General features: G+C 53.2%; 3 protein-coding genes across 3 annotated transcripts; 1 reads left to right on the top strand and 2 right to left on the bottom strand.

Moving 5' to 3' along the window:
• Positions 1-21,838: 21,838 nt before the first annotated feature.
• PRXL2B (peroxiredoxin like 2B) lies at positions 21,839-24,977 on the top strand. Its single transcript, XM_061161241.1, has 7 exons — positions 21,839-21,983; positions 22,203-22,407; positions 23,107-23,158; positions 23,713-23,776; positions 23,857-23,932; positions 24,224-24,342; positions 24,838-24,977. Exons 1-7 carry the CDS (start codon positions 21,921-21,923, stop codon positions 24,862-24,864), a joined length of 606 nt encoding a protein of 201 aa, XP_061017224.1. The 5' UTR covers positions 21,839-21,920; the 3' UTR covers positions 24,865-24,977.
• A 1,382-nt stretch (positions 24,978-26,359) lies between these two features.
• MMEL1 (membrane metalloendopeptidase like 1) lies at positions 26,360-61,275 on the bottom strand. Its single transcript, XM_061161240.1, has 23 exons — positions 61,122-61,275; positions 45,534-45,611; positions 44,768-44,827; positions 43,326-43,487; positions 43,072-43,152; positions 41,207-41,302; positions 40,709-40,827; positions 40,162-40,227; positions 38,719-38,853; positions 38,549-38,638; positions 32,598-32,734; positions 32,150-32,243; positions 30,744-30,872; positions 30,238-30,336; positions 29,734-29,817; positions 29,215-29,318; positions 28,872-28,930; positions 28,532-28,651; positions 27,926-28,059; positions 27,758-27,823; positions 27,082-27,177; positions 26,533-26,609; positions 26,360-26,459 (listed from the first exon to the last, which is right to left on the bottom strand). The coding sequence occupies exons 1-23, from the start codon at positions 61,273-61,275 to the stop codon at positions 26,360-26,362; spliced, it is 2,340 nt and encodes a 779-aa protein (XP_061017223.1).
• An 8,261-nt stretch (positions 61,276-69,536) lies between these two features.
• TTC34 (tetratricopeptide repeat domain 34) lies at positions 69,537-114,194 on the bottom strand. Its single transcript, XM_061159782.1, has 14 exons — positions 113,817-114,194; positions 112,808-112,905; positions 101,019-101,117; positions 98,223-98,381; positions 96,136-96,310; positions 92,923-93,119; positions 91,210-92,033; positions 83,274-84,108; positions 80,879-81,104; positions 79,552-79,756; positions 78,712-78,878; positions 73,895-74,165; positions 72,881-73,095; positions 69,537-70,064 (listed from the first exon to the last, which is right to left on the bottom strand). The coding sequence occupies exons 1-14, from the start codon at positions 114,192-114,194 to the stop codon at positions 69,537-69,539; spliced, it is 4,377 nt and encodes a 1,458-aa protein (XP_061015765.1).
• Positions 114,195-140,327: the final 26,133 nt, after the last annotated feature.

Here is a 140,327-nt window from a genome sequence, read left to right as displayed (position 1 = left end):
GCCCGCGGGGAGGGGCACCGATGGGCACGCACGGAGCTCCCGCGGGGCTGCTCGCGCCCGTGGAGAGCTCGCGGGCCTGGCTGGGCGGGAGGACTCCTGGCGGCCCTCACCGGGGAGCCTGAACCCTACCGTGCCTCAGTTTCCTCATCTGTAAAGCAGGGAGGATGCCTGCGCCCACCTACTAGATTTTGGAGTGCTGCACAGGGGCGGCCTTCCACCATTTTCATGCCTTCCGAGAAGAGCGCTGTTACATGTTTAAATCCTTGAAAAAAACATCCAAAGAAGAAAAATATTTTGAGACACGTGAAAATGAGATGAAATTCAAATTTCAGCATCCAGAAATAAAATATTACTGGACCACAGCCAGGCGATCCCTCTGCTATTAATATGAGGAGTGCTGTTCTCCTGGATGGAGGCAGACCCGAGTGGGTGAACCACAGACCCCCTAAACCCTGACATATTTTCTGTAGGGCAGGTTCGCTCACCTGCAGTCAGGAACGGCACCCACCACACGGTTGCTGTGTTAACTGCTATTCTTACCCGCTCCCCCAGCCCCAGCTCAGGGATAGGTCTTGCCCACCCACTCCATCCCTCTTGCTTCGGGGGCTGGTGTGGGAGCTCCACTCAGAGGGGACACCTTGCTGAGGGTGAGGGTTTTCATGGCCACTGTGCGTGCCAGGTTCCTCTGTCCATGGGATTCTCCAGGCAAGAATACTAGAGTGGGTTGCCATGCCCTCCTTCAGGGGATCTTCCTGATTCAGGGATCACACCAGGGATCAAATTCCAGTCTCTTAAGTCTCCTGCATTGGCAGGCAGATTCTTTACCACTAGTGCCACCTGGGAAGCCCTCATGCCCATTGTACAGGTAAGCAAACTGAGGCCCAGTTTGTGGCTAAGACCAGACTGGACCCTGGGTTAGGGCAGATGGGGCAGCAGAAAGCACCACGGTGGTCACTCAGCTCCTAGACCCCACTTGCATGTCTTCCACTGCCTGGGGGGGGATCTTCCCCTTCATAGCCATTGGGAGGAGTCCATGCCCCCCAGTACAGGTGCTGTTGTGCACCACAGAGAAGATCCGTTTTGTGCTAAAAGCACCCAGCTCCACCCCGCGCCCCCTGCCCGGGCTAAAGTTAGTTTTCACATGGCTGCCCCCATGGGCTCACTGGGGGCCCTAGGCTGGCTTGTCCAACCCCTTCCTCCACCGGCAGCCCAGATCTGGGCCTAGGTATCCCCACTGATGGTTGGATTGGTCTTGCTGATCTGTAAGGCGCTCGCCTGCCTTGTGCTTAGGTCACTGGGGGCTTGAGGGATGGGAAATACAGGGGGCAGCAGCTCAGAGGAAGGGGGCTTTGGGCAGGCCCATTGGGGCCTGCCTGCTGTTGGATCAATTATGGGGGGATGCCAAGGAGACCTGCAATTCTGGGGCACTGAGTTTGGAAATCCGTTCTCTTTGCCTCACTAGGCTGACCCGGCCCCATCCCCCTACCCTATGATGACTGAAAGGAGAAAAGAATCCAGCTCTGCAGGTACTGTCCCAGCCGGGACCCTCTGCTCCCAGGTATTATGGGGATCACAGATGTGAGGCTCCACATCCTTCTTGGTCATTCCTCCCTGATCCCTGGACCCTCAGTTCCTTCCCATCACCCCCACAGGACCCCTGTCCTGATGCCAAACTACTTCATCAGCATTCCCTGTGGGTACCTGCTGGCCCCCACCTCCTGCAGACCCAACGTTATAACTGGCAGTCAGAGCCCAATGCCAGGGGCTCCAGGCTTCCAGCCCACTGAGGGGGCCCCTCAATGAGGCTCAGCCGTGGCCCAGGGCACACTTGGTGCTCCCTGAGCCACTGGGCTGGGGAGTCTCCTTGGACCCACTCAGTGGGGCAGGGGACACGATGCCCAGTTCACAGGTGAAGGCAAGTGTGGCCAAACCAGTCTTGGGCTCCTGTCCAGCCAAAAGCTTAGGGGAGGGGGCAAAATCAAGCCTGCCCACTCCCAGCTACTTAAAGTGGTGGTTAAATGCCAGGCAGAGTGCCCAGAGCCTGGCCATGGGGTCTCTGCTCAGGTAGAGGTGAGGGCTCCCTTCTCTGGTTGTCCCTAGGTCTGGCAATGACCCCATCTTCGGTGTCCCGCCTCTAGCCTCTGGGACTCAGATGGCTCCTGGTCTCAATCACAGGTGTCCAGTAGGCGACCCCCTGGGTTCACCCAGTAGCTCTGGGCCCCATGGGGCAGCTGCCACCTACCCTGGAGCTCCTCGGTTTCCCTGCCTGTGGAACAAGACAGAGGGAACCCCATTGGTCTCGCTGGCCCTGTGGACCCCCTTCGTCGGATACTACTTGAGAAAGCCGGGGGGCCTGTGGGCAGGGGCCTGTGCTGCCCAAGCCTGATGCCGGCTCTTGGCTCTGGGGCTTTTTCTGAGCAGCCGCCCCGCAGCCCTGCCCACCCCCAGTCCGGGGGAATTTGGGTGGGAGGCCCGCTCCGGGTGGCTTCCCACACCCCACCCCCTGCTGGGGACATTCATCCAGCACAAAAGGCGCGTGCCCGGCGACAAACTCATTCACACAGGCTGCCGGGCTTTGTGTGCGGGGCTGCGGACCCAGAGGCCATCTGGGGAGCAGTCGTCCCAGCAGGGCGGGGCCCCGGGCTGCCTTTGAAGGTTGAGGAAGCAGCAGCGGCTGGAAGGCCACACATCTGGCCTGGCATCACCTTCTTGTCCCACAGCCCCCAGGGTGTCCCATGCATGCCCCAGCCTGGCACTGCTAGGATGACGAGGGGGCAAGAGGGATGTTTGCCTTCCCTCCCCAGCCCTTAGGATTGCTACCCTTTGGATGCACCCATCAGAGAGCCTCTGGGGGCAGCATGGCCTCAGGACAGGGCTGTGGGCTCAGGACTCAAACCCAGGCACTACGACTACTACTACCACTAGCAGTAGACCTCAGTTTCTTCATCTGTAAAATGGGACTAACAACAGTCCACCGCAGGACCATGCTGAGGACGAAGGGAGGGGATAAAGGCAGAGTATTCAGGTGGCCATGCAGGCACTGCTGGTACTAATGCCTTTGTTCCCACCCACCCCACTTGGTTCCATTTCTTGGGTTGGTGATCCCTGCCCACATCTGGGCCACATGAAAGCCACCTGATGGAACAGGAAAAGGCCAGGTGCAGGGCCAAGAAGCACCCAAGACGATGTGATCTCAGCAGTAGTGGGGCTGATCTGTCCTCTGTCCAGTAGAGCACAGGTGGGCCTGCCTCCATCTCAGGATTCCAAGCAATTCCAGGGAGAAGCCACATGTCCTGCTCAGTCTGCCTGCCATAGGCACTAAGTAAGTGTGCCCCACTCTCCCCATTCAGGCCCCCTGACCTCCACCCTGGGCCTGCCGTGAGTCAGCCCAGGGTGGGCACAGCCCCAAGCATACCCTTCTGCTGACCAGCCCCTGAAGGGCCAGGGACCTGGACAATCCGAGGGGAGAGCCCCGAGGGGCAGGGTGGGGGGCTCCCTGAAAACTCCACCTCATGTGGCAGGCGGTTCTGAGCCTGGCAGCTGGACGGCTGGGGGCAGGGAGCGGGGCGTCAGGGTTTCCCCCCCGCTCAGGGATCCTTCCTGTCCAAGGGGCTGTGGGGCCAGGGCTTAGCGGACAGGACCTCTGCAGAAGCGCCCTGCCCCCACCCCCGCCGGGAGGGATGTCCTTGAGAGGGTGTCCTGCAGGCCCCGAGATAATCCCTGCCTTTGAGAGGCTGTGAGAGGCTGGCCGCGGACTTTCCCACAGCCCCACATAAAGGCCGGCCGCCAGCTGCTCTCCCACAAAAGGCTCCCAGCCTTTCAGGGCCCGGCTGCGGGCGGGGTGAGCAGAGGCGCAGTGCAGCCTACCTGGCCACCCCCAGGCAGAGCTCACGACCATGGGGGTGGTGCCTGCCCACTGACCACCAGGGGCTGGGAGGTCCCTGGGCCTGGGAACTTGGGAGAGCCCTATGGGGCCACCAGGCCAGCCACCCGCCCCTCCCCTCCCTCTGCTGGAAGCTGGCATGGTTCTCGGGCCTGTCACTCATCCTTGGCTTCCTCCCTCGGACTGGCACACTCCCACTGCCGTGCCTGCCTCGCCACCGGGCTGTCCTCTCCCACTCCCCCGCTGGCCTCAGGTCACCCATCACCCTCTGGCACGCTGCCTTGCTGCTCTCACCTCCTTTTTACTTAGACACCCTCACCTGCCCCAGTCCCATTCTGCCACACCATGCAGGTGACAAGAGGGAGACATGGTGAAGGCAGAAGGCTGGGTGCAGCCTCCACCTTGACCTCAGCTTCCTCATCTGAGATGGGGGATAGCACTGCCACTTCCCTGGGCTGGTGTGAGAGCCCCCTAAATTCAGATGTTTCAAAATACCAAGTCCTGGAGGAAGCAGGGGGTGGGGTAAGGGAGGAGGGGAGGCAGGGTACCTGGCCTCAGGAATTAACTGCCCAGAGCACATCAGACAAGGACCAGCCTGGGGAGGCCAGGGGAGCTTCCTGGAGGAGATGGCAGCTGGAGGCTGGCTTCTCAAAAGCAAGGAGTGTGGGAACTCCTGGGGGCAGAGGCAATGGCCTCTCAGTGCAGCCCAGCTGGTAGGACCCTTTTCTGATTCAGGCCATGTCTCCATGGGGCTCCACATTTGAGGGACCCTGCACCAATTGCCACCCAGTGAGGATGGCCTTCTCCAGAAGGTCCCCTGACTGGGAGAGCTCCTGGTCAGGTGTGAGCCACTGGAGAGGTTCATAGGAGGACCAAATGTGTCACCAGAGGACAGACAGTGACCAGAATGTGGCCACTGGGGATGCCTGTTCTCAGTGTCCGGGAAGGAACTGATCAGTATTCCAAGACCCCAGGGAGGGACACTTTGCCTGGTCCTGAGTCCTGCAAGGCTGCTGCCGCTGGGGGCCGGGCCATGAGGCTTTGAGGACTGGTATCAGGAGCAAAGATATCCAGCTTGGGCCCACGTGTCCCCCAGCGCCCCGCCCACACCCCCACCTGCTGGGGGCGGAGGCACTTCCTTATCCCAGCTAGCGGCCTCTGGCGTCCGAGCTTCGTCCAACTCTGGCCTCCGATTGGCTGCTGAGTGAGCATGGGGAGGCGGGGAAGCGTGCCTGCCCTTGGGCCCCCTACCCTCGTCCCAACCCGGTCCCATAAAAGCACCGCCACTACCGCCTTCCTGCCGCCCTCCTGCACCAGGCGCCCCAGCCCTTGGCGTGACCCCGTGAGTACCCCCAGAGTGAACCCTGATCCGGGTCTGGTGAGACTGCAGCGCAGGGCGTCCCTGGGGGTTCCTGCAGGGTCCAGCGGACGCCTCGCGCTACAGCTCTGTTCTCCCTCCTGTTCGAGCAGTTTGCCCGGCGCTGTCAGGTCGGAGCCGGGGAAGGGACGTGCTGGAGATGGCGGTGGTACCATCCCTGGTGCACTTTGCGTCCGTCCTGGCGAGGGTCGCCGAGGGGTGTCACCCAAACCCGGAGGTCGGGCCCCAGATAGCCCTCGCTTCCCCCGCGCAGTCCCCAGCTGGGTTCACTCTCCCTGACACTGTTCACACTGCAGATGGATCCAGGGAAAGCGTGACCTGCGGCCTCCGAGAAGCTTTCCGGACCTCTCCCTGCACCAAGTGAGGATGGAGACCTAGGAGGAGCTGAAGAGAGACTTGCGGAAGAACCGCCGCCCCCGCCGCCCCCGCCGCCCCGGAGCCGCACGCGAACGCACTCCCCTCCCACTAGGGTGAGGATGAGGCCCAGGTCGGGGCTTAGCCGTGATAGCCAGGTGCAGTGCTCCTCCCGAAGAAGGCAATGTGGATCCCCCCCTTTTCCCGCCAAGACTGAGCAGCCCAACCTGCCACTGTCCACTGTGGGCTGTGCCCAGGTCTTCACCTTGAAAAGGAGTCCTGGGGACAAGGGTTTTGTATATTACAAAGGCGGTAAATGACCAAGTTTGTCCACGGCAGGGAGTGGGGTGGGGCTGGGGCGGGTGTGCCTGGTCATCCCAGCGGGGCCCTGCAGCTCCACCTCTCCTTCTTTCAGGCTGGGAGAGGACTGGATGCTTTATGTTAGAGAGGGAGTGAGGTGGTGGTGTGCTGTGCCCTTGAAGGGTGTGCCCACCTGCTGGACATCAGTGGGCTAAGGGGCACGTGCCATCTCCGTGGCATACAGGGGTATGCATTGCAGAGGCGCAGGGTTCATACCATGTGTGTCTCAGCACTGGACCACGTGGAGCTTGAATAAAGGTCCTGGTCTGCAGACTCCACCTGAGTCTCTGCCCCACCCTCAAGGGGACCACCACCCCTGAGATTCGGGGTCCCTGCCTAGGGCATGGGGAGGGGTCTGGGCCTCCAGGGGTGGGGCATTGTGCCAGGGTGTCCTGGGCTGGATCCCTGCTCTGCTGACCTCTTCCCTGGAACCGTGGTCATTGCCCAGTCCACTCCCTCAGCCTTTAAGGACAGAGAAGACCCTCTGTCTTCTGGGGCTGCTCTGAGCCAGGCCTCCTAGGGGAAGCCTCCTGTCTCTGTGAGCTCCCTATGGTGCCCACGATGTGGGTTCTGAGCCAGGGCGACATTGTCCCCAGTTCACGGCAGAGCATTCCTAGTGTGACCCAGCTGACCCAGGGACCCTGACAAGGACACACTGGGAATTGGGTGGGGGTGGGCTGGCCCTAACCTCCCTCCCTCCCTTTCTGCCCCTGCGGTGGCTGCCCAACGTTAGTGAGCAGAGCAAGTACTGGGGCTCCCCCAGGTACCTCTTCGTGGACCCCTCAGTCTTGCCCCCATCTGTTCCCCACGATTAGAGCCCCCTCCTCCCTTGGTGGCAAGGCTGAGAAGTCACGGGTCCTGGGCCCAGCCTGTGTCCTGCACTGAACCGGGATGGGAGGGGACGCGGGGTCACAATCTTAAAGGGAGTGTGGCCCCAGGCTCCTTCCCCCGCCCGCCCCTCCGTGCTCCTTGACTAAAGTCCATCCAGGAAAGACCGGGGCACAGATCTGGGGTTTGCTGCCCCCTGGCGTCTCCTGGCCTGGTCCTGCCGCCTGGCGGCTTCCAGAAGGGAAGGGGCTCTGAGTTCCCTCGCTTCTCAGTAGAGGTGGAGGTGGAGGGTCCCTGGGCCCAAGCCTGCCCCAGGCCCGGTGCAGACAAACAGCCAGGGGCCGCCCCCGCCTGGGCGGGACTTCAGTCAAGCTCTGGAAAAGGGGTGGGATTATGCGGAGAGCAAGCAGGAGTCAGAGAAGGTGTTCAGCGGGCAGAGGTGGTGACCACAGCAGCGGGCAGCAGCCTTGTGGATGGCGCCGCTGCCTCTGTGCCTGGAGTGGCTCCAGATGGTGGGGTTGTGAGCCATCCCCCACCCCTATGAAGGTTTCCACCTCTGAGCCCCCTGCTCCACACTCAGGGTTCCAGTTACTCCCCCTACCAGCAGGTCACTCCTCTGGGGGAGGGGGCAGCCACCAATGGGCCATCCCTCTGCCCCATTCCCCAGCATCCAGTAGGTGTTTAATAAATGTGGGTTACACAGAGCCTGGCTTCCTGGAGGCCTGAGGAGCCTGGACTCAGTGTAAGGCCCACTGGCTTAGAGCCCTCCAGTTTCCCTATCAAAGGTGGGCCGAGACCCTCAGCTGTGCAGCGGGTGACCGCCTGGTCCCTGGGCCCTGGAGGGCCCCCCTCCCCGCCAGCCTATCTGGGTACCTTGGCCCAGGGGCGGGACTGGGGCCGTGGACACGGTCCTCTGCTTCCGGGTCAATTGGGCAGTTGGTTAGCGTGGCTGGCTGGCGAATCCAGGGAGCCAATCTGTCATGTGTCAGATATCTCAGCAGCAGAATGTGGGGGATAGGTTGACCATGTCCATGTCACAGGCGGTGGAGACTCAGGGCTGCCTCACAAGTGCTGCTCAAAAGGGCAAGAACGCATGAGTTGAGGGTGGGGAGCCTCTCACCAGGCTGTGGCCACACAACATTCCCCTCAAGTCCCAGGTTTTCTTTGTGAAATGAAGCCTGTGACCACGTTGAAATAAAGGAGACAGGCCGGGGTGAGCATCTTTTAAATGTCCTGATAACAGTTCGGGGGAAGGACATGATCATGGTTCACATTTAAAAAGGAAACCATAGCTCTTGAAGGTGGACAACACCAGCTCCCAGGCCCTGGGGCCCCACCTGCCAGCGTCACCTCCTGGAGGCAGTGGTTCCTTTTTCTGGCCAAGGAAGGAAGCTGGAGCAACACCCTGGGGTGGCATCTCAAGGTGCAGGGTCCATGGCCCAGGAGCCTGGCTACCTGTTGGCCAACTCTTCCTGTGTGTAGCTGCAGAGCTTTAGTTCACATGCTTCCTTTTATTTATATTCTTTTAGTTGAATGTTTTGTGTGGAGATAATTCACAAGGAAATGTACAAAACAACACAGAAGGAGCTCATGCACCCTTTACCATCAGTAATACCTCACAAAACTATAGTGCAGGGGGACTTCCGTGGCTGGCCAGTGGTTAAGAATCCATGCTTTCGTTGCAGGGGTGAGGGGGCGTGGGTTTGATCCCTGGTCTCGCATGCTGCATGGCACGGTCAGGGGGTGGGGAGACCAACTATAGTATAGGGATCAGATTGGGGGTGCCGATTGGGTCCAGATATAGAACATTCTAAAACCGTGCGAGGATCACTCCTGCTTTCTTTGCAAACAAAACGTTATTGAATCATTAATTTCAGATTGTGATAAAACATACATACATACGACAAGTTACCACCTTAGCCATTTCTAAGTGTGTAATTCTGCGACCTTAAGGATATAAATATTGCTGTTCAGCCATCCGCACTATCCGTCTCCAGAACTTTTTCATCATCTCCATAGAAACTCTGTCCCCATTAAGCACTCACTCCCCTTCCCCCTCTTCACCTGCTATCTCTGTGGACTTGGCTGCTCTAGACGCTCACGTGACTGGAGTCATTCGGTGCTTGTCCCTTGACGTCAGCTTGTCACGTAGCATCATGTCCTCAAGGTTCATCCACACTGTGGCAGGTGCCGGAGCTTTATCCCTTCTTCTGGATGAATAACCCTCCCTTGTGTGGGGGTGCCATTCCTCTGTGGCTAGACTCCCAGGTGTCTTCCACCTTTTGGTGACAAAGGTGACTAACTGCTGTGCCACGTGAGTGAGCAGAGTGCTGGACATGGCCCCTGGGGGCAGGACTAGGCCTGATTCATTTCTGATTCCCACAGTCCAGGGCTGAGGAGTGGGGGCCCATTGTGGAGGGTAGGAAGTGGGGGGTGCAGCAGGCAAGGAATACCTGGCAAGACTTCCTTCTGGGGACAGTATGGGGCCCCCAGGGTTGTCCTGGTCACCTGGCCTTGACCAGCAGTGAATGTTAATCCATATCCTCATCAACTTTTTTCTTGTAAAAGTGAAAATGCAGTTCTGAAAACTCACAGCCCACAGAAGAGGATAGAGGAGAACGTGGAGGTTGTCTGCGGCAGCCCTTCCCCCTCCCCCCACACTCCTATCCCTCCATCCCCCATCCCCAGATCCAGAAGCTTTATCAGGCAAACGGGCCCATGGTGGGTGCCTTCCCTGAAAAACGGTGTCCCCACACAGGGGGATTTGGTGAGGAGTTTCACAGCAGTAGTTTAGGGGTGGGATTGCTAATAAGGATCAGGGTGCGGGCAGGGCCTGTACTCTTTTAATTTGGCCTCAGTTGCTCTCCTCCATTGTCCCCTTCCTTCCCTGATTAGCAACTGTCTGAATCTGCTCTTTGGAACTCAGGGAAGGTTATGGAAGCTAGAATCTATTCCTTACAAACAAGAAATGGTGGACACAGAAAGTTTTCCGTGCCTGGGAGCCCCAGAGGCTCTGATAGGTCTCACTGTCAGGGACACAGTAAGTGGATGATGGAGCATCTCAGTACATCCCGCTGAGCGGGTGGAGCGAGGCTGGAACTGAGGCTGAGGAAGGAAGGAGCAGCAGTCACTGCATCAGCAGGGTCACCTCTGTGGCCTGACTGCGATTGTCTTCCGTCTGTGGTCAGATCTGGTTGGTGTTGCAGTTGTGACCGTCTGCAGTCTGACCTAGTTGGCGTGTCTTTGTGGGCATTGGCTGTGCTGTGCTGTTGTTCTGTTCACTAGGAGAGCAGTGAGGTGGACAAGTGGCTTTCCTCGACCTCACTGTTGCCCATTAGGTTTGTTCTGAGTCTCTGCTCAGTGCCAGGTGCTGGGGACACAGACAACACTGAACGAGGGGGAAAGTTTGTGACCCTTGGGAATTGCATTCTGCTCCGAGACTGTTTGCCCTGAGTCCCATCCACTCTCAGGAGGTGGGTAGAAGGGAGGGGCGCTGGTCCCAGGGGACTGGTGTGCTCCTGAGAAGAGAGACATGGGGGATGTGGGTGAGGACATGGCAAGAAGGCGGCCATCTGCAAGTCAAGGAGGGAGGCCTCAGGCCAAACCTGGACACCTTGATCTCAGACTTCCAGCCTCAAGACCTGTGAAAAATGAGTTTCTTGTTTAAGCCCTCCAGACTCAGGTACATTGCCATGGCAGCCCTCACCACTAGCCCTGCCCCCTTCCAGGCAGGCCCCGGCCCCATTCAAGCATCCCTGATCTCTGTCACTCATGGTGACGTCTGCCTGCTCCCAGATTTCACATCAGTGCAGACATGCAGCCTGGCTCTTCACTCAGCATAGTGACTGCAGGGTTCCTCTGATGCTGTGTGCACCAAGACTCATTGTCTTATTGCTGAGTAGGGTCCCATTGTACGAACATGCCACGTTTTATGTGTCTACTCATCTATCTGGATGGTGTGCTGCTCTTGGTTGTTACTGGGAAAGCTGCTCTGGACTTCTGTAAACAAGTTCTGATGTGGGCTAGGTCGCTTTAGTCGTGTCTGACTCTGTCACCCTATGGACTGTATGTCGCCCTCCAGCCTCCTCTGTCCATGGGATCCTCCAGGCAAGAATACTGGAGTGGGTTGCCATTTCCTCCTCCATGGGATCTTCCCGACCCAGGGATCGAACAAGCGTCTCATGTCTCCTGCATCGGCAGACGGGTTCTTTACCACTAGGAACCACCTGGGAAGCCCTCTGGTGCGGACACGTCTTCTCACTTCTCTTCCCTATTTACCCAGGAGGGGAACTGCCCGGTCCTGTGTTAGGTGTGTCTGTAAGTTCCTAACAACTTGCCAGTCCGTGGTCCAAAGTGGCCGTTCCATGTTCCATTCATCCCTGGGAGTGTTGAGATTCCCAATGGCTCTGTGTGCTCGTCAGCATTTGGTCAGATGTTAATCTTGGCTATTCCGTTGGTTTCACTTTGCATTTCCCTGTTGACTCATGATGTTGCACCGCTTTGCCGGTGCTCTCTATTCATCTTCTTGGGTTTGACGGATTGTTCGAATCTCTGCAAATTGGATTGTCTTACTGTAACAATTCCCTGGTGGCTCAGATGGTAAAGAATCCACCTGCAATTCGGGAGACCTGGGTTTGATCTCTGGGTTGGGAAGATCCCCTGGAGGAGGGCATGACAACCCACTCTAGTATTCTTACCTGGAGAATCCCCATGGACAGAGGAGCCTGAAGGGCTACAGTCCTTGGGGTCGCAAAGAATCAGACATGACTGAACGACTAAGCGCAGACCCTGTAACAGTTATATCTTTTGGCTCCAAGATATTAATGTATGCGATGTATTTTTTCCCTGCAGGTGGTTTGCCTTTGCTCCAGCCCCTCTACAGGTTGGGCCATGGCCAGCAGTGTCACCACCCCCTCCAGATCTCACCAAGAGTGGACCCGGTCACACTGCTCAGCACATCCTTCCTCACTGTACACCTTTCTCACCTTGTCCCCCGGACTCCCGGGGCTCCTATTCATCCTTCAGAGCCCTGCCTGGCATCTGCTGCCCAGAAGTGAGCCTTCAGCACATGAAGCTACTTTGGCTTTTTAAAAAATTTTATTTTTTAAAAAAGATTTACTTATATTTTTGGCTGTCCTAGGTCTTTGTGTGCTGTGCACCGTGTTTGTCTAGTTGCAGCGAGTGGGGGCTGCTCTACTTGCTGTGTGAGGGCTTTCCTTTGAAGTGGTTTCTCTTGTTTTGGAGCGTGGGCTCTAGGTGCTCGGGCTCAGTAGTTGTAGCTCGTGGGCTCTAGAGCTCAGGCTCAATAGTTGTGGAACCTGGGGTTAGTTGCTCCACGGCACGTGGGATCTTTCCTGACCAGGGATTGAACCCGTGTCCCCTGCTTTGGCAGTGGACTTTTAACCACTAGACCACCACAAAAGCCTTACTTTGACTTTTAGACTTGGCTTTCTCACTAGACTATGAGCCCCAGGAGGCCATCCAAGGCCTTGCAACCCAATGCTGGTGTGTAGTGGTGAGGGGGTGGGGCAGGGGGAGGATGGTCCAGCCAGCAGTGCGGCTCCCCATTCAGGCTTCGACTCACTGATGCGTGTGGGTAATGTCGGAGCAGTCCAAGAGCAAGTTGGAAAAACATTTCCAGACACAGAGCATTTCAGAAGGGAGTGAGTTTATTAAGAACAAAGAGCAGAGATAATGTGGGCACTGCAAGCGCAGTGGGCCGACCTCCTGACAAACCAGGGAAAATGGACAGTTTTTGTGGGTTAATAGCCAATTGTTATAACAAAATTCCTGCTGGACGGTTGGCATTAGGTGATTGGTTAGGGAGCTATAGGGTGCTTACTGGAGTGGATCTTTGCCTAATGGGGAGTCAGGAAGCTCCTTAGTGATCATCAGGGGCTTTTGGCAACAGTTACAAAGGGGCTCAGTCAGTTTCAGAGGTGACCTTTGTTCTGGGCTCTGCTTCTGTGGCCTTGGGGGCAGGCCTCAACAGGTAAGTCCTGCTCCTTGCTGTGCCTCAGTTTCCCTACCTGCCCAGCATGGGCAGGGTGAATGAAACGATCTCTGAGGATGTATCAGATGTGGGGGGAATTCAAGATGTTGGGGTAGTCCCATCTGGAGAAGTACCCCAGGAGATGGGAGGACAGTGAGGGTGTGGGAGGGAGCAGAGGAGGTGCTAGCGCCCCAGACCAGGCCATAGACCCCTGCTGTACTATTGGGGTTCCAGAATGTTCTAAAGCACTCCTCAGCGTCCATCATGGCTGAGCCAAGGCTTCAGGGGGGCGCAACCTTCACTGGAAACCCCCAGGTGCCTTCAGGCAGCAGGGAGACAGTGTCTGTGTAAATAGTGGGGCAGGAGCCCAATCTGATGTACCCTCCCAGGGGGATGAGAGCTGTGTTGGTGGGCATCTCACAGGGGCTCCCAAGCTGCTGGGTCGAATGCCCTCCACGCTGCCTCCAACCCCTGGAGTCCATGGGGCTGGAGGCCGGTCTGGGGGCCAGCTCTGCCTCTGAGCTCTGGGAAGCTTTGCGGAACAGGAAGGTGGTCAATCCCTGCCTTACCCTCATGACTGAAACCCTGCCGTATCCCAGGTTCTCCTCCTCAGGCTCCCCTGGAAATGGAAGTAGGTGGTGACCATGAGCACGTGGTGGCTGCTAGCCAGTTCTACCAGCAGAACTCCTGCCTGGGGAGAGCTGGGCAAAAATGGCTGACCCATGTGCCTACAGCCTGGGGATGTGACCTTCCTGTGGAGTCCCACCCTCCCAGTGTCCTGCTGTGTGGGAAGCGGGGCTCCTCACACCCTCCTTCTGCAGCCCAGAGGTCCTTGTCCCTAGGCCTGCTCCCTGTCCATCTAAGGACTGCCGAGGCGCTGAGAAGCCTGGGTGGGGAGAGCCCCAAGACCAACTGAATGGGAAGATCGGGGTTCAGGTCTGAGCACAGGTGGCCAGGATTGTGGGAGAGTCTGGGCGAGGCCTGTCCCTTTCTGAGCCCCATCTCCCTTTCAGCAAAGTGGAGCAAAACTGTCCAGCCCAGCCCTTTTCAGAGAAAGGTGGGGGTGGACACAGTGGGGAGCCCCTGTGGTCATCAGAGATGGCTCAGTACACCCTGCTGCAGCTCATCCTCCGGTGGTCGGGGAGGAGCCACCCTTTGCAGAGCTGAGGGAAATGGGGTAAACAGCCAGAACCACAGCCTGGCAGAGGTGGGGACACGCACTGGGCATGCTGCATGGGGGCTGCTGGTGCTTCTCTGGAGGACTGGTTACCGTTTCTGCAGAGTCTGAGACAGGTAATCGGGAAGCCAAGCTGAGCTCCTTGGTGGGCTCAGTGTTGTGGGGAGGAGCAGGTGGGCTCTCTGGGGGTCAGAGCAAGGGGAGGGGCAGATGACTTTTGGGGGTCACCTGCTTCTATAGGAACTCTAATGCATGAGGGAGGGCCCAGGAAGCCAGTTTACTGGGTGAGGCAGGGGGAGGATCTGTGATTGTGGGGGGCCTCACCTCCCCACTTATGTGCCCCTCCTCTTGTGACTCAACCAGTAAAGAGAATTTCTGCAATGCAGGAGACCTGGGTTCAATCCCTGGGTCGGGAAGATCCCCTGGAGAAGGGCATGGCAACCCACTTAGTATTCTTGCCTGGCAAATCCCATGGACAGAGGAGCCTGGAGGGATATAGTCCATGGGGTCGCAGAGAGTCAGACACGACTGAGTGACTAACACTCACTTTCACTCTCCCTTCTTTGGCCTGGTCAGCTCCTGCTGCCCACACAGGCTGCACCCCTCCCAGCCTGACACTGGTCTCCCCACTGGTCTCTCCCCTGAGCATAGCCTGCACCTGACTCTGAGCTGTCAACGAGGGGCCTGCTCCATCGGTAGCTGTGGGCCCAGGGGACACTGGGGAATGGGGAGCAAACCCTTCCTGCCTCAGGTGACCCCTGTGTGGCTTTCCAGGGCACTGCAGCCAGGGTCTGAAGGGTCCTGAGGGGGGACATGGAGCCTCTGTGAGATGGGGTCCACCACTCTGGTGCCCGGGGCCCAAGGCTGACACTGGGAGCCTGGCGAGACCCCGAGCCTCTGCCTGTCTCACCAGCCAGCCCTGTCTCCACTCTTACCCCTTGGGTACACCCCAGGGACCCCCTCTCCCCCCAGTCCCTGCCTGGGCCATGTCCCTGTCCTGACCTCACTTGGCCTCTGTCCCCCAGAATCCAGATCTCCTGGATTGACCCATGTTGCTGGGGCCCAATCCCCCTGACCTCAGGAGAGCCAGACCCACCCTCAGCAGAAGACCCCTCTGTGGGCCCCTCCCCAACAGCTCCACTCAGGGGTCTCAGGTGACCCCACTGCAGGTAAGGGTGCTCCCTGGCCTGGCTGCACTTGGCTGGAATGTGCCTTGGGGTGGGGCCCTGTGGCTGGCGCCCATCTCCACCCCCAGCTGGCAGCCGGTCTTGGGTGATAAGCCTAGATACTCCTGCAGCCGGGTGGAGACCACCTGCTCCTGGCCAGTGTGGCTCCCCTGCCAGTCCAGCCGTCACTCCTCAGCGAGGCCCCTGACGGCCAGGCAGAACCCGCTCTGGAACTAGGACACCCCGGCGGGGCTTCTCCCAGCTCCCGGCTCAGAGCAGTCTGTCTCTCTTGCCGGCCGGGCCTGCTGAGCCCCAGGCCCAGTGCAGGACTGCAGGGAGGTTGATGAGCTGTCCAGCCTAGAGGGCCTTGGGATCCCTGGGGGTGGGGTTCCCACTCTGCCACAGGGAGGCTGTGGCCTGAGCAGGGCAGTCATACTCAGCCATTCCTGGAGCTGGTCTTGGGTCCACTGTGGCATTTCTGCAGAGCGTGGTCAGCGGCAGGGCTGCTGCCCCATTTCACAGAGATAGAGACTGAGGCCAGTGCCATCTCCCTTAGGTGCTGTACCACCTCCTCCTGCATCGCTGTGTCCTGGCGATGACCCTGGGCAAAGAGGAGGAGATGGGGGCTGGGTGCTGCCCGAGAGCAGCCCTGGAGGGACCTCCTCTGAGGGGCTGTTTCTGGGGGTCAGCACTATGCGCTGAGGGCAGACACCCCACCCCTCCGGGTCCAGGAGCCCCTCCATTCACAGTGCCCACCAGCAGCGGCATGAAGCTCCTGACTGGGGCACAGATAGGGGCACCCCTGTGGCTCCCATTCTTTCCCCCGAGATTCTCACAGCCACACTGCACTGGGAACCTGGCCTGGGTACCTGCCAGTTCATTTTTGGCCAGAGCCTGGGGCTCAGAGCGGCCCCTGTGAGAGAACCAGGCCCCACGAGGGCCTGACATTCTTGCAGAATGATCTGACATACCCCAGCAGGCTCACTGTGGGGCTAGGAAGAGCTCAGGTGCCTTTAGGTCCCTGTGGGTGGGGCGTACCTGCTGGAAGTATCCAGGTGGCAGTAGTGGGCGGGCCCCTTCGGCCCTGTCAGCCTGAGTGCCCTCGGACCCCTGGGTGGCAGGGTACCAGGTGAAACAGCCCTGGGGGGAGTTGCCTGGTATGCTGTGTGCTCCCCGCACCCTGGGGAAGCCCACCATCCCCCCCTCAATGCCTGATCAAGGATCTGCAGTGCCATCTGTGACCAGGGTAGGAAGCTGACCCTAACCCCGAAATCCTGCTGCCAACTGATGCATGCGCTTATTCCAGGCAGATGTGCTTCAGTACAGAGGGTACCACATGTGGCCGCCACCAAGACCACTTCTGTGATAGCAGGAATGGGAATGACCATCCTGGGGCTGGCCCCACGCCATCTGCAGAGCAGGCCAGAGGTCTCAGGAGAGAGGTGAGCTGAAGAGGCTGGGTGCCCTGATCCCCAGGTCTCTGGCCAGAACAAGAGCAGCCTAGTCCCCTGAAACCCTATGAAGACACAGACCCCAGATCCAAGCCTAAGGTGGCAAGCCCAGCTCCCCCTCCTGACCTGGGTCCTTGGGCCCCTCTGCCCGTCCCTCTCATTGCTCAGGCACTGAGTGGTAGGACAGGCTGTGAAAACTGCCCTCTTGGAATCCTCTCTCCTGCCAGGACCCTGGAGGAGTGCCAGCCCCAGACCCAGTAAGTGGTCCTCCTGGTCTTAGCCCCATGTTCCTGGGAGGTAAGGGCCCTCCCCCAGCAGAAAGCCCACAGGCCTCACCCTGGCTGCTCCCCGTCATATGCCAGCATCCAGAAGACGTCACCTGCACCCTGGGCTCACACACACATCACCCCAGCAGAGAGAGCCAGAGCCAGCAGATACCGGTTTCCTGGAGGTGGATGATGGCCCTTCTGTGGAGCGGATGCAGAGGGGTGCTGCTGCCCCTCCTGTGGTTCTGAGGTCAGGGCTGGGGGAGGGCTCCAGGGGTCCTGTAAGGGAGGTTCTGGAAGTGAGGACCCCTCTCCTGCAGCGGGACCCCCACAGGCTGATCCCCTGGCCCCCGAGCTGACCTGGGTGCTCAGAGACTCTGGAGGGAGCCTGCGGTCACCGGGCAGTGGGGGGACTGCCACAGTTAGGGAGTCTGAGGGTCCTCTCTTCCCACCCTGCACCCCTTTCCTCTTCCCAGGTCTGTCCCTCTGTCTGCGGCGTTGGCTCCAACCTGACACGGTTCTCTCCATACTCCTCCTCCTCTGGGTCTGTCTCTCTCCCACTCTGGGTCTTGAGGCCTCACTCTCCTCTCTTCCTTGCCCTCCCCTTTCCCATCTCTCCTTCCTCACTCCATCTTGTTCTCCCTCCTCCAGCTCCCTCCTCTTGTCCCCACCCCCACCTGCCACCCTCCACCCCAGCATGGGGGCTGGAAAGTCAGATAGACCTGCGTTCACACCCAGAGCTGCTCACTAACCATGTCACCCAGGCCACTGCCTCCGTCTCTCTGAGCCCAGCTGTGGGGCCGGGGACCCTTGTGGGCATATGAGCCTCAGGCCGTCCAGCTGCTTTATTCAGGGAAGAAAATCAGTGGATAAAGAGCTTGATGAGAAATAGGATATTTACACAGCCTCAACATGTCTCCTGAAGCAGGCTCATTGCTGGGAAGTGTCCTTGACTTCTCATGACTTCCCAGAAAGTTTGAGGGGAAACAGATTTATAGAATCTCAAATCATCTCCCTCCAAATATATCTTTTTAAAAATTAATTAAGTTTTGGTCATGCTAGGTCTTTGTTGCTGCGCAGGCTTTCTTGGGTTGTGGTGAGCAGGGGGCTAGTCTTTGTTGCAGAGCTCAGACTTCTCATTGCAGTGGTGGAGCATGGGCTCTAGGTGCAAGGGCTTCCGTGGCATGGCTGCCGGGCTCTAGAGGGCGGGCTCAGTAGCAGTGGCTCACGGGCTTAGCTGCTCCCCCGGCACGTGGAATCTTCCTGGACCAGGGATCAAGCCTGTGTCTCCTGCATTGGCAGGCAGATTCTTTACCACTGAGCCCCAAGGGAAGTCCCAAATATATTTTTCAATAACAAACTAAGGGAATTCCCTGGCTGTCCAGTGGTTAGAACTCGGGGCTTTCACTTCTGTGGACCCTGGTTGGAGATCTAAGGGGGCGCCCCGTCAGTGGCTCTGACAGTAAAGAGTCTGCCTGCAATGCAGGAGACCTGGGTTCGATCCTTGGGTTGGGAAGATCTCCTGGAAGAGGAAATGGCAACCCACCCTAATATTCTTGCCCGAAAGATCCCATGGACAGAGGAGCCTGGTAGGCTACAGTCCGTGGGGTCACAAGAGTCAGACATAACTTAGCGACTAAGCCACCAGAGGAGCCTAGTGGGCTACTGTCTATGGGGTCCTAAAGAGTTGGACATGACTGAGCGACTAACGCTTTCACTTTTTCTGGGGAACTAAGATCCTGCAAACTTCGTGGCCAAAACCCAACCAACCAACAAAACAAACAAACATAAGAAAGGAGGAAATGGAGCTGAACATGGCTCTTGTTTAGAAATCCCTTCCGAATGTGATATCCCTAAGAGGCTGCATTCAGGCCCACCCTGTCCAGTCCAGCCCCAGGAGGGAGGGGCCCAGAGAACTACTGGGGCTCAGGGGCTGGGGAAACAGGAGGGTGTGGCGCCACGAGGGGCTGGTGGTTGCCGCCTCACAGGGCTGGCTCAGTGCTTGCGCTGCTCAGGGGTGAGGGGCGGGCTCAGGCTGCCTGTGGCTGATGAGGATGTGGGTGGTGGTGGGGTCAAGCCCTTTGAGTAGTAGCCCCTTTCTCTGCAGGGTGGAGTCTGAAGCAAGCTCAGGAGGGGTCCCACCAGCTCCCTTTGCCTCCACACTTGGGCCTGGGTGACCTGAAGCCCCCAGCAGGCACGATCCGAGATACCTCAGGTGTCTGCGTCCTGGCCCCTTTGTCATCAGGTCGGCCCCTCCCAGTGACCTCGGTTGCTGTGCCCTCCACAGCCCCTGCAGTGACATCCAGCAGGGCCTGCAGCTCCTGGGGAGCCGTGTCCACTTTTTATCCTGTGGGATGCATTCATTAGGCTCGGCCCAGCTCCAGCCCCCAGGTGTCTCAGGGCCCCTGTTTCTAAGGGAGGAGCTGGGTCTCTCTTTCCAGGTTTTCAGGCAGATCTCTAGACAAAGGGCCCAGGAGCACCAGAGGCCTGGGAGCTTCTGCCCATCCTAGCAGCATCACCTGAGTTGGGTTGGAGGGACAGGCATTGTCACCTGGAGAGAGACTCTCCCTCTGATGGGTCTCCTGTGAAACAGATACACCTGTCAGGAGGGGCCAAGCAAAGATGGGGGCCTCTCCCCAAGAAACTGACCCTTTCAGAGACAGGTGAGGCCAGGGGGACAGGGCTGCTTGCCAGCCTGACCCCCAATGGCCCAGGGCACATGAAGAGATACAGGGGCAACCCTGCCCACTTCCTCACTGCCAAACCCTGGTGCCTAGCTTGCCCCAGTCTGACCATCAGGCACAGAGTAGCGGGTCAGCACTTCAGCGAGGAGGGTCCCTCCACCTTTCAAGGAGGACATTGAGTGCTGCCTGGCTAGCCTGCTTGGAGACTGGAACCCGGGCGACCCAGGGTGAGGACATAGCAAGGATGTGCTGACACACCCTGAGATGACTGCCGACCTCCCTATTTTGGCTATCATTGCTGAGAATCTGCTCCTCTTCGGGTGTGCACGGGGCTTCCTAAAGGCCAGAGCTGGGTCTACGCAGCCCAGATCCTGGTGTCCAGCTGGGACCTGGTGCAGACGAGGAGCCCAGGGCAGGGCAGGAAAGAGGAGAAGGGAATAAATGAACAAACACAGCCCTGCTCACAGGACTGCTACATCTTTATCCCAGTGCCTCTCCCAGCTGCTTGCAGCCTGCCCTGTGCCCCCACTGCCCCCTCAGGGTGGACAGGAGCTTGAAGTCCATGGCAGTGAGTGGGCATCAGGGAGGCAGAGAGCTCCTTGGGCAGAGGCTTCTGCATCCTATCCCCCCTGCCATCGAGAGACCTCACGACATGGTGGCTCTGGCTCCTCAGGAGGTCAGCATTCCCAAGGGGCAAGGAATGCTGGGGAGACTCTTGGGGTCTGCCTCCTCTGGGTCTGAGGGACGAAGCTTGGAGGGTCTCTGGGCTGTAACTCCTGGGGACCTGAGCCCGGATGGCCCACAGCTTTGCTCACCAGGTGACTTTCTGGTTTTCAGGCCTGGCCAGTGTATCATGCCAAGTCCCAGATGATAAACGCTCCAGGAGGAATGAGTCCTATGCCGTTGTGCTGTTGGTCCCAGGGCTTGCTTCCGTCTCAGAAGGGCTGCTGCACCCTGGAGAGACAAGAGGTGGGGTGTGGAACAACACACGTGGCACCTGGGTGCCCAATGCCCAGAGACCCCCAAGGTACCATGGCCTCCGGGGTTGCACTCCTGGCTTCGGGAACTGTGACATTTCCTGTTGTTTCTCCTTCCCTGGTGGACAAGGGGCTCCCTGCCACTGTTAGTCTCTGCATGGTCTTTCCTTCCTGCCTTCAATACCCAGAAAATGAAATCTTTCTCTTTTTGACATAGTAACTCAATTTTGGGGCCTGGACTTCCAGCCACCCCAGCACCCTCATCCTCCGAGGCCCAGGGGCAGGTTGGAGGCAGCAGCAGACATCTTGGGCCTTCCTGTTCCCCCTGTTGGGGGCCCTGTGGAATACAGTGAGGTAGCAAGATGGGGTGCCCCTCTTCCCAAACCCCCGGTGGGCTGCTGGCTGTCGTTTCCTTCTCCAGCCAAGTCTGGAGCCTGGAGCCGCCAGAAACCGCAGACTCTCCATGGGGGTCAGGGGACACCTAGGTGGGACTCCGCTGTCCGGCTTGCCTTGGCTCTACCTCTCAGCTTCCGTGCTAAGGGCCCTTGCTGACAAAGCTGAGCGATAGTGGAAGGCGTCGCAAGGCTGTGGCGAGGAATAAGACAAATTCACAAGGCACCTAGCAAACTGCTGTTGTTTCTTTCAGGTCTATTTCACCCAAAGTTTGGGGGTTAAAGCAGGTGTTTAGCTGGCATAATGGACAGTACTTTATGATGAAAGCCAGCACGGATGTGTAACTCAGAAAACGCTGCACTGTCATGGACATTCAAGATACGTTTTATCTTGGTCTTGTTAGACCACGGAAAAGCTAGGCCCTCGGGCTCCCTGGGCTCCTCCACCAGATGGGACCCCACCGGGATCCCAGGACCCTGGCCGCTCCGCCCCTTATCTTCTCGCACACCAGGATCCAGCCCGCTGCTCCGGGCAGAGCCCTGCACTCTGCCCTGGCGCGCCGCGTGCCTGGGGCTCGGTTGCCAAGCTCCGCCCGCTACCAGCGGCACCTTTGGCTGGCGGGCTCACGCATATACAAAACCAAAGCACTAACAAGTACTAAGCAGGCCCGACCCTGCTTAGCATCCGAGATCAGACGAGATCGAGATCTGGCGCGTTCAGGGTGGTATGGCCGTAGACATGAAATGCAGAGGCTATTTTGCATACGAGCCGCTGCAGTAGGCGGGGCCAGGGCGGAGCCAGGCCAGGGCGGAGCGGGGCCAGTGCCCTCCCACAGCGGGGCGGGGCGACACCTGGGGGCGTGCCCATGGCGGAGCGGGGCTAGCTCACGCCCAAATTGGGGCGGGGCGACGTAAGGGGCGTGCCTGGGGCGGAGTGGAGTTGCGCGCTGGACTGGAGGAGAGGGCTGTTGGGGACCCGGGCTCGCGGCTGAGATCTGGGGTGGTCGGCGCCATGAGCACCGTGGACCTTGCCCGTGTTGGCGCGTGTGTCCTGAAGCACGCGGTCACCGGGGAGGTGAGGCCGAGCGGGCTCAGGGCGGTGGGTGCGCCCCGGCACCTGGCAGCGGCATCCGAATCCCGCGTCTGGGCGGGGGGTGGTGGGGGTGGGGAGCTGGGCGCGATGGCTGGACGTGAGCGGCCCTGGCGCGGGGCTCGGGGTGCCGGAGACGAGCTCGGGGTGTGGACGTGCTCGCGGGCCGTGGTCTGGCGGCGCTACTTACCCGCCCACACGCAGGCCGTAGAGCTGCGGAGCCTGTGGCAGGAGCAGGCGTGCGTGGTGGCCGGCTTGCGGCGCTTCGGCTGCATGGTGTGTCGCTGGATCGCCCGGGACCTCAGCAACCTCAAGGGGCTCCTGGACCAGCACGGCGTGCGCCTGGTGGGCGTGGGGCCGGAGGCCCTAGGCCTGCAGGAGTTCCTGGATGGTGGCTACTTCACGGGAGGTGCCTGCGCTACCCACCCTCCTCCCCCAGCACGGGCCCCTCAACTGCCCAACCGCCCTGAGACCCCTCTTCTCCTCAGACTCAGGGCATTCGCTTGCCTCCTCCTCGTCCAGCCCTGACCCTTCTCTCTGCAGGAGCGGCTTTGACATGCTCCTGTGTCCTCTCCCCTCCCCTCCCCTCCTACTTCCACCCTTTCCCTTCCCCTGCCTCCTCCAGCTGTGGCCCCTACCTGCCTGCCCAGCCATGATGTTCCTCCTACTGTGGAGGCCTCAGTGGTGACTCTGGCCTGGAATCAAGACCAAAAGTCTTTACTGTGTCCTCTGCCAGTCTCCCACCTCCCCAGGAGCGATCCTGAACTTCCTCGGATGTTTCCCCACAAGCCCAGTAGGAGTGGCTGGGCCTAGAGCCCAGACTGCACCGGCTCCCACCCCACCCCTCTGGCCCACCTCTCTCTCCAACCTGTGATGTGCACTCACAGAGTCCTGCTCCTCCCTTTTCCCTTTGTCCCCTCTGGGCTTTTGCCCTTCTTCTTAACAGTGGGGACACTCAGCCCTGTTCTGCCTCTCCTGGTCATGGGTGGCTGAGCTGGGCACCAAGGGTGGACAGAGGGCCGGATGCAGAAGGGTGAGCCCTGGGGCGGGGGCTTGTGGGGGAGGGAAGACAGACCAGGGGCACACAACTGTGGTCTCTGCTTTCCAGAGCTCTACCTGGACGAAAGCAAGCAGTTTTACAAGGAGCTGGGCTTCAAGCGGTAAGCTGGGAGCTCCGGGTGTCACTGCTCCCCTCTTCTTCTGCCTGCCACCCTCTCCTTGGCCAAGTGGACTCTGGGGGCATCCACTGCTCCGGTCAGCCCTACTAGGCTCTCTCTTGGGTGCCTGTCTCTGTTATGGGCTATAGGTTAGGCTTCTCACCCAGGACTTCTCCCTAGCTGGTGGCAGTGGGCGCCTGGGCCTAGGGCGCCAGTCAGGGGCCCCTCAACTACCTTGGGTGCCTTGCTACAGGCTGGCTGCCTTGTCTGATTGGCGGTGCCAGCTGAGCCAGATCCCTGGACTCACCCCGTCCACACTCCCCACACCCTCTGTGCGGCCCCAGGCCTGCCAGCCGGTGGCTCTGGCAGCTGCTCCTGGGGCTGGGCCAGTTGCTGGCCTGGCTGCCACATGTCCTCTGAGCCCCTGGCGAGTTGGGGAGGGGCTTGCTTGTGGGAACTGGTGGGTACGTCTTGTGAAGTCCGGGTGGGGGTCAGGTTCTGGGGCCCAGTCTTTGGTGCAGAGTCAGAGCCTTCACGAGCCAGCTGTGTCTTGGCAGGTATAATAGCTTGAGCATCCTGCCGGCTGCCCTGGGGAAGCCTGTTCGCGATGTGGCTGCCAAGGTTTGTGAGGGCCAGGGTTGTATGGGGCTGGGGTGCAGGGCTTCTGTCTAGGACTTACCTGGGCTGCTCGCCTCCTCCAGGCCAAGGCTGTCGGCATCCAGGGGAATTTGTCCGGGGATCTACTGCAGAGCGGAGGGCTGCTCGTGGTTGCCAAAGGTGGGCTAGGGTACCGGTGTCAGGGGTTAATGTGTGGTCATGGGGTGGGGGTCGCGGGGCCACATGCTTAGGTGGGAAGGTCTTGCTGAACTTGACTCTGCCCTGACCCTTCCTCCCTCCCTCCCTCTGGCTTGCTAATCACAGTTTCCCTCTTTGCAGTGTGACCCAGCTCTCTGTCCTCTTAGCTGGGCAGGGTGTGGCCAGAGCAGCTCACGCATCTCTGTAACCAGGTGGGGCGGTGGCTGCACAGGGGCACCCTGACCACTCCATCCCCGCCCCCACCTGCTGCAGGTGGTGATAAAGTGCTGCTGCACTTTGTCCAGAAGTCCCCGGGTGACTACGCCCCGCCGGAGAGCATCCTGCAGGCCTTGGGCATTTCTGCAGAGGTTGGCCCCAGCGAGCCGCCCCAGGTGAGCCCAGGCCTGGGGTGGGCACTGCAGTAAGAATGCCTCCCCCCCCAAACTCCCCAGGGTTGCGTGCTTGATGTGGCCATACTTTGAGCTGGACCTGGATGGCTTTAGGTGATTCTGTGCCCACGGCAGCCCCAGGATGTCACTGTCACCTGCCCCACTTTGTGGTGATGGGCCAGGGGCAGGGTGGCTGTATGGGTGGGCACAGCAGGGCCTCTTTGGAGGACAGGGGTCACTCAGGGGCTGCAGAGAAGAGGAGTGGCCTGTCCTCTCAGCCTAGGAGGGCCGGGGTTGTCCCAGGTGACGGTAACCCATATTAGCATGGTTCTAGTGGCCGACCTTCTGTGCCCCACATGGAGGGAACTGTCCAGCACGCTCCTCTTCCTACTTGGGCCTTATACCCTCCTGGAGGGTCTATGGCCCTGGATGGTGGGATGAGCGGCTCTTGGCCCCAGGGGCATGGCCTGCCTGATGGGGCCCCTGCTGCCTCCACAGTGCGATGAAGAGGCATGCTCAAGGTGAAGGTCCCAGGAGGTGTCGCCTGCCCCGGGCACACTGGGAGCTGGATGTGAGCAGACTCCAGAATATTTGGGCGACCTGGTCTGTGAGCAGCGATGAGCATTAAACTGCGGTTTCTGGGCAACGTTTCTTCATTGCCTCTGAATCTTGCACTCAGCAGCTGGGGCCTTGATCACTGTTGGTTTCATCTGAGCGGGCAGGTGGTCATGCGTCCTGAGGCTTCACTTTCCCCTCTAGGAGAGTCACTTTCCCTGGTGGGTTGGTGGTGGTGGACACGCCCCTGGCAGTTTCTCTGGAGACCCTGGGCCTTTGGTGCCTACAGGTTAGGGGTCTGCAAACAGGCCCAGGGTGTGGGAGACGAGGGTGGGATGGGCTCCATCTGATAGGAAGCACCCCAGGTGGGAGCCCAGCCTGGAGGGCTCAGGGTCAGAGTTCACGTCTGGTGGGAGCTAGCTGGGTTCTAGGGAGCACTGCTGGACAGCCGGGGACTTGTAGGGAAGCCGTCCTGGGGGAGGGAATTGCCTAGGGAAGGTCCAGCTTCCTGAGGCGCCGTCACGTGGGAGTGACCAGCACCTCAAAGTTGATAGGTACAGAGCAGAACTCCTGTCCTGCCCGGCTTCAGGGGCTCTCATCTGAGTCCAGATGAGTTTCTCGGCAGTGCCCCCCCTGCACCCGCCCTGCCCCATGTCCCTTGGTCTGGGCCTGGACAACCATGGGGGCTTTCTAGCTGTTCTCCCTGTCCACCCGACACCCTCACCCAGCCTCTCTGTGGTCAATTAAAACTCAGGGCATGTGACAAGATTTAATCCCTCACTGGCTTCCAGTTACACAAAACCCCACATCCAGATAGTGGGGTGCAACTTGCATCCCCTCTGCCCCATCCCCCATCTGAGTTCCTTCCTGAGTGAGGAGCCCCTTGCCTTGTCTGAACCCTTGGCATGGGGTGGGCATTTGGGGGCATCGTGGTCACTGCTGTGTGTCCAGCACAAGGACCCTGGGGGTCTGTCAGGAGTGCCCTGCCATGTCCCCGCTTGGCCTCCAGCTGTCAGTGGCAAGTGCAGCGGGAGAGGGGGCACTTTCTCGGGCACTGTCACACTGACGGCTCGCCCTGGGCCCTGCTACACAGACAAGGCAGCCGCTTCTTTAAAGCGTTTACTTAGCTGAAGTCTGAAGCTCGTGGACATCTGAGGAAGACGCACTTAGGAGAGCAGGCGGAAGACGGATAACTGCGTCTACAGGGCTGCAGTGGGCGGCTTAGACCCTTGCGGGCGGGCGCAGAGGCGGCGCCAGGAAGAGCGGCGCTCAACTCCTGTTGTCTGAGGCGCCAGCCGGTTGTCTGAGGCGCCAGCTGGGGTCCAGGCCCGGTGTGGAGGCCCGGTGTGGCGCGGGTGGGTCGGCTGCTGGCTGCGGGGTCCCCGCCGGTGGCACTGCCTCCGTGCGGATGGGACGCCTCAGGGCGGCGGGTGGGCGTGGGCCGCGCAGCGCGGCTCGGCCTTGGCTACCAGACACGGCATCGCACCTTTGGGTTCATGGGGGAGCCCTTCGTGCAGTGGAACGCATCTGCGAAGGCGCCCAGATTCTGCAGCGAGCCCAGCACCCTGCGGGTGGACGGGAGGGGCCTGAGACAGTGCCGACCTGGGCGCGGGGCGCGGGGATGCCAGGGCCACTTGCCTGTACTTCAGGGGACTGTGGACATCAGTCTTGATGGACTGGATGGCGAACTCTGGCCGGTAGGATCCGCACCACACCTGTGGGCGCATGAGGGGCGTGGCTGTGGAACTGGGAAATGGGCGGGGGTGGGATGGAGGGGTAAGGAGGACCAGAGGGGATGCCCCCACCTACACCCCAACAAGGGCCTGGGGAGGCGGGCTCCCCTAGGGCTGTGGCCGTGCGGGAGTGTGGTCTCCTTCCTCTAGGCTCAGAGGAGTTCCGCCAGGATCCCTTGCTCCTTGGGTAGGGAGAGGGAAGGCAGCCGGTTGCCCCCTCCCTCCACAGCTACATCTGAATCTTCCCCAGTCCCAGCTCCCCTGCCATCCTTTCCCTCCAGGAAGCCCTCTTGGCCCATTAGTTCTGGTTCTGCCTGGCTTGCTAGCCCACAGTGTCCCTGGAGGCACCCTGTAGTGAGGGCTCACCAAGGATAGGAGGTGGGAGCCAGTTCCCAGCGGTGGGTGAGGGGGCAAGTGGGGAGGGTGGGGGTAGGGGTGGGGAACTGACTCCCACCTGTGCATAGTTGATGAAGAACAGTTGCTGGTAGGTCAGTTCCAGGCCTGGCAGCTGCTGGTCCTTGCCACCTTCTGCCACCCACTTCAGGTAAGCCTGCAGGCACCAAACGGGTGCTGGGCCAGGGCCTGCCCTCCCGGGGGCAGCACCAGCCTGGTCAGGACTCCTGGTCCTTGGCTTGGGGCAGGATGGAGGTCTGGCTCCCAGGCCTCCCCTGGTAGGGGTCCTGCCTCTGCAGTGTGAAGCTTCTGAGCACCCCAGGGACCATCTGAGCATGGAGCCTGGCTAGGCTCTGTGGGGGCTCACTGCCTGGGCAGCCTGCCCCACAAATGAGCTCCTGACACCCAGTGCCCAAGGCTGTCAGTGCAGGAGTGTCGCTGAGGCTGGAACGTGTGCAGTGACTGTCAGTCTTATTTGGCAATGGACAGTGGTCTCCCCAGAGTGCAGAGGCCTCAGCTAAGATTGGAGTGAAGTGAGGGCCAAGTGGCTGTAGTCCTTACCCACCTGTGGCCAGCAGGCCCCCCCGGGCTCTGCTGCCTCCCCGTCAGATGAAGGGTCCCGGGATACACCTAGGCTTGGGCAGGGGACAGTCCCTGCCACACTGAGGGGCCTGTCCCTACCTGGGCCTGACCACTCCCTTCACCCACTTCCTCCGGGGGGCCTTACTTGGACCCACCTTGTATGCCTGCCGCACCCCTCCATTGTCGGCGATATTTTCCCCGAGTGTGCTGAAGCCATTCACCTACAGGCGGGAGACAGGATCAGGGGTGGGGAGTGCCTGGGCTGCCCTCCTCTGCCCTCCCCCAGGCCAGGGCTGCGGCGTTGTCCGGGGATGGCTGCTCACATTCTGGTCATCAGCCAGGTCCCAGGAGTAGTTGCCATATTGGTAGACCATGCACTCTGACTGCTCCCTGAAGTGCTGGGCGGAGAAGTTGCTCCACCAGTCCAGCATGTTCCCATTCTTGTCGAAGTTCCGGCCTGAATGGGGAGGTTAGGGGAGGGGTAGGCTACCCGTGATCCCCAGCGATCCCCAGCCTGCCCAGTGCCAGCCTCTCCCCCACATCCTTCTGGAACTCCCGTGTCTGGAGCTCATATGAGCAGAGAATGGGCCCAAGGTTGGGGCTGCTTAGGCCCTGGGGGACAGAAGGCTTCAGTGGTGTCCACGCCACCCCCAAGGTCAGGGTCAGGGGTCTCTCTCAGGTCACTGTGGACTAGTGACTCTTGCTGTGATGTCCAAACTCTCCAAACCCCAGGGGAGGGAGCATGGACCCTGGGGGCCCACGGCTGCCCTCAGAAGGTCTGGGTGGGTCAGCCCTAGGGGAAGGCCAGCCTCCCTGGGTGGCAGCTTGAGGCCCCTGGAAGCAGGTTGGGGGGGGGGTCCCCCAGGCAGTGGTGGGAGGAGTGAGTGTGTCACTGGAGGTGAGGCTCGGTGCCCCAGGCAGCCCCCCACCATTGTCGTCAAAGCCGTGGGTGATCTCGTGCCCGATCACCATCCCGATGCCCCCGAAGTTCAAGGCCTGTGGCTGCTCCTTGCTGAAAAAAGGGGGCTGGAGGATCCCGGCGGGGAACACTGTGGGGAGTGGGAGGTGGGGGGAGATAGAGTAAGCTGTAGGTGAGCACACCTGTGTGCGGGGCTCTGGGCGGGCACATCGAGGGGTCCTGCCATTTAACCCATGGCCGGGGAGGTAGAGGTTATGACCCCCCCCCCCCCCCATTTTACAGAGGAGAAAAACCAAGGCTCAGAAGGCGGGAGGGCAGGACTAGAGGAGCAGGGTGGAGAGGGAACGTACCAATCTGGTTTCGGTTTGGAGAATAGAAGGCATTCACCACGGCGGCCCCGATGATCCAGCTGTAGAAGACAGGTGCATTGTTCAGAGCCCAGCTCTCCTGGGCCTTCCCTCCAGGCCCCTCTACTTGGCTGACCAAAGCCCACTCTGACGCATGCGCAGCGTTCACGTCACAGGGCCAGCACTGCCAATGGCCAGGGCTGGGTCTGGGCCAGTCTGACCACCTGGTTTCTCCCTGGAGCCCCACAAACAGAGGGCAGGTGCAAGGGGCTCGGAGTCAGACCACTGCCCTCCCCAGCTGGCCTGGTGCCTGGCCCATCCCCCACCCCACACCATCTCCACTCACAGGTTCTGGTCCACCTTTTCCCTAAGCTTCTTGAGGCTCCGCTGGGCGCCAGCCTTCAGATTCTGCAGTCCGTTCTCAAAGTACAGGTGCTCTGAGAAGTTCAGCTATAGGAGAGAGGTGGTCATTTCTGGACATGCGTTCAGGGTCCTCGAGGGGCTGGCGGGGAAGGGAGGTCAAGGACGGCTACACAATGGCCTCAGGACTTGCCAGGCAGTCCTGCACGTGGCTCACAGGCTCTGGATACAGGTGGACTAAGGGCCAGCCCTGGCTCTGTGTGTTTACCAGGCAAGATCCAAGACCCTCCTGGCCTCAGTTTCCCCACTGGTAACGGAAGGTGATGCTGGAGCCCTGGCACATGGCCAGATGACTAAGTTAGGAGGGGTCCACCCCTGGTAGTTGAGGGCCCAAGGTCCCCTGGGCTGGTTCAGGGGCAGGTTGGGTTGTGGTGAGGGGACAGGTGGGGCTCTGGAGGGCCCCTGGCCTGGGGGTGGACCGGGGGGCCCCCACTGGAATACGCACATTGGAATACTCCTCATCCAGGTGTTTGTTTGCCTCCTCCAGGATGTAGTCGGGGTATCCAATCTGCTCCCGGATGTTCATGGCCTGGGGAGGAGAGGGGGCCAATTCATGCCCACCCCGCCATGGGCATCCTGGTTCTGCCCCCACCATGTGGGTCAGGGGCTAAGGGACTTGGCTTTCCTTGCAGGCTGGGGGGAGGCTAATGGGGACAGAACGTGGAAGGGCTTGACTGGAGACCAACCTTCACCACCGACCTTCATCCAGCCGCCAGCCAGGGTCTGGGGTAGGGGTAGGGCCGAGCTGCCATGCTGCCCTCTGTCATACGGGCCCAGAGGGACCCCTGCTTCTTGCAGCTGGGGGTGCTGGGGGAGGCCTCATATCTGTCCAAAGCCCCTTCCTGAGTGAGCCCCACCCCCCGCTCATTGCCCTCTCTCTGAAGTGGGTGTGGTGATGGTCACCCTGTGGCCATCACACTGGGGCCTCCCTCCCTGTCCTCCTTCCCACCTTCTCCTGGGCCTTCTTCTTGGATGACTCATCCATCCAGCTCAGCTCATCCAGAGTGTCCACGAACACTGCCCGCACCTTGTCAATGAGCTCTTTGACCTGCAGGAGTGCATGGCCCTGGTGCCTGGGGGGCCAGCACTGGGTCTCTGCAGTGGGCTGGTACCTCCGAATGTGGAGGGGGTTTGGGGTGGGATCCAACCCCCTGGGCACTTTGTCCAGGGTGGGCCTTCCGACCTCCTGGGCAGGGTCCCCGTGGCTGCACTTTGTCTGGGGTGGGCCTGTGGCCTGCTGGGCCCTGGACTCATGCCTTGTATGACTTGTCGCCCCTCCCAGGCAGGCCAGCAGGGCTGGGGGTGGGGCTGATGGTCCTATGGGGGGCACTGGGGCCAACACGTGCTCCCCAGTGTGCACAGGCGCTGCTGGACAAGCAGAAGCCCCTGACCAAGGGCCAGGAGGTCCCTGCAGGGAGGCTGCACCGGGCCCAGGGTGGGTCATGGAGCACCCACCACGTCCTTGCTGTCACCAGGGAAGGCCTCCTTGACGTAGAGCGAGCCCACGGCGCTCTCCATGTTGCTGTTGACGTAGCTGACGCACTCCCGCCAGCGAACCTCCTCCACCGTCGTGCCATAGAGTGCCTGGCATGGTTCACGTCGTCATCATATTTACTAACACCTACTCCCCTGGCCTCGGCCCCAGGGTGCCCAGGGACCAGTGGGGTACATGGGGAAACTCAGACACTCCCTTTGAACCCTGACCCCCAGGGGTGGGAAGACAGGGTGTGTGGCTTGGAGGGTGGGGCTCCCGGCCCAGGCTGGCCCACGGAGGCTGGGGACCCTCCTTGTTCCCTGTCCATGGCCTGATTGTCTGCTCTCCAGGAGTCCAGCCCCACCCGAAGCACAGGGTGGCATTGACCTTGGGGGCCTTGTCTAGCTCAACTGTGAGCCGCCAGTTGCCTGGGGCTCCGTTTTCCCATCTCCAAAGTGACGATGAGAATGCTTGTGGTCCTCGGGGACACAGGGCACAGCCCACCAGTCTCCTCTGTCCATGGGATTCTCCTGGCAAAAATACTGGAGTGGGTTGCCATTCCCTTCTCCAGGGGAATCTTCCTGACCCAGGGACTGAACCTGGGTATCCCACATTGTGGGCAAATTCTTTACCATCTAAGCCACCAGGGAACTGTCTGACTATATTTTTCCAGTTTCCAAAGTGATGCTGAGAATGTTTGCTGTCCTTGGGACACAGAGCACAAGATGGAAACGTTTCCCCTGTCAGATTTCCGGCTCCGAGTCCCGGCCAGCCTGGAGCTCTGGCCCCGCATCTGGCCCCACGCTTCAGGGCTGTGGGGTCTCCTGTCCCCAAAGCACTCTGACTCAGCTTCTCTCCACTGAGCTTCGGGCTCCACTCTCTTCCCCAGCTTGGGTGCTAGCGTCTCCAGCTTGGCTGCCCCAACCTGGCTACCACTCTTAACACCCTCAGGGCTCTCAGTGCCTGTGGAACCTGAGAGCTGCTCCGGCCCACAATTGCCGGTCCCCCACCTCATCTCCCTCCTTCCCCCATGTGACCCTGGGGTTGCTGTCCCAAGACCTCTGTACTGGCTATTTCTCTCCTGGGGAATCTGGCCGCGGTCTTTTCATGCCTGGGTCACCTTGTCGAAGGTCTCTACTGTCTACATGGAGAGGCCCTCCCTGCCCTCATCCCCTCCCTTCGCATCTTACTTGCTGGTTTTAAAGAGCAGATCAAGGTTTGTTCAGCTGGCCCAAGAGGACCAGTGCCTCGTCAGCCTCAATCGTGGCTCTGACCCCAGGGTGGGCTTTGGTGCTTGGCCCATGGCAGGTGGTCAGTGTCATAAAGGGACAAGTGGCAGGCCAGTTTCGGTGTACGGGGAGAGCCATGGGGGCGGGGTGTCACTCACCTTGCGGTAGCTTGCACGTGCTTCCTTAAACCTCTGGCTCAGGCTGCTGATACGGTCCAGCACCAGGCGCCAAATCAGGTAGTTCTGCATGGTCCTAGGGCAGGAGGCACAGGGAAACGGATGGAGCAGGTGGGTGGTGCTGGCCCAGGGAGAGGACGAGGTTTCCGGCCCTTGGACAGCAGGCTCCACACCAAGCAGGGCCTTCAGGGTGGTGGAGGAAACATCCAAGGCCACCCCCACATACATCCTGCCTGCCCCTGAATGCCTCAAGGAGGGGTTCGCGTCTCTAATGTAAGGTTCCATTGGCCACGAGCATTTACCCCCATTGTGTCCCTCACGCCTCAGAGTGATGCTTTATTGGGTCCTTTCCTGAGAGGAGGAGCTGTTAAGGAGGAGGAGAGAGTGGGGGAAAGATGCTGAGGCCTCTTGGGGCCTTCCTTGGCCCTACCTGGGTGAGTAGACATCGATGATGCCTTCAAGATTCTGGAGGTAGGGGATGCCATAGACCACCACTTCTTCATCAGGCAGCAGATCGATTTTGACAAAGGATAGCACGGATTGTATGAAGAGAGTCCAGTTAAATCCCTGGGGACAGAGGGATGGGGAGAAAAAAGGGGAGACACAGTTTTTAGGCATCCAAGAAACCCACCCCTACCAGAGTATTCTGGTGGAGAAGGTGGGTTTCCTGGTGGCTCAGATGGTAAAGAATCTGCCTGCAGTGAGGGAGACCTGGGTTTGATCCCTGGGTCAGGAAGATTCCCTGACAAAGGGAATGGCAACCCATTCCAGTATTCTTGCCTGGAGAATTCCATGGACAGAAGAGCTACAGTCCTTGGGGTTGCAAAGAGTCGGACACGACTAACATGTTCACTTTTTCAGGAAGAAGGTGCAGGTAATCAGAATCAGGAAAAAGGTGGATGACATTATTGCAAGCCTAAAAATGGTGAGAAGAGATTATGCAATATATTTGAAAACTCAAGTACAATGGAAGAATTCCTGGAAAAACGCACTTAGCAAAGATGAAAGAAGAAATAGAAAAAAAGTTTCATGTGTAATAATCTTGATGTGTGCATGCTCAGTTGTGCCTGACTCTTAGTAGCATGGACTATAGCTTGCCAGGCTCCTCTGTTGATGAAAATTTCCAGGCAGGAATACTGGAGTGGGTTGCCATTTCCTATCCCAGGGGATACTCCCAACCCAGGGATTGAACCCATGTCTCTGGTGTCTCCTACATTGGCAGATGGGTTCTTTACCATTGTGCCACCTGGGAAACCCAAAGACATACAAAGGTAGTAAACTGGATATTTAATTAAAATATTTTCACATAGAATTTTCCATACTTATCTGGCTTTTCTGGTGGATACTGACATTTAAGGAAGACATACTGTCAATTTTACTCAAACTTTTCAGAGAAGGGAAAAAGAAAAACCTGTTACACCTTGATTTATGAGATGAAGAATAATCTTGATATCAAATAAGGATATTACAAGAAAAGAAAACAATAGGCCAGGGACCTGCCAGGCAGTCCAGTGGGTTGAGACCTTTGCCTTTGGAAGCAGGGGGTGTGGATTCAAACCCTGGTTGGGGAGCTGAGATCCCACATGCTTCCCGGCCAAGGAATCAAAGCATATAACAGAAGCAATATTGTAGCGTGTTCAATAAAGACTTTAAAAAATGGTTCACATCAAAACATAAAAAAAAAAAAAATCTTAAAAATGCAATTAGAATTCATCCTTACCTGTATAAAATGATAATGCAACACCACCAAATTAGATTTACTCAAGGAATACAAGTGTGGTGTAACATTTGAGGATCAAATCAATGTTATTCTCTATGATAACTGAATACAGAAGAAAGATCACATGGTAATTTCAGCAGAGGCAGAAAAGTTGTTTAAAAATGGACTATCTATTCATGATAAAGACTCTGAGCAAATTAGGAATAGGAGATAAGTTCCATAATCTAATGAAATGATCTATACAACAGGCTAAAGAATGCTGAGTGCCAAAGAATTAATGCTTTTGAACCGTGGTGTTGGAGAAGACTCTTGAGAGTCCCTTGGACTGCAAGGAGCTCAAAGCAGTCAATCCTAAAGGAAATCAATTCTGAATATTCATTGGAAGGACTGATGCTGAAGGTGAAGCTCCAATACTTTGGTCATCTAATGCGAAGAACTGACTCATTAGAAAAGACCCCGATCCTGGGAAAGGTTAAAGGCAGGAGGAGAAGGGGACGACATAGGATGAGATGGTTGGATGGCATCACTGACTTCATGGACATGAGTTTGAGCAAGCTCCGGAAAATGGTGAAGGACAGGAAGTCTGGTGTGCTACAGTCTGTGGTGTTGCAAAGAGTCAGACATGACTGAGTGACCGAACAACGAATACAACAGCAACCGTGACAACAAATAGAACCCCACTCTACAGCAAATTAATTGAAAAAAATTAAGTGAAAGCTTGCAAAACGTTGCAAGCTTTTCTTCTGAGATCAGGAAGGAAACAAGATATCGACTGTCATGATTTTCGCATTATACTAGAAGTCCTAGCCAGTTCAATAAGATAAGAAAAAAATAAAATCAGTAAGGATTGAAAAGGAAAGAACACATTTTTCATAAAGGACATGATTTTGTGTATATAAAATATGAAAGGATAAACTATTGGAACTACTACATGCTTTGAGTAAAACTGCTATATACAAAGTATTTTTATTAATATATACCAGGAACAAGCAAGATATATTACAAAATGATACCATTTGCAATGATATTTTAAAAACCTAGGAATAAATCTATTGAGAGATATGTAAGGCCTTGACATAGAAAATTATAAAACTTATTGAGAGAAACAAGAGAAAACATAAATATATAGAAGTAAATATATATGGAAGGTTCATGGATCAGAAGATTCAACTTTGTAAAGATGTTGATCTTCCGCCAAATTGACACTTAGATTTGAAGCAATCCCTATCAAAAATCTCAGCAGCTTTGTGTATGTGTGTGTGTATGTGTATGTGTGTGTGTGTGTGTGTGTGTGTGTGTGTAATTGGCTAGCTGACTCTGAATCTTGTAAGAAATGTAAAAGTTCAAGAATAATCAGTTTGATCTTGAAGAACAGAGTTGGTAGACATCAAAACTTATCAAAAAGCTGTAGCAACAAAGGCAATGGGTGCTGGCATGTGAATAAACAGAGACCAATGGAACAGAAGAGAGTTCAGAGATAACACACGTAGGTACAAACACACAGACACAGACATGCACGCAGAGGCACACAAAGACACTCAGTCTTTAACAAAGGTGGCACACAGCGCAGAGGCTGATGATGGAGTCTTTTCAGTAAATGGTGCTAGATCATCTGGATGGCCACAGGGAGGAAATTAAACAATTCCTTCTCACTCTATATAAAAAACCAGGACCTCCTTGGTGGTGCAATGGATATGAGTTCGATCCCTGGTCTGGGAAGATTTCACACACTGTGGAGCAACTAAGCCCATGCACTGCAACTACTAAAGCCTGCAAACCTAAAGCCTGTGCTTCGCAGCAAGAGAAGCCACTGCAATGAGAAGCCCATGCACTGCAACGAAGAGCAGCCCCCACTCCCTGCAACTGGAGAAAGCCTGCTCAAAGCAATGAAGACCCAGAACAACCAAAAAGAAATAAATAAGTAAAATAAATCAGCTCAAGGTAGACTTCAACCTAAATGACCTGGACAGGCAAAGATTTCTTAAGCAGAATGCAAAGAATACTAGACATAGATACAGTATCCATCCAACTTTAATAAGTTGATAAACTGGACTGTTTTAAACCTCCTTAATAAAAAATAACCAGTATGAGAATAAAATATAAGGCTACCCAATGGAGAGGACATTCGATACACAGAAACTGACTCGGGGATCATATCCAGTGTCTATAAAGAACTAAAAACCAGTGAGAAAGCAGAGGTGGGAAGAGACTTGAACAGACACTTAGGAAAAGGGGGTCATTGCTGGCCAGATGGTGTGGAGTAGTTCAGGGAACATCAAATCCAACCCAGACAGAATTCCACAGCATATCCCTAGACTGGCTAAGATGGAAGGAATGGGCACACCCAAGCAACAGAGGGAGCGTTTCACTCCTGTTGGAGAGTGTAAATGGGTATGAGGCTTTGGAATGACCTGTGTCCTACCCCTGTGTGGATGCTTGGCAGAGATGCTTGCGTGTGTGTGCTAAAAGACATGCAAGAAATGAGTGCAGCAACATCGCTCAGAAAAGTCCAGAACTGGAACTGGCCCAGAGGTGCAGCAAGAGTAGAAGAGATGCACAAACTGTTGTATGTTCTTAGAATCTATCGTGCAGCGATCAGGACAAGTGGGAGGTCGCTGCTGCACCAGTGAGGTGAGATGTCGACTTGTCCAGGGAACGTAGAACAAGGCAACTGGTATGAGCGTGTGGTGGGAGAAGCAGGTGGCACTGTTTCAGGGGAGGGCAGGATGGGGGCTATGTGGATATGCTCACACATGACAGTTCTAAGCTTTATAAGCCCATTATCATCCAGACATTCTGAGCTCTGGGTTCCTGGATATGCCCCCTGCTGTTCCAGGGCTGTCTCCTGGGCAACTTCTGGCCATCTTGAATTCCCTTCCTCTCACTTCCCATGTTGAGTCCATTTGCAAGTCCTGCCCCATCTCCTTTCCAAATTAACCCACAGTCCAGGTCTCTCAGCACTTCTGCTGCTGCTGGTCCCAGGCTGCCACCTGTCTGGGTTGTGCATCAGCCTCCTGAGCTGTCTGTCTGCTTCTGGCCCTCGGTCCCCTCCCTGTGCCCTCAGCAGCCAGGTCCTCTTTGTGAGCCAAGTCCTGTCCCATCACAGCTGGAGCCTTCAGAATGGCCCCAGAGGCCCGACACGGTCCACCCCTCCCCGCTGGCCTCCACTTGCCCCCAGACATCCCGCAGCCCTGGCCTCAGGACCTTAGCACGCACTATACCTCTGTCTCCACCTTGCTGGCCCTCTGACATACTCTGTAGGCCACCTCTCTTTTTCCTGACCTTAACTCCAGGCAGGGGCTGCCTTCTTTGTTCATGGATGCAGCTAGTGCCAGAGCAGGGCTGGCCCCGAAAGTGCCCGCTGGGGAGTGGGTTGTGGATGAGGGGTGTCACAGCGGGCCATGGCTGAGAGCGGGGAAGGAAGAGTAGGATTGGGCGCCATGGGGCCTTCTAGAGCACCAGGTGCAGAGCCCCAGGCGGGGCCTCTCCTGAGTCCTGTCTTGTTCCCTTGAGTCCTGTCTTGTTCCCCAAGTCCTCCTCTCTTGTTCCCTGAGTCCCCTTATGTTCCGTGGCTCCAGACACTCAGGTTTTCTGGTCAGAGGAAGGAGCTTTCTGCTTCTGCCTTCCTCCTGCTGACTTGGTTCTGTTCCCAGCTGCACCCTCCTCTGACTTGGGCCTCAGTTGCTGCCTTCAGTTGGCAATGGCTAGAATGGCTTTCCTGTCCCTCCTCCCACTGGGGGAGGACCCTCTGACTGCTCAGGGTGGTCAGAGCAGGCTGTGGGTGGGTAGGGGGTGGGGAAGGGCCCAAAGCCAACCTCCCCTCTTCCTAGGCTGGGCTGCCTCTCCCCAGCCCCTGGCGCTGAGCATGAAGCTTGGCCAGTGGGGAGGGTAGGATTGGAGGGTCTGGCCACAGTGGGGGTCCTGAGCTGGGCCTGGGGACAGAAAGCCCCAGGTGGGGGTCTGCATGAATCAGCCAGATGAGTCCACAACCCCTACCAGGCTGTTTCCTGCTCAGAAAACTGGGGATGTTGCAGCAGCCACCTCATGGGAGGGTAGCCCCCCCATCCACAGACAGCCAGCTGATGTCTGTTGTCCTGGTGTGAAGGGGTCCCTGTTGAGTGACCGGTTCCACAGCTCCTCTCAGGGGGGCATGTATCTAGGGGTCTCATGGCTCCTCTTGAGGGGGTGTACCTGGGGGGGTCCCATCACCCCTTTCAGGGGGTGTCTTGAGGTTTAGACTGTCTTGGTGTGGAAGTAGCCTTGTTGAGTGTACCTAGGGGTCCCATGGCCCCTCTCAAAGGGGTCCCACGGCCTCTCTAGGGGGTATATCTAGGGGGTCCCACGGCCCCTCTTGGGAGGTATCTTGAGGTTTAGACTGTCCTGGTGTGGAAGTGTTCCTGTTGGGTGTATCTAGGGGTCCCATGGCCCCTCTTGAGGTGGGTATCTAGGGGTCCCAGGGCCCCTCTTGGGGGGTGTCTTGAGGTTTAGACTGTCCTGGTGTGGAAGTATCCCTGTTGGGTGTATCTAGGGGTCCCATGGCCCCTCTTGAGGGGGTGTATGGCCCTTCTTGGGGGGCGTATGTGGGGGGACATCCCACGGCCCCTCTTGGGGGGGAGTATCAAGGCTAAGAGGAGAGGCAGGCAGGCGGGGGCGGGGCTCACCTTTAGACCGAACCTGTTCTGGAGCTGCTCCAGGTCCATCCTGTGGTACAGGGCAGTGACGTCATGGCGCTCCTCCTGGGGGGCTGTGGCCTGCAGCAGGGCAGGTGGTCACAGGGGCCGGCATGGCCGGCCGGTCCCCCCGCACCCCCCCGCCCGGGGCACAGCCTCACGTTGGCCAGCTGTGTCTCCAGCTCCAGCACCTGGGCCATGTCTTCCTGCACCAGGTCGTTGTTCTCGGGGAGGTTCAAGTCCGCCCGCAGCATCGTGGCCACTGACACCATGAACTGCAGGTAAGCTTCCCGTACCTGGGCCAAAGGACGCAGGACAAAGTCTGGTGGCCTCGGCCGCCTTGGCCCCCATGGTGCTCTCTGTGGGGGTGGGGTGGGCATATGACAGAGAGCAGCCCTCAGGCGCTCACCCAGACAGGCATTGCAGACGGCTTGTGCCTCCCAGAACAGCGCCCTCAGTCCTGGGGCTCCCCACTAAGCCTGGGTGGGGGGCTGCGAGCTCTGTGTGGATGGCGCCTATGTGACCTGCATCAGGCACTCAGGGCCAGGCTTCCCGCTCCATCCCTCCGGTGTGTGACCAGGGCCTGAGACCTAATCCAGAGAACCGCACGGCCACATGGGAAGTGCAGGGCACACAGTAGGTGCTGGAAAAGGCCCAGGGTTCAGGGGGGCTGCCCCAGCCAGGCTGGCCACAGCTGGGCACTGGGAATCAGTCCTGAGGACGTGTGCCCGTCGTGGACCCGTCTTCTTTGTGACCCATCATCTGTGGGTGGGAACCACAGAGGCCTCCTCCTCCCAGTTGCCTGGCGTCAGGCTGGGCTAGTGCCCACACGCTAGTGTTGGTAGGCTCTGCTCCCTGGCTGCCAGGTGTGAGCCCATCCACATGCTCCAGCCCCTGCTGCTCTGAGCTGGGTTCCTTGGTCTGATCTCCTACCCCACAGCCCATCCACAGGTTCTGCTTTTGGTCACCCTTGTCCTTTCTCTTGGCTGGTCCCATCCTTCACAGCCTAGCTCACAGCCTGCCTCTTGCGGGAGGCCCATCATATTGCTTCCGGGTCATGGGTCATGTCACCTCCTGCCTTCCCAGCCCACTCCCAGTCTTTCCTCTCCAACTTCCCCCTCTTCCCCTCGCTGGCCCTGTCCTTGCCACTATTTGGTTCCCCATTTCTCTCCTCCTGCGTGCACAAGCAGGACAGCTCAGGGAGCAGACTTAGGGCCTAGTTGGTGGCTGTGTTCAGATCTCTACAGGCCCTGAGCTGGCCGCATGGACTCTAGTCCTGCCCTGGCAAGGGGGCAGGCAGGGTGTGCCCCTCAGGGCTGCAGGGCTGAGCTGATTGCCAAGCCTGGCTCCAGGGGTCCAAGGGCACCTCTGCAACAGTGACAAAGGCAGGGGTCCAAGTCTGCATGTCTAGCCCTCAGCACCGGAATTGAGCAATGCAGGTGCCCACAAAGGCTAGCTGTGGGACAAGGGTGGGGCAGACACACAGGGAGCTGGGCCTCAGCGGGCCCTCAAGTGACACGCAGGGGGCACCCGGAGCAGAGGGGGCAGGCAGGAAAGTGCCGGGGGTATGGGGCTGATCTAGCATTGGGCAGCCCCTGACTCACCTTCTGGTTGTTGCCCTCCTTGAAGTAGTACTCTCGGGATGGCATGCCCAGGGTGGGTTGGTCTATCTGCAGACAGAGCGTGGGAACCTGGGCCCGAAGCCAGGTCCCCAGCTTCGCCCCTCCCCCAGACTGTGCCCAGCAGGAACCTGAGCTCCATGTGGAGTGCTTGCAGGCACCAGCCCCAGCTCCTGCCCTGGGCTGGCCTGTGGGTGGGCTGAGGGTAGGCCTACCTGCAGGGCCTTGGGCACCCTCTCCCGCCCCCCAAAGTGAGGGCACATTCCACACGGGTCCTCTGTGGCCTTCTAGCTGTGGTCAGTGGTAGCTCTCTGAGGTCACACTTTCTGAGCTGGTGCCAAAGGCCTGGACAGAGTGTCCCGAAGACCAGCTCGGCACATGGACTTACTCCTGGTCAGGACCTGGGTCCCAGAAACCCAGATGGTCAGCACCGGTCCCCTGTGCTGCAGGTGTGGATGAGCGCAGGGCCCCTGAGCACACCAGGCCCACCCGGCCCTGCGGAGCCCCGCCTCCCCGGCCCCCTGGCTCGTACGTAGATGATGTGCCGGCTGGAGTTCTGGTCGTCGTTCCAGATGAAGAGGTCGATGAGCACCCGCCGGTTGAACTGTGCGTTCATCACGGCCAGCTGCTGTTCCAGCTCCCACTGGGGGCCTGAGGGTCAGGGCCTCATGCTGGAGACCCGCCGGCCTTGGGGTCTAGCCCAGCCCCTCGTCTGATGGGGAATCCCAGAATTCGGGGGTGTTGGGGACCCCAGCTTGTGGCAGCAAGCACAGCAGTGGACCTTGGAGGGGGGTTGGGGTCGCCCTTCCCTACATTGTCCGCAGGGAACAACAGTGCGGGAAGCAGAGCCTGCCCTGAGAGCTGGAGCCCTGGGTCTCTCCTTAGGGCTCTGGAAGGGATGCCACTCTGTAGAGCTGGAAGGGACTGGCTGCCCAGAGCCCACTAGCAGTTGCTGCACACTGCCCAGCTCAGGCCTAGAAGGCCTTGGCTCCAAGGAGCCCCTGGCCCAGGGCCACCTGCCCTGCCTTACCTACGCTCTTGTTCCACTTGTCCATGGCCACTGGCCAGCCTCCCACCACCTCTAGGATATTCAGCAGGGGCTGTGAGTCTCGCTTCTCTATCTCACCTGAAAGGGGAGGGAGCGGTCACTCACCCGATGCCCGAGGGGTGTGTGTATGTGTGTGACACCTGCTGCACACCCAGGTATGCTGATGCCCAACACTAAGTCCGACCCTCCCTACACAGACTCTGCAGAGTGGGACATATGGGGCCCTGGAAAGAGCAGAGATGGGACACAGGCAGGGAGGGGCCCAGGGTTGATGAAAGCCAGGGTGCCACCAGGACAAGGGTATAGGGGTCTGTGAACCAGAGCAGGTGGAACTCAAGAGGCCCAGGCAGCACTCTGGGCAGGGGTGGGGGACCAACTTGACGGTGGGAAGCCCTCGAGCCCTCCAGTCCCAGCATCGAGTGGTTGAACTGCTGACAGAGCTCGACACACAACCTCCCAGTGTGGTGGTTCAGGAAGTTTGGGAGAACCTGGGTCAAGAATCAGTGTAAGTGGGAACAGAGAGGCCTGTGGAGTAAGCAGAAACTTCGGGGTGGGGAGGGACTGACCAGTCACTTGATCTGGATGGGCTTGAGAACCGGCTGGTGGGGGAGTGGTCCAGGGGGAGGGGAACCAGGGCCTGGGGGAGTGAGAAGTATGGTATCCCACGTGGCTGGTGAGGGCACACTGGGTTTGCTTTCTTGGGTCCCAAGCTGAGAGCAGGTTCAAAACTTAGGGAATCCTGGCAGTCTCAGGCCGGTTGTGACAAGAGTCACCGGCTTGCTGGGTTAGTTCCCGCAGGTGATGGACTGGCCACCAGGCTGCAGGCCGTGGGTCACACCTGTACTTCTATACTCAGTCTGGCATTGTCCTTTTGGATATTTGGTCTCTCAGGTCAGAAACTCTATACACGTGGGAACCCAGGACACCTCCTTCACCTGGCAGGTGCCGGCCAGACCAGATCAGGTGACCTCTTGTTTCCATGGGGAGGAGGGAGTGCACCAGCCAGGGGTTGCAAAGAGACACCCAGATAATGCTGGGGTCCCCACAAGTCCCACTCAGGTACACCAGGAACAAGCCCCTCCTTCCAGAGACCTTGGGGAAACAGCCAGCCTTGAACCCTGGCACCGAGGAGCTGTCCTCAGAGCAGCCAAAAGCATGAGCTAGGCTTGAAAGCCCCAAGGCAGGTGGTCAAGGGGAGATGGCTGGAGGGGCCCAAGTGTGTGAATACTCCTAATAGGGACCAGCGCCCCGAGAAATCCCCCAATACCCCCCCAACATACACACAGGCATACACATACACACACAAATCACACAGACACACAGATACCTATGCATACACATACACACATATACACACAAGCATACAAAGACACACACAAACACATATGCCTATCACACAAAGACATACATATGCATATGTGTATAGAACATGCACACATATACACAGACACACACTACACATATCCACATATATATGTACACACATATACACACAAATGCATAAATACACAGACATACATACACCAATACACATTTAAACATATACACACACATTCCTACACATGCATATATACACAAGCACACACACAATAGACATACATTCGCATCTATGCACACACATGCATCCCTCACTATCTCTCTCCTGCCTCAAGATGTGCCGCCCACAAGGGTCAGGGTGTGAGCTGGTTCTGGGTAGCTGGCAGTCAGCCCATGCTCACAGGAAGCCTGGACCCTATGGTCAGGCAGTAGGGGCACACGGTCCCCCCAGATGAGTTTGGGGTGGTGCCCTGTCCCTTGCTCTGCCGAGGGCTGAGGGTCCTGGCAGGGAGGCCCCATTGGCCACTCACTCTCGTTCATGCAGGAGCGGTAGAGAACCTTGGCCTTCTGCACGGCCGGCCGGTCCTTGGAGGTGGAGTTCTCCAGCACCGCTGCGGGCAGAGAAGCCGAACAGAGGCCTCAGGTGATTGCTGGGGGGGGGGGAGGGTCAAAGTCCTAGCCCAGGGTGAGGCTTCATCCCAAGGGACTCCCTCTCCCCAGCCCGCTGGGTGAGGAGGGCTCTGCTGGCCATCCCCCTGCTCCCCGTGGTGGAGGCTGTGCTCACCTTTGAGGATGATCTCCAGCTCGTCCCGAAGGATGTCGAAGACGCTGTAGCGCGAGTTGGTCTCAGGGATCACGTGGCGCCGCAGCCAGCCCCCGCATGCGTACTGGTAGAAGTCGTCACACGGCTCCATGGACGGGTCCATGTTCTGGAGGATCCTAGCAGCTGTTCGTCCCCAGAGGGTGCGGAGGGAGAGGGGGGGCCCGGTGTGGATGGCCCGATGGGCAGTCAGATATTCAGTCACAGCCAAGTGCCCTCGGGAGCGTTAGTCACCCTGGGACCTCAGGGCGGTTGGAAGCAGGGGCTCCAGCTCTAGTGTGTGTTAGTCGCTCAGTCGTGTCTGACTCTTTGCGATTCCATGGACTGTAGCCCCCAGGCTCCTCTGTTCATGGGATTCTCCAGACATGAACACTGGAGTGGGTTGCCATTTCCTTCTCCAGGGGATCTTCCCAACCCAGGAATTGAACCCAGGTTTCCCACGCTGCAGGCAGATTCTTTACCGTCTGAGCCACCAGGGAAGCCCCCAGATCTAGGGACCCCAGTTATCAGCCACACAACCTTGGACCCCTGTGACCGCTCTTATCCTCCCCTTCCACATCTGCAAATCTGCGATGCCAGTGGTCTGGGCCCACCTGACTTGCAGCAAGTGCTCGACGCTGGCCCTGCCCCAGAGCCCTGTAATGGGTCACTGTGTCCTTGGGGGATGGTGGCTGTCATCCACTACGGGGCTTCATTTCCTGTTGGAGGGCTGTCTTTGTCCCCAGAACCCCAAGTGGCAGGGACAGTGGTGGGATGCTTTCAGCCGGGCTGGCCAGGCTGGACCCCCACCCAGGACCCTCCCTCACCTTCTGCTTTACATGGCTGGGACCTTGCAGGAGGCAGCACTACATGGGTCTCTCCACGGCCTCAGTGTGGGCTGAAGAATCACATTTCTGGGTTTTTACACTAGTGTTTCTTTGTACCCTTTTCACTGTGTTTTATCTGCAAATAGCTGCACGTGACACCCAATTTTAAGATGAATTCCTGGGAGAAAACTCGAGTGTGTGTGTGTGTGATCTTCTTTCTGTAAATGCGAAAAAGAGCATGTGGGGTCCCTGTGCTCGCTTCACTGTGGTCACAAGGGCCTCAGTGGGCAGGGAGCGACTTCCTGGGCAGAACAGCGGGTGAGACACCCACAGAGGAGTCCCTGCCTGTGTTCACAGCTGGGTCTGCCCACCAGCCCAGTGCCGTGTGTGTGTGTGTGTGTGTGTGTGTGTGTATACGTGTATATATGGGTTTATGTGTATATGTGTAGGTATGTGCATGGGTGTATATGTGTGTATGTATGTGTGTGTGTATGTGTATATGTGTGTGTGTGTGGCTCCTCCTGGCCTTGGACAGTGCCTATACCACCATCACCGCCACCCCCCTACCCGGGGCAACGCTCGGCAGGGAGGCGGGCTTACCTGCCATCACACAGCCAGGGGTGGTGCAGGTCTCAACCTTGTCCTTGGGGGTTTTGATCTCTGCAGGTAAGGAGCGCTGAGCGTGAGTGCAGGACGAGGACGGTCAGGTGCCAGTGGGGCAGGCAGGGGTGGGCGGGGCACCCGTGGGGCGGGGACGGCTGAAGTGGGCAGGGTCAAGCTTCAAAGTCATCTCACCCCCATGTGGCCCAGCCTGGGCCCTGAGGGCATCCTCCCCGGGTTGCCCAGGCCTGGGCCTTAAGTGAGGGTAAGCTCATTCTGGCTTGACCCCTGCAGTGACCCTGGAACCCCTTTACACCCTCTGAGCCCCCTCTGAGGGCTGAAGCCAGACATGGTGCCCTCCACCCTGTGGCCCACCCATTTCCCACCCATGAGCTGTCACCTCCTCCAGGCAGTCTGCTTGTGCTGCCCTGTCGCTGCACGCCCCTACTCTCTCCCTGCTCTCAACCCCCACCATCTGGCCATGTCCGTGGAGCAGCTCCCAGTAGGGCTGCAGTGTGACTCCTGCCGGTCCCCAGGCTTGGGGAAGCATCCTGCATCTAGCAGGTGCTCAAGACTGCATCCTTACCACTGCCTCCCCCCACCTCCCGGACACTGTGTCCTGGGCAGGACCACCTTCCTGCTGCACACTCCAGCTTGCAGTGGAACCCGGCCTGGCTATAGGCTCCCCGGCCCTTGCTGGTGGCTTGGCCCACGGGGGTGCAGATTCCTAGCCCCCTCCCCGTGTTGAGAGGGGAGGCAGGGCTACCTCGGGGTGCTCGTTTTACAGTGTTCTTCTCTTCCTTGGAGAAGCAAAGCCGGCTAGAAAAGAGTGGCAGCGGCTTCCCTGGGGAGAAACACAGCACTCAGCTCTGGGGTGGTAGGGCCTGTCTGGGGCAGTACAGGCATTCTCCTGCAGCAGTGGGGGGTGGAATCGTGCATGGTGGTGGCCCTTGCCCGCTGTAATGAGGGCAGGTCATCAGTCAACCAAGACAGGGGCCCCAGCAGAACTCAAATCAGAGTGGAGGGGGCGGAGCTCCCCTGGCTTGCCAGCCTCTCTCTCTGGGCCCACCTGCCTGGTGCCCCCCTCCCACTGCCGGACCCGTAGGGGTCCTGAGGCAGGATCTCTTCCCCTAATGAAGTGCCTTCTGACATCCTCCTTGACCGGGGGATCATGGGCCTCACCCAGGTCAGGGTGGGCAGCTTCAGGAGTCTGCTAAGGCAGGGACAATGCACTCCTTTAGGGTGAAAGGATGTCCTCTGGGGGGGTGGTGGGTAACTTCCTGACCCACCCTCCACACCCTCAGCTCCAGTTCCACCACTTTTACTGGCAGCTGAGAGTGCAAAGCTGCCCTCCATCATTTGTCTACTGCGTGGGAGGGACCACTGCTTGGTCAGCATCGGCCTGAAAGGGTTGTGAGAAGGACAGGCCAGTGGCAGGAGGGGGTTGATCAGGTCCAGGGAGAGTACCCACCAGCCCTGGCCACCTTCCCCACCAGGGAAACACACAGAGGGCCTTGTCCAGGTCAAGGCTGTGAGCACTACAACTATGCGGGGTGCAGGAGGCCCTGGACATTCTGGTGTCTCCTGGGGGCTATGATCTGGGATAGGGGTAGGGAGAGAAGTTTCCCTGCCATCTGTTTCTTTGTCCATGAGTCCAACTTGTGTTAATATTATCAACCAGTCCTGGTGCTGGACCCTGGAGAATCAGATCTAAGGCCCACACAAGCCCTGCCCTTAAGGGGCCCCCGGTTCAGTGGAAACAGGAGATAAGTGATACGTAGATTGAGGCAAATGGTTTAAAAGCAAATCTGAGCTTTGGAGATGAGGAGGACAGTCTCACAGATAAGAAACAGAAATGCAGTGCTGAGTGGGTGCAACATCTGTCTGCCCCATGGGCATGTGCCAATTACAAAAACCCACAGGGCCTCCAGACAAAGGCCATGCCTTTGTGGAAGAGTGGACTAGTTATCTGAGCTCTGGCCAAAGAGACAGTGGTGAATTGGGGGTGGCAGGGAGGACAGGGAGGAAGAGGCCTTTGCTTCTGATTAGGGCGTGGATTGTGGCTCCCACCTGAATAAGGACAGCAAGCTAGAGAAGCGACATGAGAATTTTAGAAAGCAGCAGAGAGCTGAAGACATAAAGAAACCCAAATGAATTCCACAAAGAGCCAAGCCCTCCTAGGACCAGAGGGACCTGTGGCTATTTCACCTGTGCCTGGGGCAGGGGGAGCGGCAGGGGGAGGGGCAGGGGGAGGAACATGCCTCCTACAGAGTGGAAGGGTTGGTAACAAGCCCTTTGCACCTGCTGGGCAGAGAATCCACCTGCAAAGCAGGAAACACAAGAGATGCGGTTTTGATCCCTGGGTCGGGAAGATCTCCTGGAGAAGGAAATGGCAACCCAGTCCAGTATTCTTGCCTGAAAAATCTCACAGACAGAGGAGCCTGGCGGGCTACAGTCCATGGAGTCCCAGAGAGTTGGACATGACTGAGTGACTAAGCATGCACGCCTGCATTGCACCTGCCCTTGGGCTGGTGGGAGGGATACTGGGTTCCAAGGAGCCCCTGTCATAAGGCTCTGTTTCTTTCTCTGGGGCCTCCCCTGATGCACTGCAGTGATGCAGATGAAGGCAGGGCCAGGGCAGGAAGGCTGGGAGAAATCCTCCCCCATGAGGAAGCAGGCAACTGTGACCCATAACCAAGAAAATAAACAAAAGCCCAAAGTGGATTTGTTGGTGAACAGATACCCGAGTTATTTAACTTATTTAACTTCTATGCAGAGTACATCATGCAAAATGCCAGGCTGGATGAATCACAAGCTGGAATAAAGATTGCTGGGAGAAATATCAACAACCTCAGATATGCAGATGATATCACTCTAATGGCAGAAAGTGAAGAGGAACTAAAGAGCCTCTTGATGAGGGTGAAAGAGGAGAGTGAAAAAGCTGGCTTAAAACTCAACATTCAAAAAACGAAGATCATGGCACCCAGTCCCATCACTTCATGGCAAATAGATGGGGAAAAATTGGAAACAGTGACAGATTTTATTTTCTTGGGCTCCAAAATCACTGTGGATGGTGACTACAGCCACGAAATTAAAAGATGCGTCTTCCTTGGAAGAAAAGCTATGACCAACCTAGACAGTGTATTGAAAAGCAGAGACATTTCTTTGCTGACAAAGGTTCATATAATCAAAGCTATGGTTTTTCCAGTAGTCATGCATGGATGTGAGAGTTGGACTATAAAGAAAGCTGACCACTGAAGAATTGGTGCTTTTGAACTGTGGTGTTGGAGAAGACTCTTGGGAGTCTCTTGGACTGCAAGGAGATCAAACCAGTCCATCCTAAAGGAACTCCAACCTGAATATTCATTGGAAGGACTGATGCTGAAGCTGAAGCTCCAATACTTTGGCTACCTGATGTGAAGAGCCGACTCATTGGAAAAGACCCTGCATAGTATACACTCTCTGGTATAAAGATCAATGCAACAAAATAGAGGATCCAGAAATGAACCCACACAAATATAGTCAACTGACATTTGACAGAGGCACAAAGGCAATTCAATGGAGAAAGTATAGCCATTCAATAAGTGTTTCAAAATGAACAACTGGACGTTCAAATACAAAAACAAACCAAAAAAATTAGACACAGGTGTTATGCTTTACACAAAAATTAACTCAAAATGAACCATAGAGATAAATATAATATACTCAGTTTTAGCATTTCTTGAAGTAGACAGGAGAAAATCTTACATGACCTTGGTGATGACCTTTAAAATAGGACACAAACTGTGGTCCAGGAAAAAAAATACTTGACAAATGAGACTTAAAGAATTAAACTGAGACTTAAGAATTAAAGTGAAAAACTTCTGCTCTGTGAAAGTCTTGCTAAGAATGAAAATATGAGCCACAAACTGAGAGAAAATATTTGCAAACACACATTTGATGAAACACTGGTATCCAAAAGTTACAAAGAACTCTTAAAACTCAAAAGTAAGAGAACATAAAAGATATGAAGACACCTAACCAAAGAAAATATACAGTTGAAAAGCAAACATATGAAAAGATGCTTAACACCATTTTTCATTAGGGAATGTACATTAAAACAACAGTGAGGTAACATAACAGACCTATTTGAATGGACAAAATAAGCAACTGATGATATCAACTGCTAGTGAGGGTACAGAGCACTGGGAACTCTCACTCATTGCTGGTGGGGATGAAAAATGCTACAGTTGGAACTGTTGTCTTAGAAGACAACCAGTTTGCCAGTTTCTTACAAAACCACAGTCTTACAACATGACCAGCAACTCCACTCCTAGGTGGCTACAGAACTGATTTCAAAACTTACGTCTATGCAAAAACCTAAATGTGAATATTTACAGCAGCTTTATCTATAACTTCAAAAAAACTAGAAGCAACCCTGATGTCCTTCAATAGGATAATGAATAAATTGCATTATATTTATTGAATGGAATTTTCATTCAGCAATAAAAAGGAAAAAGCTATCAAGTCACAAAAAGGTGTGAATGAATCTCAAGTTGTATATTGCTAAGTGAAAGAAGCCAAATTGAAAAAGCTACATACATTGATTCCGATTATATGACATTCCAGGAAAATAAAGCTATAGAGAAAGTAAACAATGATTGCCAGGGATTTGGTGGAAGGTATGAAGTAGAGGTGGTACTGGTGGATGCAGGAGAGGTGAAGCACAGGGAAATTTAGGGCAGTGAAACTATTCTTTCTAATACTGTAATGGTGGGTATGACATATTAAACACTTGCAAAACCCCACAGAACTTTATACCAGAGAGTGTAAACACTGATGTATATAAATTTTAAAAAGACCATTTAGAAGGTCATGAGACCCCAGGATGAAGTGCAGCATGAGAATTTAAATATATCACAATGAGTGCAGTAACCTCACTGAAAGGGGTGGGGGCACAACATGCTGAGCTCACTCACCTTGGAAATGAGTAGATTCCACAAGACTGAAGGCAAAAGAGCTGTATGCAGCACTGTGCTCTAGTTGATAAAGTTCTCCCCCATGGGAATACATGTTAACAATTCTGAAACCATGATATGAGTATGTTGGAATTGAATAAGCAGGCAAGTAAATAACAGAAGGCCAGGTGCATCAATGCTGCAAGAGGAGTTACAGATAAACAAGGAGAGGGGGCAGAATGATCCTTGTGGTCATGGAGTAGAGGTGGGGACATCAAAATAAATTCATGTTTAGCTTACATACACAGACAGATACATATACAAATGTTTATAGATAAAATGAAAGACATTAGCCTACAGATCCCAAAACTGCAATATATCTCAAGTAGGGCAAATACAAAGAAACTGCATGTAGCAGCATTAAAATCAAACTACTAAGAACTACACAGAGAGAGAGACATTTGTAAAGGCAGCCAGAGGAGAAAAAGACTTCAATTCACAGGAGCTACAAAAAACAGTGGGTCTTCCCTGGTGGCTCAGTGGTAAAGACTCTGCCTGCCAATGCGGGAGACGTGGGTTCAATCCCTGGGTTGGGTAGATTCCCGGGAGAAGGAAATGGCAACCTGCTCCAGTATTCTTGTCTGGGAAATCTCATGAACAGAGGAGCTTGGTGGGCTAAAGTCCATAGGGTTGCAAAGAGTTGGACACAACTTAGCAAATAAATGACAGCAACAATAAGATTAATGGCTGGCTTCTCATCACAAATAATGTTGGTCAGGAGAAGAGGCAATGAACCTTTGAATGGATGCATGAAGAAAACAAACTATCAACTTAGAATTCTATATTCAGCAAAAATTTAGTTAACAAGTGAAAATGAGATAAAGATATCTTAGGTAAAAATAGACAGAATTTGTCTCCATTACAGATGCACTCACTACAACAAACATTGGGTTGGCCAAAAAGTTCATTTGGGTGTTCTGTAGCATCTCACAAATGAACTTTTTGGCCTACCTAATACTAAAGAAAGGATTCCCACAGGAAGAACAGCTAACTAGTGGGAAGTACAGGTTTGTGGGAAGGAATGACCATGACCAGAAAGGAAATCACAGAGTAAATGGGGTGAATGAAGCATCATGGGGACCCAAACAGTGCATTTGTCTGACCTGCTGTCTGTCTAGTCAGACAAAACCAGAACCTATGACCAGCACTGTGGAGGTAAGTTCATTTCTTCTCCATGCTATGTCCCCCTCTCATTTCCTCCACTGCATTCCCAGCACAGGCTGCTGTAACTTTCTGAGTGGGGAACATTCCTGGGGTAAGTTCATGTGATGCTATAGCTCAAGAATTGCCCGAGGATGCAGTGGGATATTGACAAAATGTTTTTGAAATGGAATAAGGCAAGACCACTGTGTTTGTGCACATCACCTTTAACTTACACCACCTCATTTGTGTCACCACCTCCACTTGCCTAATGAAAAAACCAGCCAGCATGTGAGGTCATGCACCGATGGCCAGTCACTCACTAGTGAGTGGGCAAGTTTGGCCTTCCAGCCCCCATATTCTCATTCAGAATCTGTTCTTCTGAGCAAGAGAAAAAGCAAATCAGCAAGGGCTTGACACAAAAGCTGAACAGGAATGAAGTCTTCCTCTAAATCTAAAATAGGATCAATGGACACAAGCAAACAGACCCTCAAAAGGGATATTTCCCCATGGATTCCAGAAAGAAGTAGCCTTCCTTATACCAAATAGACATGTGTTCTTTGTTCTTTTTTATATAGGCTTGAATAACTTCTGTAATATACCAATTATTTTCATACAGACTCTCTACATTAAAAAATAACTAAATTTTCCTTTGAATGATCTGTTCTCCTAAAGGTTGTCCTTGATGTGAATAATTTGTTACCTCTTTCTGTTTCTCTGCTCTTCCTGTTTCTGTCTCTATATCTAACAAAAGAGGGCAAAGAAGAACTTTATTGGGTGGAAAACAACTGTCCTCCCTGGAGAATGTATACTCCCAGGCTGATTGTCATGCAGGTATGGAGCATGAGTCTACATGATCCTGTGTCAAGGAAACCTCAAGCTGAGAAATTAATTTTAGGCTGGTAGTGTCTCCAGGTGCCTGATGGAGATAAACACACATATTATCTGGAGGAAAACTTAGCTCAAGTAACAAAGGATTCTCACAGACAAAGCCAATTTGAACATGGTCTTAGGTTTATGAAAAGACCAGCTTCCATGAGTGAGAAACAGCTAACAGCAGGACTAGAAACCCAAGGATTCATATTTTGGGATTATCTGATCCAGAATGTGTGGAGGCTGGCATCACAGGTCCCAAACCTTGACATCCCTCTGCCTCTATGCCTTTGTAATTGCTACTCCCGAGGAGGCAGAAAATATGTCCTCCCTCCCTTCAGTGTGGGTTTGCCCCTGTAGCTTTGGTAATGATGTGTTCCAGTTCTGAGGCCAGGTCCTAAGTGTGCTCCTACTTGTCTCCATGAATTTGTACATGGAGAAGGATGTGCTTGCTTGTCCTCATAGGAAGATGAAGTTCATGGTACAGAGCTGCCCCAGCTGAGCCTGACCCACATTAGGTGAGCTGCCACCAACCCACTGATGAATGTGTGTCGTGATAAATAATTGTTGTTTTAAGCCCCTGAGTATGGGGGCAATTTGTTAGGCAGCAGTAGCTAGCTGATGTAGAAATAACTCAAGTATGTTTGAAATATTAAAAAAAAATAGAAAGAAATCAATTTGGAAAAGAATCACTTGGAAATTATAGAAATAAAAAATGTAATTGTTGAAATTAAATTTTAAAAAATCCAAAATGGATGGGCTAGTGGAAGATACAACAGAACTGAAGACAGATTTAGTCTTCAGATTTAGTAAATTTGAATGTAGTTCTAAAGAATTTACCCACAATGTGGGGCAAAATCAAAGAGATGGAAATTTTTCTCTAAAAGATATATGGAAGGTAGAGTGAGAAAAATTGAGTGCATACATAATCAGAATTTAAGAAGGAGAAAAAGAGATTACGTGGTAGCATGTGTATGTACTTGTGCTAAGTCGTTTCAGTCATGCCTGACTCTTTGTGACCCCATGGACTGTGGCTCACCAGGCTTCTGTCCATGGAATTCTCCAGGCAAGAATATTGGAGTGGGTTGCCATGCCCTTCTCCAGGGGATCCTCCCTACACAGGGATCGAACACACATCTCTTATGTCTCTTGCAATGGCATGTGGGTTGTTTACCTCTAGTGCCACCTGGGAAGCCACAATATTAAAAAGACAGTAGCAAAAAGTAAATAAATAAAAATAAAAAGACAGTAGCGACAAGTTTCCAAAATTAATAAATGTTATTAATGTTCAGATTCAAGAATCATAACAGACCCAAAACAGAATAAATAGAGTCTCATAGTTAGGCGCCTCATGGTAAAAATGCAGGATACCAAGGGGAAAACAGTTTAGTGAGGAAAACAGTTCATCTGACAAGAAGGACAACTCCTAACAGCAGCAGTGGAAGTCAGAGACAGTAAAGCTAAATCTTCAGGATACTAAGTCTATATGTCCAGATTTTTTAACCAGTTAAACTATTACTGAAGGATGAGTACCAAATAAAGTCATATTCAGTTAAACAAAACTAAGGTTTGCAATTGAAAAGAGTATTTCAAAGCTGTGCTCCCAAACCTGCTTGATCACAGGAAAGGCCTAACATGCTGGTTATATATAGTACAGTTTCAGAGTTCTTACCTTATAAGATTTCTTGGTTTTGCCCAGATGGAGGCCTATTATGGACTAAATGTTTGTCTCCCCCTCCCCACTCCTTATTAATGTGTTGAAGCCTTAACCCAAAATGTGACTGCATTAGGTGATGGCAGTCAGGAGGTGATGAAGGTTAAATGAGGCCATGTGGTGGGGTCCTGATCCACTGGGGCTGGTGCCTTATAAGAAGAGGAAGACAGCACAGAACTGACCCTCTCTGCCACATGAGGGCATAGTGAGAAGGTGGCTGTCCACAAGCCAAGAAGAGTCCTCACCAGGAACTGAATTGGCTGGTACCCCAACCTTGGACTTCTAGACTCGAGAACTTGGAGAAATAGATTTCTGTTGTTGAAGTCACCCCAACTATGGTATTTTGTTATGGTGGCCCAAGCAGTAACAGTTAGGACCAGACATGGAACAACTGAGTGGTTTGAAATTGAGAAAAGAGTATGACAAGGTGGTATATTGTCACCCTGCTTATTTATCTTCAATGCAGAGTGCATCATACAAAATGCAGGGCTGGATGAATCACAAGCTGGAATCAAGATTGCTGGGAGAAATATCAACAACCTCAGATATGCAGATGATACCACCCTAATGGTAGAACATGAAGAAGAACTAAAGAGCCTCTTGATGATGGTGAAAGAGGAAGTGAAAAAGCTGGCTTAAAACTCAGCATTCAAAAAACTAAGATCATGGCAATCCATCCCATTACTTCATGACAAATAGAAGGGGAAAAAGTGGGAACAGTGGCAGATTTTATTTTCTTGGGCTCCAAAATCACTGTGGACAGTGACTACAGCCATGAAATTAAAAGACGCTTGCTCCTTGGAAGGAAAGCTATAAGAAACCTAGACAGTGTATTAAAAAGCAGAGACATTATTTTGCCTACAAAGGTCTATCTAGTCAAAGCTATGGTTTTTCCAGTAGTTATGTATGGACATGAGAGTTGGACCATAAAAAGGCTGAGTGCCAAAGAATTGATGCTTTTGAATTATGGTGTTGGAGAAGACTCTCGAGAGTCCATTGAACTGTAAGGAGATAAAACCAGTCAATCTTAAAGGAAATCAGTCCTGAATATTCATTGGAAGGACTGATGCTGAAGCTGAAGCTCCAATACTCTGGCCACCTGATGTGAAGAGCCCACTCATTGGAAAAAAACCCTGTTGCTGGGAAAGAGTAAAGGCAAGAGGAAACGGGGATGATGAGAAGGCAAGAGGACAAGATGGTTGGATGGCATCACTGACTCAATGGACATGAGTTTGAGCAAGCTCTGGAAGATGGTAAAGGACAGGGAAGCCTAGTATGCTGCAGCCCATGGGGTCACAAAGAATTGGACACAACTTAGTGACTGAACAACAGCAAGTGGATTGAGATGGGGCCAGAGGTTCCTGGGAAGACAACTGCCCCAGGTTCCTCTGATTATCAAGCAAGTTCAGCAAATGCCACCCTAATCAGCGCTCCCCAAATTTAAGTGCAGAGGATCCCCTGGGGATTAGGTGTAGGTCCTCATTGAGCAGGCCTAGGGTGGGCCCTGAGTTTCTGAATTTCTAACAAACCCCAAGGTTAAACACTGTCTGTGGACACACTGTGAACAGGAGACTCCAAAAGCATGTACTTCAGAAAGAAGGAAAACTACTTCATAAGGTGGAAACCACGGACTTATCCACAACAATATGTGATCAGGGTGGAGGACAAGAAGAGTAGAACTACTCTAAATGCTTGTGTTATTTGGGAGAAACATGAAGATATTGACTAACTGAGTAAGTCAAATATGCAAATAAGATTTAAGGTATATTAGTTTAGCTTTCTGTTTATGACATCAAATGCCACAATAGAACATCATTCCCTTTGTAACAACAGGAAAATAGTCTACAGAAATCAATACTTTTCTGGAGACCTTCTAGGACCTGAGGTCAGAAGGGGACCCAGAAAACAGAGTGACAAGCCCCACCAAGCAGAGATGGGACTGTTATACCTTTGACAGGAGGAGTAAGAGACGGTCACCATACAAGTGGCAAAGTAAAAAGAAATCTGCTAACGTTTTAGTGAATTTTTTTAAAGGTCTGAAATGTTCTTTTTAAAACTATTTATTTTTGGCTGTGCTGGGTCTTCGTTGCTACACATGGGCTTTCTCTAGTTGTGGTGAGTGGGAGCTACTCTTTGTTGAGGTGCACAAGCTTCTCATTGCAGTGGCTTCTCTTGTTGCAGAGCACTGGCTCTAGGCTTCAGGAGTTGCGGGACGTGGACTCAGTAGTTGCGTTTCCCAGGCTCTAGAGCACAGGCTCAATAGTTGTGGCACATGAGCTTAGTTGCTCTGTGGCATGTGGGATCTTCCTGGATCAGGGATTGAACCCATATCTCCTGCATTGGCAGGTGGATTCTTTACCACTGATCCACCATGGAAGCCCCTTAAAGTGTTCTTGAAGGCTAAATGTGAGTTAGCCAGTGTGGAACAGCTGGAGCTTCAACACATGGGGATTTTGCATTTATTCCCCAGCTATTTCCATGAACCCTTACCAGGTGCTGATGAGAAAGAGTGGGGCAGTTCTCAGGAGGCCAGAGAGAGTCCCCCTCAGTGGCACAGGCATGCAGGAGATTATCTGCTTCTGCCACAGTGCCTGCACATGGTGTCTTATGCTTGCCCAGACTCTCCTCTTGTGGGAAGCAAGAACTTTACACCATTGAGAGGAAGGGCAGTAAACCCTCTCAGCCCCCAGGGACCAGGTGAAAATCTACTGGTCTGGAGGAGAGTCTGATGTAAAAATCCTCTGCTCATGGAAGAGGCAAAGGAGAGCCTTGTAGGCCCAGGATCTTAGCTGAGGTCTGCTGCTACTAGGTAAGTGGGAGGGGACTTAGGGAGACAGCAAAGTTTGATGGACATGAGGATCAGGGCAGGGATGCTGTGACAACTCCACTCCAAGACTGAGCCTGGACCAGGACACCAGAGCTCCCCCCCACCCCTTGCCAGCATAAGCCAAGCACTAAAGAGCAAGGGCCACCTACCACCTGTGGAGGGACAGAGGCACCGAGGAGAGAGAGAGACACAACTCTGTGTCACACACATCTAGGGACTGCTGATTTACTGAGGCTGGAGCAGGAGCAAAGTGGGGCCAGAGGTTCCTTCTCTAAGCACAAGTAATCATCACTCACAGCTGGAGAAAGGTGAAGTCTGCAGGGCACCGAGGGTGACAAGGGTGAAAACAAAACCCCAGATCAGCTGCCTCCTGACTAGATGGATTCAACCACTCACACTAAGACTGACAGAACAGGTGTGCTTATTTCTGGGTACAAGTACTGTTTACTCCAGTCTCTGCTCTTTCTTTAGATGTCCAGCATTCAGTAAAAATGTGTGACACAGAGATACACATACACACAGGGAAGAAAAAGCAATCCACTACCATGAGATAAATTAATCAATAAAACTAGACTCAGAGATAGCTCAGATACTGGCATTATCAGAAAAGGACTTCAGAATAATTATGATTAATATGTTAAAGGATCTAAGGGAAAAGGTGGATAATATACATGAACAGATAAGAAATTTCAGCAAAGAGATGGAAGCTAAAAAGTGGAAAATGGGAAACACCAGAAATATAAAGCATGTTATTAGAGATGAATTTAGAGTTTCTTTAACTGGCTGACCAGTCCAGTAGATACAGCTGAGGAAAGAGCCAGTGAACCTGAAGATTAATTAGGGTCAAATGTTTCAAATTGCATCACAGAGAGTAAAAGAATGAACAAAATCTGAACTTGGCATCCAAATACTGTGGGGTAATATCACACCATCCTACAGACATGTATGCAGAGTCTGAGGAGGGTGGAAGAAGCAAGAGAAAAATGAGAGTCCTTAAACAAGTTTGCTATTAGTTAAAAAAACAAAAGTAACAAGGAAAGGAAATATAATCCAGCTAGTCTTCATAGTTCAGCTATGAAAAATACTCACTCAGTAAAACTATTGTAGTGATGAATATGGATTTATCAAAGGCAATGATGTAGTTATACTGGGACCATAGAAGCCTGGGTGGCTTAAGGAGCCAAATCTGCCTCCCATTTGGGATGTCAATAATAATACTGATAGAGGATCAATGACAAATCTAACATTCTATTACAAAATCTGATCCTAATATCATGATAGACATTTTTCTAAGTGTTTTTGATGTATTAAATCATTGAACCCTCAAGTAAGCCTCTAACTATGTTATGTGCCATTTTACAGATAAGGAAACTGAAGCACAAAAGTGTGAGGAAAACCCTCCAAGGTCACATAGCTGGGATTTGGGGAGGCTGGCAAGCCCACCAGGCTGTCAGACTTTGGAGCCTGGGTATTAACCACAATCTTATAGTGCCTCCCTGTGATATAGCAATGAGTAGAGAGAGAAGAGTCCAGAGATGAAGTTTAGACATTCCAGTCCAGGGATTGGCAGTATTTTTCTGTAAAAGGCCAGATAAATATTTTAGCCTTTGTGAGTCACATACAGACCCTGTCTCACCTACCTGATTTAGCTCTTGTAGCATGAAAACATCCATAGGCAATATCCAAGTGAATGGACACAGCTGTGTTCCAATAAAACTTTATTTAGAAAAACAGGCAATGGGCCAGAGGTATCCAACCTCTGCACTAGACAATGAATATGACAGCTTCTGAGAAGCATAATTCCAGGATGGGCAGGAGTATAGGCCTGGGACTGTATTTGTTACTATAAATTTTATTTTAAAAAGTTGCTTTTATGAAAAAGGCTTATCTATAACTTTTGAAAAACATATTAAAATGAAAAAATCTGAGATAACCTTTAAAAGGATTAGAAATATAAAACTTTCAAGCTAGTTAAGGTAAAATGGAGTGAAAAATAATAACCCAATCCAAAAGAAGGTGAGGAAAAAAGAAAAAAGGCATTGAAGCACAAAAGAACACAACAGAAAAAAACATACATTTTTGTGTGAATAGACATAGTCTAAATCCTCCAGGTAGAAGACAGAGACCAAAATCCACCTATACATGGTTCCAAAAGACACACACGTAAAGCTAAAGAGACAAAGTTTCAAAGAAAAAGGATGGAGGAAATAGAGAGCAAATGCTAACTCCAATCAGATAAAACAGAATTTCAAACAAAACATAATAAGGCAAAAGGCATAGTAAGACATAAAAAGGCACTACACCATTATACAGACTTCCCTGCGGCTCGCTGTTAAAGAATCTTCCTGCAATGTGGGAGACCTGGGTTTGATCCCTGGGTTGGGAAGATCTCCTGGAAAAGGAAAAGGCTTCCCACTCCAGTATTCTGGCCTAGATAATCCCATGGACTGTATAGTCCATGGGGTGGCAAAGAGTCTGACACAACTGAGTGACTTCCACTTTCACACCATTACACTGAGTGAAGATACACTGATTCTAAATTTGTATCCGTATAATAATGTTGCTTTTTTTTTTTTTTTGTCATGCCCTTGGTACTGAAAGCATGGAGTCCTAACCACAGGACTGTCAGGGAATTCCCTTAATGTAGCCTGCCAGTGCAGGAGACTGAAGAGACTTGTGTTCGATCTCTGGGTTGGGAAGATTCCTTGAAGAACGGAATGGCAATTCACTCGGTGTTCTTGCCTGGAGAATCCCATGGACAGAGGAGCCCGGCGGGCTAAAGCCCACGGGGTTGCACAGAGTTGGACACGGCTGAAGTGATACAGCACACAGCACAGACAGTCTTAAAACAGGCAATTTAATACTTGACATAACTACAAGGAAAATTGAAAGTTCTCTAGGGCTAAGTTTTAGTACACACATCTTTAAATAATTAAAAGATCAAGAAAATGGAAAGAAGCAAATATATAGATTTGATTGACCTAATAGATGTACTAAGCCTCATCTGTGTCTCCACTTTCACCTAATGGTGATTGGGTGTATTCCACATGCACACATGGATTATTTATAAAACTGACCTTGTATTGGCCCTAAAACAAGTCTCAGCAAATACCAATGAATCAGTATCACGTAAACCATGGTTTCTGATGAAAATTCAATTAAGTTAGAGACCAATTACAAAAGGCAACTAAGAAAAAAAATCTCCATGTATCTAGAAATTTAAAAGAGAGATTTCTAAGTAATTCATGAATCAATGAAAAGAAAAAAAAAAAAAACAGTGGATGAGAAAGTACTTAAGAATAAACAATAACACAGCATATAAACCCTTCCACAGCCTCTATCAGGACCTGAGGCAGAGACTGGCTATGGGTCATTTGTGGGGGTAGGGGAGGACACAGGAGCCCTGGAAGATATTGTATACAATTGTTCCCTAAATACAATCCACTTGTATTTAGGGAACCAGGCGGAGGAAAGGCCATTACAGTCAGGGTGGGCTCACACTTCTCAGTACTGCCTAGATGAGGACTGGGGTGGGGTGGGGGGTCAGCCCAGTCCCCAGGAAGCCCCTCAGCTGGGTTTCTGCAGCCCAGTAGCTGTGAACAGAGGTTCCCTGGGGTCCCTCTGAGAGCTCTGTGATGCAGTGCTCATCTACCCTGACAGAAGACCCAGGGTGGCCAGAGACCAAAGCAGCTGGCAGGGTCCAGCCGAGCACCTGGTCAGGCAGGAGCAGCCCTGGGGGGAGGGGGAATGCCCACTACATCTGGGGGTGGTGCCCACTTTTGGTTCAGAGAAACAGCACTGCCCAGCAATGTCTGGATGGTCCCACAGCAGTGCAGGTGGCTCCGGTCAGTGAAGGAACATTCTAGTACAAAGACTGCCACTGCCCTATTGTTGAGGGTGCTGGGGTGGTGGTGGAGATGGTGTCTTTTCCTGCAGATCCTCCTGAGTCCTGAGCCTGCTGCCCACCCATCCGCCTGCAGGAGGAACCTAGAGCACCTCCCAGCTGGTGTCCACCCATTGCACATGCCCCTTGGGGCAGCAAGGTGCTCCAGTGGGGACAGTTGGCACCCCAGGGCTTGACCTGGGCTACCTGGTGCCCAGGTGCAGACACGTGAGCGCCTCCCCTTGTTTCCCATGCCTCGGGACCCCAGGAGGGGACAGTTTGGGCTCTGTGAGTGGGGGTGTCCCAGCAGGGCGTTCTCGCTCCCCCACCTCCCTAGGACCCCAGCCTGCTCCCACCCTCCCCTACAAGGGTCGAAAAGCAGAGCCTGAGACGCCAAGAGGCCGGGAAACCCAGGCCGTCAGGGGCCGAGGAGGAGGATCCCAGCGAGGTCCCTGCTGGCGGAAGCCAGGGAGGCGGCAGGTGAGCGCGGCGGCCCGAGGATGCTGCGCCCCGAGTCCCAGTGCCGGAGCGCGGGCTCCTGCTGCTGGGCCGGCCGGGAACTGCAGCGCTCTGTGCGGCAGCGGAGGGGAGGGGGCGCGCGGATGGGGCGGGGGACAGGGTCTACCGCTTCTCGGAAGTCCGGCAGAGGCCCGCCGAATCAGAACCAGCCTGGTGCCAGCCCGCGCCTGGGCAGAGCCTTCCAGAAAGGGCCCCAGTCCCCACAGGTCAGTGCCCCTCATCTCCAGGCTACAGCAGAGCCGGGCCGCCCGCGGTGCCCCGCGCAGACCCCGCCTGCCCTGCTCGTCAGGCGGGCTCATCCGAGTGGGCGGGCGCGCAGACCTTCCGGAGGTCGGGTGCGGGCGAGCGCAGTGAGCAGGATGCCCGTGACCCGTCCGGGGCAAGGGGGCGCCCCCACTCACCTCTGCTGTCGGCGTAGAGGAGGCCCAGGGTGACCAGGGCGCCGGTCACCAGGAGCAGCAGCAGCAGCAGCCCCGCCTCCAGGAAGCCTCGGTGCTTCTGCCCCGAGCGGCCGGCGATCTCCACCATCCCCACTGGGCTCTCGGGCTTGCCCATCGCAAGTCTCTAGACGGGGAAAGAGCACAGCGGAGGAGCCCCAAGGCCAAGGCAGGGGCGGCGTCCACCCGGGGTGGGGCGTCAGGGCAGCGGGGGCTGGGTGTGGCGCTAGGGAGGCCCTGCCCGAGGCTGGAGGGTGCTCGGCCCTTTTCTCCATCCCAGGTCCTGCGCCTGAGGGCTCTCCTCCCTCTCCCAGGGAGTCTGAGTGCCGGAGGCGGCCCGGGATGGGTCAGGCCCGGCCTTGGCCCATTGACAGTCCCTTTTGGAGGTTGGCCTCTCTAAGTCTGCTTTCGGGCAGAGATTGGTCTGGGGTCGCTCAGCTCACAGCTTGGGGTGGGCACGCAGGACCCAAGAGACCCAGCTCCCAAGTAATCGAGGGGCTTCTGCAGCGTATCCTGCCTGGGGCTCTTGTCCCGATTTGGGGGATGTCCTGGAGCTGTGGGCCCCCTGCATCAGGGACACCCTCTGGGAGATGGCTTGGGCCACTGGGCTCCCTGCTCACTGTTCTTGCCTGGAGCCCAAGGGGTCTAGGGGGAGGCGAGAGTGACTGTGGTGACCAGGTAAGCCAAGACAGGACACGGCAGGACAGCTTCAGCAGTTGTCCCCCCATCCTGTCACTACAGAGGGGATGCCTTCTCCAGCCGGCCAGGTGGTGACAGCCAGGCTCCGAGCAGCATGGAGGACACCCTGGGCTGCAGCTGTGGGCAGGAGAGGGTGCACTGCCCGGGTCAGTGAGGACAGTTCACAGAGGGCTGCATGAGTCCCCCGTGCATGTGAGTGTACGTGTGGATGCACGTGGGTGTGTGTGTAAGTGCATGGGATGAGTGTGTGAACATGCACGTGTGCATGTACACATGTGCACATGCTCCTGGGTGTATGTGTGTGTGTGCTCATGTGCACGCCCCTGTTGCTGGCACTCAGGGCCCTGACTGAGAAAGGTGCCTGGGTCCCCGGGGAGAGTGGGCTGCCCTCCCAGCTTCAGTCCTCATATGAGCTCACACTCCTGATGTCAGGACTGGGGCCCAGTCTACAACAGCACAGAGGATAGACCCAGTCTGGCCTGCTGGCAGATAAGCGTGGCCTGAGGTTGCCCATGACTGGATTAGCTGTTCTCAACGCCAACACGTGTCCAGACTCACTGTGGGGTGAGGGGTGGAGGGTGGGTCTCTCAGCCCTCTGACATCACTGCCACACAACCCAACCAGGGAGGAGCAGCCAGGCCTCTATCACTTCTCTCTGCTCCCCTCCCCTTCTGGAAGTCCCTGCTTGAGGTCCCCTTCGCCAGGCCTCCCCCAGTCTGGCCCACCCCCAGACCTGAACTGCTTCACCACCTCATCTGTGGTTCAGCCTCTACAGTCCTTATTTCTGTTCCCATTGCCCACCTCCCCATTGGGGGTGTCAGTGTGGGGGTCACAGGGCTCCTTCAACCTGGTCCTGAGGACCTAGGTGAGTGCCCATGACCCTGGAGGCATCCACTGACTTGAATGAATGAACCAAAGGATGAGTCTGGCTGACTGATCTGAGCCCAACTTAGCACCTGTGGCCCTGGTTTTGCCAGCATCTTCTCTGATCAGATCTAATGAGTCTACTCATCACTCAGTTAGTCCACTTTACTGTGTCCTGCTGACTCCAGGGCTCCACATAACAAAGATAGGCACACAGTAAAAACTCTCACTGAGGACTGAGGACAAAGCCAGGTGCTGACAGGGAGAGAAGCTGGGGACCCCACCTCCCCAGAGACACGGTCATGGCATCTTCAGGCCTCTGTAGCCAGCTGGGTGGACAGGGGTCCTTACAGGAGTTGGGGGGCTGTGCTGGGCTGCTTGTCTGTGGCCTGGACAGTGGGCTGGTGCTTGGAGGGTGTTCTCCTGGCTGCACTGCCCAGGAAAGCTGGCCCGGCAGTCAGGCCCCTTGCTCGGCTCACCTTTGGGTTACTCAGAGAGGCCACCACAGACATGTCTCAGAAGGCTGAGTCAGGAGGGCTCCCGGGGTGGGAGACAGTGGCTCCAGGCAGGGCCAGGAGAGGCTGGTGGGGCTTCCGGCCTCCTTTGTGATGCGAGCATGGGTTCTCTGGAGGCGGACCCCCTCCTGCGCACAGTTGGCAAGTTCCATCTAGGTTTGGTGTGGGGGAGGGGCCAAGAGCTGCTTAGGGGGCTCTAGGCTCCCTGCTGAGCAAGCGAAGTCTCTCAAGGCTGAGGCTCCCGCCTCCTGCCTTTCTTCCATCCTTCCTGTCCCCTGGGTTCAAAGAGGCCACAAGGCTCCTGGGAAGGAAGGCCAGGCCCTTCTCCTTACCCTGCCCACCTTGGCAGAGAGGTTGGAACCAAGAACCACCCTGGTCACGGGATTCCTTTCTCTTTTGTCTCCAGGGAGGGCCCAGTGAGGGTGGTGGGTTCTGGGGGCCTTGCTGTGCTGTGAGGGGAGCAGGCATCCCTGCTCATCATGATGGGGTGGGGGTGGGGCCGCCAGGGAGGGTCCCCACTCTGAGACACTGACCCCCAGAAGGCAGGTGGCCCTGACTGGGGGAACAGGAGAGGGCCTCCGGGGTTGGCAGGGGCACCCCAGTGCTTCAGTGTTAGTTAGGCACCCCTGGCCGATGATGGGGCCAGAGTTGGGGGCTCTGGGTAAAGGAGGCCCCAGTCAGAACTCAGATGTCTCTTCTCCAGGCCTGACTTGGTCACCAGCATGGTTCTGCTTCCATTTCAGAATCTCACAGATGGAGGGATCCCCTTGGGCTCCTGGGATTCTGTAAGAGTGTCCAAGGCTGGGGCCAGGCCACAGAACCAGGGATTTGGGGTAAACAACTGCTCACTCCATCCCCTCACCAGAAGACCCACCCTGGGTCCTGTTGGAATGTTCCAGTCCACGTTCTGGTGGTCTCTTAGGTTGGCCCCTGTGCTGGGGGGAGGGCCATGCTTCAGGGACTCAGATTCCAGAAACCAGCCCTAGCCCCCAGGCAAGGCTTGTCTCAGCCCCCTGGTTGTCCTGGCAGACCCCCAACCAAAGGCCCAGAGACACAGCCTGAGCAAGGATCTACCCAGGCTGCTGGTCTGAATGGGGACAAGGCCAAGGTCAGGGGACTGAGAAACAGGAACTGCCCTTCCCAGGAGCCAGGGCTGGGTCAGGGTTCAGCCTGCTGGCTAGAGATTCCTTTCCAGAGTGTGCTGGCTCTGGGGACCCATGCTCTGTGCCGTCCAACCAGAGGTGCCCCTCTCCCCGACCCAAGGCCACCTGGATGGTCTCTGGAGCTGAGCTGCACTTTCCCACTCACGCTGCCCCGTTCAGGGTCCTCCCTGTCTGTAGCTCTATCAATGAAAGAAATTGCATGAGCAACGGGCCTGGGCCCTGGCCTTGCCTCATGGTGGGCACTGCACTGAGGCCAGCAGGTTCTGGGGGAACCCAGCATAGTGGTACTGGGTGCCCTCCAAGAGAATCTGGAAAAGGGGGGCCCACAGGCTAAGGAGCTACAGACCTCCAGCCCAGTCCCTGGATGGGCCGTGACTTAGCTGCCTGGAACACAGCCCCCCCAAGGTGGACTTTAGTCCTTTCTCCTAGATGAGCTCAAGGGCCAGTGCAGGCTCCCTATCTACTCCTCCCCATCTCTTGGGCAGTAGATGTGGGAGGTGGAGGTCTGAGCCCAGCCTTAGTTCTGGGGTCCAAGGAGGCAGCACCTTCATGAGGGCAGGGAGTGGGTGCCCCTTCCCTCCCCAGTCCTGGGACCAGGGCAGGTCTAGAGGGAGTAACCTCTGGCCCTGGGGCTGCCCTCAGACCCTGCAGACACCTGCCCTTTACTGCTGGGTCCAGTCCTTCCCTGCCCCATGCCCTTGGGCTGGGCGGTTTGGGGCAGGTCCTATCCTCTGCCGGAAGCCCAGTGTCCCCTGGCAGGCATGTTTCTGGGCCTCAGCCCGGCGGGAAACAGACCTTCCCTGGGTCTGCCCACCCACATTCCAGGCAGGCAGGAGGTGCCCCGCTTGGAGAAGACAGGCTGGCTGGAAGAGATTAAGTATTTCAAGCAGTTGGAGAGCTGAGCTGAGAGCTGGGCCTCTGGGAGAGCCCCGAACACTGTCCTGCTTGCTGCCTCCTGGAGTCAAGTGGCAGGCATCCTAGACAGGAGGAGGGGGCGGGGCGGTCTGACTCTGCCCCAGGTCTCCCATCACCGAGCCCCGCCCCCAGTGCCAACAGCTGGAACATCAGACCCCTCCTCTATAAGATTTGTCTTGGAGTGGGGGTGAGGGGCAGGTGCAGAGGAGCTGAAGGGTGCACATGGTGGCTGACAGCCCATGCGGAAGGGCCAGTCATCTGTCTTGGAACTCAGGCTGCTACTTTTGTGATCCCTAGTTATTTTACTCCTGTATTCCTGATGCTAGGAGACTGAAGGCTAAAGGAGAAAGGGGCGGCAGAGGATGAGATGGTTAGATAGCATTACTGACTCAATGGACATGAGTTTGAACAAACTCTGGGAATAGTGGAGGATAGGGAAGCCTGGTGTGCTGCAGTCTATGGGGTTGCAAAGAGCCGGACACAAGTTAGTGACCAAATTAACAACATAATTGAGACCCTCATAACTAACTGTTCTTTAAATTCTCACTATTTAAATCACGTGTGTGGTTTCTGTCTCCTAAGTGGACCCTGATGACACATGAATTGGCCACTAGGAATGGCCCCAGGAGGCGCCCCCAAACATGGAGTTTGGGAACCAGCCTGGTTGTATCCTTGGGCCTGACCGTGGGACTGAGTGCCTGGGAGACGTGACTCATGGCAGCGGCTTTAGGAGTGACCGAGCCACCACCATGCTCACTGTCACTGTGAAGTGAGCTGAATCTGGGCCCAGGGAGCGAGGGCTGCGTGCTGCTATGGTTGCGTGGCCCTGAGGCCCCTGGTGTCCTGCACACTCACGTGGAGACAACAGGAGCTCAGGTCTGGGCTCAGCTCCACCACAGCCCTGAGAGGCCCTCCTGTCTCACAAGCACAGGGCTGACAAGGCTGAAAGACAGACACAACATCTGCTCCTGTGAGTAGTACAATCAGTGCTGGGACTTTCACAGCCTTGCCAGGTTTCTTAGGAGAAAGTTCAGGCACTGATAGGGAAGGAATGGGACCCTGAAACTAGGAATGTGATGTCTGGTTGGCCTCAGATGGGGCTGAGAACCTCAAACCCCTGGGGCCTCTGAGCCACTCCCATGTCCAAGGAGACAAGCCCCTTTCACTAAAAACCCTGCGAGAACCTCCTGTGGACCAGATACTTAGAAAGAGGCTGCTCATTCTACTCGACATCCATAGTTAGCCCCCAGACCCACAAGTAGGGTCCAATCTCTGCATGCTCAGGGTGGGGGCAAGTACCCAGAATAAAACAGCTTACATTAATGGATCCAAACAATTTCCAGACATAATTAATGGACACCGAGAATCCTGGGGATTATGTGGGGATGGGTCAGGGGTGGCAGACCACAGTGGAGGGAGCACAGCACTAAGCTGGGTTGGCTCCATTCACATGGGTGCACCAGCCAGAGATTCTGAATTTGTGTGTTGGCCATGGGCTTCCCTGGGGTTCAGCGCTGAAGAATCTGCCTGCCAAAGCAGGAAATGCAAGAGACACGGGTTGGATCCCTGGGTTGGGATGATTGCCTGGAGGAGGAAATGGCAAGGAAATGGCAGTAATTCCAGTGTTCTTGCCTGGGACATCCAAGGGACAGAGGAGCCTGGTGAGCCAATGAAGCTGAGATGCCAGAACCTCTCCTGTGTAACGTAGAGGAAGGAACCCAAGGGCGCAGGGAGGTGACACATTGGAGAGGACTTATCATGCGTGACCCGTGCCTCTGATACAGCCCCTGGTATGGCCACAGAACTTTTCTTTCTTTAAGTATTTCTGTGGTTAACTATACAAACACATTTCCTGGTTTTGAAAAACCCTTGCATTCCCATGTACGTTGCTGTCAAACGTTTTGTTGAATTCAGGTTTGTTGGCACTTCATTTAGCGTTTCTGAACTGATAATTTGTAAATGAAATGGGTTTGTGGCTTTCATTTGGTTGAGATTATGCTTTCTAAAAAAAAAAAAGAAACTTGGAAGGGAACTATATTTGGTATTTTGTAATAAACTATAATGGAAAAGGATCGAAAAAAAGAATATAGATATGTACATATATACGTGTAACGGAATCTCTTTGCTGAGCCCCAGAAACTAACACTGTATTGTAAATCAACGATCCTTCAACAGAAAAAAATAACTTGGAAGCTTTTCTTCTTTTTCTTGGCTGCGAAGGAGTTTAAAGCAATTACGAGCTGACTGTTCTTTAAAGGCTGGCAGATCTCCCCGACACCATCTGGAACTGGAGCTGTTTTGGGGGAAGCTCCCTAACCCACCTTCTCTTTCCCTCCATGATAATTGTCCTGTGCAATTGTTACATCTACTCTGGAGTCAGTTCAGTTAAATAATATTTTCCTAGGAACCAACACGTTTTATCCAGGTCTTCCAACTTATTTGCATAGAGTTGAGAAAAGTGATGTCTTATGATTCTTTAAATTTCCCGTGTGTTGTTTTTACTTCTAAAAATTTTGTGGCTTTGTGCCTTTCCTGTCTTTCCAGATTAAGTCAGCTACTGGTTCATCTGTTTGATTTTTGAAGAACTGTATTTTGGATTTTTGAGATCTTTCCCTTTTCTATTCCTAATTCATTAACTTCTGCTTCCTGTTATTCATCCCTGCCTGTTAATTTTCTCTATTTCACTGTCCTTTTTAAACTTCTCAAGTTTAGGATGCACTTCATTTTGATTGGCTAGTGATGTACTCAGGGCATGAACTTTTCTCAGCACTGCAACAAATAGGGGTTCCCCTGGGCTGTTTTTTTTTTTTTTTTTTTAAACTATTTTTCCAATATTCTGCAATTCCAGTTTTGATTTCTTTTTGCATCCAAGAGGTGTTTCACCTGCAGGGAATTTTAAAACATCAATTTACAGCTTTATTGTCTTGAGAGTAGGTAATGCTCTTTGTGCCACATCATAAGCATTTTCTTGGTAACCTTGGATTTTGAGAAAACAAGGTGCAGCCTGTGTTCTCAGGGGGACAATCTGATTCATACGGAAACCACCAGATCATTCTGCTATGATGGAGGCCATCCAGGGCCTATGAGTTCTTGTCCACTTGGACGCCATGGTGGGAGGCTGGGATATGGCCTCACATGGACCTGCAAATGTGGTAACGACCCCTGGCCCACATAGAAGTGGATGGGGAGGACTCGGGGTGGGGGTCTCTGCCAGCTCAGCAGTGAGGAGCTGGGGGTGGGAGACTGGTTGGGGGCTCTTCGAAGACCATCAGCTCCTGGGAAGCTGTGGTGAGTCAGGCATCTGCGAGCTCACTGTGATGAGCTCTGGCCTTGAGTGGACAGATGAGGGCAGGACGTCTTGCGGGAAGGAGAGCAAATGCACCCTCTGTCCCTTGCTTTACTCGATGGCCTATCCAGCAGTTGTGTTCATGAACAGGAGAGAAAAACTGCACAACTCGGACCTGGCTTCTTTGAAACCAACAGCAATGGGACCACGGCTGGACTTCTCCACTCCCCTGAGGAGAGAAGGTTTTCCAAGGCAACTGTGGTGGGGGTGGGTAAGTCTAATCACATAGGAAGCACCTTTACATCCAACAGGAGATCGGATGCCAAGTAGATGCCTGGCTGCTCTGCTCACTGGGGGCCCCTTGGGGTAGGTATCTCTGCTTGGCAGGGGAGGGAGGCCATATCATCCTCCCAAGATGCTGGCTTCCCTAGAGAACAACCTTGATGAAAGCATAGGTTTTGGGCCCAGCTTGAGAGTTTTTTGCCCTTGAGGGGCTCCAGGCCCTGCAGGATGTCTGGCCAGAGGTCAGGCCAGGGTCAAGGCTGCTCCACATCTGGAGAAGGGTTTTCTGGGCTGTCACCATCTCCCCAGGGCTATGAGGGGCCAGCCTGAACCCCACTCAACCTGCAGGTCCCAAGCCAAGGACAAGGAAAAGGACTTCTCTCTAAGGCCCAAGCCCTACATGTGGGCCAAGAGGGCCCCAGCTTTGAGGACCAGGTAGCTGTTAAGGGAAGAGGCTCTGAGCTTCCTAGGATGGTTGCTCCAGGCAGGTGGGGAGCTCTCTCCTCTGCTGCCCAAGGCTGGCCATCTGCTAACCCACCCAAGTCTAGGAAGAGGGAGAGGGTGGGGGGAGCACCTCCTCGAGCAACCTCCCCAGGGACTGGACGAAGAATGACGATGACAGGGTGGCCCCACAGCTGGGCCCGTGGAGTGCTGGTCAGTGGAGCCGGCAGCCAGAGGACGCCTCCCTCCGGATTCTTGCCTTCAGCCTCTTCAGGCTGCTGTGCCCTGGGTCCAACAGGAGGCCGGCCTCGGCCGCCGTCCAGGCCTCGCTGTAGCGTTGCTCAACCAGGCAACACCGCGCCTGGCACAAGAGTATGTGGGTGGCTGGAGCCCGGCCTGGCCGCTCCCACAGGCTGCTCTTGGCCTGGGTGGGTGCCAGGTGGAGGGCCTGGGCGAAGGCCCCTGCAGCCCCAGCCTCATCCCCCAGACCCAGCAGCAGGCGGCCCCGGGAGCAGAAGTCCTCCACCTGTGTCTGGAGGTTGCTGTCCCTTGAGCCCTCTCGGAGCACGTGGTCTAGGTCCCCAAGTGCCCGGCTAAACTCCCGTAGCTCGGCCAGGCAGGTGGCCCGACGGCGTAGGTGACAGTTGCTGCTGCCGCCCGCCAGGACAGCCAGCGAGCAGTAGCCCAGCGCCTGGCGGGGCTGTCCCGAGTTCAGGAGGGTGTCAGCTTCCTGGGTTGCAGCCTGCACAGAGGGGACGGAGGGAGGGAGGTCAGGCCATCCCCTCCAAGCCCTGCACAGCCAGCCACTGCTTGCTCCCCTGTGCAAATGCTGTCTGCTTCTTCTGGGGGGTAGTGTATGGAGGCACAGGGCAGTGACCACCCCCTTGTAATCCCTTCACCCTGCTTCTCACAGCCCTACTGTCCCAACTGTGGTCCCAGCTCCTCTTACCTGGGTGACCTTCTCTCTTCCCTCTGCTCCTCCCACTCTGATGGGGCTGCAGCCAGCCTTCCCCCTTCCCCCAAGGCTGCCCAGCCCCAGGACAGCAGCAATTGCTCCTCTGCCCAGCCTGTTCCTGGAGCCCCCTCCTGGACCCCAGATCAGAAAGGCAGGGTCTGCTCTGTGCTAGCGCTCTTCTCACTTCACTAACCAACCAGTCCAGCGAAGACAGAGTCAAGGCCAGGGAGACACTCTCCAGGCGGCCCCGGTGTGCACAGGAAGGCTGTGGTGGACTCACCCTCTGCCCCGTGGATGCAGCAGGGAAGGGCCAGAGGTCAGAGGGCGCTGTCCATCCTAGTACTCTTGCCCTGGGGACTCCTGGACTGAGGCCCTGGCCTCCCCCGTCTGGGTGGAGCAGCTCCAAGGGCCAATGCCACCCCTCTGCCCCCCAGGCTCACTTTCCTTTCCTGAGTGTGGCGGAAGCCCACTCTTCAAACCTGCCAAAATGCCTTACCTCCTCTCGCCATCCGCCCCGGATAAATCCGCTTGCCTCCCTTGGCTCCTCCTGCTCTCAAGAACCCACAGTGGCTCCCCAAGGACTGATGGGGAACAAACCAGACGCTGCCTCTCCCGCTGTCCCTCCCTCTCCCATGCAGCCAGGTGATACCAACGCCCCCGGCCACCTCCTGTCCCCAGGAAAGCACAGTGCACCCAGCAGGTGAGCACGCGGTCTTGTCTTCCCGGCCGTGCCACAGAGGATCGGCGACTCTATCTCTCGGTGCAGCGCCCTCTCTACGGGGAGGTCAAGAGCATCAGCAAGAGAGTCAAACCCCCGCGCAGCCCAGGGCAACTATTCCACCTCTTCTTGCTTCACCTACGGGTTCTGCGAAATAGGAGTGGAAAGTGACAAGGCGACACCAGCGGCGCAGGCGTAGTATCGCCGGAACGGGGCGCCACTACTTCCGTCTTACTTCCGTGTTGGCCCGCGTCGCCCAGCAACGGCCCAGCGTCTCACGAATTCTCTCAGTAACGAAACCCGCCTCCCGGCGGCCCGGCTCAGCGCTCATCTCCCGGCCCAGCCCTTCTAAGAACTCAAAGACACACCTTTGCCCAGCCCTGTCTTGTGAACTCCGAGACCTCAACCTAGCTCCCTTCTCCTTGCTCACAGCCCTCCTCCCCTTCCTCTGGGCTCTGAGACTCTAGCCCAGGACCCGCCTCTGAGATCTCTGGGCTTCGCAGCCGCCCCTCTGGTTCTCAGTCCTGATAACACGCTCCTTGGTCTGCTCAGGGCTTCCTTGATATGTTCTTGGACTTCCCTTGTAGCTCAACTGGTAAAGAATCTGCCTGCAATGTGGGAGGCCTGCGTTCGATCCCTGGGTTGGGAAGATCCCCTGGAGAAGGGAAAGGCTACCCACTCTAGTATTCTGGCCTGGAGAATCAGTCCATGGGGTCGCAAAGAGCGCAAAGACATGACTGAGCGACTTTCACTATCAGTTTTGGCCTGCTCAGCCCTACAAGGGCTGCCCCCCTACATTGCTCATGGCTCCCTTAGCTCTTTCTGTCCCTAATGCCCATCCAGCCAACTTCCATAATTGACCCTTCGTTGAAACCCCTAGGTGGTTCTGTTTTCCTGATGGACCTGGAGTGACAGAGCCTGTGGAAGCATAAAGCAGTGAAATTCTTGCCCCAGGTCATGCAGGGGTTCTTGACTGGCCTGCTGATGCTCTTGGCTTCTACCACCTACTGGTCCCTTCACAGCCCACCCCGTCCCCTGCTCCCTCAAAAAAAAAAAAAAAAAGGTTAAATTCAGCCACTGCAGGGAAATCCATTCTGCTGTCTGCATTCCCCTCGTCCTCTTCCTGTACCTGCCTGGCTGCTTCTTCCTCCAGCAGGTGAAGGAAGGGGCCCTTCCCTCTGCCCCGACCCTGAACCTCTCCTCATGCCCCTTCCCCTGCACTCCACACCAGCTGCATTTCCCAATTCTTTTCTGCCTCCAGTCTTTTGCCTTGGTCTCTGTATTGCCATGGCGATCTCACCTCCAGAGCTGCCTCGCAACCCCACTGCCCTGTCTCATGGTCTTCCTACACTTTCACCCTCTGAAGTGAGCCCCCCCTTCCACTGTGGTACCCCCCTGAGATGCGAGGGCCATGGTGCTGGCAGTGGCTCCACCCAGGACCTGATGGAATGTGCTCTTACCTTCTCGTCAAATGAGTAGCTGAAGGAAAAATCCCCTACCCAAAGAGCCCCAGCCCAACATCCCTTCAGGGTCCCTTTTGGTTCACTAAGGGTTCACCTGCTTGCTCTCTGGATGGACGTCCTTCACCTGGCCTGACCAGGGGATTGGGGCAGGGTTCCAATGAGGGCCAAGTGTTCCTGCCTGGCTCAATCTGGCTCTGAGGGTGCCGTTCCCTCCCTCTCCTCAACCCCAAGTCAGCTTATATGTTTCAAGCGAAGAAGACACCCAGGGGGTGTCAGGGCTTGAGCTGGCCAGACCCAGATGCCTTCTCCTGATCAGGTGCAGGGGGGCTTGCAGTGCTGCTCAGGGCCTCAGACCTGGGGGTCTCACATCCCAGGTGCCGGAGAGGGGCTGGGCTGGGGACTCTGAGGGATGCTGTGCCCACCTGAGTGAGGCTCTGCCGCTCTGAAGCCTCCAGGAGACATAGTAGGAAGCCGAGGTCCTGGGCATCCATCTCTGCAAGGCACTGCAGGTCCTGTGCAGCGGCCACCACATCCCCCTTCTTGAGCCGGAGCAGCCCACGCCGGGCGCGGGCTGCCTCTGATGGAGGGGTAGGGTGCAGGACTTTTTGCAGATGGGCACCGGCCTCCTCAAAGCTGCCTGTCAGGGATTGGGGAAGGACAGTCACAGTGGGGCTAGGGAGGTGGTGGAGGGGGACACTAGGAAGCTCAGTACAGTATTTCTTGTTCAGCTCTGGCTCTGGGAGTGGCTGGTTAATGAAAGGCTTTAGTCCCAGAAGGAAGGAGCAGGGAACAGAGGGGCATAGTGACACCTTGTCGGTCACATGGATTCACCTGATGACCAAGCCCCCACCTAGGGGGTGTCATTAAACTCTATGACCCCCAGGTGGAGCAGCAGGACTCGGAGCTCCCTGACCATGGTCACTGAAAGGACCTGCTTTCTTTCCTGCGTAGGGCTGCATGGGATCAGAGCAGCCTCCGGGGTCCCCAAAGGCCTTGGTGGGAGCACCTCACAGGCTTGGAAGTGATGATGACATGCCCGGGAAATGCAGGTTGCAGAGAGAGCTCCCCGTTCAACTTAGGGCTGAAATATTCTCAGGATTTTGCAGTAAAGACCAATGTTTTGGCACATGTGGGCCTAAGACAGTCTCACCCAGAACAGGGAAGTCTGTAAACATCTGAATAAGTGCATAAGTTAAAGAGGAGGCCTAAGCATCTGAGCCTTTCACAAAACCCCAAATCATGGCTTCAGCTCATCTCCTGGTGGACAAAGTTGCACAGGGGACCCACATGGGAACAGGTCACGAGTCCTGGGACTCAGGGTGGGAGGTACCTTAGATGCCACTGAGTCCAGGGTCTTTCTCCCATTTTACACAAAAGAGTCCAGGGTGGGAGAAGTACAGACGATGCTCACGTCCTGTGTCTGGGCAGACACATACCCACTGCAGCGAGCGCATCTGCCAGGAGCATGTGCCAGAGGGGCTGCCTGGCATCAATTTCAATCAGTGCCTTCCCTGCAGCCAGGAGGTTCTGGGCGTCCTTGTCATTGAGGCGGGCCCCTGTGTCCGGCAGCTGATTCAGGAGGGCCCGGCAGTGGGAGGAGAGGCTCTGGGTGATAAGGGCCTGGGTCTCCGGCTTCAGAGAGCAGATCTCAGGAACTGCGGTTCTTGGGCTGAGCCTCAGAGCGGAGAGGATGTCGTCCACAGCCTCCTGCAAGGGGAGGAGGTCAGGGTTGGTGGCAGAAGTCATCCCATATTTGTTGTGTTCCTCTCAGTGCCCTAGTGTTGGGGACACCAGAACAGGCAGATGGTCCAGTCCCTGCCCTTTCACCATGGGGTGACGGTCAGTCAACAGGAGGGCCTGTAGGGTGAGCTGTCAAGGCAGTGTGTGGTGAAGTTACAGCAATGGTATCAGAGTTCTGGACAGGGGTGATGGTCTGGAGCCCCAAAAGGGCCATGCTGATCAAGAACCCACTATGGCACAGAGCGGGGCTTGGGCTGGCAGCAGAAGGGCCAGAGGCCAGGGGCTGAGCCTGCAGCTCGGAGGTGAGGAGGGGAAGAGGAGTTTGGAGGCCCTGATGATGCTGTGGAAGCACATGAGGTCCAGGGAGGCTGGGCCCTTTAGGAGAGCCTTGACCCTGGAGAGTTATTTGCATCTGACCTCTGACCTGGCCAATAGTCAGGAGCCATGAAACCACCCTCAGGTCCATCCTCCTGTTGGTTTTCTAGTTGTCCTTTCCTTTGTACTTTGATGTCTTTCCCCCTCCTTTTCTACCTTCTTTTGCGTTAATTGAATAGGTTTATTATTTTATTTTAGTTCCTCCTTTAGCCTCTTAGCTCTGCCTCTTTTTGGGAATTCCCTGACTACCCAGTGGTTAGGACTCTACATTCTACTTCAGGGGACACAGGTTTGATCTCTGGTCAGGGAACTAAGATCCTGCAAGCTGTGCTGTGGCCAAAACAAAAATACAACACAACAAAACAAAACAGGAAACTCTGCCTCTCTTTAACATTTTCTAGCTGTTGTCCTATAGGTTACAAAGTCTCTTGCTCAGCTGCTCAGTCATGATGTCCAACTCTTATGACCCTATGGACTGTGTAGCCAGCCAGGCTGCTCTGTCCATGGGGTTTTTCAGGCAAGAATGCTGAAGTGGCTTGCTGTTTCTTCCTCCAGGGGATCTTCTCGACCCAGGGATTGAACCTGCATTTTCTGCATTTCCTGCATTGGCCACTGAGCCACCTGGGAAGCCCATAAGTACAAAATGTGTCTCTAGAAATGCCATCCCATTGTTTTCTGGCTTCCATTGTTTCTATGAAAAGTCAGTCATTGCTCATACTGCTCTTCTGTTCAGTCGTCTCCGAGTCTGCAACCCCATGGACTGCAGCACGCCAGGCTTCCCTGTCCTTCACTATCTCCCGGAGTTTGCTCAAACTCATGTCTGTTGAGTTGGATTATTACTGTTGTTCTACTATATGTAGTATTTCTTTTTCTCTCTGGCTGCCTTGAATATGTTCTGTTTATCTTTTTTTTCAGAAATTTGATCAACGTGCGCCCAAGTGTGGTTCTCTTTGTGTTTATCATCTTGGGATTTGTTGAGCTTCTTGTAAAATTTTTGGGCATTATTTCTTCAAATACTTTTACAACAACAAATACATGTATTAATATAAATACATGCACATATATTTGCCCCATTGTTTCTCCTCTGGGACTATAATTATACATATGCTGGACTGCTTGGTATCATCCCAGAGGTCACTGAAGCCCCCTTCATTAAGAAGAAAATCATTTCCCCCACTCTGTTCTTCAGATTGGATAATTCCTACTGGTCCATCCTTAATTTTACTAACCTTTTCTTTGGCAGTTTCCAACCAGTTGTTAAGCGCATCTGGTAAATTTAAAATTTTAGATACACCTTTCAGCTCCAGAATTTCCACTTGATTCTTCTCTATAGTTTCTGTTTCTATGCTATGATTTTCCATCTCTTCACTCATTATGAAAAATTTTCCTTGACGTTCTTCACATGTTTATAATCCCTGTTTTAACACCCTTATCTATTAATTTCAACATTTGTACCATCTCAAGTTCTGTTTCTATTGAGTACTTAGTTTTCTGATTATTGGTCACATTTCCTGGTTCTCTGGGTGTTCAGCAGTTTTTTGATTTTGGGCTGGAAGTTGTGGATAATACATTGTAGAGTCTGGACTATGTCACCGTCTCATAAAGGAGGTTGTGTTTTATTCTGGTGGCTCATTTTGTTTCCGTTAGATTTGGTTTTGTTCCTTGTGAGGGCAGATCCATTTCAGTTTTGAACTTAGTCCTAAAATATGACCTTGACTTGGTCTCCCTCATGGCTCAGTGGTAAAAAAATCCGCCTGTCAAGCAGGAGACATTGATTCGATCCTTGGGTTGGGAAGGTCCCCTGAAGAAGGGAATGGCTACCCACTCCAGTGTTCTCACCTGGGAAATCCCATGGACAGAAAAGCCTGGTGGGCTATAGTTCATTGGGTCACAAGAGTCGGACATGACTGAAGTGACTAAAAACATGAACTTTACTTAGGGCATGGTCTCAGCTGAGTGCCTAAGGTATTCAGAAGAGTCTCTGCTCTGGCGGGGTCAGGATTCCAACGTCTCCTGCCACCTGTGAGCTCTGTGGGGCCCCTGCACTTGCAGATCAGCTCAGACAAGAACCCACTTGGAATCCCATGAAGGCTTCTCCCTTCTGCATAGCCCCAGTTTCTCCATTGCCCTTTGTTGCAAATTTCAGCTACCGCACCAGCCAGGAATCCCAGCCTCTGCCTCCTCAGCTCAGCAAGCCGACTGCCCCACCTCCTGGTGAGTAACAGGAAAGGCTCCCCAGGCAGAAAGTCAGGTTATTGTAAGGCTCCCCTGGGGCTCCTCTTTTATGGTTTCCCTTCTCTCAGGGATGGCAGGTCTTCACTGTCTGTTGTCCAGGATCTGAAGACAGTTGCCATGTATTTTATCTAGGTATTTTGTTTTTAGAAGCCCAGTATCTATTACCTCTTCTAGTCACACACTTTTGAAGTCCAGGAACGGGGTTCTCCTGGAGCAAATGTGTGGGGGACAAGGTCTTAGACAGAGTCCTTAGATGGCTGGATGAAAGTACGGTAATCTCTAATCCTCCCTAGACCATGACCTGGGTCCTACCTGACCCTGGTGCTGGCCAGTGGCAAACCTATTGGCTGGTTACCTTTGCAAGGAAAAAGTCCAATTCTGTGCTGGCTCATGGGAATTCCAGCTCCCACCCATGGAGCCCTCACTGAGGACCAGGCACCAGGCTGAATGGTCCTGAATGGCTGTTTCCCAGGGGGTGCAGTTGTAAAGAATTTACCTGCCAATGCAGGAGAGGAAAGAGAGGTGGATTTGACCCCTGGGTCAGGAAGGTCCCCTGGAGTAGGATATGGCAACCCACTCCAGTATTCTTGCTTGGAAAATTCCATGAACAGAGGAACCTGGCAGACTACAGTCCATAGGGTCTCAAAGAGTCGGACATGGCTGAGCACACTCGCATACATGAGGCTGAGTATCTGACAGCCTTGAATAAGCACTTCCCTCTCAAGGCTGAGGATCTGATGACCTTGAACAAGCACCCCTTCCCCCATTTTACTGATGTTGAAACAAAGCTCAGAGATGTTTCAGGATTTGCTCAGAAAATTGGAGGTGGGGGAGAAGGATTCTGGATTCTGGACCTTCGCAGGCTGACTCAGAGCTTCTCTCTTAGTGAAAGGCTGGAGGGCTTGTGGGCACTTGGCCTCAGTCCATCTCTAGGAGGAGGAAGTTTGGGGGGGACAAGGTGGGGTAGCCTCTGCTTAGAGATGTTTCTGAGGCTCTCAGAGGAGAGCTCTCAGAGGAGCTGCTGGCATGTTGGGAGCACCCAGGGGCGGGGTTCCAGGGGTTCGTCTCCTGGCTGAATCCCGTCTCTGTTTAGTGGGCTCGTCTCTGAGAACCCAGGTGCTTTCCCAGCACAGGAAGGGGCCTGCAGAGGGCTGGGCTCCCAACCACACGTGCGTGCCCAGGCTGGAACAGACACCGGGTGCCAGTGACCTCGGGGAAACGCGATACCCTGGCAGGCAGAAGCACCGTCTTCAGAGGCTCTCATTCCGGTGGTATCTTGGATGGATCTCTTTTCCTTGTCTTCTGTGACTCCAGTCCTTAAGGAATTCAGAAGCCTGGCAGGCTGGTTACCTCTGGGCTGTACTTTGACCCAGCGAAGCATCAGAGCAGACAGTGGTTTCAGTTTCTCACCCATGACATCACTCTTGGCTGCAAACTGCCCTTGTCCAGGGCTGTTTGGCTGTGGCTGCCTCTGAACACAGCTTCTCTGTGGAAAGTACCTACCCTGGGCCTGGCAATGGACTACCTCCCACCCTTGCCCCTGCATGCCAACCACCCGAAACCACAGGTCCTGTATAGATAGCTTAGGGTGGCACCCAAGAGGCAGCCAAGGTCTCTTTACTCCAAGGTGGGGTCCCCCCAGTAACCCTGAGACTTTGCATATCTATCCACATTGATGGAAGCTGGGAGCACAGGGACTCTTCAGATGAGAGCGAAAGGCTACCTGAAACCAGGGATGTGACGGTGAGGCTCCGTGAGCCCCAGAGTGGGCAGGGTTTTGATGCACATGTCACACTCGATGCCTGGTCCTGCGTCCTCTCTCCTGGGGGCTGAGAAGGAGTGCAGTGCCTCTCCTGAGCACCACCACCTGCCCTGTCCCAAGTGGGGAGCGTGGGGCTGGTACCTTCTGCTCATCCAAGGCCAGGTGCAGGAGTGCCCGGCCGCACAGTGCCTGTGCGTTCCCCGGCTCAGCCCTCAGCACGGAGGTGAAGTCAAACATGGCTGTCTTCTTCTGGCCCAGGAAGCCGTAACAGCGGGCTCGGGCGAGCAGGGACTCAGTGGCCCGATTTCCTGAAGGAAGGGGGTGTGGCGTCAGGATGTGACCTCTGCAGGGCACGGCCAGCTTCAGCGCGTCTGCCCTCACTCAGTAGTTTCTGCACCTGCCCTGGTGCCCAAAAGGTTGGGGGAAGGGGTGCACCAGCTCTGGGGTCACCTGGGGAGCTCACAGACTGCTGGGCACCAAGACACACTGGGGAGCAGTCTGGATTGGCCTGGGGGCCCTGGCTGTGGAACACAGACAGCCTGGCTCCAGGAGCCCAACCTGGATGGGTGGTGTCTGGGAGAGTTGGTGGACAGTCAGAGGGGGCTTCCCAGAGGAGGGGGCACTGCAGCTGCATTTGAGGTGAGATGAGGGGAGGTACGAGGTGGGGAAGGATCCGAGCAGCTGGTCATGGAATGGCTGCAGGCATGAAAGTGCCAGCCTGGTCCCCCTACCCTCAGGGCCTGGATGTGTGGCATGGAGCCCAGGATACAGGGAAGGGTCCCAGTTCAGGCCCCAGCTGGCTGGGCCCTCTCCTAGGCTTTAGCATGAAGGTGACCAGGGGTCAGGAAACACCTGTGAACCAAGCATGTGCTCAGACCGCTGGTGCCTGACAACACCCCTTCTCCATATGGCACAGGCTCCTCTTATCCCCAGGTACCTGGCAGAATGGGGTTGGGAGGAGGGGGGCGGGAGGCTCTTAACCTGAGGCAAAGATGGCCAGAGAGAGGTAGGCGATGGCCTCCCTGGTGTGGGCCCCGCCCTCGGCCCCTCCTGGTCGTGCCCGCAGGATGGCCAGGGCCTTCGCATGGCAGTGGCCCCAGAGCAGCTGCCGGTCCTCATGACAGAAGACGGCCAGGGTGGACTGGAGGCAGGCCGTGTCCCCTGACTGGACCACCTTCTTCACCAGCTGCAAGGGAAGGGGTGTCACCATTGGGCCCTCTCTGAGGCGGGCCCAGACAGCTCCACCCGCATCCTCCGCGCAGGGGTGTGGCTCAGGGATACGGCTTGCAAAGGCGTGGCTCATGGGGGCGTGGCTCTCGGGGGAGGGACTTCGGGCTGGGGTGGCGGCGGTGGTGGTGATGGTCTTAGCCTCCTAGAGCCGCGCCTCCTCCTCCATTACCCGCAGGCAGAGACCTGGCCTTACGGACCTGCGCACAGCAGGTCTGAGAAGTTCAGGGAAAGCGGGATTTCAAATTAATAAAGTGACAGAGGCCCGGGGAGTCCTTCAGAAGGCACCAGGAGGGACCCTGGGACTTGTCCCTGCTCTGGGCGGAGTGAGTGGGGAGGCGGCGGGACATAACTTCACAGCTACCCACCCGATACTGCCCCTGCCCGCTGCACATGTGTGGACGGACGCCCGTCCCAGAGCAGGACAGGCAGGACCCAGAGCATCCTTCCCTCCCACCCTTACGGCCCAACTCAGGGCTACCAGAGCCCAAGTGAGGCCAGAGCGGAAGAAGCAGGCTGACAGGTTCCACAGCCAGCCCTGCCCCAAAGCCTGACGTCTCTTTCCTGGGAACATGATCTTCTGCCCTCACAGGACCTGAGGGAGGCGAAGTCACACTGCCCCTGGGAGCCGAGTGGTCTCCAAGGGAGGAGAGCAGGGCTGGAGAGTCTGGGGGCTCCTCCACCCTGGGACAGGGTCATCAGCAAGCCTAGTTTACTTGGGAGATTTGGGACTAAGCTCCACTGACACTCAGCTCATGGCTTTTTCTTCATAGCAACAAAAGCAAATACAGAGCACTATCGCATGATGGAAGTCGACTGGGCTCTGGGGTACCTGCTGCAGCTAATTCTCATGAGAACCTGAAAGGCCAGGGTACAGTTGAGGAGACTGAGAGTCAGAGAGGTGAGGACTTGCTGGAGGTGGCAGAACTGGGGCTGAGACAAGCTGTGCCTGGGACAAGCTGGGGCTGGGACAAGTCTGGGTGCAGGGTGTTGAACGAGGGGCCAGTGGGGGCCTGGTGCCCTCCACAGCACTGTGCCCTGTGTCGAGCTGCCCTGCTGTGGCTTGCTGGGGCCCTCTCACCTGGTTGGCATTGTAGGAGAATCCCCTCCGGAGCTGCAGCAGGGCCAGCCGCGTCAGCACAGGGGCCGCCTGAGGCCTCCGGGAGAGGGCTGCCAGCAGGGCCTTGTGGGTGTCGTCCAGGCGGCCCAGGCGGTATAGGGCGTCAGCTGCCAGGAGGCGAGAAGCCTCATCCTCCGTGTCCAGTTCCATCAGGAGCGTGGCCAGCTGGTGCACGCCGTGCGCATCCCTGTGGAGAGAGCAGCTGGGGGAGAGCTGACCCTTCCTTACACCCCTTCCATCTGCCCAGGAGGTGGGCTGCAGGCAAATCCTACTTCCTGCACCTTGTCCAGGCAGCTCCCTTCCTGCTGCTTCTCAGAGACCAGGTTTCTACAGGAGGGTGCCAGCTCATGCTGGCCGCAGAGCCCGGAGCTGCCCTTTCTGACCCTCTCCCGCCCTATGGGGCAGGCATTTCACAGATGAGGAAGCAAGGCTGTATGCTGACCTCCAGCCCACTCTGCCCTAGTTTTCTTTTCTGCAAAAACAGGTAACAGTGTTGGCCTTGCAGGGCTCAGGTGTGTGGTCCGCAGAGCTAGATAATGCACAGGCTGCACTTGGAATGACCCCGGGGCCCTCTTGGGAATGAGCTTGAGCTCCTACTGGGACACAGCTGGAGCCTGGAATTGACGGTTCCCAAGAGAACAGGTATAAAGGGCCCCAAATCTCCTACAAGAAAATTCCTCCTCACCAGCAAATCAAAGCGATGCAAATGAAGGAACTGGGGCCGAGGAAGCCAGTGTGTGTGTGTGTGTGTGTGTGTGTGTGTGTGTATGTGTGTGAATGTGTGTATCTGTGTGTATGTGTGTGTATCTCTGTGTATGTGTGTGTATCTGCGTGTGTATGTGTGTGTATATCTGGGTATGTGTGTGTGGTGTGTGTGTGTGTGTATCTGTATGTGTGTGGGGTGTGTGTGTGTGTGTGTGTATCTGTGTATGTGTATGTGTGTGTGTATGTGTGTGTATCTGTGTATGTGTGTGTGGTGTGTGTGTGTGTATCTGTGTGTGTGGGGTGTGTGTGTGTGTATGTGTGTGTGTGTATCTGTGTATGTGTATGTGTGGTGTGTGTGTATGTATCTGTATGTGTGTGGGGTGTGTGTGTGTGTGTGTGTATCTGTATGTGTGGTGTGTGTGTATGTGTATCTGTATGTGTGTGTGTGTGGTGTGTGTGTATGTATCTGTATGTGTGTGTGGGGTGTGTGTGTGTGTGTATGTGTGTGTGTATCTGTGTATGTGTGTGGTGTGTATGTGTGTGTGCGTATCTGTGTATGTTTATGTGTGTGTGTATGTATCTGTATATGTGTGTGTGTGGTGTGTGTGTATGTGTATCTGTATGTGTGTGTGTATCTGTGTATGTGTGTGTGTGGAGTGTGTGTGTGTGTATCTGTATGTGTGTGTGGGGTGTGTGTGTGTGTATGTGTGTGTTTGTGTGTGTGTGTATCTGTATGTGTGTGTGGGGTGTGTATGTATCTGTGTATGTGTGTGTGTGGGGTGTGTGTGTATCTGTGTATGTGTGTGTGTGTGGTGTGTATGTGTGTATCTGTGTATGTGTGTGTGGGGTGTGTGTGTGTGTGGTGTAGGGATGAGGATGCTGACGTCAAACACACCAGGGCCCCCCTGCTCAGTGTTAGTTTTGCTAAAACACCTTCTCACCACCTCCCAGCAACCAGAGAAATGCCAATCAAAACATCTGCAGGTTCACCCACGGGGCTGCCGAAGAAATTTGCAGAAGGAGCATCAGGGCTGGAGCATGTGGCCTGATGGGCAGGTGGGCAGCTCCAAGGTCAAGGGCCTCACAGGGAGCTATGCCCTCTGACCCCAGAGCTCAGCTTCTGTTGAATCTTTAGGGCAGAATAGTCCAAGAGTGGATGTTACCACAGTAGCATTATAGCTAAGAGCAGAGGAGCTGGGAATGCTGGAAGCCCTGTTGGGATGTTCACAGGATGAGCTACCAGGCTGTCTGAGAAAGGTAAGTAGCAACAGAAGAAATGTTCATGATTCAGTGAGTAAAAACTTGGGTTATATTTGCATACTGAGCACAAATTCAGTTTTGTGAACTCTATTTTATATGTACAAAGAGAAACAAGGGAACGCAAACTGGGATGACGGGTAAGTTCTGTTTTTTCATTTCCATTTTTGAGTTTCTAATTTTCTAAGTGCATAATGTATCTGCCGTTTTGGACCAAGGGTCCAAGATCTGGGCTCCAGGACTACACCCCCAACCAGGGCCTTAGGGAAATCACCTAGCAACTCCCTGCTTCAGTTTACTCATCTATAAAGTAGTACGGCACACACCCCGACTACCTTGGAGCAGACCAGAATGAAGCAGCAGCCCCAGGTGGGTGCGCGGGGCTAGTGTTTACCCTTCCTGCACAGCAGGGCTGTCTGTCTCCGTGGCCTTAGTCCGGCGGCCCCGCCAGCTCTTGGGTCCTGGCTCTGGCCTCCGCTGCAGCATCTTGCGGCCCTCCTCGCGCAGCACGGTCAGCAGCAGCCCCCGTTGGTTCCAGGGCACGTAGGTCTTGGTGACAAGTAGAGTTTCCTCGGGGCCTAGGCGGCAGGCGGTAACGTAGTCCAGTGCACCCAGGAAGGCGCTGCCCGCCAGCACTCGCAGGAGCCCGCGGCCGCACAGGGCGCGCACGCAGCCACTCAAGTGAGGCGGTCCCAGCTCCACTACTGCCTGGAAGTCCTCCTGGGCGCTACCTGAGTCGCCAGAGTGTAGCGCGCAGAAGCCGCGCAGCGCCATCAGGGGCGCGCGGTCCCCGGCACGGTCCCCGGTGCGCGAGGGCCGGAGCAAGCGCTCACACAGCGCTCTGGCGCCCGCCGCGTCGCCTGCCAGCAGCAGGCACTCGGCCAGTCGGGCGCCCAGTGCGGGGCGCGCCCCGGGAGGGGCGACTCGACACAGGACCCGGAGCGCTTGGGTCACCGGGACCAGCAGTTCACGGCCAGAGTCCTCGCGGAGCTCGGGGCGACTCCGCACGGTCTCCTGGAAGTGGGAGAAACCCACGTCTGCAGCCTCCTGCACTTGGGCGTGCAAGCGCTCCCGGTCCCCGGCGGAGAGCACAGCCTGGAACTGCCTCCGAGCCCCTGAGGGGCTCTCCCGGAAGGCCTGGTGCAGGTCCCGAAGCAGGTCTTGGGCCCCGCTGTCTAGGAAAAAGGTCGCTGCAGCACGGGTGACCAAAAGGGTGGCCAGACGCTCGCCTGGGGAGAGAACAGAGGCGTTGGTCTGTCTGTTGGGCCATGTCCTCCAGGGGAACCACCTGTAGACTCCAACCCTCCAGTGGAGGACCCTCTGAAGCATCTCATGCCAAGCCCCTGGAGTCTCAGTGGCCAAGGACAGGGCATGAAGAGGATGAGGGCTGGCAGGAGGCTGGGAGCCCCTCAGAAGGTTTCTGGCCTCTAGAACACAGGCTCAATAGTTGAGCCACCAGGGAAACCCTGGGTCAATCTCTGTTGACTTCGTTATCTCCTGACTGTGGCTCACCTTTTATTTTCATTTCTTTGCATGTTTAGTAATTTTAAAAATTGTACACTAGACATCCGGTTGATTTTTTTGTAGAGACTCTGGGTTCAGTTATGTTTCTTTGAAGAGAACTGAATTTTGTTTTAGCAGGTAATGAGTGCTCATTGGAAGGACCGATGTTGAAGCTGACACTCCAATACTTTGGCTACCTGATGCGAAGATCTGACTCATTTGAAAAGACCTTGATGCTGGGAAAGATTGAAGACAGGAGGAGAAGGGGACGACAGAGGATAAGATGGTTGGATGGCATCACCGAATCAATGGGAGATGAATCTGAGTAGACTCTGGGAGTTGGTGATGGACATGGAGGCCTGGCATGCTGTGGTCCATGGGGTCTCGAAGAGTCAGACACGGCTGAGCGACTGAACTGAACTGAACTGAAACTGGCTAGGATCAAACTCCAAAATCTGTCTTCTCAAGTGGGAAGCAGCTGAAAATCCCATTTAGTTCTTGCAGCTTCCAGCTGTTCCTTTTTCAGGCCACCCAGTCTCTCTTGTCGGAGAAGGCAATGGCACCCCACTCCAGTACTCTTGCCTGGAAAATCCCATGGACAAAGGAGCCTGGTAGGCTGCAGTCCATGGGGTCGCTAAGAGTTGGACATGACTGAGTGACTTCACTTTCACTTTTCACTTTCATGCGCTGGAGAAGGAAATGGCAACCCACTCCAGTATTCTTGCCTGGAGAATCCCAGGGACAGGGGAGCCTGGTGGGCTGCCGTCTATGGGGTCGCACAGTCGGACACGACTCAAGTGACTTAGCAGCAGCAGCAGTCTCTCTTGTGTGCGCAGGTCAGTGGACAGCCAAAGGTTTAAGTGGATTTAATATACAGATTTAATCTCCTTGCAAGGAGACCAAACCAGTCATTCTTAAAGGAAATCAACCCTGAATATTCATTGGAAGGACTGATGCTGAAGCTGAAACTCCAATATTTGGTCACCTGATGCAAAGAACTGACTCACTGGAAAAGACCTTAATGCTGGGAAAGATTGAAGGCAAGAGGAGAAGGGAACAACAGAGGATGAGGTGGTTGGATGGCATCACTGACTGGATGGACATGTGTTTGAGCAGGCTCTGGGAGTTGGTGATGGACAGGGAAGCCTGGTGTGCTGTAATCCATGGGGTCATGACTTAGTGACTGAATAATGAAGAACAGCAATACATGGATTTGGGGTCTTATCTCTTTTCCTCCCTGAATGTGGCTCTATCCTTTTTAGGATTTCCCCTCTAACTTTGCAACTACTTTTCTCATCCCTGGTTTCTGTCATATGACATCTCAAATGAGTAAAATGGCAACTCTCTGTCCTATGTGGATTGAGGAGTCAAAAAGCTGCAAAACTACAAATCTCACCTTGTGTAGTCTTCATCTTTTAGGGTCAGTCTCTGGTTTCTGCCTGCATTTGGTCACTGTTCAACTGCCAGATATTTGCATTTTATATTTTGCCCCAATTTTATAATTATCCGTGGGACACACAGTTTAGTCTAGCTAGTTCAACATTATTGAAATCCAGAATCTTTTATTGTTAGATTAAAACATTTTGACAGTCTGGTGGTGAGGGGATATAACATGCTATAATGTTACCACTGTTGTTTTAATTTTCATTTTCCTGATTGCTGGTGAGGCTCATTTATTTAAAAATACGTTCTTGCCAATCTGGTGGGTAGAGAAAGTGGTATCTCATTGTTTTAATTTGCATTTGTATCATTACTATGATGTTGAATATTTTCCACATGTTTATTAGCCATCTGTGTTTTCTCTTTTGGGAAATGCATTTGCCAGTTCTTGTACTGGATTTTTTCTCCCTTATGGATATGTAGGAATTCTTTAAATACTCTGAGTACTCATCTTTTACCCACTGAATATTTTGGAAATATTTTCTCTCTGTTGTGGATTGTCCTCTCATTTTCTACAATTGTGGGCAAAATAGAAGTTTAAAAATTTCAATTCAATCAAATGTATCAAATTTTTTTTTATTGTTTCCATTACTTTTGCATCTTAAGAAGCCTAGCTGTACACAGAACCTTAAGATATTCTCTCATATTTTCTTTTAGAAAATGTAAAGCTTAGCTGTTAACATAATTCACCTGGAATTTACTTTTTTTGCATGGTTTGAGGTAGAGAATCGGTACTATGTATTGAATCATGGTCCTTTTTTTCCCCCTGTAGCTTTGCAATGCTTACTCTCATATATTAAGTTCCAGATAATTATAGGTCTGTTTCTGGGCTCTCTAATTTGTTTTATTAGTCCATCTATTCCTCAAGTCAATATCTTTCTGTATTGATTAGTATAGCTTTGTATTAACTGGTAGAGACAATCGTATACCACTGTCTTCTTCTCCCTCTTCTCCCCTCTCCACTCCCCTTCTCTTTCGGCTCTTACTCCTTCCTCTTTGTCTTGTCTATTATTGGTCCTTTGCTCTTCTACTATCATATCAAATATTTCTAACAGTAGACATTGGCTATCTCTCTGCTCACAGAGGCGTTATTTATTTTATTTTAATAAAGTTCTACAGAGTTCTCCATAAAGTCATATGGCTCATTGAAATAAATTATTTTCTTTTGCTACAGTAAAAGGTGTACTTTAAAACCATTAAGCTCCTATTCATTGTTGGTGTCTGTAAACATAAATACTTTTTGTATCTCCTGTTAAATTCTACTCCTATATCTAATACATTTTTGTTGTTTCTGTTGGGTTTCTACATAGCTAATCATATTGTCTGAAATAATGGTTGCTTTATCTCTTCCTTTCTAGCCTTATTATTTCCCCCTATTGCATTGGCTGGCATCTCTAAAGCAGTGATGTATAAATGGGGATGTGGGCAGCCACCACATTCTTGGTTCTAAAATATCACTATTAAGTATGATATTTAGGTAGGTTTTGATAGGTTTTATCTTTTCCAATTAAGTAAGTTTTCTTCTATTCCTGGTTGTTAAAATTTTGGAGATGTTAAATATTATAAAATACTCTCCCCTAATTTATTCCCTAATTTTTCTTCCATTAATTAATGTTATAAATTACATTATTATAGAAACATAAGCCTATAAGTCCTGTATTATTTAAGTCAGTTTTGGTTAAAGGATGCATCAAAAACCAATGCTTTGACTCAGTATACAGGTATATCAGCTACTGTTGCTATGTAACAAAATGCCACAAAACCTAATGACTTAAAGCAACAACTGTTTTCTATTTGCAGTGATTTTTCTTCAATTTGGGCTGAACTGGCAGTTCTGTTGGTCTTATCGGGGATCATTCCTGCGGCCAAGGCCATCTGGGGCTTGACTGGGCAGGCAGGTGTAAGGTGGCCTCACTCACATGTCTGGGGTCCTGGTGTTAGCCATAGGCTGAGCCTCCCTCCTGGTGTGGGCCCTCGTGATTCACTAGTTACCTTCTGTGCATGACACTGAGGAGGTTCCAGGAGGATGGAGGTGGAGCCTGGCTTCCAGAACCACACAGCATCACTTCTGCTGTTTTCTGCTGGTCCCAGCTAATCTCAAGGCCAAGCCAACTCTGTTTCCACGCTGGGTGAATCATGGCTATGTCTCTCACCTACCCCATTAGTTCTTAATGAGGAATCTTGAACAAACAGGATATGGCTCCTGGGGACTTTCCAAAGATAAGCAGTCAGGGAACTTCGACCCCTGGGAGATGTGGCTCTTGTTCTGTATCTTGTCCTCATGCACTGAGTGTCCCTGTATTGTTGTTGTTCAGTCGCTAAGCCATGTCCAACTCTTTGTGACCCTATGGACTGTAGCACGCCAGGCTCTCCTGTCCTTCACCATCCCCCAGAGTTTTCTCAGATTCATGTCCATTGAGTTGGTGATGTCATCCAACCATCTCATCCTCTGTTTCCCCTGTCTCCTCCTGCCCTCAATCTTTCCCAGCATCAGGGTCTTTTCCAATGAGTTGGCTCTTCACATCAGGTGGCCATAGTATTGGAGCTTCAGCTTCAGTATCAGTCCTTCCAAAGAATATTCAGAATTGATTTCCTTTAGGATTGACTGGTTTGATCTTGCAGTCCAAGGGACTCTCAAGAATCTTCTCTAGCACTACTATTCCCTGTATCTCCACCTACTAAGAAGGACTGAGCATATCCCCAAATATGGAAGACTTTGTTCAATGTTTCCAGGGACTTTGGATAAGTAGCCTTGAGATTAGAATGCATTTGTTATAGTAATCTGCATTTGTAAAAAGTCTGTTATAGCAAAATGTATTCATTCACATAGTAAGCTATGCTTGTGTGGTTGTGATAAGGTGGCTCCCAGTGACACAAGTGATTTTGGCCTAATTAAGGTAATGATTTGTAGGGAAGGTTCTCCTATCCATGGCAGAGCCCAGGCAGGACAGACAGCTTCCTGCAGTCTCTAGTGGGTGGGGAGCAGAGTTTTTCTAGAACATGTTCCTCGAGGCTGCAGCCCATTGGAGGCTCTGGATTTCTGCAGGGGCTCTGTTTTTTTGTGTTCAGTTGCTTCGGTTATGTCTGATTCTTTGCAACCCAGTAGACTGTAGCCTGCCAGTCTCCTTGTCCATGGGATTCTCCAGGCAAGAATACTGGAATGGGTTGTCATTTCCTTCTTCAGAGGGTCTTCCCAACTCAGGGGTTGAATCCAGACCTCTGCATTGCAGGCAGATTCTTTACTGATTGAGCCACCAGGGAACCCCAATACATCCAGGTTGTCACTGGTTCTTCTGACCAACTGGCTATAAATCAGAGGTTCCTCTGAACCCCTCTTTGTTTAGTTGCTCACTCCTGTTCAACTCTTTGTGACTCCACAGACTGTAGCCCGCCAGGCTCCTCTGTCCATGGAATTCTCCAGGCAAGAATACTGGAGTGGGTTGCCGTGTGCTCCTCCTAACCCAGGATCTTCCTAACCCAGGGACAGAACCTGAATCTTCTATGCTGCAGAAGAGGCAACGCCTCAGGTGCCCACTGAGGCACCTGCAGGGGCTCTACTGGCCATTAAAGTGAAAGACCTGCCCCTCACCCTGGGAGCTGCTGAACGACCCCAGCTCATAGGTCACTGTGTGTTTGTGCTTTGGGCACCAAGGGCCTCCTACTCAGGATTCTGTTGTGACTTTGTTGAGCATTTTTAGGTCATTGAAAGTAGGAGGACTGCAGGGTGTCTGCTCTGGCATATTCCTAGAAAGAAACCTGCTCACTTTTCAGTTCTGTCTGGTTCCCGTCTCACCTTGGCATCATCAGGAGCCTCCCAGGCACACTGGACAGACATGCCCTGCCCCCTCTGCATGGATTTGGCAGAGGCAGCTCTTTATCTCATAAACGCAGGTGTAATCACCCTGCGGGCTCCCGAGTTCCCTCCTCCTTCTTGTCCTCCTGTCCCATTTTGCTGGGTCCTCTTTTGTGGGGAGCAGTGTAGTGGGCAGTTAGGAGCACTGAAGGGCCAAATTCCAGCCTCTGTGAACACTCCGTGTGCCCTTGGCAGCCCCATTGATGGAGTAGATATGCCTGCATCCAGCTTCCAGCGGTGCTGTGTGGTGCAGTCTGAAAATGCTTTTCATACCCGAACGATGGGTCCGCTCACTGAATGTCAGCTCCCGGCCCCTGCCTCTAGGTGTCCAGCTGCCCCACTCTATCCTGGGGGCTCTCCCGATCTGGACCATGACCATCAATCTCTTCCTTGTGTGAATGATCCCCAAAAACCTTGAGACCATGCCCCCGGGATCTCAAGGCTCACGTGTCCAGCTGCCTAATGACACATCCAATTGATGGGCTCCAGGAACATTTTGGAAGAACTTAGTGGGTGATTGGAGAGCACTTAGCGGAGATACCATTTTCAGGGTTTGATACACAGTCTCACTGAATTTGCCCAGTAACCTTCAGAAGTGGGTGTGACCCCCACCCCCACATGTGCACAGGGAGGCCAGCGGGTGGCAGGGGGTTGGGAGTGGGGTGGCAGGCTGGTGTGTGGCTCCTGGGTGCTCCCAACCACAGCCCCACTACTTCCGCCACCACCAGAGGGAGGACCCAGCAAAGGGCAGGAGCAGCATCTCAAACTGGGGGTGTCTCCAGCCTTTGAGGCCCCCTTTCCTGTCTGCTCCTCTCTGTCCTCTGCCATCTAGCTGCTGCAAGTGAACTCTTAAAGTCATTCTTGATCCATCCCTGTGCCCCACTCTTCCCCTCCCTCACTACACCTGGCCAGTCTTATCATTTCTGTCTCAGTGTTAACTCAGACCTGGACTGCATCCAGCCTCTGGCAGTTTCTCTTCTCAGTCTGGCCCCCAGGGCACGTTCTGTGCACAGCAGACAAAAACTTGAAAATGCAGCTCAGAGCACCTCACTCCGGTTTAAAACCTCCCTGACTTCTTGCTTCTCTGAGGAGAAAATCGAAAGTCCTCAGCCAGAGGGCTTAGCTGCGACTACTGCTTTTAGAGCCTTCTGTTGCCCTCTGCCCCCACCCACAGCCCCCTGCCAGCCATGCTGGATCCATTCAGTGGCATGGACACCCCAATTTTTTCTCATATTCTGTTTCTGCTGCCAATCCTTCAGTCTCAGCTCAAATGACGCCTTCTCCAAGAAGCCTTCCCTGACCAGCGGGCTAAAACAGCACCTCACATAGTTGCACAGTGCTTTCTCAAAGCACAAATTTTGTCTTCTTTTCTTGGTGCTCTGTAAGGTGAGGGGCCTGTCCATTTTGTCACTGTGGTGTCCCAAACGCCAGCACAACCCCCACCCCCACCATGAGCAGGACTTAACCATGCAGTGAAGCGACAGCAGGAACAACTTTCAACCTGGTCCTTGGTGGGTATGGAGGGCATGCCTACCTTGGGGTCTGCACCCCGTTGGGGCGGCCTCCAGGGCCTGGCTGCAGGCTGCCCGGCAGTCCTCATACCTGCCATGCTGGAGCAGGGCTTCAGGCGACAGGGTGATGCTCCAGGTGCCCCCAGGGTCCAGGGCTGCAAGGAGTCCCTGGCAGTTGGTCACCTGTTGGCTGGCACCATCCCCAGCCTCCTGATGCTCTGAGATGTAGTCCTGGAGGGCTCTGACCAGAGCAGGGAGGTAGGGCTGCTGATGCATGCGAATGAAGGCCATGGTCCGGTCGGCGCTCTCCACAAAGGCCTGGAGGTAGCCGGCCACCCCAGTGTGCACCTGTGTTCCGGATAGGACCCAGGCCAGGGCGCGGGTCAGCCGCAACTCCAGGCTCTGCTGGGAGTGAGCGTCCAGCAGGACCCCGCAGCGCCGCACCACTTCCCCATGGTGCCCGTGTGCCAGCAGGCTGGCCAGGGAGTGCAGGGCCGCAACGGGGTGGTCGGGGCAGAGGGTGGCCAGGAAGGCGCAGGCCAGGGTCCCTGTCAGGGAGACCACCGCCATGCCATCCCAGTGGATGGCTGGGATCTGGCTGTCACCTCGGCACCAGGCCTCTAGGGTGGCCACCACAGATGAGCCCCGGGTCTCGGGCAGGGCAGCTCGGATGCTCCGCAGGGCCGAGGGAGCGTGGCAGCTGAAGGCAGCCAGATAGAAGGCGGTGGCCAGCGGGGTCTCCCCCAGGGCCAGGTGCTGGTCACCCTCTCGGCAGAGGCAGGCCACGAGCTCCTGGGCCGACATCACGCCCGCAACTCCGATGGGCCCATGTCCATCCTCACAGCACCTGGAGAGGGAGTATGGTTAGCGCGTATGTGGCCCACCTGGCCTACGGGCTCCCCAGTCCTGCTTCAGGGCTGCCCCCTGACCCTCCCCACTGAGACCTCAGAGTCAGCGTGGAGCCCCCGATTGAAGACAGGGTGAATTCAGACACCCAGGGGTGTCTGGGGTGCCTGCCCCACAGGCGTCTCCACCGGGCTGGGGCACATCTCCCAGGCCAGGCCCCCAGTCTCTGTTTGCCTCCAGGCCTCAGCTTCCTCCTCTGCAGAGGGGGCCATGACCGCGCTCAGTAATCAACACTCGATGGACGTCTGACTTCTGAGTATCCACATGGGGAGGAATCGGGCAACCTGAGGGGTCAGGGACCCCTGGCCCTCACTCCAACTGCTGCCCCTCCTAGCACAGCTGCTCCGAAGGTGGGCCCTCCTGCCGCCCATCTGGGTCACATGGGCATCCCCTACACCTTCTCAGGGCTCTGAGTTTCCACTCACCGCCCAGCCTCAGGACCACAGCCTTGCCCACCTCCCACACCTGGGCAAGGCGGGGGGAGGGGGTGGTGCAGGTAAGGCTGGGGTGGTGAGGGGAACCTGGCCAGCTCTTGGGTGGGGTGGGAAGCCACGCTGGTGAGGGGGGCAGTTCTTGAGGTCAGTTCCAGGACCAGCCCTGCCGCAGGCCTCTCTCTGTCCCCAAACCTTCCAGCCTGAAGAAAGGCTCACTTGCTGGGGCTTTCTCTCCCGGTTCTCCAAATGCCTGCAAACACCCCCCCCCCCCAACCCCGCCCCCCACCTAATGTTTGCTCTCTGACACACACTGAGACACAGACACACACCCGTGTACATAGGTACGCACTCACATACATATGCACACACAGGGCACACACGGAGGTGGCTCCCAACCTGCACACGCGCTCACACTCGCCTGTGCTCCGAGGCTGTGCGGGGTGTGCGGGGAATGCGCGGAAGGAAAAGCCTCGCCACCCAGACTTGGGGGCGGCCAGGTGGAGGGGCTGTAGATGCGGCTCTGCCGGAGGGTCCGCGGATCTGGGCTCTCGGAGGCGCCCGGGGTTGAGAGGGCGGGTCCGTTTCCCTGGAGACTGTCAACAGCCCCGCGGTCTGGCAGCTCAGCCGCGCCCCCAGCGGCCCGGCGCGCCCCCGCCCCGGACCCCGCCCCCTGTGGCCCCTAGCCGCCCCTGCCAGACCAGGCTGGGCTAGGGTAGGGGGCCTCTGGACGCTGCGGGGGGAGCTGCCCGCAGTCTAGGGCGCACCCCCAGACCCATCCCCTCATAGGTGGTGAAGGAGCTCCGTGGAGGTGGGCGGGCCTGGGGGCCCCTGCCACCCCCAGAACTCTGCCTTGCTGCTTCAGTGCCCCTTTCGACCGTCCACGCCCCTCCTGCAGGGTGCTTCCGAGGAAACTGGCCCCCAGGTCACCTGTCCACCTGGTCTCCTGTGGATCTCCCTCCCGATAGCTACTCTCTGTTGAGCAAACAGACCAGACCCCCCTCCCTACCACACCCCGCCCCAGCAGGGGGCCCGTCCTCTCCTTGAGATGAGGCCTGGAAGGTGGCCCTAAGGGGCTGTGACATGCCCTGCTGGCCCAGGATCACCTGGACTGTGGTGGAGGAAGGCCGGTAGCATCAGCTGATATTTTAGGCATCAGCCCCCTCCCACTAGGGAGGGGGACGGGTGGGAGGAGGCAGCAGAGGTGGGCAGGGCAGAGCTGGACTGAGGCTGTTGCCCTGGGGTCTGAGATGCTGAACCCTGCCCTGGTGGGGCCCCTGGGGAGGTGGATGAGTTGCACCTGCCTGGAGGGGTGGTCCTGTTTAGGGTGAGGGCCCCTCCTAACTCAACATGCCAAGGTTCCCAGATGCCAGGTTCATCCCTGTTCTTGGGCTCAGGGGACCAGGTGGAGTGACCGCTCGGGCACTGGGTGCTATGGGGCAGGGATGTCCTCCCCAGGGTCCTGGTCCTCCCCCCTCCCGATAGGGGGGCTCCCAAGGAGGAGGCGGAGTCTGGGCTCTAGGTCTGCAAGGGTCAGGCAGCTGTGGTCAGCATGGCCTGGCCTCCCCGTCCGGCTCCTGGCCTGCTCTTCAGCTCCTTGACATTCACAAAGGCACGGCACCCAAATGAGCGAGTGGGGACCCAGCGGTGACAGCTTATGGAGAGATTTCCTGTGACTTTGATTATTTTCATTTTATTACCCTAATTAGGCGAGCCAGTAATGGAGCGGGGCTGTCGAAGGGCTGTGGGGAGGGCCTGGGGCATGGAGGCGCAGTGCTGCCTGACGTCCCCCATCACATTAGCCCGATGGGTCCCACGAGCCTCTGCCCTGGCGCATGGTGCCCACAGGCCCTTGGGCGCTGGCCAGATGAGCCCAGTGATCTCTGTGGGCCAGAAGCTGTGATGGTGGCCCCCACCTGGGAGCAGTGCATCTGGATACAGGTAACCTCAGGGCACCTTTGGGATGCAGAACCAGGAGCAGTTGTCCTGTATGCAGAAATGTGTTGCTTTAGGTGCCAATGTGATCACTAAATTCAAAAGGAAGGTGTTTCTTGTCTGCATCAGTGGGTTCTCACTGTTTCTGACTGGCGTTCAATTGGAGGTGATTCTGGGCACTTGCCCTTCGCACCGCTGTGGCCCTCAAAACCCTGACAGACCAGGCAACATCTTTGTGGGGAGTGTGCGGCTCTCCCACAGGTTTAGGGGGATGCGTGGGGTGTCACTGTGATGGAAGTGCTGAGGCTCCAATTGAACACTCTTGGTTGGATGCCCCGCAGAGCCAGGAACGGAGTAGGTGTCAACCCTGGGCCTGCAACCCCCAGCATCATCACTGCCCACCACAGGACACGGGCTCTGTCCACCAGCTGCCCCAGGGGATGGGGTTAGACCTGGGGGGGTTTAGGGTGCCGCCCAGTCCCCCGCAGAACTCCCTATGCTCCCCAAGATGGCCATGAGACAGCTGCCCTGAGGGACATGGGAGACACTGTCTCAGTCCCAGTGTTAGCATGTGGTTGCTTTTCTGGGTACATCCTAGTCATACCACTGACTAGGATGAAGGCTGCCAGCTGGAGAGAGTGCCAAGCCCCCATTTCCAGAACCGTCTTTGGTGTGAGCAGGGGCACAGCAGAGAAGTTGGAAATAGAAGGAGTTGGTGAAAGTGGTCAGGTGTTGATGGCTTTGCAACTGACCTTGTATTTGTGTGACTTTTACCTTGGGTGAGGTGGGGTGTGACGAGTGCTCCGGGTCCTTTTAGTAGGAAGACGCAGAGCAGTGGAGTTGCTTGCCTGGGGACCAGCTCCCTGGGCCCAACCAGAGCTCAATCTGAATTTTCAGAAGCCCCTCCCCTGGGGTTCCCCTAAGAGGAACTGGGGTGGGGGGGCACACTGGTTTACCCATCAGCTCCACTGAAGCAGGTGCTGGTCCATTTCCTGCCTGTACACTTGCCTCTCCAAGGTCAGGCCTGATCCCAGCGCTGGGCCCAGAAATCACAAGGCGGTGCCAGATGTGTCCCACTCCTACTTTGGCCCTGCCTGCAGACACCGCTGTGACCCCTGGAGGACAACGGGTTGGAGGCTGCTTCTCCTCTGCCTTCAAGGAGACTAGGCCTCCACGCCTGCGCCTCCTGAAGCTTGTGGGCTGCCTCCACCACTGGGCCTCCAAGCGGGGGTCTTGACACAACCCGGGAGGCAAGCTGGTTTTGTGCTCCCCTGGCCATTAGGGAGGAGGGACCAGGCATCCCCCACCTGTCTCCCTGGGAGCTACCCTGGGGACCCCTAGCCTACTGACTCCCTGACACCTGTCCCCTCCTCCCCAGGCGCCAGCTAGGAAGGCAGGCTCCTGGGGGCTCTGCCAACCTCAGTTAGAAAGTGCAGCTCTTAGCAACAGCCTGTGACTACTCCCAACGCTCCCAAAAGTGACCGTGGGTTCTCAGGGTGACTGCCTCTCTCCCTAGGAGCAGCTCTAGTCATCTCTCTGGGCTCAGTGGTCCCCAGCATCCTGGACTCCCCAGGGTGGTCTCCCAGGGTGTGTGAGCCACCCAGAGCCCCCTAGTTGCCAGGTTCAGGGTACCGTCACCCCTCTGTATAGCCCCTCCGTCAGCCCTGAGAGACTTACCTGTGGAGTAGCAGCCAAGTACACCAGTGCACTGGTGGGGAACACCAGCAGGATCCCGGGGACCAGGGTAGGTGAGAGTCTGGATGTCACCAGATGAAATTTCAGCTTCTCATCCCTGCTGCCCGCGGGCAGGAACTGTAGGCAGAGCACTTCTCTTGAGTCTGGAGCCCGGAGCCTGGGGAAGGGGGAGATCCATCAGCCTGGACCCCTCCCTCCACTGGCCTCACCCTGAGCTTACCGAAGGCCCGGCAGCCCTCAGACTGGCACAGGGGCTACACCTGTCCTGTGCATCATCCTTCATCAATAATGCAGTGGGGGAGGCGCATCCCCTCATCCACTGCCCACCTGTCTCTTAATTTCAATTACAGTGGCTGTGACTTGCCAAGGCCACCTCTGCCTTCCAGGCACTAGAGTGGGTGAAGCTTGTGTGTTTAGGAAGGAGCAGATGTGCGATGTCGAGGTCCTAGGCTTTTGGGGATGGGGCCCCTTTTTTATCAGGGAGACTTCTGGGGCTCCCCCAAACCCATACCTCCTGCCCGTGGGACCTGCCCTGCCCAGTACCCTGGTCATTCAGCCAAGCTGTACTGGTCCCCTTGTTGTGCCTACCCACCCTCCCCCACCCACTCCCGTACTCCTCTCCCTCCCCACAAGTCTGTTCCTGCCCCAGGGCCTTTGCACTCCCCTCACTTCCTTCTCTGACCCACTTCATCTGAAGTGACTCCCTAATCCCCTCTGTTCCCTTGCCTGCTTCACTGCCCGGCACTGTCCACTTGTCTGTTATTGGATTCTGTTGTTGGAATGTTGGCTCCAGGAGGGCGGGGTTGCCAAAGCCCAGCAGGTACCTACCTGACAGGTGGGAGGGGAGGAAGGAAGGAAGGAGCAAGGCCAGGCCTGGCTCCCAGAGAGGCAGCTGGCCTCATGTCACAGAGCTCCCTAAATTCGGCAACCTTAAACAGACACTAGCTGCTGTGGCTGTGAGAGCAGATTCTGAGGAACCAGCTCCTGAAAAGCAAGAAGTTTGGGAAGTTCACTCTTTTCCAAAGCCACCCAACTTTATCCTTTGCCTTTTGCCTTCGTCCAAAGCTTTTAGCCATCAGGGAATGGGGGAGATTGATGGGCTGAGTCCGTTGGCTGGTTTGTGCACAGAGCCTGTATTGGTTTCAACTAACCAAGTTTATCAACCAGGCACGGAATCATTAATCACACAGAAAAATAACACAGCGAAATGACTTTTCAAAATGTCGTTGGTATAATTATCAGCTTGCCCATTACACTAAATGCCGCCATTTATATCTGCGATGCTTAAGTATGCAAACAGTAATTAACGTGGTAATGAACTAGGGGCCCCAGAGCCTCCCCTCCCCAAGCTAATTTGCATGTTAATTATCATTAGCGACCAGGGAAACAAGTTATAAACAGCCTAATTAGCAGCCGGATCATTTTTACAAGAAATTGCCGTGCACTTTGACACGCAAGCGAGTGTTAGATTAATGGAGTCGGGCTGAGCTGCCCTACTAGGGGGAGGGGGTGCCCTCTTGGAGTTGGCACCACGGTACCACGTTGGATGCATTGCAGCTTGTTGGATGGGGGGGTCCGGACTCTCAGGCTGGCCCCCGGCTCTGTCCAGGGCACGGCCCCCTCCTTGTTGGCTGTGGTCTCAGGATGGATAGGAAGAGCCAGTGATCTGGTGGGGCCAGGTGTGACCAGGGTGGGGGTCACCATTAGAGAAAACATCCCTCTGACAAACAGCAAGGAAAGCTTCATTTCAGACTGCTGCAGCCAGGGAGAGGAGTCGGGCTCCTGTAACAGGATGAGGGGGTTACAGCCCAGGAGCAGGACTGGGGTGTGAGTGGATGGAAATTAGAAGAGCAGCCATCAAGGTGATGGGGCTCTTGCTGAAGGTGGACCAGGGTGATCAGGATGGAGGGGGGAGGGGATTGATTAAGTAGGGATGGTGATATGCTCCTGAGACTGGGGGCGTTCTCCCCTAACTAACTCAGCAGCTTTCCTGCTCCCCCTGGGTGTGGCAGGCTGAAGGCAGGGCCCAAGGACAAGGCCCAGTGGAGGATGGGGCTCCAGGAGGCTGCCTGTCCAGGATCCAGTCAAGAGGAGAGTCCGTGTTCTCCAGGTTTGCACCAGCTCCTGTGGGGACCTGCAGCTCCTCGGCCAGCACCAGCTCCAGTTGTGGGTCCCGCTCTGCACTGCTCTGCTTCTGGTGCCTTACACCCCTCCCCGACAGCACAGCCCTGTGAGTGGGTGGCTGTGGTGTCTGGAGAGCCCTGGGTCACCTATCTGACTGTACAACTCTCCAGGGGGGGTTCCTGCCCCAAGACCTTTGCACCTGCCTCTCTTGTCTCCCAAAGTTCCCACCCTCCAGATGCTGGTTTGGCTCACTTGTACCATTCTGTTAGGAATCTGTTGAGATTCTCATCTTCAGAGAGACTGCCCACTGCCCCGTCCAGAGCCCAGCCGGTCATACATTGTACTGTTTATCTCCCTAGCTGAAAGGTCACCTTACCAGGTCAGGGAGTTTCCCCTGGACCCCTGTCTTCCGAGCCCCTGGTACAGCCTGGCACATGGCAGGACTCAGGGAATTCTGGGAAGCTGAGGTAAAAAATGACTGAATGTTAATCCTGAGCAGGTGTGGCCTCAATAGTGAGGAGTATATGCTTCATGGGTCAAGTCTCTGTCCAACAACTGAACTCTGCCATTGGCGTACAGAGGCGGCCAGAGACAGTCATACTTGGTGGATGGGCTGTGCTGATAAAACTGGACACTGACACCAAATCTCATTATTTCCCTGAGTCACAACTTATTACTCTTATTTTAAAAATATTTTCCAACCATTAAGAAGTGTATAAAACATCATTAGTTCAAAAGACCAGACAGTAGGTGAGATTTGGGCATTCTCCTATGTTTTACTTTCCATGTGGACTTGAAAATAGGATTGGTTCTGGGACTTCCCTGTTGGTCCAGTGGTCCAGTGCTGGGGGGTGCAGATGTGATTGCTGGTCAGGGAGGGAAGGTCCCACATGCCTTGCAGCCAAAAAATCAAAGCATAAAACAGAAACAATATTTAACAAATTCAGTGAGGACTTTAAAAATGGTCCACATTAAAAAGCTTTAAAGATTGGTGCCAGTAAAAACTTGCATGGCATTTTAGGGGGACTGAAATTTTTTTGTATTGGAGTAGAGCTGATTTACAATATTGTGTTAGTTTCAGGTGTATAGCAAAGTGATTCAGTTATATGCATATATGTATCTGTTCTTTTCGAGATTCTTTTCCATTGTAGGTTATTACAAGGTATTAAATATAGTTCCCTTGCTATACAGTGAGTGAAATTTGCTCAGTCGTGTCCAGTTCTTTGTGACCCTGTGGACTATACAGTCCAAGGAATTCCCCAGGTTAGAATACTGGAGTGAGTAGCCTCTCCTTTCTCCAGGGGATCTTCCCAATCCAGGGATTGAACCCAGGTCTCCCTCATTGCAGGCAGATTCTTTACTAGCTGAGTTATGGGATTTTTATTAATTGCATTGATTAGTTCAGGAAGCCTGGCCAATTTCATTTAGCTCTTGCATGCTTCTGAATCACTCTCAGCTACTTAACCTTTTCCTGTTGCTATTTTATAGATATTCTCTCCCACTGTAGCTTCAGGTGGTTGTTTGCCTGTAAGAGAACCAAGAGTTTCTTTGCGTTAATTCTGACTCTGGCCATGTGGCTAATGATTTCTGTTGGCTTAGAACCACCTTTCACTGATTCAGAGGATTTTCCCAGTGCTGGATTATGACTCTGGAAGTGACTGGCTTTCTTTCCTCTTCTTCTTGTTTAGTTGCTCAGTCATGTTCTATACTTTGTGGCCCCATGGACTGTAGCCCTCCAGTCGCCTCTGTCCATGGGATTCTCCAGGCAGGAATACTGGAGTGGGTTGCCATGCCCTTCTACAGGAGATCTTCCTGACCCAGGGACCGAACCCACATCTCCTGTACTGGCCGATGAATTCTTTACTGCCGAGCCACCTAACGCCTCTGAAATCACTCTCCTGTCTGAGCATCACCTGAGCGCTGTCTGGGGCTGACTATTGGTGATGCAGCTTTCCCGTGTGGCCCTGTCAGCAATGACCTTGTTGGAGAGTCACTCTGGCTCCAGCCTCTGGGTTCTGCACCTGCTACTTCAGATGCCCCCAGGCTCTGTGCTGACCCTCCGGCCACACCTGCTCTTTTCCCAGCCACAGAGATGAGGGCTCTGACCCCTCCTGGCACTGGAGGGCCTCCTGCAGGGTGATGCCTAGAGTCTGCGGAAATGGACACTCCCAGGGTCAGGGGAGCTGAGATGGCCATCTCACCAATTCAATGGGCATGAGTTTGAGCAAACTCCAGGAGATGGTGAAAGACAGGGAAGCCTGGCCTGCTTCAGTCCATGGGGTCCCATGGGTGAGGTACATGGGGGCCTGGCCTGGTGACTGCCCACCCCACTGCCCTCAGCACTGCTCCCAGGTGAGGTAACAGCTGCAGAAAGCCTCACTATTAGGCTACTTTTTCTCTGGGGCCCAGACCAAGGTGGTCCTGGACTGCAGATCCTTGGGAGGGGGTGTTAGAACTGACCCTTTATTGGTCTGGGGCTCACTGAGGAGTGGGGCAGTGATACCACCAGACTGCAGCCCCTTCCTGTGGCTAAGGCTTTCACCTGGGGTCCAGGTGCAGTGGAAGGCGAGATGCTGGGCCTGCAGTAACCATGGCCACGACCTGAGCGAGTATAACAGTGGCGGTGAGGGATGTGGCTGATGGCCTCCTTGTCCTGTGCTGAAAGCCTCAGGGAGAGAAGACAGTGGGCTTGGGGGGCTGACGGATGGCAGGGCTGTGGGAGGGGAGGGACGCGGTCTTACCCGATCCCCTGGAAGCCATGGGCAGACTCCACTGAAAGCAGCCTAATGATGGGCAGCAGGGCTGCAATGGTGGCTGGGTGCTCAGCCTCCAAGGGTCTCCTGTGACAGGGAAGGTCCTCATAGCAGAGGAACAGATAGGTCCAGATAGCTCAGAGAACTGGACTGGGGATGTGCCGTGGGTGTGCTGGAGGCTCTTGACCCCAGGGTCCCTGGTGCTCCTGGCAGCAGAAGTAGGCCCCCACTCTGCAGAGGAGCACAGGCCTCTTCTCTGCCACAGGAGATCTCAGGAGATCTCAGCTGAGGCCGTACCTGCTGGGCACCCCTCTCTCCTGGGGCTCTCCCTATTGTCTGGGGTGAGCTCAACACTGCCCCAGAGGGATGTGGATGGAATTGCAGGACTGGCCAATGTACAGGATGGTGGACCATGTGGGCATGGACCCTGCAGATGCTGCGCTGGGCGTGTGGATGGGGCTGGCTGCCCATGTGGGTGTTCTGTAGCTTCTGAGTTCACGCTGTCAGAGGCTGTTGGGCAATTCCTTGGAGCATGTGAGGTGAAGATGCTGGAACTCATTCGTGTGGTCCTAATGGGGAGGGTCTGGGCAGCAGGGATGTTAGGACGCCCCCCAGGGAAGTGCTGTTCTCTATGGCAACCAGGACAAAGGGGTCGGTGGCGGGGACGAGAGAGTCGTTAAGGAGAACTGTTCACTGTGTGTAATGGTGGAGTCACATCCTCCCAAAAGATGTGCTGAAGTCATACTCACCCTCCCCCCCACCTCAGCATGTGACTATACTTGTAGATCTTGATGGAGGTAACTGAGTGAAAAGGAGGTTGTTAGGGTGGGACCCAATCCCATAGGACTGTCCTTGTAAAAAGGGGTAAATTTGAACCTAGACACCCACAGGGGGCATCACGTGAACACAGAGGAGAGGAATCAGGGTGATGCATCTACAAGCTACAGAACAGAATGCCAAGGGTTGCCAGAAGCCTTGGAAGCTGGGGAGAGGCTTGGACAAGATTCTTCCGTACAGCCTCCAAGGGGAACCAGCCATGCAAACACCTGGGTCTCGCTCAGACTCCCAGCCTCCAGACCGTGAGAAAGTCAAGTCCTGTTTAAACTACCAGGGAACAGACGTACTGAAACTCTGAGTGGGGATGGGGGCCAGGGTTGACAAGAAGCTTCTTCCCTCAGGGAACCAGTGATGGGGGAGGCTCTGGACCATCCTTGTAGGTGAGGCTGGAGCTCTGCTGCTGCTGCCGGGTCCTAGCTCTGGGCCTCAATGCTGGTGGAAACTCCAGAGCTGGGAAGCAGGGCCACGTTGGCTCCCAGAATGAGAAGTTTCAGCTCCCCTCTTGGTGCCCTGTGGGCTCCCCCAGCCTCACTGAAGGGGTCTGGTCCTCTGGAGAGGGGACCCCTGGCACCACTCCTAGTACATATAAGGCACTCAGTCATTGGTGGGGTGGGGCGTGGGGACACTGTTGCCCCCAGCACTTGGGGCCTCTGTTTGCTGCCCCTGATCAGCCTCCTGGTCTGCAGGGTGTCAAGGGGCCCTGCTCTTCAGGCAGGGGACCAGTACAGACGGCACCTTGGCCACCGTAGAGGTGGCCTTCCCTGAGGTCTTGCAGATGTGATCTGTTGTTGTTGAGTTGCTCAGTTGTGTCTGACTCTTTGGGACTCCGTGGACTGCAGCAGTCCAGGCTTCCCTGTCCTTCACCATCTTCTGGAGCTTGCTCAAACTCATGTCCATTGAGTCGGTGATGCCATCCAACCATCTCATCCTCTGCCAGCCCCTTATCCTCCTGCCCTCAATCTTTCCCAGCATCAAGGTCTTTTCCAATGAGTCAGTTCTTTGCATCAGGTGGCCAAAGGATTGGAGCTTCAGGTTCAGCATCAGTCCTTCCAATTAATATTCAGGACTGATTTTCTTTAGGACTGACTTGTTGGATCTCCTTGCAGCCCAAGGGACCCTCAAGAGTCTTCTCCACACCACAGTTCAAAAGCATGAATTCTTCAGCACTCAACCTTCTTTATGGTCCAACTCTCATATCCATGCATGACTACTGGAAAAATCATAGCTTTGACTAAATGGACCTGGGAGGACAATAAAACAGGGGGATGTCTGGGGGTAGAAGCAAGAGCCTGGATCATGGGGGTCAGGCTTGGCAGCTGCACTGGGTCAGGTTTGCTGATTGCTGATCTGTTTAATGGGAGGTCTTCAGGTCAGGGGAGCCCTGGTTCAGACACAGTCCCTCCACAAGGTTCTGGATTTGAAGCAGGAGGCCAGGATTGAAGGGACCTTGTAGGGTATTTTCAGGCATCAGGGAAGCAGATGTTTTTGACCACGTGTTGAGATAGGTGGTGGTCTTTCCCCACTACTGCTTGCTCCCTCCCATCACACCTGCTTCCCAGTGAGGGAGTAGCTTTCTTCCCCAGGGACATCAGGTGTGGCCACATGACAAGCTTTGAAAAATGGGATGTGAGCACACATGCCTTGTGGCTCCATCAGGAGGAGGTGAAACAGGATGTGCTTTGCCCCTCAGCCTGAGAGAGTTAATTCTTAGGTAGGTTGATAAGGAGTCAGGGGCCCTCAAGGAGGAGAAAGGGACAAACCTTTTTTTTTCTATATTCTTCATCTTAGTCATATAAGGATTTTTTTTTCCCCCTTAAGCTCTGAGTTGTTATGGCAACAATCTATTTCTTCTAAGGCTAACTTCGTTTGAGCCCAGAGCTAATGGTTGCACTACAAAGCAATACATCTTGCTCAAGGGTCTGTTTTTCCTTAAGCTCTGTACTAATGATTATATAACAACAATGTATCTTGCTCAAGGACCTGTTTCTCCTTCTTAAGAATCTTCTGACTAATCCTGTTATCTTAAAATGTATGTTGGGGGAGTGAGTCTGGTAAGACCTTTCTATTGTTAGTAACCAATTGAAAAAGTATACAAGGCCTTGGTAAGACTGGCGAGGGGGGCACTCTCTGCCCCCTTCTGGTGTCTATGTCAGAAATTTTCTCTGTCCCTTTCCACTTTAATAAAACTTTTGCCACACGAAGCTCTGAGTGACTGAAGCAGAGTCTTTGGTCCTGAAGCGAAATTTTCTCCTTCTGATCACGAATCCAATACCATTCATCTGTAAGTGATCAATCCCTTTCCTCTTCTGTCAGCTTCCTGCAAAAACATTGTCACAAATACGGTGGCATGATTCAGCTGGGTTAAGTGCTAAGTCACTTCAGTCCTGTCTGACTCTTTGCAACCCCATGGACTGTAACCTGCCAAGTTCCGCTGTCCATGGGATTCTCCAGACAAGAACACTGGAGTGAGTTGCCATGCCCTTCTTCAGGGGTTCTTCCTGACCCAGGGATCGAACTCTTGTCTTTTATTGCATTGGCAGGCGGGTTCTTTATCACTAGCACCATCTGGGAAGCACATAACCCAACTCAGTGGTAAAGAATCCATCTGCCAATGCAGGAGATGTGGGTTCGATCCCTGGGTTGGGAAGATCCCCTGGAAAAGGAAATGGCAACCCACTCCAGTATTCTTGCCTGGAGAACCCCGTGGACAGATGAACCTAGCAGACTACTGACTGTGGGACTGCAAAGAGCAGGACATGACTTAGTGACTGTGCTAATTTGCTTCAGTCATGTTCGACTCTTTGCGAACTCTTGGACAGTAGCCCTCCAGGTTCCTCTGTCCATGGTTCTCTAAGCAAGAATACTGGAGGGGGTTGCCGTTTCCTCCTCCAGGGAAACAACAACGATCCAATCAAAATTTCTTCTCCTATAGTTCTGGAGGTCAGATGTCCCAAATGGGCCAAAATCAAGGTGTGGGCAGGGCAGCTCCTCCTGGAATCTCCAAGAAGCATCTGTTTCTTGCCTCTCCCAGCTCCTAGAGGCGCCCACATCTCTCACCTTGCAACCCTTCATCTATCCTCACCATCAGCAGCCCAGCATCTCCTCCCAGGATGCTGCTCCCCTGTCATTTGTCCTCTTTGACTCGGACCCTCCTGGTCCCTGGAGACCCTCGTGATGACCCTGGACTCACTTGTATAATCCAGGATAGCCTGCTTCCCATCTGCAAAGTTCCTGTAAGGTAACTCTACAAGGATTCCAGGCATCAAGAGGTGGGTGTGTTTGGGAGGTCATTATCCTGTGCACCGCACCGCATACGAGATCATCATGGCCCAGATGGAGGCTACACCTCAGCCTGGGATCTGAAAAAAGAAGGTCAGATTGAGCAGAGTTGAGCCCAGCTCAGTCTTCCCCAGGAAGGTCTGGCGCGCTGCAGTCCATGGGGTCACAAAAAGTCGGACATGACTTAGGGACTGAACAACAATAACAACCGTCTTCTCCAGATGTGTCCTCTTCACCACGGTTTCTGCTAAGAGCACCTCCATCCCATCACTGGTCTTTTATAGACAGTGGGAACCCTGTTCCATGACCTGGTCTTTGTCCTCAGGCTGGGTCTTCATTTGAAATCTTTTGCTTTTATCCAAGAGGAGTTGCATCTTTGACCCCAGAATTTCTGGATGCCCCTTTCCCCCTCCTGTGAACAAACTTTCTTGCGGTGCTTTTGATCAGATGTAGCTGGTCAAGGACAACTCAGTGTCAATGATCCGCCTCTGAGCCTCTCCCCTGGGGCCACATGCTCGCTGGGTGCAGACCTACCCTTCCGGTTGTCTCTGGCATATGTTTTAGACATTGTTTGTCTACGTTGTGGCATGGTCATAGCTCTTGCAACCTCCTACAAGTTTTCCCTCTGCCAAAGCCAATGTTGAGATGCTGTCACGGTCATCATTCAGGTACCACTTTCTGCATCTGTCAGCTCAGGCTGCAGCACAGACACTCCCAGCATCTCAGATGCTCACAACAGCTGCTTATTTCTTGGTCACAGTCTGTGGGGACTGCAGGCTGACTGCATGTGTGCTCCACCTCCCTCAGTGAAGTACCCAAGTCAGGAGGATGGACAAGCTCTGCCCATGGGGGGTTTGGGAAAGGAGGGGGAACAGATAATTGTGAACAAATGATCAGTCATCAACAGGGGTTACATGAAAACAATGTAACATGGTGAATACAGGCTTAAATACAATTAAACGTGCTTTCTCACTGCAAGAATTCTCAGAAACTTTAATAGGCTAACTGTTTGGCATGTTCCCGAAGGGCACTCTGGAACAAAGCCTCTTATAGGTACCTTTAATCAGAACCATGCCCCTGACCCACAGGACTTACTGACATGCTGCCAGGCCCACCTGGGAGATGCTGGAAAGGGTGAGTTTGGAACTGACTTTAGGCACAGAAGAATTGCTGCTTTTGAACTGCGGTGCTAAAGAAGACTCTTGAGAGTCCCTTGGGCTGGTCAGACCAGTCAATCCTAAAGGAAATCAACTGAATATTCATTGGAAGGACTGATGCTGAGGCTAAAGCTCCAATACTTGATGAGAAGCACCGACTCATTGGAAAAGACTCTGATGCTGGGAAAGATTGAAGGCAAAAGAAAAAGGGGGTGAAAGAGGATGAGATGGTTGGATGGCATCACTGACTCAATGGACATGAGTTTGAGCAAACTCCGGGAGATGGTGAAGGACAGAGAAGCCTGGCGTGCTACAGTCCATGGGGTCGCAAAGACTCAAACACAACTTAGAGACTGAACAGGCACATTGGGATATTGTCAGTTTGGTTCCAGACCACGGCAACAAAACAACTATTGCAACAAAGCAAGCCATGTGAAGTTTTTGGTTTCCTAGTATGTATAAAATTTATGTTTATATCACACTGTCACCTACTAAACGTGTAATAGCATTAGGTCTAAAAAAACAATATATGTACCTTAACCAAAAAATATTTTATTGCTGAAAAATACTAAATGATTGCAATAGTAGCATCAAAGATCACACAACAAATATAGTAATAATAATGAAATAGTTTGAAGTGTTTCAAGAATTCCCAAAATGTGACTTGGAGACATGAAGTGAGCAAACGCTGTTGGAAAAAGGGTGTTGATAGACTTGCTTGGCACAGGGTAGCCACCAACCTTCAGTTTGTAAAGAAACCTGCGGTGCCTTCGAAGCTTAGTGCAGCCAGGAGTGCCTGTGCCCAGTGACGACATGATTATACAGAGACGTTGGGTGTAGCTATGTCAGCAGGGTCTGAAGCCAAGGGAGGTGGCAGAATCCAGAACGGTTTTATTTCCTATGGGAGCTGGGGTCCTGCCCCCTGGGGAAAGGGCTGGGTGAGAGGCTGTGACCTGGCTGAAGGACGTGACAACAGCATCCAGGGTCTGTGAGGGACGACATGACAGTGTCCAGGATCCAGTGCTCCAGCTCAGAAGATGCTTTTGTGTCCCCAGAGGGGCAGCGAAGGTGCACTGGTCACTCTGGCTTCAGGAACAGCCCAGCCCAGCATCTGGGTGGCTCACAACAGCTGTTTCTTTCTGGCTGTATCACACGAGGGCTTGGTTGACCCCAGCTATGCTGGGCTCTGCTGGTCTTGACCTACTGGATTCCAGGAGCACAGTCAGTCCTGGGCTGAGCAGGAGTGGCTGGCTTCCCCAAAGGCGCTGAGTGATGACTGGATTTAAACCTGTGGGCCTGGTCTGTGATTCCAACCCTTTTTAGGGCTGGAGCCTGCCATGGGGCGGCTATTAAAAGCTCGGCCGCTCGGATCATGAGAAAGGTCACTTGGGAGTGGGCAAGTCATGGTTCCCTGGTGAGTAACCATCCCTGTCCCCTTGGAGAACAGGAATCCAGTAAGGAGATGACAGTAAAGAGAAACTACCCACAGTAGTTTATTGTTAAATTTGGAAATAATTACTTTTTGGTATATTAAGTATTTGCAATATTTAAGCGATTCTGGGATATTCGATTACCCAACAGACTAGCCTTGTGCTTTTACTTTAAAGTTATAAATAATTGATTCAGGTTTGTAATTTTAAGTTGAATGACATAGGGCAACTTCACTAAGTGGTGAACGTATTGTAATTTGAAGAAGCTATTTTAATTTGAAGGTTTTTCTATTTTTATCAGTTTAATTTATGGGATTATATGGGTTCAATTCAGTTCAGTTCAGTCGCTCAGTTGTGTCTGACTCTTTGCGACCCCATGGACTGCAGCACGCCAGGCTTCCCTGTTCATCACCAACTCCCGGAGCTTACTTAAACTCATGTCCATCGAGTCGGTGATGCCATTCAACCACCTCATCCTCTGTCGTCCCCTTCTCCTCCTGCCTTCAATCTTTCCCAGCATCAGGATATTTTCCAATGAGTCACTTCTTCCCATCAGGTGACTAGAATATTGGAGTTTCAGCTTCAGCATTAGTTCTTCCAATGAATATTCAGGACTGATTTGCTTTAGGATTGACTGGTTTGATCTCCTTGCAGTCCAAGGGACTCTCAAGAGTCTTCTCCAATACCACAGGTCAAAAGCATCAATTCTTTGGCTCTCAGCTTTCTTTATAGTCCAATTCTCACATTCATACATGACTACTGGAAAAACTATAGCTCTGACTAGACGGACTTTTGTTGGCAAAGTATGTCTCTGCTTTTTAATATGCTGTCTAGGTTGGTCATAACTTTTCTCCCAAGGGGTAACTGTCTTTTAATTTCATGGCTGCAGTCACCATCTGCACTGATTTTGGAGCCCAAGGAAATAAGGTCTGTCACTGTTTCCATTGTCTCCCCATTCATTTGCCATGAAGTGATGGGACCAGATGCCGTGATCTTAGTTTTCTGAATGTTGAGTTTTTTTTTTTTTTGAATGTTGAGTTTTAAGCTGACATTTTTCACTCCTCTTTCACTTTCATCAAGAGAGTTTTTCTTGTTTTCTACCATAAGGGTGTAGACCATCTGTGTATCTGAGGTCATTGATATTTCTCCTGGCAATCTTGATTCCAGCTTGTGCTTCATCCAGCCCAGCATTTCACATGATGTATATAAGTTAAATAAGCAGGGTGACAATATACAGCCTTGACATACTCCTTTCCAGATTTGGAAACATTCTGTTGTTCCATGTCCAGTTCTAACTGTTGCTTCTTGACCTGCATACAGATTTCTCAAGAGGCAGGTCAGGTGGTCTGGTATTCCCATCTCTTGAAGAATTTGCCACAGTTTGTTGTGATCCACACAGTCAAAGGCTTTGGGATAGTCAGTAAAACAGAAGTAGATATTTTTCTGGAACTTTCTTGCTTTTTTGATAATCCAATGGATGTTGGCAATTTGATCTCTGGTTTCTCTTCCTTTTCTAAATCCAGCTTGAACATATACAGCTTATTTAACAAATAGTTAGAGGAGGTTTGTTTCATCATAATGTGGAAGTATTTCAAGAGGAAATGCAATTTACTCCCTTCATTGTTCATTGTTCTGTCGCTAAGTAGTGTCTGACTCTTTGCAACCCCATGGACTGCAGCATGCCAGGCTTCCCTATTCCTCACTATTTCCTGAAGTTTGCTCAAACTCACGTCCATTGAGTCAGTGACGCCATCCAACCATCTCATCCTCTCTTGCCCTTTCTCCTCCTGCCCTCAGTCTTTCCCAGCATCAGGGTCTTTTCCAATGATTCAGCTCTTTGCATCAAGTGGCCAAAGTATTGAAGCTTCAGCTTCAGCAGCAGTCCTTCCAATGAATATTTCAGCTTGATTTCCTTTCAGATTGACTGGTTTAATCTCCTCGCTGAGCACTCCATTATCAATGTCTAAAATGTTAACAGGAGTTTAGTAACTATCCCTTCTTTAAAAATTATGGTAGTGGGGCTCTTCCCTGGTGGTCTAGTGGTTAAGAATCCCCTGCCAATACAGGGGACAAGGGTCCAATTTCTGATCCTGGGAGATCTCACAGTCTCAGAGCAACTTACCCATGTGCCACAACTACCAAAGTCTGTGTGCCCTAGAGCCTGTGCCCCAGAACCAAAGAAGCCAACACAATGAGAAGCCTGACCACTACGACGAAGAGTAGTCCTGCTTGCTATAGCTACAGAAAGCCTGCATGCAGCAGTTAAGACCCACTGTGACTAAAAATGATAAATAAATCTTTAAAAATTATGGTTGCAATTTTAAAATAAGGTACAGAAATAGTAAGATTTCTGTGTGTTACTCAAGATCTTAAGAAACAGCTGGATTTTAACTTTCTAAGGATGAGACCACTGGGCTGGATGGCTGTGGCATGGAGTGGAGGTGGGTGGGAATTCAAACAAAGTATCTGATAGAAAAAGTTAATGTCATGTAAGAACAGCTGCACAAAAGCTCTTTCTATGTCTCGATACTTTAGAAAATGATGAGGAGGCTCCTATTTCTCCAAATATCTGTCTCTGACCCTTCTTCTCCAAGGGAACCCATCTGTTATCAGTTAGCTGCAGCTGCATAACAAACCGCCCCAATACTCAGAGCTTAAAATAATCAGTGCTTTCTATCATTCATGTCTCTTTGGTCTGCAGTGGGTCAGGTAAGGACCCTGCAGGCTGGGCTGGCTTCCCCCATCCTGTGCTCAGGGGTTGACTGGCTATAAACTGGACACCTCAGCCTCCTCCACAGGCCAGTCTGAACTGTTCTTGGAACAGAAGTATGGTGAGGAGAGAGGCAGAGAGAAAGAACAGATTTCCCAGGCTGCTTTGGACTAGCATACTGCTGCATCGCTCAGCCTGGATCCAAAGGGTGGAGGCGGGACTCTACCCTTGTGAGATGCTTGCAACACAGGCTTGCAAATGAGGCATTGGGCGCAGAGGGAAAGGCCAAGTTCTGTGGACTCTGAGACATTCTCTGTTTTTTAAAAAATTTTATTTTATTTTTAATTAGAGGATAGTTACAATATTGTGATGTTTTCTGCCATACACCAACATGAATCAGTCACAGGTATACATCGTTCTCCCTCCTCCTAAACTGCCCTCCCATCTCGTCCTCATCCCACCCCTCTAGGTCATCACAGAGCACCAGCTTTGAGTTCCCTGCATCGTATGACACTTTCTGTTTTTAAGGGACTGCTCTTGGTGTGCTGGCAACAAGCCATCATGGTCATTTAGAGTTTTCTGTTTGTTCCCTGGGTCTTGTGTGTTCTGCATGAAGATCCTCACTAGACTATAAATTCATTGATCCTTTTGCCACCCAGTACAAACTTCACCTTACTGGGGCTGGGGCTGAAATTCTTCCTGCACATGCTTTCCACGGCCATGTGGCTGTGGACTGTAGCTCCCATGGGCAGTCCATCTAGACTTCTGAGAAGCTCTGTGCAAATTCATAAACCCAGCATTTGAATCATTGACTCTGATCTCATGATATGAAAGGTGAGGTGTGGAATTTTCAGAAAGACTGAAATCATGGCAGTATACCAGAACGTCTTCTGGCGTCTTGGGTCTTAAATGTAGCATGGTATTATGGGATGCCAAGATACAGGGTCCTGGAGAGCAGAGGTGCCTTGCCTGGGCCGAGCCTGCTGCTCAGTGGAGCCCTGGCTTGCGGCTGTTGCTCCCCTGAGAAGCCCCATCAGTGCCTTCCCACGTTCCCAGGGATGAGGCCCAGCCTCCCCTCTAAGTCCACAGGCTCTCGCCTGCTGTGGCAGCTCTGACCTTGACTATGTAACCCTGCGGTGCGCCAGAGTGTCTGAGTACTTTTTGTTTTCAAACAAAGCCCTCTCTTGAGCTTGTCTGGGCAGGTGGGGGGTACATCACCCATCTCTTCTGGGAGTCCCCACCCTGCAGTGTTGCAGAAGCCGCCAGGCCTTTCTTAACTCAGAGCTGGGGCTGCACGTGCTGATCTCTGTTCTGACAGGCCCTTGGGAGCTGACTGGAGGCCTTGCTGCTGTGAGGGGGGTCCTCAAGACCCCCTTCATGGGCACTGCAGAGACCCAGGCCCCTCCTCCCTACTTTTTCTTTGCCCTTCTTCCTCCTCACCTGGATGCCCTGAGTGTCTCACAGCACCGGCAATGCAGACTCTGTACGTGTGTGTACATGTGTGTGAATCAGCATATGTGTGTCTGTAGGTGAGTATGTGGGTCTGTGTTTGTGTATGTGTGCATAGGCTGTGCATGTGAGTGTGTGCAAGTGTGTAGATGTGAGTGCGTGCTGCATTCAGTACACCCGTGTATATACACTCATGTGGACGTATGCACACATCTGTGGAGGTGTGCATTTGGGTATGGACCTAGATATGTGTGTGTGCACACAGGTGCATGTATCCAGGTGTGTGTGAATGTGTGCATGCTGTGTGTGAGTACCTGTGTTTCCAAGTGTGTGCCCATTGTACCTGTGAGAGCGCACACAAGTGTGCGTGCAGATACCTCAGGCTGAGTAAGAGCTCACACCTGTGCTTGTAGCCATGACCCTGAACTCACAGGAGCCGAAAGGCTCATGAAAATCTCTGTGTGGAGGGTCTCCTGGGGGTGAAAGTGGGATGTCTGTCCTGGTCCCCACTCATGCGCACAGGCAAGGATGGAGTGCTAGGACAGGGTCTGGGACCTGGGGACCAGGGAACCTTGCTGGGGATGGGTCCTGGGAACAAGGGGCTATGGGTCTGGGTGTTGGAGGTCTGGTGGGTGGGGTTTGGGGGAACAAGGGGTTATGGTGGAGGTCAGAAGGCTGGGAGGCTGGGGGCTGGGGTGTCAGGAGGCCTGCGGGGGTGGTGACCTCACACCCCCAGGGACCTGGGCCTCTGGGTGGTGGGGTGGGATCAGTCTTGGAGGCGCAGCCTGGCTGGAGCCGCGCCTGTGTTCTGCTGCAGCCCTCCCGGCCGCGATGGTGCAGCGGACAGAAACGGCCCAGCTTTTCCCATCAGGACAGATAAACAGTAGGCCTGCTGTTTATTTTTGCCAAGATCACCGGCTCCTCTCTCCAGAGTTGAGGGAGTCGCCCAGGATGTGATGAAAGAAGCTCTTCGTCTGCCTGGGACGGCGGGTCCTGCTGGCCGCCCGCTGGACCTGGTGCCCGGGGAATGTGGGGACGTGGTGGGGACTTGGGACCTGAAACCTCTGAGCCTGGCTCAGCTTTGGCTCTAGGGATCAGCACAGCCAGGCCGGGGCACCAGGGAAGGGGTACTGGGCCTCTGGGTGCCTCTGGTGGTGGGGGCGGCGCTGGACAGTGGTTGGTTGGGTCACAGCCTTGAACGCAGAGCCCACATCGGTGAGGGCTTGGGGAGGCACGCAGAACGGGGTCGACTGACCTGTTGTGGGGCTGGGAGGGGGCCTGCGGCAGGTGCCTCTCCCTTGCCTGTTCTGCCCCACCTGGGCTTCTGGCCCTGCCCACAGCTGCTGGGGATGGCATCTCAGGGGTGGGAGGGTGGTGTCTGGGGCCCACCTGCCAGGGTCCACCCTAGCCCCTGCTCCCTGTCCCCACTCCTCTCCCTCTCAAGCGCCCTAGACCAGCAGTCCCCCAACGATGACATGGCAGAGAGAAGAGTTATCGATCCGGCTGGCAGGTGACTGGGGGCCTCACACCTGTATTTCCACCTGGGTAGTGGGTGGAGGACGATTGACCACCCTGACGCCTGTGAGGTTCTCCCACCCTGTTGGGGGCTGGGTATCGGTGGCCTCTGGAGGGAGGGCCCCCGCCCGCCCGAGCAAGCCGCATCTCGGATCACTGTGTCTGCCCCTGTACGCGGTTTCCTTACCAATACAACAGTCTAATGATGCCACCTCTAGGCTGTGAGGGTGGGGGTCAGGGAGAACAGAAACCCTCCCCGGGACAGCTCAGTGCTGCCCTGCTCGTGGTGAGCACTTGGAAGATGCTGGCTCTGCCCACTGTGGTCAGCACTGAGCCTAAAGGGGTCACGTCTGCAGCTCTGGTCAGCCTAAGGGGTCAGCCTTCTGAGCCCCTTGGTACAAGGCCCAACCTTGTCAAAGCGGCAGCCAGATTCCCTCGCATGGTCATTGCACACAGGCACCAGCAGAGCGCGCCCGCGCTCCACACACAGCTTGGTCCTCCCAGCGGAGGCCGCCTGGGGTGTGCGGGAGGCTGGGTGGGCAGCCCGCCTTGGACATGGACACGCAAAGGTGGGGGTGGGGTGGGGTGCTGCCTTCTGCAGGGACTGGGAGCTTGGGGCCTTGGACCTGGTCTCCGAGATGTCACCACGAATGGGGTGGGAGGGGCAGGGGTGAGGGGCTGCCGGCCCCAAGCCCTCCTGGCTAGCCTGCCTCTTGAGCATCCATGCTTGGCCCTGCAGGGCTACTTCTGGTGGGCAGCGCACAGAGGGGTGTCTGGGCCACCCCATGCTGCTCCACAGCGTGGGCGGGGAGACAGAGGCAGGCGGGCCAGGGGCTTGCTCAGGGCTACACAGCCTGCAGCTCTTTTGCTGTCTCAGACTGAACACTGAGTTGGCATCCCCTTCCAGGTTCTAACCATGGGGGTGGTCCAGGGATGGGAGAGGGGTTCTGACCTTTAACACCCACAGAGATGGCTTTTCTGCTCCGTTTTGTTTTGATCTCAGAGTCTCAGTTCCATGAGAACCAGTGTTGGTCCAACACACCTGGAGAGTGGTGGATGGGGGCTCTCTCACTGTGGCCTGCTCCACCTGGTCTGAGAGCAGCCACCCCTCCTGGCTGAGACTGGGTGGACAGAGGCCTAGGGGGTGCTCCTCAGACTCAGACTGTCTGCTGTGAGGCTGGTACTATTAGCACAGAAGAGCCCAGGTGAACGGTGGGCTCTGAGACCTGGGTGACACAGGCATGGGACCTGCCTCCAGCCGAGGGCAGCAACAGCCTCCACCGAAGTAAGCCAAGATGGGAGCAACTTGTCCTTCAAAGTTGGCTGGGACACCCTGGAATGGGCAGAAATGAGTATCCCTCCCAGGTCCAGAGCTGATGGGGTGGGGCTGGAACTTCTGGAAATCATCACAGAAAAATGTTTGGACTCAGAGACCCCGCTGCTGGGAATCCATGCAAAGGTAATAACGTGGGAAAGCATGGTGGGGGGGCGGTGGTCACTGAGAACCTGGATGTCCCTCAAAGGGTTATTTGTGAGTCCCCCCCAAAATGGCCAACACTGAAGGAATGGCTAAAGAATCGTTACATAATCATAACATGAAATTCTTTTTAAAATGCAGAGACATACTTTGCTGACAAAGGTCCATATAGTCAAAGCTATGGTTTTTCCAGTAGTCATGTACAGATGTGAGAGTTGGACCGTAAAGAAGGCTAAGTGCCGAATAATTGATGCTTGTGAATTGTGTTGGAGAAGACTCTTGAGAGTCCCTTGGACAGCAAGGAGATCAAATCAGTCAATCTTAAAGGAAATCAGTCCTGAATATTCATTGGAAGGACATGCTGACGTTGAAGCTCCAATACTTTGACCACCTGATGGGAAGAGCTGATTCATTGGAAAAGACCCTGATGCTGGGAAAGATTGAAGGCAAAAGGAGAAGCGGGCAGCAGAGGATGAAATGGTTAGATATAATTACTGACTCAGTGGACATGAGTTTGAGCAAACTCCAGGAGATAGTGAAAGACAGAGGAACCTGGTGTGCTTCAGTCCATGGGGTTGCAAAGGGTCGGAAACAACTTAGTGATTGAACAACAACAACAAAATTAGTCATATTAAGAGGGAAAAAAATCAGGATGTGTGTATTACTTGCCTGTAGCTGCTGTAACAAATTACCATGAACCCAGTATTTTAAAACAGCACATGTTTATTATCTCAGAATATTGGTGGTCAGATCCTGCAGGTGTGGATCAACTTGCGTCCCTCCTGGGACTCCAGGGAGATGTCTGCTTCCCCACATGTCCAGCTTCTAGAGGCACCTGCATTCCTTGACTCATGGTCCCATCCTGCACCTTGAAAGCCAGAAGCTCAGCATCTCCCAGTCTCTGTTTCCACCCTCACCCCTCCCTTTCAACTCTCACCCTCCTACCTCCCTCTCAGTGACCACGTTCAGTTCAGTTCAGTCACTCAGTCGTGTCTGACTCTTTGTGACCCCATGGACTGTAGCATGCCAGGCTTCCCTGTCCATCACCAACACCCAGAGCTTGCTCAAACTCATGTCCATTAAGTTGGTGATGCCATCCAACCATCTCATCCTCTATCTTCCCCTTCTCCTTCTGCCCTCAATCTTTCCCAGCATCTGGGTCTTTTCCAATGAGTCAGTTCTTTGCATCAGGTGGCCAAAGTATTGGAGTTTCAGCTTCAGCATCAGTCCTTCCAATGAATATTCAGGACTGATCTCCTTTAGGATGGACTGGTTTGATCTCCTTGCAGTCCAAGGGACTCTCAAGAGTCTTCTCCAGCACCACAGTTCAAAAGCATCAATTATTCTGTGCTCAGCTTTCTTTATGGTTCAACTCTCACATCCATAAATGACTACTGGAAAAACCATAGGTTTGACTAGGTGGACCTTTGTCAACAAAGTAATGTCTCTGCTTTTTAATATGCTGTCTAGGTTGGTCATAGCTTCTCTTCCAAGGAGCAAGCATCTTTTAATTTCATGGCTGCGGTCACCATCTGCAGTGATTTTGGAGCCCAAGAAAATGCTCTTACTCTCCTGCGTCCCTCTCTGACTCTCACCCTCACCCCCTCCGACTCTCATCCTCCTGCCCCTCTCTAATAAGGGCCCCAGTGACCACATTTGACCCATCTAATTAATTCAGGATGAATCCCGCACCCCCATCTCAAGGTCCTTAACTTTATCTCATCTGTCAAATCCTGTCGCCAGGGTGATGGTCGATTTTATGTGCCAGCCTGGCTGGGCCATGGGGTGCCTGGACATTGGGTCAAACATGAATCTGGGGTGTCTGTGAGTGTGTGTCTGGGTGAGATTAGTATTTCAGGTGGCAGATGGGGTGCAGCAGGCTGCCCTCCATAACATGGGTGGCCCCGGTCAGTCAGCTGAGCCCTGGAGAGAACCAAAGGCTGACCCTCCCCCAGGGGTAGGGAGCTCCTGTTCCTGATGACCTTTTAACCAGACTGCACTAGCACATTGCTCTCCTGGGTCTCCAGCTTGCTGACCTTGGGATTTTTGTCATCATTGAGTGGGCAAATTCCTTGTAATAAACTCTTTCTGTGTGCACATCCTTTTGGCCCAGTTTTTCTAGAAAACCCTGACATACACCAGGTGAACTGACACCGCAGGTTCTGAGGTCTTGCGTGTCTTTGGGGGCCGTTGTTGAGCTGACCGCGTGGGACGCCATCATCATGATTGTATCAGAAAATGCTGGAACTGGGCTCATCTCTGGGTGCTGGAGCTGCACCTGACTGTCCCCCTTCTTTCAATGTTCTGGGGTGTTTGGTCCTTCTGTTCTAATTGTTGTTTAGTTGCTCAGTCGGGTCTGACTCTGCGACCCCATGGACAGCAGCGCTGCAGGCTTCCCTGTCCTTTGCCATCTCTGGGAGTTTGCTCAAACTCATGTCCATTGAGTCAGTGTCGCCATCCAATCATCTCATCCTCTGTTGCCCCCTTCTCCTGCTGCCCTCAGTCTTTCCCAGCTTCAGACTCTTTTCCAATCAGTCGGCTCTTAAACATCAGGTGAACATAATAAAAAGTACTGTCCTAATGGGAAGACTAAATGCAGGTGGAGCATCCTGACCAAGGGGGATGCAAATACTGGGACCCAGTGGGTGGGATAGCCTTGCGTGTAGGGCTGCCCCCAGGAGCACCTGCCTCCCCTGAGCCCCGGCTAAGCCTCCCCCAGGTCTCGAGTCAGGACCCTCTGGAGTCACCGTGGTTCATTCTGCCTACAGAGGGTCCCTGTGGGCCCGGGGAACAGGAGACCCATGTGGATGCTTCCCTGAAGGATGCTGGGAGAGGAATCTTGGATCTGCTTCCTGGGGTGAGGAGCTCCCACTGCATCTAAGCTCCGGGCCAGGAGCCAGGAGTGTGTGTGGTGGGGCTTCCCCGGGGAAGGGGACGTCTCTGGTCCACAGGATGACTCCAGCTGTGGGGGACATGTGTGTGGCCACCTGCCTTCTTGATCTCAAGCCACTGTGCGAGGGGCATCTCTGGGGCCCAGTGCTCCTGTAACAAATACCGAGGACCAGGCGGCTTCAAGGGAGCTGTGTCCTGGAGTCTGGACGGAAGAGGTCGGTGTCTCAGGGCTGATTTCTTCCCTGGTCTCACAGCCTGTCACTGGAACATCTTCTTTTTTGGGGTCACCTGCCACCAGGCAGAGGCTGGGTGGGCAGAGAAGGGCACTTGCCAAAGGGGGGGCGGTCAAGTGAAAGCACTTTTGGGGCCAGAATGAGTCCGTTCACCTTTGAGTGGTGTTCAGGTTCTCTGAGTATCCCCGCCTCTGGGGCCAGCTTTTCCTCTGGAAGCCGCCTTCCTGTGGCCGTGAGTGGAGAGGTTCTCTGGCTGGTGACTCTGCAGGCTGCCTCTGTGGGGAGCAGGGAGGGCAGGCTCGCTACGCTGAACTGAGCATGTGCCTGTGTGTCCAGGAAACTCACAAAGTGCTGACTCCATGGAGCAGAGTAGAAAGCCAGCCGGATGCTGCTTCCAAGCCCTTTAGGTAGTGAGTGGTACACCAGGGTGTCACAAGGAGGGGGCACTTTAGTAGACTGCGACCCCATGGACTGCAGCATACCAGGCTTCTTTGTCCATCACCAACTCCCAGAGCCTGCTCAAACTCATGTCCATCCAGTCAGTGCTGCCATCCAACCATCTCATCCTCTGTCATCCCCTTCTCCTCCTGCCCTCAATCTTTCCCAGCATCAGGGTCTTTTCAAATGAGTCAGTTCTTTGCATCAGGTGGCCAAAGTATTGGAGTTTCAGCTTCAGAATCAGTCCTTCCAATGAATATTCAGGATTGATTTCCTTTAGGATTGACTGGTTTGATCTCCTAGCTGTCCAAGGGACTCTCAAGAGTCTTCTCCAACACCACAGTTCAAAAGCATTAATTCTTCAGCACTCAGCTTTCTTTATGGTCCAACTCTCACATCCATACTTGATTACTGGGAAAACCATAGCCTTGACTAGATGGACTTTTGTCAGCAAAGTAATGTCTCTGCTTTTTAATATGCTGTCTAGTTTTGTCATAGCTTTTCTTTCAAGGAGCAAGCGTCTTTTAATTTCATGGCTGCAGTTATCATCTTCAGTGATTTTGGAGCCCAAGAAAATAAAGTCTGTCACAGTTTTTGTTGCTTCCCCATCTATTTGCCATGAAGTGATAGGACTGGATGCCACGATTTTAGTTTTCTGAATGTTGAGTTTTAAGCCAACTTTTTCACTCTCCTCTTTCACTTTCATCAAGAGGCTCTTTAGTTCTTCTTCACTTTCTGCCATAAGGGTGGTGAAATAAGTAGGAAAAGTAGGAGGGGGACACAGCCCACATAACTGGGGTGCATAGGGACCGCACCATCTCAGGGGTCGAGGGGGTGCTGGATTCCAGCAGCAGGTGGGTGGCCTTCTCTATCTCCTGGGTGCGCCCCTCCCTGTCCTCACCTATGGGGAGCCCGGCTCCCTGAGCCAAAGCTGCTGCCTCATGCCCAATAATGAGCCTGGATTTGAGAGTGTGTCCCTGCCTCCCCAAACCCTGTCCCACTGGGATTCGTGAGGGTTTTGAGGAAAGGTTCTTTGAGCCCCAGTTTCCCAGGCCATCTACATTGCCTGGGGCCCGTCACATGGTCGGCTGCAGTTTAGGCGGTGTAGACTGGGCTTGGGGATGTCCCTCTCTCAGGTGAGCTGGGGAGCCTTTGATCTCATCCTTGAAGAGCTGCTGGGGTACCTGGGGTTGAGGACGCATGTCTGAGATGAGGGTAAGGTGGTGGAGGCCTGACGGGCCAGGCCCCAGCTGGGCAGAGGGTGGTCTGAGCCTTGGGGTGGTGGAGGTGGGGTCCCCAGCTGGAGCCCCACTAAGGTGAGTACACTGCCCGCAAGAAAGTCTGTCTGCTGGTGACCCTCACCCTGCCTCCTGGGCCACATGTGGTGTGTGTGGGGTCTGGATTGGGGACTCTCCCTCCCCTCTTTGCCCTGGGAGTCTCAGCTGCATGCCTGACCTCTGCCGGGAGTGGCCGGTGTACTTCCACCTTGGGGAAGCCAGACTCCTGACTGTGCTGTGTGTGCAGGCTAGACGGGAGGGGCCAGGTCCCAGGCCTCCAGATGAGTCGGGGCTGCGGGTCAACTTCAGGGTCCCCAAGAAGGGCACACTACTCTCCCACCTCTTGTTGCCTCTGGGAGCACCCGCGTTCACTCTGGTTGGGCAGGAAGAGGCACAAAGGATGCCCTTGGGATGGTCCCCATGTCTCCAGGTGGATAAAGGAACATTGAGACTTGCTGGCTCTGGAGGAAAGGGTGTGAGTACAGAGGGGCAGGGGAGAAGGGGAAAGGGAGGGGAGGAGGAAGGAAGGGGAGGGGAGGAGAGGGGAGGGGAAGGGTGGGGGGAAGGGAGGAGAGGAGGAGTCTATAGGTCTGAGGGTCCCTCAGCCTCGCTGCCCCCCTCGTCTGCTGCTCAGCAGCATGTGCTGAGCCTCCCATGAGCTGGACACGAGACCGGAAGTCCTTCCTCCAGTCTTGTCACGTTTGCCCAGCTGTCCCAGGCCTGAAGGAAAAGCCGTGCCTGCTCTGTCCACTCTTCTCTGGAACCCCCGAAGGATCCCAGGGACATTTCGTCTTGGTGTCTGGGAGAAGGGGCTCAGGTGGCCCAAAGTGCTAGGACAGTGGCTGTGGGGACCCTGTAAGGGACATGCCTGCAGGGCAGTGAGGACTCTGAGGCCCTGGGGGTGGGGACGGTCACTCGAGGTCACCCATAGGGCCATCGGGGCCTGAGCCCGGACCCCGCTTCTCCCCTCTCAGAGGAGGGTAGTGAGCACTTCTGTGCTGTTCTTGGGTCTCTCTATCACTACCCAGGCCCACTCAGGTCCCTGGGGAGCAGTAGAGGCCCCCGGGCGGGGGGTCCCTGGGTGGGGGTCTGGGGTCCCTGGACGGAGGTCTGGGCGGGGTCCCCTCCAGGACTGGCACCGTCACAGGGGCTCCTTTAACTAGCTGCACGTGTGCGCCCGGCTGGCTTCCTGCGCATTATGTCCGCGCCCAGAGCACGGATACTTTCTGGCGATGAAGAACTTGGCCCCTTTCCCCATGTGCCTGCCATGGGGGTCCCCACCCGGCAGCGAGTGTCTTGGCATATGAGTTTGCCAAATGCAGCTGGGGAAGCGCAGGGGGTGGCCCCTGGGCTGGGTGCACCCAAATTTGGGTGCAAATGCCCTGGTGGGGATGGTGGTATGGATGGAGAGGTGCCTGGTGGAGGGGCCATTAACTACCAGGTAACAGATTTGATTAATTTTGTGCCTGGAGGGTTTTTTTTTTTTTTTTCTTTTCCTAAAGAATCAGAGAAAACAAAATATTTTTCTAATTAAATAAATCTACGGTGCACGCTAATGGAGGCCGTCTGTGGGTTTGTGACAGGGAGGGGGAGACGTGGAATAATGATTTTATTTTTTCATTAAATAGAATTATAGGCAGTTACTCAAAGCAACGCTGAGCCTAATTGAAAGAAACCCATTTCTTCTTAATTTACTTTCACGGTTTTGGATGATAAAAGAGTGTGTTCGTTGGAAAATTAAATAAAAAACACACCACGAGGAAAGGGGTCTGTTTAGGTGCATTATTAGGTCCTCCCAGCTTTGTGTAATGGTCAGCAGGCCCAGGTGAGAGGCAGGGGTGCTCAGGCTGTGGGGTTCTGCCCGAGGGTCTCAGGGTTGGAGGAGGCTTGATGGCATCGAGACCCCAATACCACCAGGCTCTGTGGGGCCCCGGCTCCCCTCCCTGGGAGCCTGGCACATGCTGTCCTGCAAACACAGACTGTCTGCTGTTCGTCCCAGGTGGCCCCTCCCCTCTGACTTCCCTGGGGTCTGGACCTCCCTCCCAGACCTACTCTGCCCATCAGAACCCTCGAGAAGTGGACTGGCCTGGAAGCATGAGGCCACTCATTGGTCTTGCTCTGGGTATGGGTACACCTTGGTCACCATCACATCTGCCCCATCTCCTTGAAGGCCTCCCGCCTTCAGGGTCTGTGCTGATCAGGTGCCTCGACCATCTCCTCGCTCCCTCATCAATGCTCCACTTCCTCCAGGAAGCACCCTCTGACCAGCCCCTCCACACGGCTCATCCTGCTGTGCCCACCTCTGGGTGCACCCCTCCCCCATCCCTGCCACGGGCATTGAAAGAAGATGCAGTAAGCTCCTACTGTGTGCAGAGGAGCCCTTTGGGGTCTGGGGTGGGGGTTGCTGCTTAGCCTGCCTCGGTGGCCGAGGGCACCCGCCGGTGCGGGGCTTCCGAACTTCCTGGGATGCGAGGAGCACCCGGTGTTCTCCCTGTCCATGGGGCGGCCACGACTCCGAAGAGCAGACAAGCATTTGCGATGCAGTGGGAGTGACTCTGGCGCTAGATTTTAAATTGTATTTATTTTGGTTAGCTCAGATTGAAATCGCCGAGGTGGCTGGTGGCTACCATATCGCGCAGTAGTCCTCCTGCATTAGATACAATCTTCTGACACGTGGTGGCGGTCCCTGGTCTCTGTGACACACAACCTCCCCCCCCCACCCCGCCCATGCTCAGTTTTGGGGGCAAACAGCATTTCCTGGGTGAGAGGTATATACAGTCAGACAAGCGTGAGGATATTTATTTTTAATTGAATTGTATTTTTGAAAACATAATGCGAAGTTCAGAATATACAACACTCTCCAGTGAGGAGCAAGGACCCCCGCCCCCTACCCTGCCCCATCTGCTCTTCTGCGTCTCTTTTAATCCCTCGGGTCACAGCCACCGGGTGTGGTGCTGGGAAGGGCCGGCACTTCCCGGATCCCCACTGCTTAGTGGCCAGAGACATCACAGTGAAAATTGACAGCCCTTGAGGGACTCTCCTAGGTCAGGGTTGAGTAGGGCTCCAGCCTCCTTTGAAATCAGGGCTGCTCCTGGACGCTACAGACAGATGGATGGTGCCACCGCCCAAGGGCCTCATTGGGGTTTCTCTGGGCATTTCTGTTTGTGAGCCCCTGTTCTGTTTGTGAGCCCCTGTTCTGTTTGTGAGCCCCTGAGCTGCCGGGACAGAGACTTGACCAGGGCTGACCCAAGGTCAAGGGCCCTAGGGAGGGAGGAGCTGCTGCCGCAGGCCCTGGGCACTTGCCTCCCACTCCCCACCCCCCCCCCCGCCCCCCACCCCCCCCAGCCCTGAGCTCCTCCCGCCCCATCCTGCCTCCCTCCGCCCTTGAAGCGGGTCCTGGGGCTGGGAGCAGGCCTGGCCCCTGCAGGAGGGCCTGTCCATGCTGTTGTGGCCACGCGGTCACCTCTAGGGGAGGTCACCCCCTGGGGCCACTTGGCTGGGAGGCTCTGTTTCCACTCACAGCTTCTGCTACTTTTTACACTAACTGCTTCCCAGGCTGGACCCTGTGGCCATGGATAATGGTTCCCGTCTGTCTTCAAGCTTCTAGGCTGCTTTCCCTGCAGGCCCTCCCTCTCTAGCACCGGACCCCCAGAGCCCCTTAACCATGCTGCTTCTGTCCCCTGGAGGCGGCTGGGGAAGGCAGCATGGGGTCCTCACAGTAGCCACTTGCTGTCACGGGACCCAGGCTGGGCCTGCCTGAGTCAGGGGCCCCCCTGAGTTCTCCCCAAGCCCCTGGCAGGAGGCAGACAGTTCACAGAAGCTCTTTATGCAGGGCTCCCGGAGCCACCACAGAATTGTTAGGCATCTGCTACGTCCGGCTCTGTGCTGGTCCCCGAGCCCGGGGGGTGGCTGCATGACCATGGCCAGGAGCTGAGCAGCTGAGTCTGTGTTGTCACTTCCTTTCTAAGGGGACCATGGAGGGTCTCCAGGCCACCCCACCCTCAGTTCTGTTTCCCACAAGAAGTTCTGACGAATGGCCAAGTTTCTCCTTACACACCCGCTGTGATCACATCCTGACTCAGGGCCCAGTGGGTGGAACGGTTCTGGCTCTGTCCCAGCTCAGCAGAGAGGCACATGGGGACCTATTAGTGATGCCTGCCATGGGCATGGGCTAGAGAGGGAACCCCAGCAGAGCCCCAGGAATTTCTCCCGGCTCTTGGCCTTCACTGCCTTTGAGCTGCTGACCTTGGATGCTGCTGGGATGCCCATTCTGTGGCTGGGTCACCAGGTCCTTTCATCACAGCAGCATCTTCCCCAAAGTGTTCATTGATTTCACTGACCCTGCAACACGTATCCATGGGCACCTTGTGCAGAATGTAGCTGTGTGTGCTGGGGTGTTGTGGGGGGTGGGCAGGGAGACAAGAGGGGGACGTCAGCTTTGCTGGTCGGCTAGCAAGTTGGAGAGGTCCCTCTACCTGAGCTGAAGTGTGAGCTATAGCCTGGCTTTGAAGCCATACTTGGGGGCTCTGTACCCTACTTCCTCTGCCCAGAGGTGCTAGGGAGGGAGGGGCCATGATGGTCAGTGCCCTCCCCTTTCTAGAGCCTTCTGCCAATAGCCCTAGAGCCTGCCCCCTCCTGCTGGACCCAGGCTTCTGAGGGGTGAGACGTGGGCCTCTTGCCATCACAGCCATAATGGGGGTGAGGAGGGCCGAGGGGACCAGACAGCAAACCAAGGACAGCTTGCTCCCCATGGGCTCCCCGCAGAATGAGCGGGGAGGAAGGCTTTAGGGGCCTTGGTGCCCCAGTCTCGTCGGCACACCCTCCTCGTGGCCTCAGAGTCCTGGGGTGAGGCTGACCCCACAGGAGCACAGTGTGGGGGCTCATGGGGCCTGACGGGGGTGTGACGGATTGGGCGGTCATCCTGCTGGGCTGTGATGAACGTCCCTCTCTGTCGCAGGCTCACTTTGGACTCTAATACTCCTCGAAGGTGAAGGCCCATTTTTCCCCTGTAATCACAGCATTAAACTTTAATGTCCAGTATTAATAAAACATACTCTCCCTAATAGAGCCAGCGGGTGTGACGATGGTCCCTGAGTGACCATCTCTAACGCTCTCCTGGTGGCCGGGGGCTGGGGGGCAGCACTGGGGGAGAGCTTGACGCCCCCCCAATCACTGCACCAGGTCTCCTGGACAAGCATGGGGTGAGGGGCAGGGTTCTCCGAGTGATTGTGTAGGGGGCTGTGGCCTCCGGGGGTCATGGGTAGGTCTGTGTGCAGCTGGCAAGAGCATTCTCACCATTTGGGATGTTTTGTTTCTCCATCTCGGACTTTGTTTTGTGTATTTCATGTTATTTTTAAGATGTCATCATGCCTCACACGCACCCTTTCAGAGCACACAGTTGGATACACCTCCTGCTGATGGGTATTTATGGCCCCCAAATCCACCCCGTGGGCACCGGCAGAACTGTGAAAATTTTGAGTCACAGGTCACGTGTCCCTGGCTGAGCTTCAGCTCTCACTGGACAAGTGTCCTTCCCGTGGGTTGATTATCTGGTGCTGTTCTCCACCTTTCTGTGCTTTCCTTTGGTGATTTTGCTGTTTAAGGGCTTCCCAGGTGGTGCAGTGGTAAGGAATTTGCCTGCTGATGCAGGAGATGCAAGAGATATGGGTTTAATCCCTGGGCAGGAAAGATCTCCTGGAGGAGGAAATGGCAACCTACTCCAGTATTCTTGCCTGGAGAATCCCGTGGACAGAGGAACCTGAAGGGCTACAGTCCATGGGGTCGCAAAGAGCCGGACACGACTGAGCACGCAAGCATGCTGTTTGAAGTGGCCCCACCTGGTGTTGGGGCGCTGTGCTGCCTGTGTGGGGCCTCGTGCGGGCTGACTGTGTACAGACACAAGAGGGACACTGATCTAGCTGTGACTTGTGTGCCCACCAGGCAGTGAGAGAACCCAGTACCCCGTGGGTAACGCTATAACCACCTTCGATGGGCAGGTCCAGTCCCTCCTAGAGATCTGGGCCTGGGCGAATGGGGATTCAGGCCTCTCCTCCACCTCCTGTGGAGCCAGGAGGGGTCAGCGCCCCTACTCAGCCTGTCCTGGCCAGAGGGCACGAGGAAGGAGGCAGGACCCTTGAGTCTGCAGGCTGACTGTGGGCTGACGGGTTGAGTACTGCTGCCCTCAATGCCCCCAGGCTGCGAGGTTTAAGGTGTTTATGGAGGCAGAGGCAGCCAGGAAGCAGGGGACAAAGAGGCTTTGGCAGGAGTAGCGGCCAAAGGACAGGAAACGCTCTCGGAAAATCTGGACGTGGCTCTCGGTTCCCTGGAGGAAGGGCAGCGGGGAGGAGAACGGGGGCTTTGTGTGTGTGGCCCCCTCCCGGAGCCGCGCCCTGGCAGCATGTGGCTCCCCGCCTGCATTCCACCACCTGGAGCCTTCCAGAAGCTCGGCCTCCTGGCTGGAGCCGGGCTGTGTGGTTGGGGCATGAGACCCTGGGGACACCAGAGGCTCCAATTCCAAGATTGTGGATTTGGAGACTGGGTTTCAAGGCTGTGCCCTGGGGCTGGCTGGTGGGGAAGGGCGGGGGACGGGGCTGGAGTTGGGCTGTGGTGGGGCTGGTGGGCCAGGGGGGTCCAGCACCTAGGGGGCCATTTGGAATCAAGGCAAAGCTCCAAGGACCTGTGAGGTCATGCATAAAAATCAAAGTTAAGGGGATCTCACTGAGCACGGCGTTGGCCCCCAGTCCCTTAAATCTCACCATAGGATGTGAAACATCAAGTGGGTGGTCATTTTGGACAATTTTCAAACCAGAGTGGCCCCACACCTGGCCGGGCTGCCCCTCCCAGACCGGGTCCCCAGTTCTGGCACCCTGGGCCCCGAATGTCAAAACCACACAGTCCTGTAAAACCTGTTCTCGCCCTCTGCCACACCATCAGTCCCCCACCCCCGAGCACTGCCAGCCTGTCCCCTTCTCTCTTGGCCTTGGACCCAGCTTCCTGCAGGATGCTCCTTGGGTCACGGGTGGTCCCCAGCCACCTCTAGGGCTCTTCAGGTTGTGTGATGGTTTCAGATGAAAAAGTGAAGAAGCAGAAAGGTTCCTATACATTCACCAATGTGAAGTTTAAGATTAATTATGATTTCCGCAGAAATCCCATTATGCAAATCATAATCATTTTCTTCTGAAGGCTGCACGGGTGTGCGGGGCCGCAGTGTCCCCAGATGTGTCTCCCTCCCCGCAGGGCATTATCTGTTATGGAACTTTGTCAACTATGACCGGGAGCCCTTGAAGCTTTGGCCTCTTTTTCCAAAAAGCTCAGGGACCTCTGGGCAAATACAATTGTGTGTCTATTTTTTTTTTCTTTCATCAGAATAACTGCAAAATGCTTTTCAGGTTTAAGTGAAAGAATTGTGTTGCCAAAGGCTAAGAAGAGATGAAAATGCCACTGAAAACTGCACAGAATAAGCAGGCTGACCCATTGCAAAGAAGGTCTTAGGTGGAACCACAAAGCTGACATAAACTCTGGCCCTGCTGCCTCCCGGGCACACGGGGGTTGTGCTCGGGGGTCTTCGAGGCTGCTGTGGGGGCAGCTGGTGCCTGGCCCAGGTGATTGGGAGTGCCTCTAACCCTTTGTTATGGTGTCCCTGGGAGCTCCTCTGGCAGGAGGGACACGTCACCTCACTATCAGTATTTGTGAATGCTGCTGGGGGGCCTGCCAGAGTCGTGTGCCCCATACAGAGGCAGTGGCCACGGTGATTTCAGCTCAGAGGACCGAGCAGATGACCATCCCCTTCTGGTCATACTGCAGAGCTGAAGTCATGTCCAAAAGGGCTGAGTGCAGTCCCTGTGGCCACGAGCGGTTCTCTCTTCCACATGCTGTCCAGAGACCAGGGAACGTGGCCCCCAGTTCCTCGACTCGGGCCAGTGCCATGCTGCTCTGTGAAGTGACTCCATCATGCAGATGAATCTGAATCCCATGATCCCTGCGTGTGCATGGGGAATACACAGAGAACCTCGCTGGCATCGCTTTTGCACCTTCCTTCCCAAGGCAACTTCCGCCGTGACCTGCCAAGGCACACACTGGTTTTGCCTCCTTCTGAACTTAATGTGGGCGAGGTAACACTCATGGTCTCTCTTGTGTCCAGTTTCTTCCACTCGACATTAATCCATGCACCCGGGGCTAGAGTTGCCATGGTCTCTGTCCTCCTACTGCCGGTGGACACTTGGATCGTGCCTACCTTGGGCTACTGCTGGTTGTGCGGCTCTGAACACTGTGTATGTGTCGGTTGGTGGACGTGTCCATGGAGCACCCCCACGGAGTAGAATATCTGGATCACAGTGTACATGTCGGGTCAGCTTCAGTAAATATTGTGTCTCAGTTTTCCAAGGTTGCACCGATTTCCAGGGGCTCCACGGCCTCAGAACACTGGTGTCACCAGTCTAGAATTTTAGCCATTTTGGTAGGCATGTAGGGGTGTCCCATGGTGTTTTTAATTTGCATTTCCCTGATGTGTAATGACATTTCAGGGTGTTTTTTTTCTTTTCAATGGCTTCTAGGATAAATTTTTGTGAAATGCCTGTTCAAATCTTTTACCCATTTTTTGATAATTGGATGTCTTTTCTTTCTTACTGATTTGCAGAAGGTCAGTATTTGTTCTGGATAATATGAGTTCTGGATATATGCTTATTCTGTGGTTTGCCTTCTTACTTTCCTGCCTTATGGTCTGTGTTTATGTGTTCTCTGAGAGAAATCTTTGCCTACCCCAAAGCCATGTGAATTTTCTCCCAAGCTGTCTTCTGGGAATTTGTTGTTTAATCTTTCATACATAGAATTCACATTGTCCCATGAACTGGTATGTAAGAGTGGTGTGAGGAAGGGATCCAGGCTAGTTTTCTTTGTATGTTGCTACCCAGGAGACTCAGCTCTTTTTCTTGAAAAGCTGCCCTCCCCCATCTGCAGTGCAGTGTCACTTTTATCCTAGGCCAGGTGACCAGCTCTGTCTCCTGGGTTTACGTGTTCATCTTTGTACCAACACCACAATTCCTTATTGCAGCATCATGATAAATCTTGACTTTGGGTACTGCAGGCCTCTACATCGTTCTCCTGTAAGATTTTCTTGCTATTCCTGATCCTTTTCATTTCCATATCCACTTTAAAACTGGTTTGTCACCTTCCACCAATAATAACTTGTTGAAATTTCAAAATTAATATTGAATTCATGTGTTAATTTGGAGATAATTGACATCTTTACAATACTGCATCTTGACACAAAACCCAAATCCTACATTTATTTAGGTTCACCTTTATCTTTTAAGAATTTTTTTCTTCTAGTTTTACTGAGATATAATTGACATAGAGGAAAACAATAGAATGGGAAAGACTAGAGATCTTTTCAAGAAAATTAGAGATACCAAGGGAACATTTCATGCAAAGATGGGCACAATAAAGGTCAAAAATGGTATGGACCTAATAGAAGCAGAAGATATTAAGAAGAGGTGGCAAGAATACACAGAACTATACAAAGAAGATCTTCATGACTCAGATAACCACGATGATGTTATCGCTCACCTAGAGCCAGACATCCTGGAATGTGAAGTCAAGTGGGCCTTAGGAAGCATCATCACTACGAACAAAGCTAGTGGAGGTGATGGGATTTCAGCTGAGCTATTTCAAATCCTAAATGATGCTGTTAAAGTGCTCCACTCAATATACCAGCAAATTTGGAAATCTCAGCAGTGGCCACAGGACTGGAAAAAGTCAATTTTCATTCCAATCCCAAAGAAAGGCAATGCCAAAGAATGTTAAAACTATGGCACCATTGCACTCATCTCACACACTAGCAAAGTAATGCTCAAAATTCTCCAAGCCAGGCTTCAACAGTATGTGAACTGTGAATTTCCAGATGTTCAAGCTGGATTTAGAAAAGGCAGAGGAACCAGAGATCAAATTGCCAACATCTGTTGAATCATTGAAAAAGCAAGAGAGTTCCAGAAAAACGTCTATTCTGCTTTATTGACTATACCAAAGCCTTTGACTGTGTGGATCACAACAAACTGGAAAATTCTTCAAGAGACAGGAATATCAGACTACCTTACCTGCATCCTGAGAAATCTGTATGCAGATCAGGAAGCAAGAGTTAGAACTGGACATGGAACAGCTGACTGGTTCCAAATCGGGAGAGGAGTATGTCAAGGCTATATATTGTCACCCTGCTTATTTAACTTATATGCAGAGTACATCATGTGAAATGTTGGGTTGGATGAATCACAAGCTGGAATCAATATTGCTGGGAGAAATATCAATAACCTCAGATATGCAGATGACATCATCCTTATGGCAGCAAGCGAAGAAGAACTAAAGAGCCTTTTGATGAAAGTGAAAGAGGAGAGTGAAAAAACTGACTTAAAGCTCAACATTCAGAAAACTAAGATCATGGCATCTGGTCCCATCACTTCATGGCAAATAGATGGGGAAACAATGGAAACAGTGAGAAGCTTCATTTTCTTGGGCCCCCAAATCACTGTGGATGGTGACTGCAACCATGAAATTAAAAGACACTTCCTCCTTGGAAGGAAAGCTATGACAAACCTAGACAACATATTAAAAAAGCAGAGACATTACTTTGCCAACAGAGGTCTGTCTAGTCAAGGCTATGATTTTTCCAGTAGTCATGTATGGATGTGAGAGTTGGACTCTAAAGAAAGCTGTGTGCTGAAGAATTGATGCTTTTAAACTGTGGTGTTGGAGAAGATTTTCTTGAGAGTCCCTTGGACTGCAAGGAGATCAAATCAGTCAATCCCAAAGGAAATCAGTCCTGAATATTCACTGGAAGGACTGATGCTGAAGCAGAAATTCCAATATTTTGGCCACCTGATGGGAAGAAGTGACTCATTGGATAAGACCCTGATGCTGGGAAAGATTGAAGGCAGGAGGAGAAGGGGATGACAGAGGATGAGATGGTTGGATGGGATCAATGACTGGATGGACACGAGTTTAAGCAAGCTCTGGGAGTTGGTGATGGACAGGGAAGCCTGGTGTGCTGCAGTCCATGGGGTGGCAAAGAGTTGGACACGACTGGCGACTGGACTAACTGAACTGACATACAGCACTGTATAAATTTAAGATGTACAGCATGATGATGATATAATTTATAGACATCATGAAGTGATAATCACAATTAGTGAATACCCATAAATATATATGGCAACCCACTCCAGTACTCTTGCCTGGAAAATCCCATGGACAGAGGAGCCTGGTGGGCTGCAGTCCATGGGGTCGCTAGGAGTTGAACACGACTGAACGACTTCACTTTCGCTTTTCACTTTCATGCATTGGAGAAGGAAATGGCAACCCACTCCAGTGTTCTTGCCTGGAGAATCCCAGGGAGCCTGGTGGGCTGCCATCTATGGGGTCACACAGAGTCGGACACGACTGAAGTGACTAAGCAGCAGCAGCCTCATCATCTCATATAGATACAAAATTAAAGAAATAGAAAAAATATTTACTCTCAACAACTTTCATAAATATATATAGCAACATTAATATCATATTATAGTACATATTTAGTACCTATCATTGTATTTATCTAATAAATAAGATAAATTTGTGCCTTTCATCCAATTCCTCCTCTCTCCACCACAAACCTGATCTCTTTTTCTGAGTTTGTTTGTTTTCAAAATATAATTTACTTACAACTCTAAGTTAGTTCCTATTATACAACTTAGTATTCAATATTTCTATACTCAATATTTCTATATTTCAAAATGATCATAGATATGTCTAGTTATGATCTGTGACCATATAAAGATATTACATAGTTAATTGACTATATTCCTCATACTTAACACTTCATACCTGAGATTCATTTATTTTATAGCTGAAAGTTTGTAAATTTCAATCTCTCTCACCTACTTCTCTCCTCTCCCTACACCACCCCATCTGGCAACCACCTGTTAGTTTTCTATATCTATGAGTGTGTTTCTCTTTAGTTATGCTTGTTCATTTTTGTTTTTCAGATTCCATATATAAGTGAAATCATACACTATTTGTCCTTCTTCATTTGACTTATTTCACTTATCATAATACCCTCTAGGTCCATCTATATTCTGCCAAATGGCATAATTTCATTTTTTTTAATGACTGAGTAAGAGTCCATTGTATATATGTACCACATCTTCTCTATCCATTCCTCTATTCATGGACACCTAGGTTGATTCCATATCTTAGCTATTGTAAACAGTGCTGCTATAAACACCAGGGTGCATGTATCTTTTCTATTTAGTGTTTTTGTTTTCTTCAGACAAATACCCAGGAATGGAATTGCTGGATCATATGGTAGTTCTACATGATTGAATGTCATCATTGACTCAATGGACATGAGTTTGAGCAAACTCCAGGAGATAGCGAAGAACAAGGAAGCCTGGTATGCTGCATCCATGGGATCAGAAAGAGTCAGACATGACTGGGCAATTGAACAGCAATGGCAGTTCTATTTTTAATTTATTGAGGAATCTCCATTCTGTTTTCCACAGTGGCTGAACCCATTTAGATTTTTACCTACAGAGCAGGAGGGTTCCCTTTTCTCCACATTCATCATTGCCTTTTTAAAGCAATGTTTTGTAGTTTTCTGTGAGATATGTTGCACATGTAAGATAAGTACTTGACTTTTGGGTGTTCTAGTTTCAATAAACAATTGTTTATTGCTCCTGTAAGCCCTGGCCTGTACATGGGAACCCCCACCCTGTCCACTCCCTAACTATCATATGTTCCCAGGCCAGTCTTCTTTTCAAGCTCTTTCAAGCCATTTTCTGACCAGCCTGGGATCTAACCCTGCACTTCTCAGAAAGCCTCATTAATATGAGTAATTAACCTCCTCATATTAAAACTTAGTATTGAGGGCTTCCCTTTTAGCTCAGTCAGTAAAGAATCTGACTGCAATACAGAAGACCCAGGTTCAATTCCTGGGTTGAGAAGATCCCCTGGAGAAGGAAATGGCAACCCACTCCAGTATTCTTGCCTGGAGAATCCCATGAACAGAAGAGCCTGGCAGGCTACAGTCCATGGGGGTTGCAAAAACTTAGTATTAAAGAAGCTTAAAGCTCAATAGTAAAAAAAAAAAAAAAAAGATCATGGCATATGGTCTATCACTTCATGGCAAATAGATGGGGAGAAAGTGGAATCAGTGATAGATTTTCTCTTCTTGGGCTCTAAAATCACTGCAGATGGTGACTGCAGCCATGAAATTAGAAGACACTTGCTTCTTGGAAGGAAAGCTATGACAAACCTAATGAAAAGTGAAAGTGAAATTTGCTCAGTCGTGTCCAGCTCTTTGTGATCCCATGGACTATACAGTCCATGGAATTCTCCAGGCCAGAATATTGGAGTGGGTAGCTGTTCCCTTCTCCAGGGGATCTTCCCCACTCAGACAGTATATTAAAAAGCAAAGACATCCCTTTGCCCTCAAAGGTGTGTATAGTCAAAGCTATGGTCTTTCCAGTAGTCATGTATGGATATGAGAGTAGGCATAAGGAAGGCAGAGTGCCCAAGAATTGATGCTTTCAAACTATGGTGCTGGAGAAGACTCTTGAGAGTGCCTTGGACAGCAAGGAGATCAAACCAGTCAGTCCTAAAGGAAATCAACTCTGAATACTCACTGGAAAGAATGACGCTAAAGTTGAAGCTCCAATACTTTGGCCACCTGATATGAAGAGCTGACTCATTGGAAAAGACCCTGATGCTGGGAAAGATTGAAGGCAAAAGGAGAAGAGGGCAACAGAGGATGAGATGGTTGGGTGGCATCACTGATTCAATGGACATGAACTTGGGCAGACTCTAGGAGATAGTGAGGGATGGGGGGCCTGACGTGCTTCAGTCCATGGGGTCACAAAGAGTCAGGCATAACTTAGCGACTGAACAACAACAACAATAACAACAAACCTTCTCATATTCTTTAGGGATGTGTGTGTGTGATCAGCAGTATCTATATCCTGGACCAAATTTTACATAGGGTTCAGGTGGTCCATCTTGTTTATTCACTAGCTTATAGAAAATTTTATTTTTATATATTGACCTTGGACCCAGTGACCACAATGAATTTACTTAATTATGGTTTATCTGTGGATTCTTTAAGATTGCTTGCATATAAAATCACATTGTCTGCAAATAATAAATGTTTTACTTCTTCCCTTCCAACCAGATGCCTTTAATTTCTTTTTCTTGATGTACTGCATTGGCTGAGATCGGCAGTATAGCCTTAATAGAAGAAGAAGGAACAGACATTCTTGTTTCATTTCTAATAGCAGGGAAAGAAACCTTTGCTGCAAAGTGTAAAACATGTTCTAGTCTTTTTGCAGATGCTCTTTATCAGGTTAAAGCAGTTCCCTTTTGATGTTTTATGAGAGTTCTTCTTATTGTGAACATTTCCCAGCATTCTAGTTATCTTTAATTGACTTCTAGCCTAATTCCACTGTGATCGGTGATGAATATCTCTGTCATTGTTGAGGTCCCTTAATGGACTGGAACCTGGTGGTACGGAGTCGACGATAAGAAAGTGAAAGAGAGAAAGAGGCTGATATCCCTTGGTTTACGCAGAGGACCAATAAAGTCCTTGACACAGGACTTGCATCGCTCACGAGGGCACCAGGCGCCCTCTCGAGGGGGTCTTAGAAGCCCGGGCAGAAAAGTGAGCACGACGGGTTTCCACGCTCCAGAGAGTCAGCCAGAAAAAGAGAGAGAGAGAGAGAAAGAGAGAGAGAGAGAGACAAAAAAGACCCGGGGACCTAAGCTCTGATGAAGCAAAGGTGCTTTAATGATTTTCCTATGAGTATATATAGGCTGTGGTACAAGAAACTTCTTTCGGGAATGATAGAGATCAGAAAACCAAACGTACAGCAACCGTTAACAAGGGAACAAGGGGTAATGTTAGTCACAAGGTCAGGACACAATCCATATCTCAAGAAAGGGGAACGAGACTAAGCAGTTTTGTCCTAAAGAGAATGTTTACTAAAGGAGACCCAAGCCTGCCTCACACAATGACCTCAGTCCCTGGGAGCAGCGTGCTGTTCCGCTTGAAGAGGGACAAAGGACTCATGAGAGACAGCACGTAGGAATCCTCCCGTCAAACATTCCCTGACATATCTGTATATTTTGGAAGCCTTACCTGATTCCCCCTCATCCTGGCCCTGCCCTTGAAGTTTGTGAGGTCTGTGTTCTGCCACAGGAGATGACAAATTTTGATTAGTATTTCCTATGTACTTAGATAGACTGTGTATCCTGCAGTTTGTGGGTAAAATGTTGTATATATGTAATTGGGTGTCATCTAAATTCACATTTCAAACTGTCTATATTTTTACTGAACATCTGCTTTTTCTATCAATTATAGGTTTAGGCAGATGAACAATTTCCCATTACAGTGATAATTTTGCCAATTTTTCCTTTTACATCTCTCACTTGTTTCCTTATACGTTTTGAAATTAGTTGTATTATTGGTGTCACATATATTTAAAATGACTGTGCTTCCCTGAGGGAGTGATTATCTTTGCCTTCCTTGTTTGTCCCCCTTTATCTCTTGTCCAGCTTCTGTCCTTGATGTCTGCTTTATCTGGTATTTGTGCACTAAAAGCACCAGCTTTCTTTGGGCTATTTTTATAGGGCACAGATTTTTTACATCCTTTTCATTCTGAGTTTTTGCATCTTTATAATCAAAGTATATCACAAGCAGTATACAGTTGGTTGTTTTTTTACATACAGTTTGACAATCTTTATCTTTTTAAAAAACATGTATTTTCATTTATTTATTTATTTTACTGCAAAGCATCTTAGTTGCAGCACACAGAATCTTCAGTCTTCCTTGTGGTATGTGGAATCTCTAGTTTTGGCACACAAACTCTTATTTTGTGGCATGTGGGATCTAGTTCCCTGACCAGGGATTGAACCTGGGTCCCCTACATTGTAAGGCAAAGTCTTAAACATTGGACCATGAGGGAAGTCCCATAATCTTCATATTTTAATTGGAACATTTAGTACTTTTATGTATAATATAATCAATGATATTTTGGGGGTTTAAAGTTACCATCTGACTATCAGATTTTCTCTTGGGAATATATGTATTTTGACTCCCTTCCCCTTGTTTCAGTTCAGTTGCTCAGTTGTGTCCAACTCTTTGTGACCCCATGGACTGTAGCACGCCAGGCCTCCCTGTCCGTCACCAACTCCTGGAGCTTGCTCAAACCCATGTCCATCGAGTTGGTGATGCTATCCAACCATCTTATCCTTTGTTGTCCCCTTCTTCTGCCTTCAATCTTTCCCAGCATCAAGGTCTTTTCCAATGAGTCAGTCCCTTTGTTTACTGTCATTTTATTCCTTTCTCTCTCTGCTGACTTTTTTCTTGTTGTTTAATCGCTAAGTAATGTATGACTCTTTTGAGACCCCAATGACTATAGCCTGCTCCTCTGTCCGTGGGATTCCCAGGCAAGAATACTGGAATGGGTTGCCATTTCCTCCTCCAGGGGATCTTCCCAGACCAGGAATCGAACCCAAGTCTCCTGCATCCCCTTCATTACAGGCAGATTCTTTGCCACTGAACCACCTGAGAAGCCCCTGTTGACTTGTTAGACATCATCTATTTTATTCTTCTTTTAGTCATTACCCTAGAGGTGGAACCATGCATGCTTCATCTATTAGCTCTACTGTAACTGAGTACCATGTAGGTATCTTTAACTCTTCTGACCCTTTCTTGCATCTTGTGTTATTGCTGTGATATATGTTAATTCTACATATATTTAAAACCCTGTAAGTGAGTATCATTATTGTTTTATATAGAAAAAACTCATTTGTAGTTATTCACTTAGTTATCCTTTCTGTGCATGTAATTGTCTCATGAATTCATTTCTCCAGGTTGGGATAATTTTCCTTTTGTCTGAGAACTTTTTAATATTTATGTGCATGCGTGTGTGTTGTTGCCATGTCAGTTTTTTCAGTTTGTGTCTGCAAAATTTTTTTTGGCCTTCCTTAAAAAAACAACTTTATTGAGCTTTATTTACATACCACTAAATTTGTGTTTTAAATACACAAGTCACTGAATTTTAGTATATTTGCAGAGTTGTACTACCATCACCACAAGCTAATATTAGAACATTTTCATCACCTTTGACAGAAACCTCCTGCCTATTTAAAATCACTCCTCTAGTATTTCCCCAGTGACCTAGTGGCTAAGACCCCAAGCTCCCAATGCAGGGGGCCCAGATTTGATCCCTGGTTGGGGGCACTACATCCCATATGCTGCAACTAAAATATACGGCATGCCACAACTAAGACATGGCACAGTGAAAGAAAGAGAGAGAGAGAGAATGAAATACAAAAAACAAACAAACAAAAAACCTAACTTGTTTTAAAAAAACCTAACTGGTCTTTAAAAAACAAGTGAAGTCACTCTTAGTTGCCTCTTTCAGCTCTCGGCAGCCACTAATCTACACTGTATCTCTAAACCTTTGATTTTTTGGGACCTTTTGTGTAAATGGAGTCACACAATATGTACCCTTTTGTGTCAGGCTTCTCTTAATGAGCATAATGTTTTTAAGGTTCATCCATGTTGTAGTGTGAATTTGTACTTTTTATGGCTTAATATACCCATTGCAATGATAGGCCCCATTTTGTTTACCATTCGATAGTCAATGGACATTTGAATTGCCTCTTATTTTAGGGATTTTGTGTATAAAGCAGCTGGAATGCTTGTGTACAGGTTTTGTGCAGATGTATGTTTTCATTTCTCTCGGGCATACAACTAGGAGTGGAGGTGCTGGGTTAGTCTGTGTGTAAATTTTTTAAGGAATTGTTGGCCTTTAATTTCAAAGTTATTTTCTCTTACATCACAATTCTAAGTTGGTAGTTATTTTATCTTAGCACTTCATAACTATTACAGTGTCTTCTGTCATTTCTGTTAAAAAGTCTGCTGTCAGTCCTATGAGGGCATTTTTTCCCCAGTTCTAGAATTTCTATATATGATTGTTCATGGATTCCAAATTTCTGGTGGAATTTTTCTATTTTCTTAAATATATATTTGTTAAGCCTTTTCTGATAACTCCAGTATCTGGATCACCTACGGGTCTGTTTCTATTGCCTGTTTTTATTTTTCCTCTCTTGGTTATGCCCAGGGTATCAGTTTCCTGGGGCTGTTGCAAAGAATTGCTACAAATCAGTGGGGGAAGTGCCCAAAACCAGCAGCATCTTACTCTTTCACAGTCCTGGGGGCCCAAGGTTCACAATCAAAGAGGAGGCCGGGCGGAATTCCCTCCAGGGGCTTGAGTGGAGGTTTTGTTTCTCGCCCCTTGAGACTTCTGATGGCTGCTTCCCTCCAGTCTCTGCTTCCATGGCCACATGGCACACACATTTTCCTCTTGTGTGTCTGGAATATATGTACTCCAGGGTTTAAAGCTATGTTGGGAGGAGAATTGGCCACCTGTAAGTTATAGTGGAATGGAAAATGTATGATACAGACATACACGCTTAGTTGCTTCAGTCATGTCCGACTCTTTGCGACCCCATGGACTGCAGCCCACCAGGCTCCTCTGTCCATGGGATTCTCCAGGCAAGAATACTGGAGTGGGTTTCCATGCCTTTCTCCAGAGGATCTTCCTGACCCAGGGATCAAACCTGTGTCTCCTGCATTTTAGGCAGATTTTTTTTACCAACTCAGCCATCAACATGTATGATACTATATAATAAATATACTATAAAACTAAAATTATTTTAATCCTGAGCAGGCACCAGTTATTTCTTTATAAAACTGAACTGTGTTGCATGTGATTCAACTACCAAAGGTAGGCCTTTTCCCTTTTCTTTAATTGAGAAATTAGTTGATAGGAAATATGGATCATATTTTAGAAGGACATCTCAACTCTGCAATGGATTGTGGAGAACTGTGTTGAAGAGGGAATGGGAATTCTTTGGCCTTGACTTCTCTGTCCATTTTACCTGCTCTTTCCAATATCACATCCAACATGGTAAGATACACAATATGGTGCTCTTAGCAGAGGTTCCAGACTCTGGCTGCCTCTCTCCGAGTCATTCCCACCCCCTCCCCAACTCCATAACTCACCTGTGCCTTGGTTTCCTCAACTCGAAACTGGGGGAATGCTAACAAACCTGCTGACGGACTTGTTGTAGGGATTAAATGTGGGCAGAGCATTAGAAGAATAGGCTCTTGACATAGGGTAAATGCTCAGCAAAAGACATCAAATCGTTTCTGCATAATTCTAGGTCTTCTTTTTATATGAATATCCAAAATCTTCCTTCAGATCAGTTCAGTTCAGTTGCTCAGTCGTGTCCAACTCTTTGCAACCCCATGGACTGTAGCACGCCAGGCTTCCCTGTTCATCACCAACTCCCAGAACTTACTCTAACTCATGTCCATTGAGTTGGTGAAGCTATCTGTAGGGGAAAAGGCAGTGGCAAACCACTTCAGTATTCTTGCCTTGAGAACCCCACGAATAGTATGAAAAGGAAAACATCTTCCTTCAGAACTGCCAAACCCATCTACCATTCTTGGGGACCTATAGTGAAAACAAACTTCTAATTTAACGGAAAGAAAGGGTTAGAAAAGACAAAAAGCATACAAGCACCTGCCTGCTGCCTCCAGCCCAGGTTGGTATCTCAGGAAGACACCTGCCACTCCCCTGACCCACCTGACTGCAATCCAGGCCACTAGGCCTTCCTGGGTCTCCTCCTCCACTGCTAATAGCTTCACCCCTCCCTCATCGGTCTATCTTAGTGGTGGTTTTGACCACATGATATCCTTACAGTGTAGACAGGGACTTAATCAGGGTCCATCAGGAATCTGTGTTGTGGAGCACAGAGTTGAAACAGGAGTCCAGAGCGTCCCGGGTCGGGGGCTTGGTTCTCAGTTCACTTGAGCAAATTTCTTTCTTTTCCACCTGAGCCAGGCATGCCCAGATCCTCCAACATGATGCTCGCCTCAGAGATGCCCAGGACTGGGGTGAGGCCAGGAGGCATCCAGGCTCTCATCTCAGGGATGGTGGGGGTAATCACTGGAAATGTGAAGTTTAAGTCTGTGTATCACCCAGGATCACTGGGCTATTGGAGGCTTTAAAAGTAAGCTGCAAATTCCCCTGACAACATAGCGTGGGTTTGTTTCTTCCTCATGTCACAGTCCCATGAGATCAGAGAGGGTCTCCTTGGTTGGAGTCCCAGGTGGTCTCAGGGACCCAGGCTGCTTCCTTCTGCAGCACATCTTGTAGGCCCTTGCTTCTGCCCTATGTATCAGGGTAGGGACCAGAGGGGTCAGGGCTCTGCCGGCTGCCCTCACTTCCTGCACCTCCTCCCGCCCCTGCCCTCATCTGGATTGCTATTGGCTGGACCCTGTCACATGACCAGCCTGGGCTGGGCTCAGTGATGACCAGTAGTTCCTGCCACTGTTTGCTTTGTGTGTGTGTGTGTGTGTGTGTGTGTGTGTGTTTTGTTTGTTTGTGTTTTTTTAACCAGAAAGTTCTGCCCTGCCACCTATGGTGACACAAGCTTGTGGCTCAAGGAGAGGAGAGGGCATGTTTCCAGATTCCCAAAGAAGGAGGAGAAAGAGCAACACCAGCAAGAAA

Source organism: Dama dama, chromosome 14 (genome assembly GCF_033118175.1).
Source record: "Dama dama isolate Ldn47 chromosome 14, ASM3311817v1, whole genome shotgun sequence".
NCBI classification, from domain to species: domain Eukaryota; kingdom Metazoa; phylum Chordata; class Mammalia; order Artiodactyla; family Cervidae; genus Dama; species Dama dama.
Note: the sequence above shows the minus strand (reverse complement) of the source record. Positions and strands in the feature narration are given on the sequence as shown.

Bases quoted from the DNA above. Each gene is read 5' to 3' on its own strand.
- MMEL1 (XM_061161240.1), bottom strand. From the start codon at position 61,275: ATGGGCAAGCCCGAGAGCCCAGTGGGGATGGTGGAGATCGCCGGCCGC. The intron at 28,652-28,871 runs GTACGTTCCCTC...CACTCCCCACAG, and splicing joins TCCAAACCGAAACCAGATTG to TGTTCCCCGCCGGGATCCTC. The intron at 27,824-27,925 runs GTGAGCAGCCAT...TCCCGCCTGTAG, and splicing joins ACCTGGCTGATGACCAGAAT to GTGAATGGCTTCAGCACACT.
- TTC34 (XM_061159782.1), bottom strand. From the start codon at position 114,194: ATGGGGTGGCCCAGACACCCCTCTGTGCGCTGCCCACCAGAAGTAGCC. The intron at 112,906-113,816 runs GTTGGGCCTTGT...CCCGGGCACCAG, and splicing joins CTGGCTGCCGCTTTGACAAG to GTCCAGCGGGCGGCCAGCAG. The intron at 74,166-78,711 runs GTACCAGCCCCA...CTCCCCTTGCAG, and splicing joins TGGCCTTGGATGAGCAGAAG to GAGGCTGTGGACGACATCCT.
- PRXL2B (XM_061161241.1), top strand. From the start codon at position 21,921: ATGAGCACCGTGGACCTTGCCCGTGTTGGCGCGTGTGTCCTGAAGCAC. The intron at 21,984-22,202 runs GTGAGGCCGAGC...GCCCACACGCAG, and splicing joins AGCACGCGGTCACCGGGGAG to GCCGTAGAGCTGCGGAGCCT. The intron at 23,933-24,223 runs GTGGGCTAGGGT...CACCTGCTGCAG, and splicing joins GCTGCTCGTGGTTGCCAAAG to GTGGTGATAAAGTGCTGCTG.